General features: G+C 47.6%; 3 protein-coding genes across 4 annotated transcripts; 2 read left to right on the top strand and 1 right to left on the bottom strand.

The window, feature by feature from the left end:
- Positions 1 to 25,029: 25,029 nt before the first annotated feature.
- NHLH2 (nescient helix-loop-helix 2) lies at positions 25,030 to 75,878 on the top strand. 2 transcript variants are annotated; one of them, XM_062632850.1, is made up of 3 exons: positions 25,030 to 26,217; positions 26,410 to 26,487; positions 28,332 to 29,993. In XM_062632850.1, exon 3 carries the CDS (start codon positions 28,355 to 28,357, stop codon positions 28,790 to 28,792), a length of 438 nt encoding a protein of 145 aa, XP_062488834.1. In that variant the 5' UTR covers positions 25,030 to 26,217; positions 26,410 to 26,487; positions 28,332 to 28,354; the 3' UTR covers positions 28,793 to 29,993. The 2 variants fall into 2 exon arrangements, 1 of the variants encoding a protein (XP_062488834.1); XR_009967441.1 differs by adding an exon at positions 75,860 to 75,878 and having other exon boundaries at positions 25,040 to 26,487; positions 28,332 to 29,780.
- CASQ2 (calsequestrin 2) lies at positions 60,284 to 91,153 on the top strand. The gene is made up of 11 exons (XM_062632835.1): positions 60,284 to 60,738; positions 73,346 to 73,430; positions 74,618 to 74,718; positions 76,697 to 76,808; positions 77,902 to 77,975; positions 78,422 to 78,552; positions 82,406 to 82,451; positions 85,212 to 85,266; positions 85,931 to 86,031; positions 86,353 to 86,427; positions 89,500 to 91,153. The coding sequence occupies exons 1-11, from the start codon at positions 60,466 to 60,468 to the stop codon at positions 89,707 to 89,709; spliced, it is 1,263 nt and encodes a 420-aa protein (XP_062488819.1). The 5' UTR covers positions 60,284 to 60,465; the 3' UTR covers positions 89,710 to 91,153.
- An 8,086-nt stretch (positions 91,154 to 99,239) lies between these two features.
- Positions 99,240 to 142,761, bottom strand: VANGL1 (VANGL planar cell polarity protein 1). Its single transcript, XM_062632825.1, has 8 exons — positions 142,650 to 142,761; positions 133,787 to 134,071; positions 132,306 to 132,432; positions 129,008 to 129,615; positions 111,404 to 111,537; positions 107,945 to 108,077; positions 105,755 to 105,989; positions 99,240 to 104,915 (listed from the first exon to the last, which is right to left on the bottom strand). Exons 2-8 carry the CDS (start codon positions 133,867 to 133,869, stop codon positions 104,655 to 104,657), a joined length of 1,581 nt encoding a protein of 526 aa, XP_062488809.1. The 5' UTR covers positions 133,870 to 134,071; positions 142,650 to 142,761; the 3' UTR covers positions 99,240 to 104,654.
- Positions 142,762 to 143,368: the final 607 nt, after the last annotated feature.

Raw genomic sequence — 143,368 nt, 5'->3', positions numbered from 1 at the left:
TGGAGCCTAAATTCTTGGCGTGATTTGTCCCTTTAAATGACTTGAAAAAGTGAGAATGAGGTTTGCAAATCTCTTCTTGAGTCACAGGTGGGACCCGAAATCTGCCAGCAAGACAGCCTTAAAAATGAATCCAAAAACACTGGCTGATCCTCAGTGCCAGTGAATGGAGCTTGGCGGGTGGCTGGGATTAAAGAGGTTCCTGAGGTTGCAGAGCTGGAAAATGGAAATAGCTCAGCAGCACCTGCCATCACTCCTGAGATAGGCTTCTCCCTTCCAGCTGACCGCCTGGAAGATACACATTTCATTTAGTCAGAAGCAAGACCTGGGCTGATGCTGCCTTTGCTCTTCATTCACCTGTACATAAGTCATAGCCAGGACTTCCTTCCTGAGCTGGGGATACCGAGATGAGAAGAACAGTTGGTCTCTGTCCCTACTCCCAACACACCCTGAGAAATCCTACTGGTAACCAGTTTTCCCATAGCTGCTGTAACATGGAAAATGGCTTTAATTTTAGTTTTTGCATTTAATGCAGGAACATCGCTCATTCTTTCTCCTAGCACTGTCTCTTTTCATCATTCCTTTCATGATGCTTTTAGCTCCTGGCTTCGGGAGCTCTTAGGGTGGTGCAGTGATACCAGCTGAGTGCCAGGGATGGAGGTCCCACTTGAGGTGCTTGCAGGACTTTAATGGGGACAGGGCAGGGATGAAAGAGAAAGGAGGGGCTATGGGTGCATGTCTGAAAGATCTCGATGTGCCTGGGGGTAAAGAAGTGAAGCAAAGGTGAGGAAGTGAGGATGGAGAGATGTCATGTTAGCATGGGATGGTCTACAGCCTTTGAATCCACCTCGAGAATAGGGTTTAATACTGACTGCCCTGCCATTGTGAGTGCATTAGCTCTGATACTCATCATTGTAATGAACCTGAATCTGGCTTTTATGGAAAGAGCCGAGTTGTGCTCTTGAATCAGAGATGCTCCCCTGTGTGTTTCAGCAGGGCTGAGGTATTAGGTGCGTGAGTCTGTCCCTCCGTACTCCATGCAGTACAAAGGGCTTTGCTTTCTCTCTTTCTTCTTTCAAAACGTTTCTGGGTAAGGCTTCCCTTGTTTGCTCCTGTCCCAACATCACTCAGAGAGGGTCCTCTTCCTGATGACAGGAACATGCTGGAGTGATTGTGCTCCTCCCCCCCCTCAGCCTACCCTGTTCCACCTTACACAACCCTTCCCCCTTAGTCCATGCCTTCCCCACCTTCCTGTCACAACCCCCATCCTGGACCCCATCCCCATGCTCCCATACACTTCCCACATGAATGAAGATCTGAGCTTCGTTCCTTCAGGTGCTTGTTGTACATCCCATCTCCTCTCTCCTGGCACCACCAAGGCCTGAGATGCAGCCTGGGGATGGACCAAGCCAGAGGAGAGAGAAAGCTGGCAAGCTCCCCACATCTGTTAAGGGTCCTCTTCTCCCTGACAAATGCCTTCCTGCTACCTCTTAGCCTCCTACCCCTAGCCACCAATGTGATAGAAGTATCTCCTTCTACAGAACTACTGAATGGCTAAGGCTCATCTTTCCCTGATAAACCCACCTTTGAGTGGACACGAGGAACTTGCAGGTTGCAGTCCTCAGAATGAACATTTTAGAAAGTTAAAAGTGACTGAAAATTGGTGAATGGGACCAAAAATGTTTAGCTGGCTTTAGTGTAGCTCTTGCTAGCACGACACCCACATCAGCAGGCAAAAAGGCAGCAAGCGCAAGAGGAGGGAAGGTGCAATAAATGCAGCCAAGTTGTCTAAAAAGCAAAAAGCTACCATTTTGCTTGTACAAGCAAGTTGAAGTAGCCTCAGAGATTGGGATCTGTGAAACAAGCCCTTTCTAAGCTTAAGACTAATAGTAATATTCTCATGAAGGAAAAAAGACCCAATTGATTGGAGGGATTTTTAACAGGGAGATGTTTTCTCTCCGTGTTTGCAATGCAAATAACAACACAATGCTACAGTTTGGTCATGGAATGAAGAAATCGGGTAGAAACTGGCTGAGGAGAGAACAGGCAGCGCGTCTTTCCTTTTTCCATGGAAAGTTAAGCAGAACTGAATGAGATTAAAAAGCTGGCAGGATGTTTCAGGCTGTTTTATAGGGCATTTCCATTGTGTCATTAGTCAAATTTCTGTGGCCTTTTTAGTTTGGTTTGGGTTTGGTTGGGTGTTTTTCTTTGGTTGGTTTTGGGTATGTTTTTTTAAGATTTATTTATTATTTTTAATATGGCTTCATTATTTTTATTGCATGTTAAAAGTTTCAGGAGAAAACGAGGAGTGACCTTGTTCTTTGAAGGAAGCACAAGGATAGGAGTAAAGCAGAAGCAGTGAAGTGTCTCATCTCTAATGCAGAATCCAATAAAAAAGACTATTGAAATGGTCTTTCCAAGCCCTGATGTCCTGTCACTTTATAATCCCTTCAAAACAGTGTAAACCTCAGTGATTATTAATATATTTGGGGTTGTTTATATGATTCTTGAGGGGGAAAAGAATCTTCTGCCGGTTTAATTCCTTTGTTAATGTCTTTATGAATGCAATTAGCACTTCATTCACGCTTCTTTGTTTCTGGATCCCATTACGGTATGGCTTATGCCAAGTTTCCTCTCCCAGGAGAGGTGAGGCATCCTGCAGCACTCCACTCAGCTGTGTGGCTGAGCACTGACAAACTCAATTTACTGGAGGAGAGCATGAGGTGACACTGTGCAGGCGCTCTTGCTGTGATATGGACAAATGGTCTCTTTCTCTCATTCCAAAGAAGACATCACCTATTCTGGGAAATGTGTCTTTCCACAGGTAAGTGAAAGAAAAACAAGGCTGAATTACCTGACAAGAAAGTAACCTACCCCAGCTGGTCTTAAAAGTGAAATATCTGATTATTCAGTCCTTTTTTGACTTTGGACCTCACCTGCTTCAAAGATACACATTCAGTTGCTTTTCATTTCCAGACATGCCACTAAAGTCATCCCTCTTATAGCCCCATCAGTCTCTACCATCCTAACCCAGGGGTGGGTTTGGCCCCTCAGTTTTTTCCCTGTCTGCTCCAAATGGCTTTGACATGAGCTGAGCACCATGAACTCCAACTCCTGAGGCTTCACAGTTGTAAGCTGGACCTTTACATTACCAGGGGTTGGGCTCACTGTAGTCTGACCCTGTCCTTGAAGGGTTGGTTCTTCAAAATGACTACAGTTATTCCATCCAGGACGGGCTTCCCCAGGGCAGCAGGATGGAGGCAGTTTACAGTGTTGTAGAGCCTTTCTCCATCTTTTTATGCTGGTCCCACTCTTTGCCTTTCCCCGTGCATGCTGGCACACAAAGCACACCAGCAGACACTTAAGCCCAGACATTCCCTGTGGGCTGCAGATCCCCTCTTGCACTGCCCCCACATCCCCAAGGAACCCACTTCCAGGTAAAGGGGGTCGTTGTTTCCATCACCAAACAGAAGGGAGGGAAAATCTGTGGGCTAAGAGTGTGAGGAAAAGAGACAGGAGTACTTTATCGCTTATTAAATGTGCAATTCAAAACCTGGTGAATAGGGAGATGAAAAGCTCCTGCTGAGAAATGGAGAGAGAAATTGCATTTTGGCCTTGGGGAAACCTGTGCCTATCATATTAAAGATGTGCAAATAAATAAATAAAGGCAATAGCTGGATTTACGTGTCTAATATCCTCGCATGCCGTGATCAATGTCCATATTTTACGTTTTTATGAGGTTCTCCAAAAATCTATGGCCCTTCCCTTTATTAATTGTAGATCCTCATTGCAAAGGTCTTTCACATGTCTCCAGCAACTAGGTCTTAGCTGTCAACTCCATTAAATTCTATTATAATATGGCGTGATTGAATGCTCCAGTGGGATTGGCCAGCCACTGTGTATTAATATATTATGGAGCATGCAGAAGCAGGCACCAGCACCTTGCTGCATTCACAAAGATGCTGTGGTGTTTACATCCTCTTTCCCCTCTCCATGCATACATCTGCTGGTTCAGTGGAAACTGGATTTTCTGTAAATTATCCTTGCAAAAAGAGCAATGTAAACTGAGAGGGAGCTTTTCCAGGGATGTGGAAGCCAGTGGCCTTCCCTCAAGTGAACAGACTCTCAATCTCTGCTTAGGATGTATTTGTATGACTTTAATTAGTTTGTGTTTGTACAGTAGGAAAATCTAGGAGGCCCATGGCATTCAGCGCTAGGGAATACTGAAGAGTAGAGGATTTCCTATCGTGATGGTTGGAAACGGGGGTATGATGCTGCTGGGAGGGAGCAGAATCAGAACTCAAATAGATGGGATCACAGATGTTTTTTATAAAGTAGGATACACTGAAACATCACCCCGGCCATCTATAAGTGAGGAACTATTTCTAATCAAGACAGCTTTTACTGGGGAGGAGGGAGGTTGTGTGACTTCCTTTTCAAAGGCTGGGGAAAGGACTTTTGTAGCACAAACACCACCTCCTTCCACACCAAAAGCTCTGTTTGCTGTCCCTGTGGGAGGAAGAAGTCCCTGATATGGCTACAAAGCCTGTCTTCACACTCCCTTACTTCTCTCAGGGCCTAATCATCCAATGAATTCAGAGATTGAGAGCGAGCTGAAACAGCCTCCTGCAGGTTGCTTCCCTTTCCGAAGGGAAGAAGAATCCCTCACATGCCACCCTCCTGCCTATCACATTTCCTATTCATCATCTCACACTGAGGCTCACCCCTCCTTGAAGGTGTGGAGGTGGCCAAATCTTTGCACTTCTTGGATATGTGCACCAATTCAGGATGATGTTTTGTTCCAAGAGTCAGATGGGGCTCAGCTGCATTCATGTCTAGTGGTCTGTTAAATCCCTATAGCATACAAAGGAGTTTGGCATATAATACATAGGCATAGTTGAAGACCTGTGCCTCTTCAGGACATTGCATGTAGACTGGATAGAATGTCACCTACAATGACACTGTTTAGTCAATTTAACCCCACCCTTAGTGTATATTTGCAGCTTGAACTGAGCAACCCAACTAGGGCACTTTCTACTTCTACTAGGAAGACAAAAAGCAAAGCAAGGCCACAGGCTCCAATTGAAAATCCATGCAATTCAGAACTGGGGAGAAAACACGTGAAGGTGTATCCAGCTCTCAAACCACATCTAGCTCCATGAGTTCTCTACTTATCCAGGGATGCTCTGATCTGATGCATTTCATAGTTAGTGGCAGTAAGTCAGTGCTTCTAGGTCTCTGGAGAGCTCTGCTAGGTTACCAGCCCCTCAGCCCCTCATGGCAGCATGCACTGGGGCTATTAGCTCCCTTTGCCTATATTTACACTTGACATTTCCAAAGCCCTCTATGGTACCATCAGCAGAAAAGCAGCCAGGGCAGCACCAGCCACAGCACTGCAATGGATGAGCTTTGATGAGCCTTAGCTCTGGGGATGCAGCCAGAAGACAAAAGACACAGCCTTTTGGAGGCCATGCTGAGGTCAAATCAAAGGCTAGTTCATGTCTGCCCAGCCAGAATATGGCTATGAGGGAATAAGGCAGGGCTCTGCATACCTGAGAGGTGCACTGTAGGTGGGTTATTGAGGGGGGGCTGCCACAGTGATGTTGCCTGAAGTGCATCCTCCTCCTCCTCCTCCCCCAGTTCATGCAGTATCACGTTCTGCACTGCACAGTTTCAGTTTCTGTGCTCCTGACACACTGATTGCCATGGTCAGAGATGTTGTCATGCCCAACTCAATCTGCTTTTAAAGACAGAAAACTCACCTAATTCCATAATTCATCCTTAGCATCACACTCCACTTGCTTCCAAACAGGAATCATAGACAGATTGATTGATCTGTCACAACAAGGGCTAAAGACGGTCTAGTATTAGGGGCTGAGGCCAGGGAGAAAAAGATGCTGCTCGTACTAATAGATTGCAGTTCTTTTCCCGGAGGATACCATTGCCTCTAGCCAATTCAAGAGACTAACCATCCAATTTAGAAGAATAAAAATAATCATTATGGTTATAACAGTGACCATGGGCTGGTGAAGTAAAAATTCAAACCTTTGAGAGAAGGGAAAAGGGAAAATGAAAAGGGAAAGGGGAAAGGGGAAAGAGAAAGGGGAAAGGAGAAAGGGAAAATGGGAAATAAGAAAGGGGAAAGGGGCAAAATGGAAAAAGGAAAATGGGAAAGGGAAAAGGAGAAAGAGGAAAGGGGGGAAATGGAAAAGGGGAAAGGGGAAAAAGAAAAGGGGAAAAAGGACAAGGGGGCTTCTGCTATCCCAAATATGTTCTTCACCTTTGTGCCTGTGCCCTGCAGGGAGGAAAATGAATCTGCTTTGTTCCTCCTGGAGCCAAGTCAAAGGGTAACTGTAAAACAGAAGCGTGGGCTATGTTTTCCTGGATCTGAGGAAGACGTAAATGCGTAAAATGTGCTGGAAGTGGTTTGGGTTTTGTGTTTGTTTCTTTCTTTCTTTTTTCATTATTTCTCTCAGGAATGGTCTGACAGCCCCAGGCTGGAGTATGTGTCTCTCCCAACTACTCTGTCACCCGGGTAACCATGGAGACCATGACGATCGATTAGATGCCATCTGATCTCAACCTCATAAAAAAAGCCCCACGTGCGCCCGTGCGCGCACATACGCGCCGCACGCCCTGACACAGAAAACAACAGAGAAACCCCAACAGGCAGCAGATGGCAACCAGGCCACCGGACCTGTCTCCAGAGAGAGGGAGAGGGAGGCGGAGGGAGAGCGTGAGGGGAAGGGGGGAAAAAAAGACAAAGACAGGAAAGGTGGGGAGGGGGGAGACAAAGAAGCGGAGGGATCAGGAGAGAGAAAGGAAAGAGGGAGAGGTGGGAGTGGGTCCGTATCTGGTGCGATGTCTCAGGGACTTCTTTGGGTGGAGCAGCAATCATTCGTGCTGCCTGCAACTCTTGCCTTGCTCTGAGGACGGAGATTGAGACTGAGAGAGATGGGGGAAGAGAAGTATAAAAATATTAGGTCAAATCCAAGGGAAAGCCTGTGGAAGTGCGATGTGTCTTTGTGCACTTCTGCCCGTGCAATAGTGAGCATTCCCTGCAGCTGGCCAGCCAAACAAGGTGTCTAAGGGTGTGAGAAAGGGTCCAGACAGAAATTAGAGCTCCTCACCCTGCCAAGGCCAGAGCCAGTATAGTCTGAGAGCTCCTTCACTAGCTCTGTGCCATCAAGAGGACTGATGCTATGCTCTAGTCATCCTATTGAGGGTCTGCACGCTGTAAGGGATGGAGCAAGAGTATTATAAAGGGATCTTGGAACTGTAGGACAAGTGATTGGGCTGAGGTCCCAACAGTGTCCCACACAGGGGCTCAGACCATTGCTCTGTTTGGAGATACCAAAATGAGACAGGTCAGAGCCCCTCTGATACCTGAGGTTGCTTCTCAGATTGACCCTTACGCTGCTTGACAAAGCAATGCAAACATCAGTGAAAAGCACTAACCATGAAATTCAGAGAATTCAGATCCTTAGGATGGCTGATAGCCCAAATCCTTATTTTTGGAATTGTCAGTTCTCCCGATTTCTTCTCTGAATCACTTCTATTAAAATAAAATTTCCTTTATCTATCCTCAAGTAAGCAAAGAAGGAAAACAAATTAGAAAACCAAGAAGAGTTTAGTGATGGTGAACTGCACCCCTTCAAGGAAGATAATGGCACAAAGTCATCTTCTATTCTCAGCTACCCCTCTGGAAAGTCACATGGGATATTTCTGCAGCCAAAAAGTTACTTTAGATTTGCAATGAAGAATCTGGTTCGAGACCATCTTAAAAACCTGAACCCACACAAGTCCATGGGACCTGATGAGATCCATCCACAGGTCCTGAAGGAGCCGATGAATGAAGTTGCTAAGCCACTGGCCATCATATTTGAGAAATCATGGCAGTCAGGTGAAGTTCCCGACGACTGGAAAAAGGGAAATATAACCCCCATTTTCAAGAAAGGGAAAATGGATGCCCTGGGGAATTACAGACCAGTCAGTCTCACCTCTGTGCCTGGCAAAATCTTGGAGCAGATTCTCCTGGAAGGCATGCTAAGGCACATGAAAATCAACAAGGTGCTTGGTGACAGCCAGCATGGCTTCACTAAGGGGAAATCCTGCCTGACCAATTTGGTGGCCTTCTATGATGGGGCTACAGAACTGATGGACAAGGGTAGAGCAGTTGATGTCATCTACCTGGACTTGTGTAAAGAGTCCGAAACTGTCCCACACGACATCCTTGTCTCTAAATTGGAGAGACATCAATTTGACGGATGGACCACTCGGTGGATAAAGAACTGGCTGGATGGTCGCACGCAAAGAGTTGTGGTCAATGGCTCAATGCCCGGCTGGAGACCAGTAACGAGTGGGGTCCCTCAGGGATTGGTGTTGGGACCGATCTTGTTCAACATCTTTGTCACTGACATGGACAGTGGGATTGAGTGCGCCCTCAGCAAGTTTGCCGATGACACCAAGCTGTGTGGTTTGGTTGATATGCTGGAGGGAAGGAATGCCATCCAGAGGGACCTTGACATGGGCTGATGCCAACCTCATGAGGTTTAACCATGACAAGTGCAAGGTCCTACACCTGGGTCAGAGCAATCCCAGGCACAGCTACAGGTTGGGCAGAGAAGAGATTCAGAGCAGCCCTGCAGTGAAGGACTTGGGGGTGCTGGTCGAGGGGGTGTTGGTCGATGAGAAACTGAACATGAGCCAGCTGCAGTGTGTGCTTTCAGCCCAGAAAGCCAACCGTATCCTGGGCTGCATCAAAAGGAGCGTGACCAGCAGGTCTAAGGAGGTGATCCTGCCCCTCTACTCTGCTCTCTTGAGACCTCACCTGGAGTATTGTGTGCAGTTCTGGTGTCCTCGACATCAAAAGGACATGGAACTGTTGGAACAAGTCCAGAGAAGGGCCACGGGGATGATCAGGGGACTGGAGCACCTCCTGTATGAAGATAGGCTGAGAAAGTTGGGGCTGTTCAGCCTGGAGAAGAGAAGGCTGCGTGGAGACCTCAGAGCAGCCTTCCAGCATCTGAAGGGGGGGCTGTAGGGATGCTGGGGAGGGACTCTTCATTAGAGACTGTAGTGACAGGACAAGGGGTAATGGGTTAAAACTTAAACAGGGGAAGTTTAGATTGGATATAAGGAGGAAATTCTTTCTTGTTAGGGTGGTGAGGCAGTGGAATAGGTTGCCCAGGGAGGTTGTGAATGCTCTGTCCCTGGCAGTGTTCAAGACCAGGTTGGACAAAGCCTTGGGCGAGATGGTTTAGTGTGAGGTGTCCTTCCCATAGCAAGGGTGTTGGAACTAGATGATCTTAAGGTCCTTTCCAACCCTAACTATTCTATGATTCTAATCTGAAAAGGCAGCATGACAAGTCATCTCACACAGGCTGATCAAGTCTAATGTAATCCACCAGACCACAGTGGTTATTCCACCCAGACTTAGTCTTTCACCAGGAGTGTCCTGCACTCCTCTAAGCCAGTGACAGTGGTAAGTGTTGTTAACCAAGGGATGAAATTGCTCTAAGAAGGCTAAGAGTCTGGCAGTCTATTGTGTGTGATTCTTTACATGAATAGGAAATGGACCAAGGCATCCAGAAAGAGCAGAGTTCCAGGACCATTAAAGCAGTGTCATGTCTAAAGACCAATACTGTTTCAGATAAAATTTGTTTTACTGAGTACTAGATTAAAGGCAGAAAGAACCAAGGAATGTTCTAGGACCTGTGTTACACAGCACAAAAAATACCCAAACCATCAGTATCCCAGTCCACTTCTCAGCAAGGGGATGAAACTCTGCTCTCTTGAAACCACGAGCAAATTGGTCTGTGGTTCGCATTTTCCTCTCTGGATTTTCCTAGCAGATGGGTAATGGAGAAATAAGAGATATGGCCCATGTTATCCAGAAATGCACGGCACTGAACAAGCCTGTCTTGAAACACATCTTCCTTTTCTTTTGCAGAGGGAGGAAGTTGGTTAGTGTTTGGTGTTTAAGCAACTTCATCACTCATGACCAGCTCCCATGACTTTTTTTTTCTGGGATGGGATGACAGGCCCAAAACCTCCCATGTAATTTTTGGCTTCACAAAGATCTGATAGAATTGATGGTTCTGGTTCTGTTAGGAACCCACCAGGGATTCATACTACACTTCCCCACTCCCCACAGCCTTTCCCAACTTGCACTAATTGATGGAGCTTAAAAGAGGGACCACGGCTTTACCAACACTGATTACACAGTAAGAGATACTTCAGGGCACCTCTGCAGCAAGGATATGTATATGCCTAAGAAGGATATATTTTATAAGGTGGCATTAAGTTGGGTAGGGGTTGGCAGGATGGAAACATGTGATGCATGTTGAAAATACTTCTAAATCCCACCTGATTAGTAAACAAACACAAATAGAGGCTCAATTCAACCTCAAAGGCACTGAAAGAGGAACAGGAACTGGACAATGGGCTGAATTTGGCAGGGTTTTGCTTGACAAGCAATCTGTGTTTCTTCCTCCAGCCTGTCAAAAGGCAACTGAGCAGCCCAGTTTGGAGCAAATCATCCAAGCGTTACCCAGGGAATATTCTGAAATACACTGTAATGGAAATCAATATCCCATAATGATGTAACACAGGAGTACAGGAAAACTGGCATGTTTGATGTCTGTGACAAATTCTGAGTATTTTGGCTTAGTGTCTGTAGATTATGTGACCATATGCTTAGGAACAGAGCACAGAACACTTTGATTTGGGTGACCATAAGTAAGTTCCCAAAAAATCAAGAGGCACTAAAACAAATGTGGCCTTCAGAGCTCCTGGACACCCACAAACCCTCTCACCTTAGCTGCTGTGGAAAATAAATGATATTGTTATTTAGATTTTAGGATCTGAGAGATTAATTTGTCACTCAGGCATGAGAATATAAGCCACTGTGCTCGCACAGTGCTTGTGGGGATTCCTCTTCAAATGACGCCTATGATGAACCCTTGTCAAACAGAGGTCCAACAGAGGGCTGTGACCATTCCAGCCTCCTCTATGCCAAGAGCCACAGTTCCAAATTATTTCTCAAAGCTTTTCCAAGTCTTATTTAACCAACAAGACAAGAAAAATATTCTTTCTTTCAACCCCAGGCTCTCAAAATCAAAGGCCTCAGGTCACAAAGTGGGACAAGGGCAGACTCAATTTGAAGACCTCCAAAAAGGTCTTTTTGCCTAGTGAGCTCATTGCAAATACCTGATTTCCACAGAGACAAGAACAAACTGTAAGGAGAAACTGAAAAACAATAACAATAACCCTAGAATGGGGCAAGAGGGTTTTGTTTTGAGGCAAGAGTGTACATGAGAAAAGTATCGAGCTTGGCTAGGCAGCAACCAAGGGAGAGCACAGCCTGCAATTATTCACAAGACAAGGAAAGTCCTGTGGGGGTGCAGTAAGGAACAAAACAGGAAAGCATACACGACATAGCAGTAAGAAAATCTGAAGTGAACTCTTAAAATAGAGGTTGCCAACGAGTGGGTTGCCAGGCACACAGTCCTGAATCACCATGCGTGAAAGAGTGATGGGCAGAGCCTGATGCCAGTGGAGGACCCTGATGGCACACATAACGTGGTGCTACATGCTAATGAGAAGCGTAAGAATTCATCAGTTTCCTGGGAAAACCACTCCTGCTGGCACTCCCTGAAGCAAAATAGTCACCTGAACTGAATGGAATGGTACCGAAGTGTCTGAGTGATGCCATGGCCTTTTATTGGGCTGATCTGTAAGGTCCCTTCCAACCCAAACCATTCTATGATTCTGTGACATAGCTCCAGCAGAAACAAATCAAACTTTCAAGCATGTATGCTGTCTTCAGGTCTGACGGTGGTGGGGTGCCGGAGAAGGTCTCATGAGGCACCTGTCTGCAATTCCGGGGTTTGAGGCACCAGTTGACGGAAAAGCCTCCCATGGCACATGGAAGTCCTGCTGGCTAGAGTATTAAAACTAGGCAAAACACTAGTGAAGGTACTTCAGTACATAAGCATATGCCAGGAGAAAAAGGGAACAGGTGGGACCTCATAAATCTCTTCCATCTCTAGTTTTCATGAGCTCCTTTTCTATTTTGTATTGCCCCGTGCCTGCATGCTAGATCCGTAATGGACTCAGCAGAAGGGTAATCCTACCAACATTTGTAAACTGTCACTTGTACCTATGTCTGGTTAAAGAAATAACGACGCTAGTAATAGTGTGAACTGGGGGCTCTGAGGAGACCCAGGCTCTAGGAAGAAGAAGCAGGGCTTGGGAAATCCATTCCAAGCAAGAGTTTTCAGGCTAGGTCATCCTTCTTAAAGGGGGATGACAACACTGAAGCCTGTTTTGCTTCTTGGTCTGGGTGTTTCTGTATCTTTGTTAAAGAAGCTAGTTGACTTTTACCAGTCTCTGTACTTGCTCAGCCAGTGTGTTCTTACGACAAAGGCCCTCAGGTTAAAGAGCTTACTTCCATCTGCTCAGGATGAGCCAAATGCACTAATTTCAAGCTCTTCTAGGTTTGTTTGCCTATTGGCTGGCCACTATCATTGAGACCAGCCATTAAACTCCTCTTTAGATCCTTTCTTTTCAATACCACAAGTCCCAGGTTTTGTTTCCATCAAATCAAAAATCACGCAGAACTCTTCAGTGCGAATGATTACTCTTAGAGGATGGTGTGACAACCAGTTAGATTAGCACACTAAGATAAGCTCCCACCTCTAGGATGCTTGAAGCTCAACACGACCCGATCTTAACTGCTAAGACCTCTATTTTTGCTTTCATTTTTAAACTTTCTCCTTCCTCTTTTCTTACGCCTTTCTTCTTTCTTTCTTTTTCTTACCTTTTCCTTCCTTTCCTCCTTGCAGTACACTGTCACCACTCCTTGCCCTTAGTTTGTGCAAAGCCCTTTTTTATCTCAACAGAGCAGGATTCAGGCAAGATGACCCAGAGTGGGCACTCAGCTTCAAGGCCTCTTTCAGGCAGCACTTAGCCCAACAACTCTCTTCCTCATGCAGCTTTTTGCCAAGGCTTGCTCTGGATTTGATTCCTCCCCAGCCTTCAGGACTGCGTCCTGCCAGTTTGATATAGTGCAATGCCAATTATTTCAGCTGTGACATGTGAGGATAAAGTTGTGGGGGAGGAAGCTGAATAGGTCCCTGAGAAATCACACTGGCCAGATCTCCAGAAGCACTGAAGAAACTAATTCCCTTCAAAATCAATACTTCAATGCCATTGAGAAATCAAAGCAATGTACTTGAGAGAGGGCAGAGCTGAATATACCTGTGAAGAGGTGTCCTGATCGCATACACCATGGTGCCCGATCCCCTTTCCCCTGCAATATTACAAGTCATGAGGAAGCTAATTGCAGTCCACAGGGCAGTGCAGTCATAAAGCATAGGTAAATGAGTAGAGAACCAGGGCCAATAAAAGTACATGCACAGTGGTGGAAACCTTCTGCCAGTCCATTTTTTTCCTCTTGTGTCTTTTGTCTGCTTTTCATGCTTAACTTCACTTCTCAGGCTTCCTAGCACTGCGATCATTATTATTATTATTATCACTGTTGCTTTGTGGGCCTCTGAGATTTGCAGATCTCAAGAATAAAGCAGATGTCAGCAGCTCCGAAGGATCCTATTCCATTACACAGCAGAACAAATGAGTATGTCAAGGAAGCGCTCACCAATCTAACAAGAAAACAGCACAAACAGACACCAAATAAATAAATAAATAAACCCTGCGGGGGCAGGCAGGCTAGTTCTGATTAGATATTATGCTAACATGATGCCTACTTTCTACACTAACAGTGTTTTAATACATTTAAATGATACTGGGGAAATAAGTCACGAAATAGGAGAAGCAGCCTTCATGTCAGAAATGATTAAGATTATCCAAGGGGCCCAGACTGCCTCTCTCATGGAAACGTGGTTCATGGTGTGAGATTATGAATGTAGCCCAAACGGTATTTACACAGTGCGTCCAACGCCGTCTCATTCCCTTTGCCAATGGTTGCTTTCCCTGGCTGCTGGAAGAGCAATCCAACTGGCAAGGAGAGGGTGAGCACCGATGTCTGCACCACAGCAAAGCTTCAGCCTCTGCTGAGGCTCCAGCAGGGTCCTGGCCTTTGTAGAGAGGTGCCATGAGGGGCTGGAGCCAGCTTCTGTATTGGTGCCCATACTCGATGGTGTGGTGCATGAGGGTGCATGCCCACTTCCTGCTTTCATGCAGAAGGGCTATGAGCAAAGCTGAGCTCTTTGGAAATGCACATTTCCAGAGCAAGACCATGCTCCTTAGGATATTCTCCTAACGGAGTTCCCTGCTATAGCAAGGAGTTGGAACTAAATGGTCTTAAAGGTCTTTCCAACCCTAACTATTCTACGATTCTATGATTCTCCCTCCAAAGTTTCCAAGAAGGGAGAAAACTAAGTCTTGCCTGATTCAACCCATAGCCTTTTGTCTTCCTCTTCTCCCAAGCTACTTCCCCATGCTCTCCCATCCCACAGACAGGGAGATGTCTTTTCTCTCGAAGCACTTGCATAAAAAGCCGCAATACACTTGTCACGTTCTATGCAGCGATGTTAACTCTGCTTGTGAAACCGTGGCCTTGGAACACCCTCCATATCCCAAGTATACTGCTAAAACAGTCATTTGTTTGTAGCTGCAGCCCGTAATTTGCTTTCTCCTGTGACCCATACTGTCATTTTCCTTGAGATGACAAACTGACTGAAAAGCACACTATTTTCTAGCTATAGCATGTAAAATATGGATCTGGATATGAAACCTTGAATGAAGCAAGCTGAGACTTCTCATCTCCTTTTAAGACCTAGGGCTGTAAGGATCCAGGCTGGGCTGGAGCCTCCATAGCCTGCAAGCTGGAGTCTGCTCAGGCACAGAGTGATGATACTGATCCCAATTACCAGTAACATGATTCACTCAAGTGCTCTGACAGATGAGCTTTGATGAGCCCCATAGCAGTAGTTGAAGAACTTCCTGGTGGCCCTCCTCCCATTGCTCCCTTTTCAGACTAGGCAGATGGGAATGTGTGTCCTCCTGTTTCTCTGCCATGGCAGTGTCTGGTGCATTAGCTTAAAAGCACTGAGACACCAGATGACGAACTGGAGCTACTGAGACTTCCTGTCACAGGGGCAATAACTTGTGGCTGATGGACGAGGCAGACAGCTGGATATGAAAGTAGCCTAAACTGCCACAAAAAGGCTTGCCAGCTCATCTGTCAACCCTAAGTGAGCAGTGACTCAAAGTGCATTATTTTCTGCTCAATACTGGACAGCAGCAGTTGTCAGGAAGATCATGCCCAGTATGTACAATGGGGCAACCCACAACTTGGTCCTCATTTTAAGGAACTATGGAGAAAGTGAGCAGAGGAGAGACAGCACATAAGAAAACAAGAAAAGGACTTCAAGGTGGCCTAACACAGAACTTCATTTATTCAAGCCTGGACCCTGAATACGAACAAACTGTGGACAATAGCAAAGTTAGAGTCATTGAAGTCTAAAACTAGCTGAGGTTGAATTTGTGGAGCTGAAGACTTAGGGATGCTGAGCTTCAGAAGTGCCCCTACGGAGACTATGGCTAACTGGCAGTCTATGGATGAATTCACTTGGGAATGTTCCCCAGTCACTGGGGCCAGTGAATGACAGCATCAGCAGACCTGGGAGCATGATCTTGTTTGGTTTAGCAGAGCACCAAAGTATTGTTAGCTACTGCTCTACCCTAAGCCACTTCATGGAGGTAGGCAGGGACCTGTTCTCCTCCTGGATACAAACTCCTGAAGTCTGAGCCTTGGTGGAGGGAGGATTGGCTCATGTTCATATCTGCCCTCTACCAGATTTCTTCTGTGCCTATAACTGACCCATACCCCATCTTCCCTTGCCCAGAAAGCAAGACCAGTGAAGTTATTCACCTTTTGAAAACACTTTGAGATCAATGGGTAGAAACCTTCTCTGTTAACTCTGAAGTCATTCAAAAGAGTTTCTTGGGGCAATGGGCGCTGCCCTGACAGGGATAAAAAAGGCAGTTGAAATAGAGCTACATGGAGCTGAACATTAAACAAAAATGGAAATATTTTCTCTCCCAAAACCTTCAACATCAGGGATTCTTCACTACCTGGAAATACATCCACTTGCTAAGCCATATGGGCTTTATGTGCTTTACAAGGTCACAGAATCATAGAATCGTTAGGGTTGGAAAGAACCTTAAGATCATCTAGTTCCTACTACAACCTCTAATCTTGTGAGTAAGTGTGCAGGATGAAATTAGACCCTATCAAAATGATGCGAGATAGTTCATATCCCATAGAGTTTTGACCTCAGGACACCACACACACATTCAGACTTCTCTGCATCTAACACTCTCCAGGCTTATTTTCAAATTCATCTAAAATCCAGGAGGCCTAAAAGCTGTAATTTTGCATAATCATGACTCCAGAAGAAATCCATACTCCCTAAACAGATATAAAGCTTATCCTAACCCTGCAGAGATGAACATATAGGCCACAGAAGGAGTAAATGAGAATGTGAATTACAACATGCACTTTCATAGACATGCAATTTTTATGCCTTTTTCATATCTTTCTTTAGATGTAGCCCTAAAGCAGAGTTTTCTTGAGAAGACAAGCAGAAAATCTGGAGCCTGAAAGGAATCTAAAGAAGCAGCCTTACAAATGTGCCTATCTGAATATATATATATATGCTTATATATATATAGAGAGAGAGAAAGAATTACTGCCTTAGGATGCTTCGGTAGAGTTCCTGTAAACATCAGGCATTTTCCTAGATACAAATAGGAGTGGTCTGAGTTCATGAGGAAATCCTGAATAGATAAGAGAGGTTATTCTATCCTTCGGGGGGACGGTTGAATATCCTTCTGTTCTCAGCTTGGACTGAGCCCTGGCCAGCCAGTCTGTTTGGTAAGCCTTCCCTTCAAACAAAGAACCACCCAGCTGAGCAGTTTGAGAATCATTTGTGAGGAACAGAAATAACATCATGGGGAAACAAAGCAGAAAATAGGAGATGCAAGCAGGAGAGAGAAATGTGGGCAACTGACAGACTTCATACTAGGAAAGGTATCAGGAAACGTGTTCAAGAAGAGGTTGCAAAACCAACTTTAGAGCCTACAGCAGGAGACAGAGGTAAAAATGATGGGACTAGAAGGAGAGGCACATCCAGCAGTTTGTGACACAGCTGGTTCAAAGAGGATCTCCAGAATCAGGAGGGCAGTGCTACATAGCCTCAGTGGGGTGGGGGAAGGTGGTCAGTGGAGGATACAGAGAATGCAGAAGACCCAAACCACCTTCTGTATGAACAGAGAGCCTGAGGTCTGGAGTTGAGTCACTTCTTGGAGTAAATCCATTTGCCTCCTATGCCAGGAATGAATATACAACTTGGAGGAGCCAGTATAAAGCATGGAAAGAAAGGCTATATGTGACATAACCAAAAGTTCCTTTATGTCACCATATCAACCTTGAAGAGTACATTCTGGTCCTGTACCCACCAAATGACATTGAAGAACTTGCAGGAGGAAAGGAAAGGCAACAAAGAAGGACAAAGGTATGCAGCTGCTCCCATGCAAGTTACTACACGGATAAAGTAGCAAGTAACTACACAGACTTGGGAATTTTGTGGCTGGAAAAGAGACAGCTGGGAATAAGATATGATAGAGGTGTACAAAAGCAGGAAGAGTGGAAAAGCTAATGCATGGGAAGAGAAGAGAAGAGAATGGTCGTTCATTGTTCCTAGAAATCAAGAAGTAGAAAGCAAATGCAGCATGTTCAGAAGAAACAAAGGGTGTGTGTGTGTGTGTGTGTGTCTTATTAAATAAATAAGTAAATAAATATCAAATTAATGGAAAACAAATACTTCAGGGATTGTTAAATCCCCCAAACCAGAAATAACCAAAGTCATTTTTTGCTAGAAGACAGGAGACCATGCCTGCTGATGTTACTCACCTTGTTCTCACCCTCCTCCTCTAAGCCTCTGTTACAAACCTGTGTCAATATGGGGCAAGAAAGCCCTTTGACATGGCACAACAGAGCCACCCAGGTGCCTTCAGGCTAGTGAGTAGCTGCTCTTCCACCTGGCTGTCTGATTAAAGAGCACACCCGAAGAGCGCTCAGCTGGTTGCCATAGGCCAATTGCAGTATGAGGTAAGCCTTAAAATGACATTTATGAGTGCTTGGTTGCAAGGTCCCCACTGTGTCACTCCAACAGCCATACTCTTAACCTTTGAACTCTGTTTTGTATGGGCACATACTATTTTGGGGTTGCAACACTAGACATTTGTATGAGCATCTTCCAGAGGGCTCGGTGCACCCATTTATGAGATGCCTAATACTGGCCATGGCTGGGGAAAGGACACTGAACTGGGAAGAGCACCTGAATCTGCTAGTGAGGCAATCCTTACGCTGCATGTATCGCATGGCAGGGTTTGTCTTCCCTGGTCAGCCAGCTTAAACTGTCCAGTTTTGGTCACTGGGTTTTGATTTACAACTTCCACTTTTCCCAAGTGAAGAAAGGAGACCTGGGGTGCATTGCATCAATGGAGGGAGAAATATCTGCTTACGGAATGCAGGTGCCTTCAAAATCTTCTTTTTTTTTCTCTCTTTTTTTTTTTTCCCCAAGAAAGAGCATTCCCCATGGCTGCACACACAGACATCAGATTTAAAAATAGCCAACTTCCACCTCAATTGCGGGGGAGTGAAAGACAGAAGACAGATGCATTGGCTGCCAGCTAGGCTTGACATCCACTTTTTCTTTCCTCGCCCTGGCAGCCAGCAGTTGCACACACGTGCACAGGTAAGGTACTCAGTGGCAAAGCACGCAGCATCTGCCTCCTCCTCAATTCACTACCTGCTGCACCCCAGCCATGTGTGTCTGGGAGCTGAGTAAGCCCATGAACCCTGTTTGGTACACCACGCATGTATAAAATCACTAAGTCCTGCTTAATTCACAAACTACTCATCAGTCATGTGTGTGTGTGACCTGTTAGCACATTGCAAAGGTTACCATTCACATCTCTGCTCCTGGCTTGTTTTGTTAACTACTTTAGTGCCTGCCCCACACAGCCACTTTCCATGGCTCCATGCTATATAACATGTGCGTGCATATGCATGGTCATGTTTGCAGACCCTGGCCCAGGTCAATATAAGGTAATCAGCTGCTTTCAAGGAGCCAAGCCTTGGTCTGGCTACATTCCCCCTACTCAGGCAGTAGGAGATTCCTCCTTTTTTCCCTTACTGGCTATAAACCACCCACTATTTATGCTTTCAACCAAGTGCATTCATTGAAAACATAAGGCACTACTGCCCACTCAACACTACTCTTTGTGTACTCATTAGCAGTAGAAGCCAGAGTAACACAGCAAGCTTGGCTAATTTATTTGCAAACATGTTTACAAGCGTATCTTAATGTATTTATCTAAATTGCATGTCTCACAGAAAATTCCTTGCCATGAGAAATTACGGAAGCAGGAAGTTTACATGAATGCAAAAAACAACTTGACAAATCCATTGAAGTAAAGTTCATCCAGTGCATTAAACTGCAATTAACTGGATGTCAGGAGAATATTTGGAAGCGGTATCACTGTAGATTTATGTTATTCTTATAGGTTTCCCAGACACACTCTTTTGGTACTGCTGAAAACAAGATACCTTTGGTCTAACCCACTGTATGTGTTCTTGCCTGTGTTTTCTGTGAATGGTTTCTAATATGCCTGTTCCAGGTGCATCAAGGCTGCATTAGGATCTTACAGACACATTGAAAAGCATGATATGTATTTCTTGTTCTATATTCAGAGCTTGGCAGGCTGAACATTTCAGTTGTGGGCTAGGATTCTGGACAGGAAGAATGGGAACTATCCCAGACCAGAACCACCTTAAAAGTAAAGCAGGCTTAGTGTCTTCTGCATGACAACAAGGCATCCAAATCTGTTCCGTTTAACAGAAAGAAAGCTGCAGAACTGATATGGCCACTACTAATGAAACCTGACCTAGGAAGGACTGACAGATGTCTGGGTTTGCTCAAGCATGTCTTCTCTTTCTGCCTGAAATGTTTGCCCAGGTGGAATGTTCCCATTTGTCCAAAATTTCCAGACATCTGACCGGAGCAGCAGCAATAGCTGTAGCTATGCTTTGCATGACCAGAAAGTCCAAGCTAATAACTGGAGCATGCAGGCATATCAGCTCTACACATGCATACCTCATTCACAAAACCCCTACCTAAACCTGATAAGATGACAATAGAGAGCTATTAATCCAGAGGGGCAAGATACAACAAAATCCCATGGCTGGATGCTGAAGGTGTGCATGCTCATTTTCCATATCAGTGTTTCAAACAGTGGGGATAAATGGCTGATGGGGGAACTTTCCAAGGACTATAATGAACCCTCCACCACCACCAATGTTTAGACCAAGCATTAATATTATTTCTGAAATCATACACTCATTCATACGAGTAGGGAAGTCCTGTGGCCTTCAACCTGAAGAGAGATGCTCACCATAGTCCTTTCTGCCTTTAAAATCTCCTCATCATCTTCCATTTCCCGAGACACCCTACCCTCAAGAGAGCTATGAATATTGGCTGAAATGGCAAGGATGATCTTTAGAGATGTCAAGACAATATGTCAGTGAAAGGTCATGAACACTCTCATGATGGCACCTGGCCCTACAGTAGAGGCTAGAGCTTGATCTTAATGTCATGGCTCCTCTAGTCCAACAGCCAAAGGAAAAAACTGGAACCAAAACACATACGGAAGGACGGGAGCCAAAGGCTGCAACTAGGTGAAAAGAATCAGGATTTTGTCCAAAAGACATAGATTTCAACCATTAGCTAGTCTGGAGACCACTGGTTTAAACATAGCAGCTGGTCCTAGAGACAGACACACTCATACTTCCAAGGGAGCAGCTGAGGAGACATGCCTATCCTGTAATGCTGGCATACCTTAGCCAGGGTGGCCTCACAAACAGATCTGGTGGCCCTGGTACCTCTCTGTTCATGGCCCAGAAGGGAAACTTTTTTCACCATCCCCAGTTGCAGGCTGTTCCTGCCATCAGCCTCTAATCTGCTGACCCATTATTAACCCAGCCTCAATCCTACTACCTTGAGAAAGCAAATATGACTGGTGGAAAACAGAAGATATCATCCAAATGTGCAAGGAAACCAGGAACAGAGGCACTGAGCTATAGCCAGCACAGATTTTTCAAAAGGACAAGGATTTTCATGGCTCAGCATTCTAATTTGTTTGACCGTTTATTTCCAAGGAACACATCCAAGAGTGACAAGCTCCATTTATTTCAATGGGCAGCATATGCCAGCAACGTGAATGGCGTATGCTATAAAAGAGAATGGATGTTCTCAAGCTTCCTGGAAGAGCTGTCCTTTCGACAGATAAAGGACGTGTCAGTAATGGAAGCGCAGCTCTGCTCTGACAAGCAGCACCATAAAAGTGACGTTGTGGGTTCCTGTGTTTGATGTATCCCGATGGCAGCCCAGTGAGATTTGCTTAGGCTCTAAGTGAAAAATGGTTTTCCTAATATTTGGCCCAGTGCTAAAGAGCCCAGCTGGGTTCTTTCATCCTTCTCCTTCCCCAGGCCCCAAGGACATCTCAGAACAAATGGCTGCTCTGGGGTGTTAGTGCTGCACCCTTGCAGACTTTGAGTGGGTATGTACCAACCCACAAATGACATTACCTTCAAATGATCATGTGGCATGAATCTGAGATGTTTACACAACAAAGTGCCCCCTTTCCCTAAAATACCATGGCATGGCAGCAGTGGTTTCAGTCTTATTTCTTCTGACTACACCCTGAAGACAATCCTCTTCTGACTCTTGCCCTTCCAAAGCCCTATCCCACTGGCCCCTGAAAGACCCTGGGTCATGAGTCTCTGTCACACATTTAGCACCACCCATCACTTAATATTGTTTGTTGGCCTATAATACTTTACTGTGTCATAGCAGTGTGCAGCTTTTATTTGCAATCATTAATGAATTAACATCCAGAAGTTCTCTGGGTAACCTGTGCCAATGTCTCACCACCCTCATAGGGAAGAATTTCTTCCCAATGCCCAACCTAAATCTCCCTCTTTGTCAGTTTAAAGCCATTACACCTTATCTTGTCCCTACATACCCTTGTAAAAAGCCCTTCTCCAGATTTCAGTTTGTCTTGACACCAGTGAGGTGCTTGTTTAGTGAAGAGACCAACCATAGCCTTGCACTGGACATGGCTATATTTGGGGATATAAGTCATCAGGTGGCCTTGCATCTATGCAGCTTCCTTTGGGACCCTACTTTGGTACCCAGTGTGTGAGTCTCCACTTGCATCAGTCTATATTCTAAGACAAAAGACACAGAGAGCTTGAGGAAGAGCTTTAGTCTCCTTTGCCAAAATGCAACTGGTTTAGTTTCCATCAGCTGCACTTCCTGACCACTTCTGGCTGAGAAAGTTGGGGCTGTTCAGCCTGGAGAAAAGAAGCTGCATGGAGACCTCATAGCAGCTTCCAGTATCTGAAGGGGGCCTACAGGGATGCTGGGGAGGGACTCTTCATTAGGGACTGTAGTGATAGGACAAGGGGTAACGGGTTAAAACTTGAACAGGGGTAGTTTAGATTGGATATAGGGAAGAAGTTCTTTACTGTGAGGGTGGTGAGGCACTGGAATGGGTTGCCCAAGGATTTGTGAATGCTCCATCCCTGGCAGTGTTCAAGGCCAGGTTGGACAGAGCCTTGGGTGACATGGTTTAGTGTGAGGTGTCCCTGCCCATGGCAGGGGGGTTGGAACTAGATGATCTTAAGGTCCTTTCCAATCCTAACTATTCTATGATTCTATGATTCTGGTGACCTCCACATCTGGACCAGTCAGCTTTGGAAACCAGCCTCTTCCTCCAAATGCAAGTGGTTGGAAGCAGGAGAGGAGAGGTTCTCTCCGCTGAGAGAACCTGGCCTTGCTGCTGGGCTTTGGGATTTGTCTGCTCAGAGAAGAGCCAGGCTGTCAGCTCCAGCATTTCTGACAGGCTTCTTGGTGCTAAAGTTCTGGTAGATGCCACAGGCCTGGGGTGTCCAGGGCAGGGTGGGAACCTCTGGATTTAACACATCTGGGAGCAGAGCAATGGGGTAATCGGATCACAGCAGCAGTAAACAGCGCTTTACAAGGTGTCAGAAATGTCCATTCATAACCGAAGGGCATCGAGAAGAACTGCTCATGCTCTTCCTTGAGATTAAAAATAAAGAGCAAGCCGTGTGATGACAGCATCTACAGCAGAGAGCAGGGTGTCTCGCATGAAGAACAGCTTCCTGGCTCTTGTCTATGCAGCCTTAGCCAGCTACTTGTTCCATCACCTGCAGCTTCTGTGGTCTGAGACCTCAGGCTTACACCTTGAGGAGCGCTGCAAGCCAAAGCCCCTAGCGCTGAGCCACAGTCAAGTAAGAGGTGGCAAAGGGCTCCTTCACAGCTTGCTCCTTGTGTGGGATCGTGGTCATTTGATGGAATGCAACCTTGAGTCTTGCAAGTGGAGCACAGTGACCTTCAGCTGCTCAGATCCTGATCACCAAAGAACATCTGTGAAGGTTATCGGAGAGCAGAGCTGAATGGGGATGTGCCACAGCCATGGTGATTTGCATCTGGATCTTCCTGGCAGAGGAGCAGCGATTTTAGTTGCTTCTTTTCACAGTAGCAAGGGGGGTTACTGAGTCCCTGTGCCTAGGAGATCAAACAGCCCCCCGAGCACCAATGTAACACCCCCCCCCCCCTTTCCATGCAGACCAGGTACCTCACAACAATGCCTCCTGCTCCCCTCAAGCTCAGCAAAAGGCTTTCTGCAGCTCTAGAAACCTTTCATCGAGGGTCTTTGACAGGCATGTCCCATGGCACCCAAGGATCACCTAGACAACCATCTCCAGAAGCACTGCTGGGATCTTGTTGGATGTCCGTGAATCCAGTGTAGATATGTGGAGTCAGAGCACCTACGGAAGAGACAGCTTCCTGCTGCCTTGGAGACATTGTGGGCAGGAAAAGGGAGAGAAATCCCTAAATTTCCCTGAAAGAAATGTCCATGAGGTTGTTGCAGGTGTTTCTTTTGCTAGTGGACCAGGTGACATGCAGGGACATCATATTCTTTGCTGGAGTATCTATCATTTGCAAAAGAAATCAGGCAAACCCCAGAATTATCCAGGCATTCCTGTTGAGATCATATCAAATCATATCAAGAGCAGAACTTCTCCCTATTCAGAGATCTCTCAGCCTTTTGCATGTGTGACTGGGTGAACTTGGAATCACCTTCCTCCCTGGGGACACCTGTAAGTGCTTAGGTGCCACCTCACCTGCCCCCCTCCATCCTGCACATGGGACCCGGAGAGAGAAGGAGCACTGGTGAGACTAAGCACCCACACTGAGCTGCTGGTGAGCAGCAGAACCAGCTCTGCTCTATGCATCACACATTCCTCCTGCTGCCTCTTTTTTTAGGGGGTGCAGAGAGAGCCTGCCAGCACAGGCTCCGGACACAGAGAAGTCTCCAGGGAGGAAGGTGATTACACAAAGAAAAGTGGCTTACAGCCCCCATTTGGTGGGATCTGAGCGGAGAGAGACAGCGAACAGGGGATCAGAATGGAGAACAGGCTGCCAGCTGAACGGCGTTGGGGCAAGGTGGCAGCAAGAAGAGTCACCCCTGTCAAAGGCATCCCCTGGCTCCAGTGCAAAGAGGCCTGGCTCCATCTGGCCTCTTGTGAGCAGAAAAACCTTGTCCCCACAGCCGGCTTCGCCTCATTGTCTGTGTGCTGGAGCAAGGATGGCAGGGATAGAGACACTGGGGGGGGGGGGGGGGGGAAGCAGAGGGACTAGGAGGGCCTCCCTGCCCCCCCTGGCCCTGGTGGACCGTGCCTGCCATGCACTGGGATTGGGGTGAGTGGGAGAGAGGGCATGGGGACTACCAAAACACATGCACAAAATCCCCAGTCTGACGATTCTCCACAGGCTCGGTGCATATGATGCAAATTGATGCTTAAAGCTTATTTATTAGCTTGCATGCAAAATGCCAGCGGTGTTTTTCTAGATCAGTGGGTATCTGATATTGTGGGGGGGGACAACGGTGGTGGAAGTGAGCATGGCTAGAGACTGTATATCCAGAGGCTAGGGTTTGTATCACGGGCTGCTCTCGACTGTTATAATTTGTGGCACAGATTCAGCGAGAATCTGATCTGCTGAAAATATTTGGGCTGTGAAAACTCCCACACTGTGACAGATGTCAAGTCCAATTAAGTGACTCGTGTCCGGGTTTCTGTCCAATAGGCTTTCCCATTAAATATCAATTTAAGAGGGAAAAAATGCCGCCCCCTTTTCTCCGAGCCTTTATCTTTTCCGACCATCTCGATGCTAAACCCTTTGGTACCAGGAGCGGATCCGCATGCATCTCCGCTCTGTCCGTCTGCCTGCCACCTTCCGCACACCTCCTTGGCTTCTTTGCCACTCCGCGAGGGGTGGGAGGAGGAACTGCACTTTCTTTTTGTGCGAGTGAGCATACCTTTTCCTGCACCGACGTTCCCCCTCGCAGCCGCTCCGAGCCCGCTCCGAGATTTGCGTTTATTTCGTTTTGATTTTTCTTTCCAACGTTCGCATTTCGCTTTTTCTATTCTCCCTCGAGAGATGCAGGAGGAGTTAGGAAGCTCAGGGACGGATGGGGGTTTCGTTTATCCTTTTTTCCCTCCCCTTCGGCAGCTCTTGAAGGACCAGAAGAAAAACTAAACCAAACATTTTATTTCCCGACGGCCTCTCCCCTTTCTCCTACCCCTCTCTCCGTGGATTAACAAAACCGCACGTTGCACCCCGAATAATAACACTAGAGAAGAAAAGGAGGGAGCAACGCATTGTTACCGGGGCCGCGGCCGAACAAAGCCGGCAACGCCGCGCCGGGCTCCGCGCAGCGCGGAGCGGTCCCCCGTTTTCCGTGCTCGGGGGTTCCGCGCCGGGCCCGGCCCGCGAGCTGCGGCGGGGGGGCAGAGGGGAAGGAGAGCCCGAGGGGGCGGGAGAGAGGGAATAACCCCTGCTGGTGCTGTCGCCGCATCCCTTTTGTTACTTATCGCGATTGGGGAACAGGAGGAAAGAAGAGCGGGGGAACCGGCACTTCCCGGCGCAGTTCCCCCCAAAATATAACCCCGACTGGCAGCAGCTGCCGGTGCTGCTCCGAATTAGCGGGCGGAGGCAGACTTCGATGGGGGAAACGCTTTTTCTTCCCTGATGCATCGTAAGTAACTTAAGTTGTTATTTATACTCTGCCACCAACCACGGCGATAACATCTCCCCATCTCCGGAGCGCTGGAGGCCGCGGCGAGGGATGAGATCTGCCTTTTCCCCATCCGAGCAGGACACTTTTTCCGCTCCTAATTCATTTGATTTGATTTTGATGTTTTAATTTTTCCATGCTCCGTTGCCGGAGGGTCATTTGAACTGTAAAGGAATCGGCGAGGGGGCGAGGGGACCCGGAGAGAGAGGCTGTCCGAACCGCTCCGCCGAGGTAAGCAGCCTTCACAATGTATGTCCCTTTGCCAGGTATCTCTGGCTTGCTGAAACTGGGGGTGAAAATAGAGAAGGGGGGGGGGAGCATCCTTCCGGCTCAGCTCGCCAAAACCCGGCTTATGGGTAAACCCCAAAACCGAAGGGGAAAATCCAACTCAAACCTTTAAGCAACTTTCTTCAGGAACCAGCTCTGTAATTGCCCGTTTTCCTACAACTGCCCTCTTCTCCTGTGCTTTCGCACGAGCCCCTTAAAGGTGGTTTTAAACGTTTCCTATTCATCTATTTTGTTTTTCTTCCGAGAGATGGCTGACACCTGACCCGCGGGGTTTATTTCCTGCTCCTGCCTCCTGGGCCTGATCCCTGCTCCTTATTAAAACTCGAAGAGGAAGGGTTCCTCATGGCCCTGGCAGGCGGTGGCCTTTTCCTAGGGAAGCAAGCGCTTCCCTCCTCCCGCTCCAGGCCTTTTTCCTCCAGGCACCCCGGTGGAGCCCCGCCACGTGTGTCAGTGTCTCGCCCGGGAAGAAGCATTTCTCCTGCCTTCGTTTAATGTCTCATTGTCATTATTATTATCGTTATTATTATTGTTGCTACTTTTAATTCATTTTTCCCAACCGGGCCCGAGACCCGAGGGAGGACTTTGCCTGGAAACTTCGCGTGGAAATACTGGGCAAACCTGAATTCGGGAGAAGAGGAAGGACGCGATGTTTCCTCCTCCCCCAGGCTTGTTCCTCACCTCCCCCGACACCCTGACCGCGCACACACACGCACACCCTGAGCACACGCACATTTGTGTCCAAGGTTATTCACTAGTTGCCTGACGTATTGTTTTATCACATGCCGGCATGTCCACGGACGCGCTCGGGTTTGTATTGCTGTCTACATGACAGATGGTGCTCTGTGAGGCCGCAAGAAGATACGATTCAATTTTCTTTTGAAAGGCACGTCCGCACTTATTTATTTATCTAGCGCCCCCCCCCCCCTCCTTTTCTCGCAGGAAGGGGAGAGGAGGGAAAATTTAAAGGGATGGAAAAGTTCGGCCGCTGCTTTTAAGCTTTGGTTTCTTTTTAAATCCCACGCTTAAAAATAGGCTCTCTCCCAAACATCCTCCGTTCAGGCGCTGGCAAATCGCTGCCCGCACAATTAGCAGCAGGAAAAGCCGGAAAGGTAAACAAAACAAAAAAGGAAGGGAAATGGAGAGAAAAGAGCAGGGGGAAAGCCCTGCAGATACATCAGACCCCGTACTTTGGATTGGGGAAATAAATTTCCCCACTGGCCTTGTTATGTTTAGGGAGCCTTGGGCTGCATATTTAAGAGCATCATGCCTGTAGCCCCGGCTCTCACAGAATGTTACCGAGAAAGAAATGGTTAAGCAGAGATTGGAGGAGGAGGAAATACGATGTTAAAATCGGAAAAGAAAAAGAAAACTACCTATTATTGAGCCACTGGATATTAACTTGTTTGGTAAAAAAATATGGATTTTTTTATTGCTTTCCGGGCCTGTTTCTACACCCAAGAAAACAGGGGGGATAATGGAGAGAGGGTAGCTTCCTCTGAAGCTGCCGTCAAACATCAGTCTTTGACGGGCATGGTGAGTGCCCTGGATGGTGATGGTGAATGACAGGGCATCATTTATCCCCGGCATTGCTCTCGTTGGTGCTCCCTGAAGGAGCAGCAGCTCTCCCGTCACCACGGCCAGCTCCGGCGGGGCCGCGGCAGCCACCGGCGACGGGGGCAGGTGCCGAGGGACCGACATGTCCCCTTTACCCTTGCTCGCCTGTTCCCCGGTAGCGGTGCCGGTGGTGGGACTCTGACCCGCTCTCTCCTCTCCTCTGTCCCGGGAAGGCTCCTCCTCCGCCCCCTCCAAGATGATGCTTAGCCCTGACCAAGCTGCCGACTCCGATCATCCCTCCTCGGCTCCCTCCGACCCGGAGTCCCTCGGCGGCGCGGACCCCCAGCCGCTCAGCTGCTGCGTCTCCGACCCGGAGCCCGCCGAGGGCGGCGGCGGCGGCAGCGAGGGCCGGGGCGGCGGCGGCGTCGGGGAGGGCCGGGTCGGGGGCCGGCCAGGGCTGCACCCTCCGCCGCTGAGCCGGGAGGAGAAGCGACGGCGGCGCCGCGCCACGGCCAAGTACCGGTCTGCGCACGCCACTCGTGAGCGGATCCGAGTGGAGGCCTTCAACCTGGCCTTCGCCGAGCTCCGCAAGCTGCTGCCCACCCTGCCCCCCGACAAGAAGCTCTCCAAGATCGAGATCCTGCGCCTCGCCATCTGCTACATCTCCTATCTCAACCACGTCCTCGACGTGTAGCGCCCGCCCGCCCGCCCCGACGGACCCCCGGAGCCCCGGGACACTCCCCCACCTTTCTCCCCGGGGCTTCTCCCTCCCGGTGCGGTGCAGCCGACGGAGACCCCCCTCCTCCCCTCTCCCGTTTATCGACGAGAAGTGTAAAACCGGATTGTTTCTTCAGGCTGTCAAGTGCCCCTTTATATATATATCCAAAAAAAAACACATCTACTTGTGACCTTAAACGTGTGACCCATGGGTGCAGTTAAAAATAACTATTTTTTATTTATGGTAGAAGGAGTCGACAATTTATTTTTTTCCAAGATTTATTTATTTTTCAGAGTGGTGGCGGTTTTACTTTGGATACTTTGTGCCAATTCGTTTCTATAGTCGGGTGTTTACACTTTCTCCGTGTGGAACGTTATGTTTAACTTTATGAGTGTTTGTTGGGATGGATACAGTGTTCCTTTTCCTTTATTTATTTATTCTTTTAAATTCATTTTCCCTCCTCCAATTATATTGCACTTGTGTACGACAAACCTCCCCTGTTTATATTTTATATATATCAAGGCATTTGTTCTTGACCTTCCCCCCCCCCCCCTTTCTTTTCTCGTGTGGTATGGACAACCACTAGCACTTAACTAGGAGAGGGTTTTTTAAACACTTGTTGTTCTTCTGATCTATACTTACGTCTGGAAAGTACTTTGCAAATCGTTTATAAGGAAAGTAGTATCTTTGTGAGGTGTATATGTGCGTGTGCGTGTGTGTGTACATGCATGTGTGGGGGAGTGAGCGCCGGTGTGTATGTGGGATGGTATATTTTTAGGAAAGGACCTTTTTCCTAAAGAAAAAACTAGAAAAAAAATAGAAAGAAAAAGTAAATCCAGGACTGCTTTCCTTTGTGACAACCAAAAAAAAAAAGATATTCTATAACCTGAAGATGTTTCATGTTCTTTGCTGTGAATCTCTTAAAACAGGAAGCGCATTTGAGGGGACGAAAGAGAAAAAGAGAGTGAAAAATAAAAAACAAACCACATCTGCTATCCAAAGATTTTAGTCTTTTTCAGGGTTTTTTTGTGTGTCTCTGTTGCTTTATATAATGCAATATTTTGTAGTGAAAATAGAAAAATCTGGTTTCTATCTGATGCGTTTTTCATATCTCTCATGAATGGTGAGCTGTTTTGCATATAAATAAAAGTATCAAATAAAAGCTGTTTTTTCCTAATTCTTTTTCCCTGTTGGTTTTTCTATGTGACGGAGATACAATGCCCTTACAAATTACAGGGATTGCAAAGGCTTCTCAGGTTGTGGGTGGAAAAGCTTCAACAGGTTACCTGCTTCTTCCTAGAGACACTCGGTCTGCAGCCCCTCACCAGGGGTTCCCTGCTCCAGCTACTATTACCTGGCTGCACTGTGCCCAGCTCCGCATTGGGCATAAGACTGCTATCCCCAGCTTCTCCCAGTCACATCATGACTGGCATCTGGTCACACATGCCAAAGTTTAGGCTGTAAAATCTAATCTGATGTTTGCAAGCACCCGTTTAGTCTCATTGCTCTTCGATACATCTGACTTTGCAACCAAAATGTGGGTGTGTTGTCCTGCACTGCATTTTCTGTCTTGTGTTTAAATTCAGTTCCTCGGCCAGGTCCAATTCTACTGGAACCAAGTAAAATCTCTTGGATCCTTTCCCTGTCTCTGAAAACCTCAATCATACTCCCTTATATAAAGCTTCACTGCCAAAGCTTGTTGTTTGAAACATGGCAGAGACAGACTCAGTAACAGACAGGTTATTATTACCTGAGTAACGGGAGACCTTTGTGCCACCTCATTTGTTAAATGTTTTTGTTGTTTACTGCAAGGGGTTAATTTTACCTATAATTTGAATATTGCCACTCACTCGGAAGGCTGCGTCTCCCATTGTTACTTGCTGGAGAGATAAAACCCTCCCCTCCTCCTCCCATTTTTATGGCCAACACTTTGCACAGTGGTTTAATTAAGTGCAGGGCTTGACCAGCTGAAAAGCTCCATGCAGAAATACCTGTCAAAGAGGCTGTTAATTCCACTTTCTAGCAATGTACGCTTCCCACATCCCAAGGGAGCCCAGGCAGGTTTGATAGTTCAACGCACAGTTTCCAAATTGTGCATCTTTTGGGGCAACTCCAGTGACTTTGGAGCTGGTTTTCTTTGGGACACGCTTGTTTCTTAGGTTCTGTCAACATCGGGGTCGAGATTGATGCTAATTGCCTGAGTGATATTATAAATCCTGCCATTCATCAAGCCTTCATGCTACTAACATGCAGGAGGGCTTAGATAATAAAAAGATTAATATATGATTTCCTCCTTGAGCATGGGAACACACTTTTTAGGCAAAAGAGTGCTCTGATTTACCTTACTGCATATACTATATTACTTTACTGGCTGCAGTCACTGGTGGGACATGGGCTGTGGGACAAGGAGGTGTGAACCCAGCACTCCCCATGGCCACACTCTGACCTCTTTCAAACACATCAGATCCCAGCCTGAGAGATGCTCAAGCCAGGGCCATTCAGTGAAGATGCTGTGGACCAAGCAGTGGTTATTAGCCCAGGGTCTTGAGTTTCCAGCTACAGGACTCTTGTGCCCAAGCAATGAGACAGTGAGACCCTCTGTTGTGAGTACAGGAGAGGGTAGTGTGGAGATGTATGGGAACAGGTTAGGTTTGGAAACAAGAACATCCTCTGGGTCATCCTGTTCCCACCATCCTCATAGACACCAGAGAGCCTGCTTGTGCTCAAAAGAGAGGGCACAAAGGGCTTTGATTTTGGTGGTATCCACAGGATCAAGTCACAAGTTTAACCTACAGAGGGGCCAGGGCACTTGAGAAGACATATCCCTTTCTTCCAAAGGTTTATCTGATGGAAGAAACTGCTTTTCCCTACAAGCCCTGTCTCACTTCCATCTCTCACCACCTTGTTTTTATCCTCTCACCACCATAACATCATCCCAACCACTTCAGTTTTTCCTACTGGCACCAAGAAGGAGCCTCATTCTCATCTAGCAGTTGATGTTTGTTGAAAACAAGCTGTAGTTTTTTCACTTCCATCTCATGCCTTCTTTTCCTCTTGAGAAAGATCTGAGCAGTATGTACAAGCTGCAAGGCCAATGCAATAAGAAGGCTGCATGGCTAAGTGCTCATAAACCCAGATTTATGAAGAATGGGTAAACAACCTTAACTCCACCTCACTGCAAGTCTGTGTTAGACAGCAATAAATCTACTTAAATAATCAGTTACTTTACGTACGTATATGTTGCCTCAGTGATACAGGAACTAATGATCTTGAGCGACAATATTATAGGAGGAAGGGGGTGGAACTGGCTCGATGGAAGTTTATACCATGCATGGCCAATGCAACAGTTGACAGGGAAGAAACAGAGGTAATATTTCCTGCTTTTTTAGGGACTAAAGCTAAGATTAAAGCTCCATTCAGATATCTTTCTTTCACATTTAAAGAGGAGCTCATCCTATGAACCATGAAAGAGCACGCTCAAAGACAGAGAAGGCAGAGCACTACTTCTAGACCTTCAGCTGGTGCTGAAAGAGGTGCTTTAATCCTGACTCAGTCAGGATATAAAACATTAAATGGAAACCTCTGGCAGTCACAGAGAGGAATTACTTCCAGTGGGTAGACCTAGAACATCCCAGTATGAGGGATATCCAGTGTTCCCTTAACAAAAGGTGGTAACACCTATTAAGACACATTTGCAAGCCTATATGGACATACATGGGCATGGGGTGCAATGTGCATTCACATCAGTATTGTTAGGAAACAGGGCATCTAATGCGTTCATCTGAACCCTGGAAACAGATTCCAAGCCTCATACAGCAAAAGAGGTTTTAAGGCAGCAAACCAAAAGTAACTCCTACAAATAAACATACTGGTTTCCACAGGACTGTACAGCTAACGGGGAACTGTTTCTATGAGTATAATCTACTTTCCTAGAGCACAGAATATTCCAAAATATAGACTTACATTTATGCTGCTATTAGATACACATATATAAAAGGAAGTATTTCTAGACATGGACCATCACTCACTAGCTAAGTGTATGGGTATATTCAGGATCACACTACTCGTTAGGCACAAAGTAGTGTCTTACCGCTGCCTTAAAAGTGGGTGAGCCAGGTAGGATATTAGCACTAATACTTACAGCAGAGAAATTCTGAGGGTCTTCGATGTGATTTGATATCTTTGCTGTATTTCTAGCAATGAGTGAGTGCATATGAGAAAGAGATGAAACCTTCATGGGGGGGGGGGGGGGAAGGGAGCTGAAGAGGATGCTGTATATGAAATTCAACAAAGAAATGGATCTTTTCCATTATATAGCCATGAAGAAACCCCTGCGACATTCTATCTATCTATTCACATATCTATCCATCTAGCCACCCTGTAACTCAATTAACCCAGTCCTTTTAGGGTGAATAAATGTGTTCTAATATCAGCCATTATTTTTCAGTACTCTCAGTTTATTCTCCAGGGTGGGACAGATCAATAACCGCAATAGCAACCGACCCAAAAGGAAAAGGCAATCTCTTGGCACCACTTCTTTATTTCTTCAGAGGAGATTTTATTTCTCCTGCCTCTTTCCCTGGTGACGGATTTTGCCTTTCCTGCCCAGCATGGCCGTGTTGTTTTATCCCGGGCTCTATTTGCATGTGGGCTTCAGATTCGTCTTTGGCTCCTTGCTCGGTTTGGGATGAGACCCTCCTGTCCCCAGAGAGGGGGGCAGGTGTTGCTCCAGTCGAGCGAATGGAACCAAATTACAGGACCGTCTGTCGCCTCCTCTGGGAGCCGACGGAGGGAGGGGAAAGAGGGGAGGGGAGCGGGATGCCGTGTGACAGCAAAGAAAAGCAGAACATCATCCTGATACCGATAAGAGCTGGAAAACACGAGTCGCCACAGCCCACAGCCCCACCCCAAACCAGGCAGCAGCCACCTGAAAGAGAAATGTCATGAGCAGGGACAGAAATAAACCGAGTCACTGGGCTGGAATAACTTGGGCTTTAAGTGAAAGAGAGCTCAGACCCCGTCCACTTTCAGACACACAAGCGCAGGCACAAAGTTGGGACAGATAACGCTGCCTCTTTCTCAGCTCCCTGCTGTGCTCTTTGATGCCTCCTCTTCTATCCCTCTAGAGCAGCCTTCTCTTCCCACTGCTGCTCTCCATCAGCTCCCTGCAGCCAAGCTCCTCAAGCAGCTCCTCTCTTCCCCTCCTGTCTCCCATCCTTTCCTCCTGCTCTTCGAGGTCCCTGAGAGATGCATAAGTCCACCACCACTGCCAGCCCATGCCCTGCAGTGCCACAGGATCTTGCTTCCGTGGGGAGATGCTTGGTGCTTCAGCTCAGGGGCAGAGTGACAGGGCTGGTCTCTCATTTCCCCTCCAATCTGTGCAGAGTTTTACCCAATCAGCCTGAGAGAGATAGCTCTTAGGGTGGCAGGGCACAGAGTCACTTGTAAAGCAACAAGTGATAGTTCTGCTGTTCCTCACTGAAACGTGAAGATCATCAGAGAAGAAAAAGCTGCTCCAGGGAGAATTCAGAGGAGATCTGGGAGAAGGAGTGAAAAGGGTGGCATTAAAAGTGCTTAAATCAAAGCAAAAGCAGTGCAGAGTGAAAGAGGGAAAGGCAGAAGAAGCCAGGTCACATAGATGGAGGGACCACATCAATGAGGATGAAGGATTTTGCATGAGGGTGGTGGGCTGTACATGTGAACCCGGGGCATATGCAGGTGGAGCAATGAGAAAAAGCACACATGAAAAGGCAGGCAGCAAACATGGGGAAAGATGGCAGCAGAAAGTGTGAGAAGGAGAAGGATATGAGAGTCTGCGCAGAGCTGCTAATATAGGTGGATGGGGAGAAGATGGTCCGGCAAGCCAGAAGCAGCAGCTAGATCAGGGCTCTAGGAGTGGGTTCAGTCAAGGAACAGACAGACACCAGGCAGGAAGAGAAGCGGAAGGAGTCACCATTTAGACATTCAGGACTACTGAGGACTGATCACCACAACTTTAATCATGGCCAGAGGGACGGACTGGCACAAGGACTGAAAGGCAAGGATTTTGTCATATAACATCTATCCTCCAGAGAAGGGCTCTGCCTTTCTCCTTGCTCAAAACTATTCTGCATATTGAAGTGGGAGAAAGATTTGCAAACCCCAAGGCTAGAGCTCAGCACAGGCTCACAGACAAGCACTAAGAAAGAAAGAAAAGAAATGCAGAACAGAGCAGGAGAGAGCAGAATTCAACTGCATGCAGGCACAACGTTCAATGACAACTCTTTCCCACATCTCAGGTGCAATATTCCCAATATCAAAGGTTTTCTGCCCATTTAAGCAATTTCAGGATCTAAGACAGGCTTCAAGACTTTCCCAGAAATGACCCCTATAGGATAAAGGCACAAACCTGCATTGGGCTTTGGTTATTTCAGATAATAAAGACAAGGACTGACCGTGAAAAATTGCAGAAGGACTGTGCAAGACAGATAAAACAGCACAAGAAATTTAACCTAAATGAAGTGATAAGGTGATGAACGTAGGGAGGAACATTTCTAACTTCACATATAACTGATAGGTCCTGAGACAAGCACAGAAGCAAGAACTTGTAGTTATGATAGATTGTTTCATGATAACATCAGCTTGGTTCTTGGTGGCATGCAAGAAAATTAAATGTGAGATATTATTATTATTGCAGAAAGAATAAAACAGGTAGAGAACAAGACAGAGCATCATTATGCCTTTGCCTAAAATCAGAGTAAGTCTGTATCCTGAATACCATGTGCAGCAGCTTTGGTCCTCCAGTCTTTCATTACGAATACAGTAAAAGTCCAAAAGCATCTGAGAATATCAGCAAGGATAAACCAAAGTATGGAATAGCTTCTGTACAAGGAATGACTAAGTGAAAAGGGCTGAGGTAGTCACCATTTTACAGAAAGATGTATCGCAGTTAGGAAGGGTATGGTGGAAAGGGATTGGTTGTTCCCTGTCTCTTCCAATATAGTTCAACAGCAAGAGGCATCAAATGAAGCTGTCAGGTGCCAGGTTTAAAACAAACAAAAGGGGGTGTCTCTTCACACCATGCGTAGTGAAGATGTAGAGTTCCTTCCTTTGGATGTTTTGAAAGCAAAATGTTACAGGAGTTCAAGGACAGAAGCTTACAGAGAGAAATCTGCTGAGGGTTTTTAAATGAATAAAAATTGCTTCCAACTCAGGCTCTCCACAAACCATAAATGACTGAAGGCCAGCAGACTTCTTGCAGGAAGTATCATATTCACCTCTGCTACTGTGATATTCCCCAGGCATCTGTTTTGGGGCCCTATTTGAACTGGGATGCTGGGCTTGATGGATGCTCAGTCTGGCTCAGTGCAACTGCTCTTGTGTACATCTTCGTGATCTTTGATAGATGCCAAGTTCTTTCAAGCCTCAGTCTCTTTGGACCTGAACACAAAGGCTGTCTGCATGGTGAGTCCCCAGTGGGTCAGTGTGACAAGATAAATATGATCTTTTAGACTCCAAGTCTACATCCTCTAGTTCAGCCTGTATCAGAGAAAGCATAGTTTTCAAAGAAAGTATCTTAAAAACCCTCCCATTCCAGGGCTCTCCCCACAAAGCTCATTAGAGCCAAAGGATTTCTTCAGAACTACCAGATTTCTTGACCAATGAAGTACCTCCAGTGTACAAAGTAAATCACTGCAAGACTTCCCTACCCCATTCATCCTGTAACAGTATTCAAGATTTGAATCTTACTCTGTAAAGCTGAATTTACCTCACCTGACCTTTTCTTGAATCATTCTTAAACCAGCTCTCAGTGGTGGGTTTACAGTGCATGCTTGACCTAAAGACACTCATTAATACCTCCTCTGTATCATTTCAAGGTATCCAGGTCTCCTGCTACCAAACAATTGCCTCTCAGTAGCATCCAAAAGGTGAAAGTCCTACATGAAACCTGATTCAGAGTACATATTTACAAGGTCCTAGGGTGCACAGTATTATGAGGGGCCAAGGCCAGGGTCAAGTCCCATCAGTTGCACAGGGATGCTAGCAATAGGCTGCACTGTAGCCAAAGGGTAGAACCCCTCGTAACCTTTTTACCCATGCAAATGGTGTCAGTAGTCTCTTAAATATTTCAATCAGAAATAGAGGTTCAGGTGAGAGCCAGCACACTGTGAGCTATTGAGGCAGATCTGAGTGGGATGAATATTTCACAGTCTCAGAATCTGAAACCTAAGGGGCATTCATCAACAACCTTAGAAGACAGCCTTTCTAGGGTAGGGTTAAGCCACGCTGGTGGGATGGCACAGAGAAACCTGCATTGCTTGCTAGCATAAACAAGCTGCAATAGCATTCACTGCCTTTCTACTCAGACAAACTGCATTTAATTACCGTGCGTCCAAGTTGCAGTAATCTGAATGCAGATAGATATGAAGTAAATTGAAAGGAAATGGATTTTACGTGACAATGTAGAAAGGAAAAGCACATTAAGGTAAAGATGATTAGGTGGATTGGAAGAACCCTGTAAAAGATAATTGCATTCGAAACAATAGCATCTTCAGCAGGAGAGTTTCTGCCATGTTAAAGTTACACCACTGTCACACTTAGAGAAGCGTCCACACCAGATTGGCTCCTTCTTACACTGCATGGTGGCAACTTGAGTTTCCTTAAGTTGCAGCTTTTGGGTTTGACTGACACCAGCAAAGCCATTTCTCTGAATTTCTGAATCTCACAACCAGTCTGGTATCTCTCTGTGTCTCACATCCTCCTGGGAGACAACATATGCTTCCCTTTTCCACCCTTTACGTGTGCAGACTGCAAATGCTCTGTCAGCAGTATAAGGATCTGACCCACCCAGCAGAATTCACAACCTGCCCAGTCCCACCCTGTCTCTCCAGCTGACCTGTCCCACCTAGCTCCATCCCACCATGAGAGGTATATAAACCCTTGGCTAGCACATGTGCTTGCTCAATCCCATGAGGTGACTGAGCTATTCTGGTATGTGCCTCCAGAGAAACAAGAACTGGCTCTTGCTGTTTGAAAGTAGACACATGGGCACCTAATCGCTGTTTCTAGCAGTGACATACGAAGCAGAGAAAGTGAGCTGAGCAGGACTCTGCCCATCTGTAGTCAGCCAGTTAAGGCATTATTAGATCCATTCACAAAACTAGGAGCCAGCTTTTAAGTAGCTCAACATCTCAGGCTGTTGTGATGGAGAGGTGTGGGTTAGCCTCTGCTTTACTGCTGGCCACTGTGTTAACAAGTGCAAAAACTCTAATTACTGAATGTGAGTAAAAGGTTGCACCCTTCAACAAGTATTCAGAGGCAAGGAGGTCACCATCATCCGCTCCTAGAATGGATGGTACAGTATGATGTGGGTCTCAATATGTGCTGCACCCCAGCTTTCTTGCCTGCTTGTCCCAAAAGCCAGATACTGATATAGCTCACCATATAACAGGATCCTTGCTTGACGTCCCTGCACCGCAGAACTTTGAATAAATACCTACAAAAAGCAGAAATATCCAGTTAGTCTCTGGATTAGCTTGTCCAACCATGTCTATTGCGTCCTAATGTCTCCTTTGAGAGAGCAACCGCACAGCTGGTAAGCAGCAGTAAGTCTGCACATTGCGGTCGTGTTACATCAACTGTCTCATGATTCTGCTGGTTTTGATGCCCTTCCAAAGAAGATGGATGCTTCACCCCAGCTTCATTTGCACTGGTGGTGTGAGAAGATGTTCCTTATTTCTTCACTGTATGCATCTATCTGACAAGTCTACTTGGCAACAGCCTTTGGTGGTAGGGCTAATCCCACCATTTGCAACTTGGCCTCCTATCATAAAGATGCATAATAGCAACTCATAATAGCAATATGAATCACCTATTATTTGTTTTATCTTGGAAGTTTGTATGTATGCTGTAACCATCCTCCTGTTTATCAGAGCCCATATCTGGAGGAGATATCTATGCTAGGGCCCTGTTGAAGTCCAGCCCTGACATTTTCATTAGGGCCTAGCATTTTCATCAGTGTCTACAAGTTTGATTGCTGTTAGTGATATTCTTGATGCCCAATACAGACCAGCTTTTCAATTCTTGCTCTATTTTTTTACCTTATGGTTTTACACAGACCCACATTTCTGTTCATATTTCATTTGCAGTAAGCTTACTATTTCACTCATGGTAACCCTCATACTTCTGTTACTTCTCTCTAAGAAATTCAACAAGCTCCATCAGCTCCCTCAATGCCATTGGCCTCCTGATGCAAGCATGAAACACCTTTGTCTCTTCTCTTTGATTTTTCCAGTTCCTGAATACCTTTCATGTATCCCTTTGAACATATTTTTCTTGCCTACCTGGCTGTGTTAACTTCTCTTTCAGGCACATCATTTCCATCATAAGAAATACATCGTTTTGCTTGTTCAGCTGGAAACTCCAGCTTTTTCCAAAGTTGCTCCAAGCCACCAGCCATGCTATTAATTGATTCTTCCCAATATCCAAATATCACCTCTGCAGACCTAAGTATCTCTATATCACCACCTTTGCTGCTGTTTTCCTGGAAGGGGAGTAAGATGTGAAACACAGCCTGAATGACAGTCAAAGGAAGGGATGTTTCCTGGAAAGGATGTTGAACACATGCCAGTGAGCACTCTGGTTTTCTAAACCTTCATGTTGGAAGCCTGATGGGTACATCACGTTCAGGTAGTGTATTTAGGCACCACAACAAATGTCTCTGGTAGCCTGCAGTGAAAGATATTCCCTTTAGTTTATTTGTTTCACATCAGAAACTAAAGGAAGACTTTTATCTGTTTCGGCTATGACATCAAATATCTACTTAACTGACTTTTCACCTTGCTCAGTGACTTCTGATGCTGTAAGTCTATCTGGCTACACTTTTGGTCACTGGTGAAACGCAAAAGAAACCTTCCTGTGGGTGTCCTTCAGCTGTATTCCCACAATCTATGCTTCATGCTCTTTTTTGTGGTACTCAGTGCCAAAAAAGCCCCACATGATTAGGCCTATCGCAAGGAAAATGCAGCTTGGGGCTGCACACTCCTTTACTCCATAGGGATGGGTCATGCACAGTGGTCATACATGCTAAGGATGGATAGTCAGTTTGGCTGTTAAACTCAACAAAACTCTGTTGGGCAAGTGCAAATGAGATTTACTCTGTTTTTCTTCAGAAGCTCACAATGTAGCCAAAGTGGGATGGTGTTTCAGGCTATGACAGAAGTCATATCCGCCATGGTGGAGGCCCTTTCAAGCCAAATTTCTAGTGTCTGCTCTGCAGAAGCTTTAGATCTTCTCAAAGAAAGGCACTGCAAGTCAATTTTAACCTACAGATACATCTGTTTCCTTTTCTCCAGCATCCTTCTGAGAAACTGCTTTTGAACTGCTTCAGATTAAACTCAGCTCCCCTAACCCAAACCACCAGAGACATCCACCACGGTGGATCTCAGCCTCAAGGGTTACATCTGGCTGGGCTGTAACACACTGGGGATTCTTATAATGCAACAGACTTGTAGAGAGTGTTGTCAAAAACTGTGTTTTCTTGTTTTCTATGAATAGCTGTTGCAGAAAGCAAGGAGAGGAGCTGAAAGGAACCACCTATTGATCTGTGCCTATCTGCAATGCTAGGGGCCCTATTTCTGTCACAATAATCTACTGTGAGGTGCTCCTGCCCATGGCAGGGGGCTTGGAACTAGGTGATATTAAGGTCCTTTCCAAACCAAACTATTCTATGATTCTATGATTGTCTTTTCAGTAAACCAGGTACTACCATAACCCCTTCTCCTTTTAACCACTGCATACACCTACCAGCACATTAAACCCTAGAAATCACCTCTTGTGGTTGTGTGATGGATGAACTCAGCAGAAGTATCTCCTGCTAGTAGTGAGCAGTTAGGCCAGGATTAGGGGGTCTGCTTTTGAATGATAAAGATCATTCTACATGTGAGATGGATCCCCTGTGAGAAGAGGGGTAGAGAGGAGAGGGGATGAGCTGCTCATGCAGATTTTCTACGTTAGATTAGCCCCAGCCCTCAACCCGCAAAAGCAGGTTGCTCCTGACTGCTAGGATTCAAAAGGCAAGGGTCACAAAAGAGCAGTGCTGGCCTGTTGTACAATCCCCACACCTTGTTTAATTCTGTTCTGAAGAATAATAACTGATCACCACTGCAGTCACACAGCTCCTGTTTGCAAGGAGCATGTACCTGCCTCGCTTGGAGTGGGAATGCGAACCAAGGGAGGATTTCATCCCTAAGGAAACAGCTCCACCTGTGCGACTGAAATGAGATGTGAGACGCTTAGAAATGTTTCTAAAGCTTATGCAAGTATAACCACTGCCTGTTCTCATTGTTTTTTAACTGTGTTTATTTGCATCTCCATTGACATGGAGAGGTCAGCTTCAGCTTGCTCATTGGTTTTGATGTGTTTCATTTTTTCTGGGTCCCTCTCTTTAAGCCAGAGGGAGTCAGGGACCCCCACATGCACGTCAAAAAACTTGCTGGATTGGTAGGGGATGATGGACATATTTGGTGGGACCTTGGGTGGCATGGTCTAGTAGAAGATGTTCCTTTCCAATCCTAACCATTCTATGATCTCTTTCTGAAATGATCACATATTCTGCTTCTGAAAATCTTGGCCAGGACCAGATCCTGTGCTTTGTAAAACTCTCTCTTCTCCTCCTCAAGACTGATTCTATTGCTTTGCTGTGTTTATTGCAACCTGGATGCATATCCCAGGTGAATATCCCTTTAACAGCCCAACATTGCTTACCCATGTGCTACCTGCTCAGTGGAAAAGAACCAGTGAATCTCATTTCTTCACTCACCAAAGATTCCCCTGCCTGCCTTTCCATCGTTACATTTCTGGAAGCTCTTTTCCTCCTTTTTATTTGAGTCCTGGGGGTCCCCTGAGCTCCGTGATTGCACTTAAAACAGACACAACGACATTATGAAGCATTAAACTAATGGCATTTGAGACCATTTTTCTCCCGTAAACCATTATGACGTCCCTGGAATGGCTGGCAGAGGGCTGAGCACCAGCACCGCCATCCCTCTCTGCCATCAGTACCCGCTTTGGGATTCAAGGTGCCATCTCTTGTGCTGCTCTCGCTGTAACAGCCCCCAAGAAAGCTGTTTTGATCTTCAGATGAGTTGTTTGGCACGACCATAATGACAAATACGTGGATAGGGGGTTAACCATGAATTGCAAAGTACCCATCAAATCCCCAAGGTGGAGAGGAATATATCTTCCTTCACACCCTTTTGATGTATAGTTAATTACACGGATCTGGAACTGTTACCATGTGCAAACACAGTGAAAATTGACTTTCTAAGCCAGCCCTGGCCCCTCTGCATATGTCGCTTGCTCTAGCCCAAAACCTGTCTGTACATACACAAATACATCATCAGTGCTGTTTTAGACCCATCTGATAATTCAGCTTTATACAATGTTAGAGGGATAGAACGAAATGTAGCATCCTTCAGGCCTGATGCAGCTCTTTTATAAAGAAGAAGAAGAAGAAAAAAAAAAAAAACCAACTTATTTTATATTGGTTGTTCTTTCTCTTGCCTGAATAAAAGCTTAAGCACAGCTTGAAAGGGTTGCATGTGCTGAAATGTAGCCCAAGGATATGTGTTATTATCCATCCCCTCTTGACCAGCAGGGTCTCGGCTCTCTCTCCCTTTCAGCCTTTTGTTTGAACAGATGGGATTGGGGAACGAAGGGAAAGAAAGGCAGTCTGTTCTCATTAACGCTCCCAGTACACAAACACAAACCTGAGCACAGGGGACCTACAGAACAGGACTGCTTCCACTCCATACACATCCACTGAGACCATATGTACCCGCACACAAAGGCAGACAGAAGACCCACATTGAGCCAGCTACTAGGCATTTACCAAGGATGTCTCCTCACCAACTAATTAAAAATATATATATATCTTTTTTCAAAAGCCCTCCTCATAAGTAATTTCCTTTTTATTCAGCTGCACAATTTAAAAATGTAACCTTCAACTGATGTGGTGTTGAGGCTGTTGTAAGATTGTCATCAAATCAGCCTAAAACCTGAGCGGGGAGCATTTGCTGTGTCTTGGGCTGTGAGCTATGTGAAGAGGCTTCAGGCTGGACCTGACGGACCAGGGTGAGGTTCATCCAGCCTGGCTTTCCGAAAAGGGCCAAGGCTGCTTCTTCTGGAAAAAGTGTTCAAAAACTGGCTTTCAGCCATGACAGACTCCCTGTCCATTGAGAACATCTCCTCACAAGCTCTGTGACTAGGGTTGGCTGTAAAACTTCAAAGCCAAGCTCTTATTTGCACTATGGCTCTTGCATATTTTTCCATATAGAATCACAGACTGGTTTGGGTTGGAAAGGACCTTAAGATCATCCACTTCCACCACCCCTGCCATGGGCAAGGACACCTCACACTAGGTCATGTTGCCTCTACTGACAGAAATCTCAGGAGCCCCATTTAAACAAATATTTGATGCTTCTTTTGAACCATGAGTAGTCACCGGCCTCAGTATCTCCTGTGGCAGTAAATGCCTGAATGGGCAGCATGTGGGAAGCATGTCCTTCCAGCAAAGCTTGACTCCTCGCTTTGGAGAAGGACAAGCAGCTCTAAGCTCTGCAGCCTGGTGGTTCAGAGGTGACTGCCCACAGCCTGCTTGACAAAGTCTAGCCACTTGAACTAGCTTGGCTTGCGAAGGTGGGGAGTTGAGGTGAGTTCCTCAGCATCCCTGCATGCCATACGTCCATCACAGGTGCGGGGCACACACAGATGGCTACTGCAGTGTGAGTGGCACATGGCAGTGTATCAAGATGCTGTACTGCAGCCGCATACCAGCTAGACTATGGTTGGAGGCATGGCAGAGCAGGTCTCTGCCTGAGCATGGCAAGCTGCTCCAAAGAGCTTCTCCTCCCCTTCTCCAGTGGTGACACTCACTGCAGCAAGGAAAAGGGTTTTGGGGAACTCAGATCTCGCTGCCTTCTCCTTTCTCCTCAGGTGAGTACTGCCTCCACTTGTGCTCACTGTGCTCCCCACCTCTAACTATGTCAGGCCTGAAGGAAAGATGTGCCAGACATCTGCAGTTGCTTAAGAAGGAGCCCCAAGATCAGAAGTACTATGGGCAGTTGGTGGTTCTGAAACAAACACTGGAGAAAACAAGTAGAGTCAGGAACCAATTATAGAATCATAGAATCACAGAATGGTTAGGGTTGGAAAGGACCTCAAGATCATCCAGTTCCAACCCCCCTGCCATGGGCAGGGACACCTCACACTAGACCCCAAACAGCATCCTTTGTTAAAGCTCCTGACTGACCTTAGTATTTGATGCTATTTATTTCCTCAGAAGCCTTGCTATGCCCTATCAAACACCATGTCTTTACCTGTTGGGTAACAAGGTGAGCAAAGCTCAAGAGTAGCTCTCCTCCTGCTGCAGTGGGCTGCTATGAGCTGGAGATATGGCAGGCTCTTTCCTCAAGTGTATAAAGGAACACCCGCATATTATGTTCAGCAGCAGGCAGATCTATGTTTCATTACAGCCTTGGGCATTTGACATGTAGTCTCAGGAAAAGAGCTGTCATTTTTAACCCAGGTACTGTGAGCATAGGGAACACAGAGCAGAAAATGAAGTGATTCTCCCTGTGGGGCTGTTTGCAGGAAGATCACAGTGGGGCCAAGGCAGAGAAGAATTAGTACCTCTGCTCACAAGATCTCACGTGCTCCCCAGGCACGCAGAGGCAGGTTTCCATAGCTGCACACCTCCTGAACATCACTGCACTAACACATGTGCTTCAGGTTATTGCCAGCAGACAAGTGGCTGGCAAGACCCCTCTACCAACTGTTTTCCATGCAGAGTTGCCCAGTTTCAACAGATATGAGCAGCAGGGGCAGAGCTCAAAGTTAGCTCCCTGCTACATTACCGTGGACTGACACAGAGCCAGCTGAAGGCTTATAGGCGGCTCTGTGTGTGGTGGGTCCAGGTTGCACATGGGTTATATCATGAAGGTGACGGGTCCCACGCTAGCTCCATGGCAAGCCATGTCAGTCCCACTGCTCTTAATGTCTCTGCAGCACACCTCCCAGTGCTCCCAGCCCAGGACTGGGGCTGCAGGGCACCAATACCTGCAGTGGGCAGCATTCCCCTAAGGTCTGCCCACATCCCACAATGAACATCAGCTTTAATTGCACAGCACTTAAGGCAGGTAAGGGTTAGCAGGAGAGACCAAACCACCAGCCACAGTTTTCAGTAGTCTGTAAGAACAATACTGTTATCTCTAGGCTGACACTTTGCCCATTAGCTCATCTGCAGGCACTGGGAATAGAAAATAGATGCTCTTGAAAACCCAGTCAACCAAGGAACACAGGCCCCCAAGCTTTTCGAAGCAAAACACTTGAAGTTTGGGCTTAGTAAACATGATATAGCTCAACAGCTTTCTCTCTTCCCAACAAGGAATGGCAAGGCTTTCACAGACAGACCACTGCTAAAACTCTTTGCAAAGAAATGAGTGCCAGACCAATGAAAAGATTTTGTTTCACCTTAGGAAAAAAAAAAAAAAAAAGCTTAAGTGAGAAGCTGCTTGAAAATGAAATATTGAAACAGAGCATTTCAATAACTTGGAGATGTTCCACCTTTAATTTACCTATGGGGGGAAAAGTGCCTGTGCAATCAAAAGGAGCTTACAGTGCATCAGCAAAGGCACCAAAAGGCTTGGGCTGCCACACATCCTTCTTCAGTTACGCTGTGTCATGGGAAGATTGCTTGAGCTTCTCTCTATCTCTGTGTTTCTAAAATGTCCCAGAGCTATAGAGGTAAGCCTGATAGGTACAAAGTGATCCACCTCCTGATAGCTGTACCTTTTCACTACACAGCTGCTACTAGCCAAGCTTGGAAACAGCACGTTGAAAGGCAGCTCTTTGATGCAGTAAAGTTGTCACAGAAGTTCATGTGATGTTTTGCTCTGTCATGTACAAGGGAATCTCTTTCAGGCCATCTGTGCCTCAAAGCTCGGGATAGCACTGGGCGACCTGAGCCTGCACTGCATGGGAGAGATGAGCTGTGCCAGGCTGTGTCCTGGTGCCACCGGACAACCACTGCTTCAGCTCCATCCTTCCACACTTGCTTGGGTCAGCAGCTGTCAGCAGCTGGATGCACCCTGCCATACCCCAGCTCTCACATGATTTCAGATGCTTGGAACAGAAAACACCCAGGGTACCACCACCAATGGGACTCAGGGGGGCAAATCCCCAATGCCAGCTAATAGTGGGGGGCCACCAGCGTCACCAGGAGCACTCCATGGGCCTATATGTCTGTCAGTGTAGACATACCAGCTGAAGAAGACTGAGGAATTACAAGTGGAGGCTAAGTCCTCGTTGCAAATAATGCCATCCACATTCTGGACTACATTAGGATGAAGGTAGCTAGCAGATAGAGAGAAATTATTATCCAAATCTGCTCAGCATTGGTGAGGAGGCACCCAGATATTGTGTCCTGTTTAGATCCCCCGCAGTTCCAGAGAGATGTCAAAAAACTTGGAAGCATCAACAGAGGTAGTGAGGGGCCTGGACTTGTGAGAAAACGTTATAGGAGCTGGGTTTCCACCCTGGTAAAGAGATACTACTTGTCAGTATTAGAGCAGCCTATACTTATTCCAAAGGGAGCTCCAAAGCTGATGGAGCCAAACTCTCATAGGGTCTTAGTCACAGGCTGTGGAGATGATGCAGAGGCTGGAGGGAGAGTTCAGTGTGACAGCTCCTAAAAGCAGGAGGAGCCATTCAGGAGGCAGAGCTGCTGCAGGCAGTGTGTGACTGCCCTCTCTCCGAAGTTTTGCTGGGGATCAATAGCCCGAGGTCTCAGTTCAAGTCAAGGGTCAAGTGTTTTCATTGAGCTTCAGAAGTTGTGATAACTTCTCTATGCAACAAGAGGCTGCTCCAGTAATATCTCAGCTCTGCAGAGATGCTTTTAAACTAGTCCTGGCTCTGGTTTTACATTATTTCCCTCCATCTCCCTGCATAATTCCCTTCCAAATTAATGTGGGACCATGACCATCCTAATCCATCTACAGTGTTTAAACTTGGATCACAGCTAATACAGAAGGGCTGGAGACAGCAAGTAAAACACCATATGTTAATTAGCTTTGAAAACTGCACAAGTCCAAAGCCAAAGCTTTCATTCATCTGAACTCTGCAAAACTGCTGATACAGATGGAGATCTGAATCTTGTGTCTGATTGATCCAAGTGCTCCTCAGTGGCAATCCCCATTGATGGGGGAGGATGGGCTGACTGCTGGACTGCAACTGCTAGCTGCTGCCAGTTCCTAGTACTTCAACTCTGCCTGGCCTGCCACTCACTGTTGTCACTGGAATAGCTGAAACTGGGATGTTCGGCCTGAATGGGTCTTCCAGCTTTGCTGCTTGAACCAGTTTCTACCTGACAGCTCACTCTTTCTCCCAGCTACACAGAAACCCAAGGCACCCATTGTAGTAGCTATAGCACAGACTGACACAGGCTGTGGCTTAGGTGCCAAGGAAAGGGAAACTGAGGTGGGTAATGAGGTCCTCCTAAAGTTGGGCTCCACCTCACTCCAGAGCTCAGCTCCATGTCAACCGTAGTCACAAGAGCTCAGCTTCCCAGCACCATTTGCATTCAAGCCTCATGTGTCAATGCGGTTTAGTGACCCCAGGAAAAACTTGGTCCTTTGGTCTCGGCTGGTGACTGCACAGGGAGGACAGCGGAGGGAACAAGCAGCCCATCTTGCAATTCAAAATGAAACAGGATGGCTCAGCAGTGGCAGCACTGGCAGGAGGAGCAGCAGTCCCTCCGCGCTGTCTGGACTATTTCCCAGAAGGGACAGCAAGGGCTGTGTAATCAGGCTCAGCTGGTAATCAGGCAAAGTCCAAAGCAGCATAAAGACTAAATTATCCCTCAGTTCTTTCAGCTCAGGGGAAAGGATATTGATAGGGGAGGCGAGGATGGCTGCTGGACTGCAGCTGCCGGCAGCAGCCCATGCAGACGGAGAAGCATCTTTCCACCTAACCTGCCCCTAGCTCCATTGTAATTCAAATCGCCGGCTCCTGTCGTGTAAAGGGCGCCTGCAAATCCCAAACGCCCCGCTCAGCCACACACCAGCATAGCTGCGGGCACCCTGCGGCCCTGGGGGGGAAGAACACCATCTGTGCCTGCGAGGAGTCCTGCGCTTCACCCCGGCTTCCTCCTCTCCCAGGTCTACAAAGAAGGCGAGTGATGCCAGGCTTAGCATGAAAGATGGTCCCAGCAGACGAGGCTAAACCTGACTCCAACTGGATGAGTAACCCTCTATCAGTGCTGGAAAACTATGGCAGAGAAGTGGTGAATGCTCCATCTCTGGCAGCATTCAAGGCCAGGTTGGACAGAGCCTTGAGTGACATGATCTAGTGTGAGGTGTCCCTGCCCACGGCAGGGGTTTGAACTGGAGGATCATAAGGTCTTTTCCAACCCAAACCATTCCATGACTCTGATTCTATGATTCCACACTGACAAAGGTAGGAGTCTGCTTTGGTGCTGGATTCAGGCCTGGGAGAGGGGTTTATGACACCTTCAAAACCCAGTAGACTCATCCCCATGTCTTCAAAACTCATAGCCATCAAAGTTACATGATCATCTTTAAATCACAAGATTTAACATAAGCAGGCTTTTGTGAGTGGTTTTGGTTGGTAGGGGACTAACATTTTATTCTCTAGCTTCTGAGCCTTTAAAACCCTGCCATGGATCATGACTTCAAGCTCCTCTCTGCTACTGCTCAGGCTAGGGAGAGCCCTTGGTTTTGAAAATGGAAAGCCAAGTCCTTAATTTCACAGTAGCAGTCAACTCCAAGGTCCTCTGTCTCACAGCCACTCTTTCCAGTACCTAAAGGGGACCTACAAGAAATCCAGAGGATGTTTTGCAAGGGTAGGTAAGGATAGGACAAGGGGGAATGTCTTTAAGCTGAAAAAGGGTACATAATGCCCCTTCCAATCCAAACCATTCTATGATTCAATGGTTTAGATTAGATATTAGGAAGAAATTATTTACTATGAGGGTGCTGAGGCTCCGGCACAGGGTGCCCATGGAAGCTGTGGCTGCCCCATCTCTGGCAGTGTTCAAGGCCAGGCTGGATGGGGCTTGGAGCAACCTGCTCTAAAGGAAGGCGTCCCTGCCCATGACAGGGGCTTGGAACTGAACGAGCTTTAAGGTCCCTTCCAATCCAAACCATTCTATAGCTCAATGATCCTCACATTGCAGCCACTCTGCTGGCTGTGCAAACACCATTTGTGGGGACCACACTGAAGCCCAGACCTCTGAAAAGCTCTTGACTAAAACACCATCCAGCAAAACAAAGAGGTTCTCCTTGAACTGGCCCTGCTCTCTGAACTGCACCATGCTGTAGCCCCATGAACGCTTGTTAGGCAAACAGCGTTACAGGTCGGGAATCTCTGAGCTGGCAAGGGCAGGTGAGGAAGGAAAGAGCATCCCACGTAACACATCCCCACCGCCGCCTCGTCCAGAGCCGGGTTTACCGGTGGTCCCTCGGCGCCTCCCGCTGCTGTCGAGAGGGCGGACCAGCGGCAGCACCGGCAGCTACAGGCGCAGGGCTGCGGCGCCACCTGGCGGCCAACGGCGACAACAGCGCCTCTGGTGCCCGGGCGGGGTAGCCTAGGATGCGGCCAGGAGAGCCCGGGGTCAGGATGGGGCTCGGCAGGACCGTGATGCCGCATGAACGGAGGGACACAGAAACCGATGGTGTTTCTTTGTTTAGCGGTGAGTTCGGAAGAGAACGCGTATTCGTACTGCTCCTTGTGGGGGTGTCCCCGTAGCTTCTGAACTGGACGGACAGTTACCTGAAGGCAAGGGAAAAAATGTCTCAAAAATGTGGAATGATGCTGACCGGGCAGGTGGCGGCAGAAGCTGGGTATTGCCTGTGTTATTGAGCTCAGCCCTCATTTGAGGTGATGTAGTCTGCTCAGAAATGAGAAACTGGGCGTCTTCATGAAGATGTGGTCATGGTTCCCATGGTAGCCCATGGGAAATCCATGTGTACACTGACCAGCAACACCATGTCTGCATCTGCCCCTGTGCATCCCTCATTGTTTACTGTGGCAACTGGTTAAGCTGCTGCCTTAATCCCTCCCCTGCTTTTGTGCTGCACACAGCACCATGGATGTCTGCTCTCACAGCCAGGCTCCTCTGCACACTTTGCCGATATTAGTGTGAGACACTTGTTTCTGTTCTCCTGTTTAAGGAAGCAAACCCTGCAGGACTTTAGGAACAGGACAAGGGCAGAGGAGTCAAGAAAAGCAGGCTGTGGGGAGCAACAGAGCAACCTCATATGGAGGATGTGGCCATCCCATCACCTACTTTGTTATGTCAGAGGAGATGGAGAGATGAGTCCCTGTCTCCTACAGCAACAGGCACACCACCATGCAAGTGATATAGGGCCGTATATCCCACCACCTAGGAGGATTGAGAGCCACCAGCTCACCCCGATGAGCTACTTATCTTGCAGCTGCTGCTCTCAGCCTTCTAACAAAACCAAGCTAAAGCCACCTTCATCGTAATTTATACCTCTGCAAGCAGACACTGGGTCTTGCAAGAAGGAACAGCCTTGATCAGCTGCAAAAAGGCACCACACGGGAGACTTTGTTAATTAGAAGTCACTGATGTCTGTAGAGCTGATAGTTTGTGAGCAACTGTTGATGGTTGGATGTATGCTTCTGACCAGCCCAACCTACCTGTCACAAACCAGCCACTAATAGGAAAGAGAGCAGAATCCCATTACAATAATTACATTGCATCATTTAAGAATCTCCATCTAGCTAAATCTTGAAGGACCTTCAAGAGCTACGATCTGATCCAGGAAAGCAGTGACCCACTTGCTTAACTTCCAGCACAAAGGCAGACCTAATGGGATACAAAATTAAGCTAGGTTTTCTCTGGGTTCAGGGCTGTTGAGGCTAATGCTTTAGAGATCAATATCCCATAGTAGGTCAGCAGCAGCAGGGAGATGGATAGAGTGCTGCTTCCTAATTTTATTTACACTAATAAATTCCCCACCTGTGTCCATTAATTTACAGGCAAAAAAAGCCAACATGCTGTCACTGGGTAGCTATAGATAGCAACTGGTTGTAGTGTTTGGTTCGCTAGACTTCAGTAAGTGAAGTGTCTCAGGGCCTGAGGACTGCGGGCAGGCTTGATTGCTCCTGCACCCTCTCCCTGGGTACTAGGCTCATCAGGTTTCCTTCACGATGCTTTCAGTGAATGGTGGGGTTTAGGGCCTGACACTCAAGCAGTGGTTTCCCAGCTCTCATCTGAGACACAGGTTAAGTACAGGAAGTGAATTTTGGCTAAAGATGAATATATTGCAATGAAAAATGTCAAAAGAAATACGCTCACTGTTTTATTGGAACAGTTCTGTCATGAAAACGCAATTGAAATGCCCTTTATGCTACAGGATCTCTGCTTTCTGCCACTGGAGAGTTTCAGCTGGGTAGTTTTCCATTAGCCTTTCAATTAATGTCACTGAGGGCCTGCCTGAGCTGGTTCTTAGGTAGCCTTGCCTTGTTTCACACGTGCAGTTATTCAGGTTCACACCGTCAGCATAAATGATGCTTGTCAGCCACATAGTTCTGTGTACGTTCACAACACATGGAAGACAAAAGGACTTACTTAAGTGTTAAGTACTTGGGGTCTCCAGCAGATCTGAAAAACACGAAATGCATCACTGAACCAGGCCCTGTCCTGATTCATTTAGCTGCCTAAATCTCTGCTCTGTGGGTTTAATCTGGAAAAACAGTAATCAGAATGAACAGTAGGAGCAGCACATCTTCACAAGACAAGCCTTACACATCTATTTGCCTGTTTAAAGGCCCAAAATCTGATACTTGCATATGAAACAGTGATTGGGAAATGACTGCAGCCTGAAACTGGTGTTTGAAAGGGCACTGGGTTCATAAATCTGCAGGCTTTAACTCAGACAGAATAGTAACGTAAGTAGTCCACTTTATGGCAAGGCAGGCATTTGTATCTTTGTCAAAATGTGCCAGATAGCATAAGGAAAGCTCTGTAAACCTGGGAAGGGAGGGAAAGGAAAGGAAAAGGAAAAAGGAAAAGAAAATGGAAAAAGGAAAAGGAAAAAGAAAAAAGAAAAAGGAATTAAAATAAAGCTACCTTTGTTTCCAGCTACTGTCTGGTAAGAACTGAGCACAAACTGCTGTGCTAGATCATTTTAGATCCTCTCTTCACATCTGACATTTGCCTAACTGCACTAACAGTTACTCCAGCTCAAATTACTCCATCCCTGCCCTGTACATCCACACCTGCTGATCTGGGGAGCTTTGTAGGAGCTTATTTGCAGCCGTCAGCGTGAGGATGCTACACACGGCAGCGACGTGCGGCTCCGGAGAGGCACAAGAGCCACGTTTGCAGTGCTGGCTCCTGACACCATGCACATGCTCTGAGATAGGAGAGCACGAAGAACACCCTCAGTATACAGCCTCCCTCCTTACCTACAGCCCGTCACATCCTCCAAGCTGACCTGTATCTGCTGGCCACCAAATCCCCCTCATTCAATGGTCTCCAGCCTTCACTAGGGCCACGGCACTCACTAAAGGATCTGTTGAGAGCAATGTCATAGTTCACTCTCCCTACCAAACCATGAGGAATATCTGAATGTTGGCCACAGGCTGGCATCTAGTGGTCTGATCTCTACTATGTTATACAGCTGGCAGCTGCACAAGTAAGTCCAAAGTCATTTTTGATGAACTCAGCAGAGAAGGCTCCAAGCCATATCCATGCAGGAGTGATGGTCTAGCTTTTGAGATCCTCCTTACCTGCAGTGCCAACTAAAATACACCTGAAGAAGAAAACTATTCATCTACACGGAGACAGCAGTGTCCCTTGAGGATGTAGTAGCTTCCACTTTCCCTGCCCCACTGGAGAAAGCCACACACACCCCAGAGTTTACACTAGAAACCAGGCACCACATCTCCTGCTCACCCTCTTTACCCCATCCCCCTTCCCCTCCCTGGACCATTCTGCTGTGCCCCCCATGCAGACACCCTCAGGTCCCATTTGCCAGAGGGTGGGAGGCCCCTTGGCATGCAGGGATGGAAACAGGAGCATACCCTGTGGAATGACTCCCTGCTCCCAGGGGAGGGCTGACCTCTGCAAGCTGGCGCGTTGCAGCAGAGTGAGTGTTATAAATACGAGTGAACCCGACAGCCCTTTATGGAAGCCCAGGCTGCAGCTCAGGGAAGCTTACCTAGGAACATCAGGGTAGAAGGAAAAAGCTCTGGCACAACACCCTGCTGGCCCCTGACTTGGAGAAACAGCTACTGCCTGCTCCACATGAAAGTGCTGGCTGCATGGTTCTGGATCTCTTGGGTTTTGGGTTTCTTCCTTCTAGCAGGGCTCCTCTGAGCTTTCATCCTCACCAGATGAAGCCTCAGATTCTGCTCCCCACAGCAGCCACAGCTAAAAGGCCAGGCAGGAGCATGCACAAAGCTGTGCTCCTGCCTCATGAGGCTCAGAAGTGCTCTGTCCCAAGAGGAGCAGTTGCTTCAGCAACACAAGCCACTGCTTCTTCATGGGTGACAATTTCTAAGGAGAGGTGCAAAAAGAGTGAAAAGGAGCTGTGAAATGTTTTCTCTGGCCCAAAAGCTGTTACCCACCCTGAATTGTGGGTACCAGCTCACTGTCAGTCAGGCAGAGACCTGTTTCTTCCCACTATCAGCTCCAACAGCAGTTTTCAGCCATCCCTAAGGAGCGAGGCGAAGTCACCACCTTTTTGCTAACTTCCACCCTATCATCACACAGTCCCTGATTTTCAGGTCCTTCTGTGGCTCATGCATTTCAGCTTCCATTTTCAACTAGAGAAGCTTTAATAACCTCTTTTGTGGCTGCAGGTAAAAACTTGAGCGCAGGGACCCAGAAGCTTCCATGCCAAGGGAAAAATATCAGAAGCAAGACACTTCTCAGATCTCCTTGTTTCTAGGCTTCATGATCTGAGGGAAGGGGATACCTGAGTCATTACTCATTACTTCTGAATGCTTGTGAGCGCTGTGTAACTGAACCCCAGCTACATATCAACGTCCAGAGCAGGTTTGCTGCCAACAGGGCTTATTCACATAGAAGAATTTGCATTTAAAAATTGCCTGGCTTTAAAGAAAACAAAAAAAAAGCATGCCCAGAGCATGCATAAAGGACTGCCTGTGAGACACCAGTACTGCCAGGAGAGCTATTCACCCTAGAAATGCAAGTGCAAATGCAAGGGGGTCAGCAGACTCTGTAAAGAGATTCAGGGCCGTCCTAGACTGTACAAAGTCCAGTTAGAGAAGAGGGGTGTCAAAGCGAGGCAGAAACCTAAGAGCCCCAAATCCTTTCTGTCTTAACTTACAGAGTTAAGAAGCGTGCTAAGCTTGTCTAGCTCATCATCTGAAAGGAATGAGGTTCCTGGTGGCAGAGTGATCTCACCCCAGTGCTTCCCAGCCCTCCCAGCTGCATCCCAGCAGGCATCACAGGCAGGGGATGGGGAAGGATTTGAGGGGCAGCGCAGGAGGACAGGAGGGAAGGAGAGCTGAGCTACTGCTCCAGTATAGCAGGTGTAAAGCTGCTGGGTCCAGCTCTGTCAGCAGTGGCCGGCGCCACATCGCTAAATTAAACACCCCTCCCATCGTCACGATGTTATTAAATGTGCTGATGCTCTCCCGGATAGGAAAAACCCGAGGTGCAAGTGACACCCCAGACCTGGTGCACGAGCCCTGCGTTGGAGCCTGGCCCCAAAGGGTTGCGTGGAAGCAGTGCTGGTGATTAATACATGCAGGGTACGTGCAGGCAGGGACACAGACATAAGCTTGGACATACTGATCATGGCCACAGCTAGGCAGGGGGCCAGTGATCCCTCCTCCTCCAAGAAAAAAGCAGGGGACCAATGGAAATGACCAGGCTGTGTATGCCCTAAAATTTTCCAGAAGGGAATATACTGTGCCAAGCCACACGTTGTATTTGTTTTACTTTACTATTAATGATTATATTATTATTGTATCATTAATAATTACTGAAGCCCCTGGGACAGAGCTCAGCATGCATCCATTCACAACCCAGCTCTCGGGGGACCAGCTTTGGCCATACTTTCACATGGGCTCAGGACTTGGCTGTGCATCACCAGGTTTCACAGAGACTGCCCAGAGCTCAGCTCTCAGCATCTCTCATAGGAATATGCCTGGCCTGGTCTCTGAACCACCTCCACTGAGAATGTGGCCAGCTGCATTTGCATCCTCTTCCCCAGCTCTGCAGCATGCCAAAACCTCCCATTAGAGGCTCAGTGAATAAATCTGGATCTGGCTTCTCTAGGCAGGTGCCAATTACTCGATCCTAGGAGAGGGGAGTTTTTGCAGTCAAAAGCACAGGGAGCAATAGGACACCCGAGTGTTACACATACCAAATATGATTGGGGCCTGCAGCTCTCTTTGAATGTTTTCAGCTCAGTTTTGGGGGTATTTTTACCATCTCTCTGCCCACTCATTAGTAGGATTGAGGCTGCTTCTAGTATGCCTAGCGCAATTCAGGTACGGTCAAGCATAAAGCTATCTCCACAGCTACAGTTCATATAATACCATTATTAAGGTCTTCTTGGTGTATTAGAGGTGGCATGTGTTTTATGTATAAGCAAAAGGAATAATGCAGAAAATCCCACCATTCCAGTGTTACCTGCAGGAAGCCCTCAGGGAGCCCCTACACCCTTTCCAGGGTGGGCTGCTTGTGGAGAAGTCTCCAAAAGCAGAGCTTCCAGCCCAGCCAGGAAGGGTAGGCAAGTTGTTGCCTGAGTCCTGCTGCAGGCTCTCTGCAGCCTTTTCCAGTCCACTGCTGCAGGCTGCGTTATGATGTCCCTTGTCAGACCTCTGAATGAAGACGCAGCCTTGTCTACTTCCAGCGTTTCTCCTTATTCTTTTCATTTTCACTTTATTGCTCTCCTTTCCACCCGTTTCCATCCATGCCAATGAGCCCATTTCCATTTGGTCTTAGTTAAATCCTTCCTTGCTGTGTAGGGTTTCTAAGCTTATTAAAATGTATCTATCCAAATCCTTCCAGGACAGTTCCAGTACTGACCTTCTAAAGTACTTTCTGACCTGTGTAAGACACAAGTGCCAGACCAGCTCCCAAAGACAGGGGTGCAATGATCCCTGTAAGGTGACACAGACCAACTTTGCTCTATGGGATACAATGTCTAAGAAAGCAAAGTCTATTTTTGAGAGGAGTCAGGACCCCCGAAGCATCTTATTGACCTTCTCTTTAAAAGTTCTATATAATTTCATATAGATGCTTTTGTCTGTGCTATGTTTGATTTCCTCATAAACATCAGTATCTGACTGTCAGAAAACAGAAGGGGTTCACAGTACTTTCTTATCACACAGCAGATCACAGCACCTCAGTCAAAATATACAAAGCATCACCAGGTGCTGCAAAGATCTTTGGAAGTTTAAAACAGGGAAAAAAAGGAGGGAGTGCAATGATACAGCTTCTCTGGCTTGTACTTACCATCAGTGACATGACTGCATCGGAGTACGGGCAATGTAAAGCACCATGAAGTACTTGCCACCTTTCAGGCCTGAAGAGAAGAGAGAAAGAACAAGGTTTTCTCACACTGCACAGCTTTCCTTGGGATGATAGTGGTCCCCTTGGTCTCCATAGAAAGGTTCAGTGCATTTCCAAGACTCCCACCCTGATGACTGCAGTATGTCGCAAGTTATTATGAGCTGTGACCTTGCTTGGATAGCTGGTGGCAAGAGGCATATTTTCTGAATACTCCTATCTTACAAAACATACAAGGTCTTAGAAGCTTGGAAAGGATTAGCTAAAGCAGAACCTTAAATCCTGAAGCCCTGAAAAAAGGCTCACTGGGGCATTTGGATCAGAGGTGGCTGGGGACCTCTTTTACTATGTGAGAGGACAACGAAGGTGAGAACGGCAGTGTAACAGCAGCAGCCAGGAGAGAGAAACAGCAAGTGTATATACCTAATTTATAATACAAATAGGGGAAAAATAAAAAAGAAGGAGAGTTTTATTTATCCTACATCCCCACCCAACATTTCTGCAAGCCCATAGTGAAGGCCTGAGGTTGTACTGCTGTGAGCATCTCTGTTGTACTGCTGCTGCTGGCTACCTATCCTCACAAACTTCAAAGCAGCCAAGTAAAATCCTACTTAAATGAACATCAGGGGTGGTTTTGCAACCCAATTCCCTGGATCCAGGATTTTGCTCAATGAATATCCCTCAAAGGGCCTAGAGAACAGAGGATAAACCAACAAGAAGCTTTTCCCTTAATTCTCTCTTTCTTTGCCTGAAATTTTGGGGCCAATTCTGAAGGTCATTTGATCAAAGTAGGCACCTGCTCAGGTGGACAGGCATTGAGCCCTTTCAGGTCACTTCTCAGAGAGCTTTCAGGTGGATGGGTCTAGGATGGTTAGTTAAGGAAAAGCATTGTACTGGTTTCTCAAGGCAGGGCTAAGAGATGCAGCAGCAGAAGGGCTGATGGAGCCAATGTTTAGTTAGTCAGAGCTGGGAGACTGAGCCTTGCAATCAACTTATATCAGAGACTAACAGATGCCAGCTTTGCAAAGGAGCTATCTGAGCTAAAGGGCAAGTATCCCAGTATACAGTGCTAACCATACCATTTCCTTGCATGGCACTGGCCACAAAAACAGATGTGTTGCAACCACGGGCAGCTAAATGGGATCAGGACTATGCAGAAAGATAGCACGAAATATCTGTAGTGAACTTGCAAGTGCAAAATGCAAGATTTCACAGAGACTTTTCTCCCCCTCATCCTTCCCTCCTATGGGGGACTGCTGTTGCTCCTGCCTTATTGGGGAGGATCCAACGCACAGAGAAACCTTATGTCAGTGTTGTGTAGAAATGGGCCTTCAACAAACCCAGGGTCCCCAAATCCATAACGTCTACACACTGTCCTACACCCAGTCTGAAACATCATTTGGGTGTATGGACAGCTTTGAATTCCCAAGGAAAATTGCTTCTGGGTCCAAGATGGGCACATTTCAGTGTGCTGCTACCAGGACCCACGAAGATGATGAAGAAAATGGCACAATACTTAGGGCCTTTTTTAAGGTGTGAGCACATTCGCTTCAGCCCCAGCTCTGCTACTGGCATTTTACAGCCCCCCCAGGGGAAAAAAGCAACTTTTTTTGTTAATAAAAAGCATTTCTATTCTTTTTTTTTTTTTTGATGGCAAGAAAAGGAGAAAATGAAAATTGGATTGTATCTATTTTTAGGCAGATTAAAAAGTTATTCAGCCAGGAGAGAAAGCACCTCATAAATAGCTTGAGCAATATGAAAGTGGAGCAACTGCTGAAGATCTGCAAGAATAAAAGGAGGGCAGGAGCCTGGGAAGCCAGCTTTGAAGTAGCTGTGAATGTTAGTTTTTACAGCCCTGTCTATGTGTGCCTGCTTTAAAACACTATGATGCGAGCGGAATCCTGCTCCTGCACCCCAGATCCACAGGGTCCTTCAAAGGCAACCAACCAGCCTGATGTAGACCTGGTCACCCCACAAACTCAGTTCTGTGTTTTACGCCCTAAACATTCAACCTACCCAGCCATTGCCACCCACTGTGACACAAGTTTTGTGTCTCCCACTAAAAGCAATCAGATTTACCCAGGTTTGTCACATCTCTAAAATGATCACTCCTGCAGGGTGTTTCAGTAGCAAGTGTATTTCAGAGGCTGCCTTGCCCTGGCTTTTACATAGATTCCCTCTGGCTTCATTATGAAGACTTGAAGTTGCAGGCAAACATTGCATTTCTCTAAAAGCAGAAACTACGAAATACAGAAATACAGAAATACAACAGGCTTGGAAACCATTGACCACAGTTTCAGTCGCTTTCTCGGGGGCTGTTCAGGTTAGAACTGAAAGCTGAGGGGGACATGTTCTTCTAAGACACCAGAGGATGGGTATAATCTGTTAAGGGAAACGGTTGAACCAGCATCCCTGGAGGTATTTAAAAGACATGTAGATGTGGCACTTAACAACATGGTTTAGTAGTGAACTTGGTTAGGATTACAGTTGGATTTGATGATCTTAATGTTTTTTTCCAATCTAAATGATTCAGCCATCCTGTTATTGCTAAGCAATGCTCACTTTCACCCCAGATACTGAACCAGTCCTACACATACAGCTAAATGGGAACAGATTGCTGGGGTGTGAATTGCAGGGGACATCACCCCTTCCCTGGTAGGGATGGAGCAAGGCTGTGATGGAGCAAGAGCAAGGAGGCTGATGAGGCCACGTGTCTGCACATCACTTTGGGGGGGGGGGGGGCAGACCCATGGTCCTTGTCAAGCTCTTCTCTTCCAGCCCCTCAGCATGCCTTCTCCAGTGGATCCATGCCAGCCCCAGTGTTGGTCTGTGGCCAGCTGGCCTGCCTCGACCTGCCTGTTGCTGTCAGTCATGGGGCAGCGGTGGCAGCCCGGTCACAGGAGGGGAAGAGGTGAAAGACTGTGCCACCAAATCGTTCTCCTCCAGCAGCATGGTGCAGTGGTGCTGGCAATGCAGCAGAGCAGCAGGCAGCACTGAGCTCCTGGGGAAGGGGCAACCAGTCACCATTCCCAGGAAATGAAGAGCAAGGAATACGCAGGACTGCTTGCTGGGAAACGCAATGGGATTGTGTGAAAAAACACTTCTAAGCCAACAGGCAGGTCCCAGAAAGGGAGGCCAGCACTGACGGCTATCTCTCCATCATCTTAAGAAGACCCCTGGTCTGGGCACATCTCCTATCCTTCACTCCCCCTTAGTACAATAAGGTTCTAACCGCTTGCCAGCAATGTATGAGGCTTGGTAACTACTACGGACATGGGAGGTTGCAGTGTAAGCTTCCTTCTGCTTCAGGATTAATGGCCCAAGGGACAGCAATTCTCCTGGTACTCCAAAAGCAGAGAAGAAGGTGCTGCAGAAAAGATGCTGAATGTCAGCCCCGGCCAGTGCTCCAGGCAGGAGGAGGAGGGAATCCCACGAGTGCTCACCTCCTTTGCTGCTGAGAAACAGGGACTTTTCCTCCAGCAGTGCAGATGAGGCTCTGAAACTGCTTAAACTGAGATCTGTTATCCAAAGCCTAATCACTGTTATGCCCAAGGGGATATATAAAGAGAGAAACTCTTATTCTAAATTGCAGTAAATACCTTCTATTTTTGTTAAGCCCTAATAGGACAGGCAGCACCTTGGTTCCCTGTGCAAGAGAAGTCTGTCCCTTCACAAACCCTGCCTGTGTACTCCCAGCCCTGCTGTCTTCCACTCCCTCCCTCTTGCTCACTCCCTCTCAGATGATGCAGAGTGCCAGCAAGTCCCTCAATGGTGTCATATCTGTCCTTTTTATTCATTGCAGGGTTTATTTTTAGCCTGAAACAACTGCTTCCTAAAAATGGAGTTCCTAATGACACGGGAGCTGGACACAGCTATGTAAGGTATCCAGGGCTTGGCCTGACAGCTTCTCCTGTCTGTCTCTTTGTTGTGAGTCCAGGACAGCAAAGTTTGCTGCTCCCCACCAGCCTTTCAGCATTTGGGCTGATCATTAACAGGGCAACAGAAAAAGAAACTCGGTTTGAACTTCACCTGGAGCCTTTGGTCTCCCCTTCTCCCCAAATTAAGAAGGAGGGGGATGTTTACCTGCCTTCTGCTGCACTCCAAGGTCTCCCCTATGAAGGCGACTTGCTGGATCCTGGCAGGTCTTTACCTGCTTTCCTGCTGCAAGGCAGAAGAGGGACTGAACTTTCCAACTTATGATGGGAAAGACCGAGTGATCGACCTGAATGAGAAGAACTACAAGCAGGCCCTGAAGAAGTATGACATGCTCTGCCTGCTCTTCCACGAGCCGGTGAGCTCTGACAAGGTCTCCCAGAAGCAGTTCCAGATGACAGAGATGGTCCTGGAGGTAAGCACCACTGCACGTCTCAGCCGGGGTCAATAGCACAGCATTGTTTGGAGCCGAGGAGAGGAGAGTCAAAGGCTCTTGTGCAGGGGGGAGTTGAGCACCCAAAGGTTTGGGCTTGCTTACTTGGATCTGAGTTAGCACCTGAGTTCTGAAGCCCAGGAAAAGCCTTTTTTGTGCTCTTCTGAGTTGTTTGCTGGGAAATAGTCTTTCTGGATGGTGCGTCCGAAACCCAGGCAATAGTGAGAAACGAGCAACCTTGCAAACCTCGGCAACGTGAGCTCAGCTCAGCTGAGCTTTCCCAAACACCAGCTCAGACCTGAGCTTGTAGCTTAAGGTTTTTAGAACGTTTTTCATTATGTATCCTCCTTGCATTCTGGATTCAGACCCATTTTCTGTCCCTCTAGGAGCAATCAGCCAAGAGGCCTTACAGAACTGTGGTGCAAATGGGTGTCGTAGCTCCCCATCTCAAAAACTCCCTGTTGGTGCAGCGTTAAATCCCTTTTTGTTTTTCCGACACTTGGTTGCCTGCTTGGAATCAGTCTGGAGCTGCTTCTTAATGCAGCCATTCACTTCTGTGCTGGAAAAAGAGCGGTGTTCATTCTTTGGTGAAAGAATGATTAATTAAATCCTCAGTAAAATAAATCACAGTGAAAGTTGCAAAGTAGATTCATAGCATTCCTTCTTGCAGTGCAGCTGTAATCTAGGGAATCATACAGCAGCAAGCCTGGATTGTTTGGTGCTTGTTTCCTATCAGGGGCTTACAAATATTCCCTCTTAACTAAAAGATATGGGAAGAAAATGAAAATTGCAGAAGAAACACATAGGCTTTCTTTATCTGATCCAGAGTGAAAATGCATTGCACCCTTAGGAGCATAGCAAATGTGAACTACAAAGCGTGTTTGCTGAGGGCTAGGACCTAAAAACACCCAATGCCAAGTTCCAAGTCTACTGACCTCCTTAGCAAGCCTGAAGACAAGAAAGATTCAAAACCTTCACCAGGTTTTACTCGGCTCTCAGGGAACAGTTACTTGCTCCAGTGAGCGATCAAATAACATTTGGCAAAGAAAAGGAAACTCCAGTTGAAATGTTTATGGTTGGTAGTATAATTGCATTGTTGTTTAATAGCATAGCTATTTCATGCCCGATAGATGGCAAGCAGTTACTAGATACATATTTATAGAAACCTGACAGAAGCAGGTATCTGTCGTGTACTATCAGTTTTAGTCCCCATGGCACCTATACTCAAGTTATTAACCATATCAAGGGTGTGATGGCTACAATACAACCTGGTTTAAAGCTTTCATTTTGCAGGGTGTGATTCAGCAGCAAGTACATTAGCTTAGGACTCGGGTGATTTGGTTTCCAACTGCCTCTCTATCACAGACTTCTTACGTGACCTTGGCCAAGAGATTGAGGATTAGATTTGCAGCAGACTTTACATAATTGGAGGTGCTCTAGTTCACTAATGCTCAGCTACCAGCTAACTGTGCCACACACACATCAACTGGCACTTGTGGCTTCGAGCTCAACATTTCCCAAGCACTTGCAATGCTGATTCAACGCATGTCTCAAAGTTCCACAGTCTCTCCCCCCATTGCAGCAGCAGCCATCTGACAGCCTAAGCACAAGAGCAACCTGCAGGCTGAGCACCCATTTGCCTCTGTCACCCAAGGGAATCGGAGGGGAGAGGGCCTCAGGAGGCAGCAGAGAAGATGTGATGTGTGCTATCCTACATAGGACACAGGCCAGCAAGGTGTTAGTGCTCCCAGTTTCTGTACTAACTCAACCATGGGAGCGCTCGTGAAAGGAGTGGGCAAGGCAGGTTGTAATCTGGTCCCTCTTGAGACAGCATCCACCTCCCTCACCTCAAACCACACTGTGTTGTGCAAGGGGGTCGCTCTCAATCTTCCCTGCCAGAGCCCATGCAGCTGCAAGATTTCATGTTCTCCCAGGACAGGGAGAGGGAAAGAAATGGTTGCAGTGGCTGCAATGGCTGAGATGCGGAGCCATACACCTGAGAGATACATAAGAAGGCTTTATGCATCTCTTTGGAGCAGAGGGTTCGGGACTCTGAGTGCTGAAGGTCCTTTATGCCTGAAATGAGGTATCTAAAAGGCAAAGACTCCAGCCCTTGCTATTCCCTGCCAGCCAGCTTGGGAAGTTCCTAGAGTAAGGTGGTGCCTGTGGTAAGACGCTCCTTTCCGGAGCAGCTTTTCTGTTTCCATCTGGCTGTACTATGTATCTGCTTATTCACAATGAAATGTGCTGCTTCCACAGCATGGAAAACATTATGTTCCAATGGCACTGGTCTCCATCATTTGGAAAAAAAACAGGGAGCCTTCATCCAAAAACATAGGCAGGTGTGGAACTAAGCAAATATCTGAGCTGCATGGTTAGGGATTGGTATGTCAAATTGCCTGATGAACATGGGAGGGAATGGGCTTAATAATGCCAAAAAGTCCATCCTTTCTGTTTGTCCCACATGTACCTTATAAGAAATGTATAATTCCAAAGACCAAAAACCTAAAGAAATATCTTCAGACACCAAGAAAAGTGCAGAAGAGACCCATCATGGTTTCCTTGAAGTATGTAGCTCATGGTCAGTAACAAGCTCTGACAGGGGCTTCTCCCATGAGTGAGGAGCATGTGAGGCTCTCTCTTAAGTGTGTCCTTTAGTGTCTAACAGGGGTTGAGCTCATGTGGCAACATTTCCTTCTTTCAGGGAACTTCAGTCTCCTCTCATGAAAGGAAACTGAAGTCTCCTGCTTGAGATCCTTGACTTCAGAAGATTTGGCTGAGAAAGGCCAATAGCTAGAAAACATGAGGAGGGGCAGCTTAGAGACAGACCTGGTGGGAGAAAGAAGAGAGTCACAAGGGTCTCATACCCTTAGGAAACCAAGTTGAAAACCCGACAGCACATCCGTGAAGTTAAGCACATGTTGAAGGACTTTCCCAAACCACATCTATGAGCAGCAGGCTGAGAAGGAAATGATACGATAGGAAAAATTACCTTCCCAGGACAGAAGTCCCACATGTAGGACTGACTGACACTGTCAAAAGCTCAGCTATCACAGAAAAGGGATGCCATCATTAAGCTAATATTACAGTGGGACAGCACATGGAGTCTTTGACTCCCCGCACCCAGGCATAATGAGAACTGTCACCACGTTCCCATGCAGCCCAGGGTCCCTTTCCAGTTTAGAAAGGGAATGAAGGTGAAGACCATCATGAAGCAGCCCTGACAGCTCCTGCCACCTACACTGTTGTGTACTACCTGGTGAGGACAGAGTCCAGGGGCAGCCAACCCCCTCTAGCAGCAAAAGCAGCTTCTCTGAAGCATCCTTTGTACATGACAACAGCTCCAAGGATAGCAGTGTCAGCCCATCAAGTTGGGGAGGGAAAGCTGGGGCTGCTGTTTTAGTCTGCTGGGAAAACAAAACAGTGCCTGGAGATGCAGCTGCCTACTGCTTTCTGGCCAGGGTAGAAAAGTGTTGGGGAAGGATTGCTATGTATCCATAGATACAACCCAGGGCAAGACAACCCAGGGCAGAGACAGCATGAGCACAGGCTGTTTCACAGCTCAGGTTAAAGGGCTCTCTTCCTTTGATTGCTTTCTCCTATGACTCCACTCTGCACTGCTGACTCCTGAAAAGCACCTGCAGCCTGAGCAGGGAAAAGCCTCTGTACAGGGCAATGCAGGGGTTGAACCAGGCAGTCCCAGAGCTAACAGTAGCTATTCCTGCTCTGTGGTGATGTTTACAGGAGCCTTGTGTGCCCATGAGGTGAAGAAGCAGAGGAAACAGCCAGGCACAAGGGTTCCCATCAATTATTTAACAGACAAGTAAGAAAAAAAGCTACTTGTCCTGAAAGGTCTCAGCTTTAATGAAGAAGGGGCAATAGAGGAAAAGACCAAAGCAGTGAAGTCGATAAATACCTGTTCTGCCTTTCTTCTCCTCTGTAGTTCCCCTACTTCATTTTGTCCTGTATCATACTACTTCTTAGACTTTATCCCATCTCTCTTTCAACTCTGAATGTCCTAAAATATTGGCATAGTTTTGCCTTCCAGAGGGGCAGCTCCTCTCTCTAGGAATCATGTAGCAAGAACAATCAACAGCGGAGTTAGAGGCTTTCCTTTTGCGCTTGAGAAGCTCTCTCCAGCAACTGAGGTTGTCTCACTACCGTAACATCTCCTGCTGAAACACTCAGTCCTGCCATTCTTTCCTTGCCATCTGCGTGCATGTGTAATACCCTTAAAAACAGAGGGCCCGGATATTTTAGGCACTTTAATGCAATAGTGCCCCTGGGCTGAAAACTCCTGTAAAACTGCCCTAGGACAAGCCAGTCTGATTAGAGTTAAGTTTGGACGTGGTCGTAGCCTTTCCAAATGGAGTTTAGGATCAGATTCTGGAGCACAAGGGGAATTTCTCCTATGAACCTGGAAATATAAATCCATGAGATGCCCCCAGTGTTCAACCACAACCAGGAGCTAGCTCTGGTGTGACAGGGAAAGACAGATTTGGAATCCAGCAAAAGATGAAGTTAAACTGGTTGTAAGGGCTACATCCCAGTTCACTCAAGAGCCAGGATTCACTACCAAGTGTTGAAACTACCGCAGCTTCCAGCTCAGGATGGAAAACCTGGTGCAAGACCAGGTGATTTTGGGGTAGCTTCAGCCACATGGTCTTGAAATCTCTTGAGAGTAGGTGAAACCCAGGAAAAAAGTTTCAAATTTAGGTCTGTGTGGTTTATCCCAGAAATTCCTGAGAACCAGCAGATGAGTCTGGTTTAGGCAGGGTGTAACCATAAACACAACAATAAATCCAAGCCCTTTCTTTAAACACCCTTCTCTGTTTCACAGACTCAGATTCCAGTCTTTTTCTTTGAAAATGGGCATATTCACAAGACAGAGCCTCAACCCAATTCCCAGGGCTGCGTACGTGTTGTACAAGACATGCCCACTGAGTATCACTGAAACTGTCACATCTCTGGGTCCCTACAGAACAAATCCTCAACGTGAGAGACACACCTGGCTGGATAGGTATGTGCAGAAGCCTGCAGTGCAAGTGCCTTGTACCTGTAATGGAAGAGGAGTTTAGTGGCTTCCACCGCAGATAAGTTAATGTAAAAGGAAGGAAGGAATGGAAAGGAAAAAAAGGTGCACTGGTTACTTTGCCCTCTGAGACCATGTAAGTAGGTCTCAGTTCATCAACAGCCAGCAGAGCACTGATTTTCAGCAGTAGCACGCAGGAGGATTTCACTCACTGACATAACAGTCACACAAACAAGTTACAGAGAGCTTCCCAATTCACAGATGGGCACACTGACATCAAGAGACAAGTGTGTGATTTGGTCCTTCTGTATAACAGTGTCAGAAACTATTTCCAAGGCTGCTTTACCTGGTGCTGCCCAGTTTCTTTCTTTGAAGTCCCTCCATCAGTTCCCAGCAGTGAGTTTGGACTGGCTGCATGAGCAGCATCTAGCATAAGAGCCCACCTCAATGTCATAATGCTCTTTGAAAGGCACCTTTCTCAGCTGCTAAGGTATGATCAGAGATATATGTACTGGCAGCAGTTCTTACAGCAGAGACTAGCTGTAATCCCAGGACCTAAGGAAAATCAAGGTGGTTTCCTCCAGAGACCCAAATGTCACCTGGAGACATGGCAGACCCCTATGAGCTTGGTTTCACTTGCTGACACAGTGCAAGGCCAAGTCTGCTTAGGCTTTGTAGTTTTGCTTGGCCCTGATATGAGGAGCTCTTCCCACTGCCCAGCTGTCGCAGACAACCTCTGTAGGTGCCATGCAAGACCTTAAGCCGCACGGAGACTCCTGCATCACTCCTCCCTTCAGAAAAGCATTGAGGAAGCCCATCCTCTTAGTTGGGATCCAGCTATCCTGACACTAATCAGCTTCCCAAACGAGTGCCAGAGGGGGTGTTCCTGCTGTGCTGGCTCCCAGGATGCAGGGTCTCACTCTGTATAACTGAGAGTGGGACCTCAAAAGGCCAAGCTGGAGCTCACATTCACCTGTTCAGTGGACACGTGTGGTGGTTGTACTTATCATCTCATCTTCTCCACCCTGGACCTTGACATTTCCCAGGAGCCTGGGGCAGCTGCTGCTCTAGGAGGCAGATGGGTACAGTGGCCCATGCTGAGCTCACCCACCATGGCCTTGCTCCAGAGCTCAGTCTGGCAGTGCCCTTTATCTAAAACCACACTAACCAAAGCCTGCGGCTGCCCTTCCTTCATGACCAAGCTTCATTTGTGGGGAGAATGGAAAGGGGAGAAGATAATTCTCTTTAAACACCCAAGAGGGAGAAGAGCTATTTAAGCGCAAAGCCTAAGGACAAACGGGCTATGAATAAAACAAGTCTGGAAACTAGGAAGTCCCTAATCACCAGAGGAGGAAGACAACAAGGCGAGAACAGTCCGACGAATTAGAAATGGACATTGACCAGTTTGTGACAGAGATTGAATGACACAATCCTGGGTTTGATGACCAGATGTTCTTTTTCAGCTTCTGTCCCTAAATAACAGGCACTCGGGCAAGGAATCCATGGCCTAGGAAAGAAGGACCGTGTTTGTGGGGTTTTTTTATCCTTTGCACATTGGGATTTACCTACATACATGAGACAAAACCTTGCCTGAGGAATTAGAGCGAGCAGCAACAGGGAATAACTCAATTCCCAGGGTGGCCACAGAGCAGGCAGTGCCCTGGCACGGCCAGTGCTCCCTTCTAAGCAGTGCTGATGGTGCTCATTCCTGCGTGTTCTCTGACACAGCTCTGGTGAAGGCCAGCTGCCGTACATGATGTGTCCTCTTTCTGGGAACCCTGTCCGGCCCTGGCAGGAGATGCACCTCTGACACCTTGGACCCTGCGCAAAAAGGCCTGTGTCTTTTTAAAGCTTCCCTCAGTTCTGGTTTCTCCCTGCTCACTCCTTGGGTAAAAGCCCTGTCTTGTCTCAAGGACCCACTCCATTACCCCAGGGAATCTGTTCACTGATCCTTAGAGGATGCAGGATGGAGGGTCCTGGCTCTCAGAATCCTGGACTCCCCAGGGTTTCAAAGGCACAGGCTCACACCCACTAGGTCAGAAACTCAAGAAATCCTGCTTGTTCCTGGGAGCTGGAGGTGTAGGAATTACAAAGATCTGCGGAGGTGAACAGGCTGAATAGCAAGCATGCTTCCCTCCTCCACCATCTACTGAAAGGAACCAGCATGTGCCCTGCATCCATGGCAGCATCCAGCCTTCAGTTTCAAACCAGCCCCTCTGAGGCTGGAGAAATAACAAGACAGAGGTGGCCTCAACTTTGTCAAGGACAGACCTGCAGGCTCCCTTTTGGGGCAGCTTAGCAAGGGGTGGCCACCGGGCACTGTCCCAAACCCCACAGCACATGCACGCACGTATACTGCAGGCTGTCTTCGGTGCACAAGCTGCCCAGCCGAGCTGGCAAAGCATCTGTGATGCAGCACCAGCAAGGACTGGCCGGGAGCAGTGGCAGGTGGCCCCAGCACCCATGGGTGGTCAGTGGTGCAGGTTAGCTCATGGAAGGGGAGGCTGCGAGTTAGCTTACAGCTCGCTAAAATTAGGGATGCCCTGTGCAGATAAAAATACAGCCCTAACTATGCAAACCCTTTAGGGAGGCAGCCAAAAAGCACATGGTGCATCTGACCGGGCTGAGAGGCTGCGGAGCAATTAAAGCTCCCTGGCAGCGTTCTTGGAGCATTACCTGGGAAAGCCACCTTTAGTGACCACCTTTAGAGTGACCTTTAGGTGTTCCATATTTGGGGACTTGCCTTTTAGTCCTGGGAGGGCAGGTTGAGCAGTAAACAGCCTCTCGGGGCAGCTCAGGTGGTGGAAAAGGGCAGGAAGGTGGAAGCAATGAGCTCTGCTCTGGTCCCTGCTGCCAGCAGGGTGGCTTCTCTAGTGGCTCAGCAGGCTTCTGCCTGCTTTGATCACCATGATGCTTCATGACCCATAATTCACCAGCACAAGAACCTGAAACGTTATTAGTGGAGTGTGCAAGGGGATGCTAGAGGAGGCAACACAGCATCAAGGAGAGATAACCCCCTCTGCTCTACAACAAACTGCCCATTAGCTTGAACAACAGAGAAGCCAACCACAGCATGAAGGCATGAATCCTGCATATCGATTCAAAGCTTTGGGGGAAATACCCTAGATTTTTGCTATTGCCTCCTGCTGTTTCTGGAAATAAACCCCTAACATTTTAGGATATAAAATCATCATCATTGCATCAACCAGGTTCTGACCATCAACGTAGAGTGCAGCTTTAAAGGAAGCTAGAGAGAAACAACAGAGAAGTGTGGGTTGCCTGAGAGACATTCCCTCATCAACCCTTTTTGCTCTCCTCTGCATTGCTTGACTTTTATTCTTCCACTGCTGCCAGCTAGGGAAACGGAAGGCTCCAATGCTTAAGAGTATTTTACTCACGGTGGCTCTCACAGATACCTTAATGTTCCCATCTCCTTGCCACCCAGTGATGAGCTTTCCTGTCAGTGGATGCTGCAAGCAGGTGCTTCTAGTGGGAAGTGAGAAGAAAATCCAGGCCAGAAATCCAGAGTCACTCCACAATGAAAACTGACCCTACCGGGACCCCCACCCCTCCCACGCCCGTTTGCAACCCTCTCTGCTGGATTTTGTCTGTCATTTAGCAGCAGAACTGACACCAAACGCGATGTTTGGTGCAATCCATGTTGCCTGAAGCTGGAATAGGAATGTGGTCAGGGAGCCCTGCTGCTCTGTAACCTAGCATTTCAGAATGATCCTGTGGGACTTGTTAAGTCTCCTGAAAGCTTTCCAGCAGCACACCTAGGTTCAGACTGGTCCAGGAGGTGTGAAGTTGAGATGTTCTGGCAGGGAGTTGTTTCCTTCCTTCCCCATTATTCAGATTGCCTCTAACCTTTGGCACCATCCAAGATGAGGTGGTGCGTACTTACTCGGTGCTACTCAAGCTTCATTTTGGGCTGGCACCTCTCACACATCCCAGGGACCAAATTCAAGTACCGATGTTATCTGAGGGAGGAGGGAGAAAGGAGGAGTGCTGCTGGGATCTTTGCTCATGCTCTCAGCCCACTCTGCTTGCCCAAAGCTCCTGCTATATCCCAGGGACTGCAAGAGCAGTTAGGTTCTGTTCTTCCAAGGCAGTTTCTCCCCTCCATCTCCTCAAGCAGCTGTTGAAACTAAATGACTTGCTATAGAGGCTTACACAAAGGCAAGGGCTCTGGCTGGCCAAGACTTCAAGTGATATGAATTTAAAGAGAGAAGGGGGAGGGGGAAGGGATGTGTTCTTACATTACAGTTGCCTCTGTCCCAAGGTTCTGAGCCAAGAGGATTGTCAAGATTAGAAACATTATCTGCATTCAAATCCCACTAGCTTTATGGAATCAGAAAATACTGTAAGGGGATATAGAAATGCTCGATACTGTAATGAGCAGGGGACAACCAGCCAAGCTGACATGCCTTTGGCATACTTTATATTTTGCTGCCTTATGGGGCTCAAGTTTAGGTGTGGGAATACATCCTCACCTAAGCACTGATGAAACTCACCTGCTGTAATGGAAAGCAAAGATGCAAGATCCAACCCCTGCATAATTTGCATTTGAAAAGCCCCCATGGGCACTGACACACTTGTAAAGGTCTCCGCTGCCGCAGTGGAAAAAGCTCCTCAGAGTCTGATGTTGCATGAACCTTTCCCTGGTGCAAGACCCCAGTGCTCTGTGGACGGGCACAGGCTACAGCTGTACCACTCACCTCACTAACACACATAGCATCAAAGTCCCAGGGAAGGAGGCAGGCTGTGTGCTTAGCTCCATCCCCACAGTGTATACAGGATAGTGCTGTACATGCTCTCTCCTAGATACACACACACTGCTGCACACCTTCACTCAGGGTAAGCCTCTTCAGAGGAACATCTCCAAGCACTCATACCCACAGTACACACACCTCCGAGACACCACCAGGCACACCTCCAGCATCACCATGAACTTTCCTGAGCCCCAGTGAAGTGCACACACCCAGAGTCTCACACAAAGAGGCTTTCACCCCATCAGACAAGCTCTCTTGACATGTTTACTCTTTCCCAGCAAGCTCCCAGCTGCACCCACTCCCTTCCCAAGAGCTGCATGCTGACACACATCACTCCTGGTCAATGCCTCCTCTCCTGTAAACATGCACGCCCAGGCTCTTGTCTGTAGCAGATGCTTCAGCTTTTCTGCACGTTTCTGAGCTGCTTCAAACAGCCCCTAGAAACCCCAACCACCTCCTGTGTGAAGGAGTCAAGAACTTTCAGGCTTGAACTGCCCTGATGCTGTCTGACACAAGGCTAACATACCTGTAAGGAAGTAGCTAGATCAAGTGTGGGCTGGATATGAATTAACAGTCTTCTTCCCTTGGGCTTTCTGGTGTGTTACCTCTGCTCACACTGCAAGCCAGAGGCTCAAGTGTTGACTCTGAGGAACCTCTTGCTAGTTTACACAACTGGCAGCATGCAGAGACATTCCGACAGTGCCCCCAAAAGATGATGATCCTACAGGCTTCATCCTCTTGTTCAGTAAAGGCAGACCCTCATAATGGGGAACAGAAAACAGCTTTTCCTGCTTGCTAACGTCTAGGATGCTCACAAGAAGTGTTCATCTCTCCCTGTATTATAGGGTACCAGGTGCTCATTAGGTGATGGCTGTGGCCTGAGCTAGGAGGTGGGATGCTAGACCAGTCAGGGCAGTGCTTGGATGCCTTCTCAATGGATGCACAAACATGGAGCAGTGCAGGCTGTATCCATTGTAAACACAAGCCCTGGATGCGCAGCCTTGCCTTTATTTCAAAACACTGGCTGAGAGCAAGGAAAAAGCAGCAGGACCACCTATTGCCTGCATAACGTGAGCATGGTGCTACACACATGGTGGCATGTTTCCCTCAGGACTGGCCAGGCAGCCACACAGGGATCAAGGCTGCAGTGATGCTGTGGTGCTTGGCAGAGAGCATGTCCTCCTGGAGGGCTTCAGGACAGACCTGGAGACACATATTTGGTGGAAGGGAGAAGACAACCACTTTCTCCATCACTCCTCTTCACCCAAGCAAAGTCCCTGAGCCCTGACCCTCAGGATTTCAGGGACACCAAAATGATGCCTATGGGATGCTGGCTCCATGAAACCCCAGTGTGCAAGCAATGGGGCTGCCCCATCACTTTTGCTCCCTGGTGCCTTTAATCACTGCTCACTCTCACAGTGCCCAGGCACAGGAGGAAGCTATTTATAGCAGGGGAGCCAAGGGGCCGTGTGGCCATGGGGGCAGTGCTGCTGGGTGACATTCAAACTGGCTTTGAGGCTGGGGGAGGATGCCAAAATGGGTCCTGGGGGAGGGTGTTCCTCATAAATCAGCCTGCCATCTCCCTGGCCATGGCTTCTCTTATGTCCCCCCCCTTCAGCCTCCCACCACTGAGCACAGGCAGCTGTGCCCTAATAGGGACATTCCTGTCCTGGAAGCCCCCAACCCCTCATCCCTATTGATCCCCTCACATCCAGCAGGGTTGAGAGGGAGGACAGCAAGAAGACCATCAGCATCAGAGGTATTCATGGAGGAGGGAGGAAGGGGGAGACAGAGGGGGATCTCAGAGCATCATTACAGCCTTGTTGGGTCTCTGGCGTGCTTGCAGCAGGGCTAAGTCGGTCATCTGGTGAATAAGGGTCTCATTTCCCAAGGTCACTTCCTCTTTATGGAGTCCATCTGGAACTTACAGGGTCTCAGCCATGGCCACTCCCACCATGGGGCATTTGCAGAGCGTCTCCCCTTTCCTCACATATCTATTTTCACAAAACAGGCAGGAACTTGATATGTTCTAGAGGCCCCTTCAGCAAAAATGGTGGGAACAGGGGGCAGTCGTTTCCCAGAGCTGCAAGAAGGCAAATGCAAGCATGGATGGGATTATTCATTTCTTTAGGAAAAAGAAGGGACCAGGAACTGGGGGGTGACTAAAGCCTGGACAGGAGACACGACTTAATGCGTTTCATAAGGGAAAGGACTAGTTTTGCAAAGCCACGAGCCCTTCTGCTTTATTTTGCTGGGTGCCTGCTTTGGCCACCCCATCACATGTATGAAGCAAAAGTGATGATGCTGTGCCCTAAATCCCATCCAGCTTGAAGCCACTACTGCCTGGCACCAAGCACTTCCGGAGTTAAAATGTCCATGGTGCCCACATGTTACATTCCACTTCAGGAGGCCACAAAGGCACAACGGAGGAGACAGCTTTTGCTTTGTGTCAGTGGCACAAGTCTTTCTCCAGCCATGTCCACTGCTTTGGTGCCCCTGACTCAGTCGGGAGCCCTCTCCTGATGCCAGAGTGTCAAACAGCAGTTACCAGCATGTGGTATGGCCAACAAACTCAGTGCTGCAACACAGTGGGAAGAAACCCAACCCTTTTGACCTCTGGGCAGCGTTATCTCAGCAGGGAGGCAGCATGCGATGCATCCCACCCATTAATGCTGTCTGAAAGCAAAATATGGGTCACTTGTGCCTGTTGTACCATGCACAATGCCCTTTAACTACCCTGTGGTGTTAATGCTGCTAAGGTGGGGCTCTCTGGTTCCTCCCACAGCTGGCAGCTCAGGTCCTGGAGCCCAAGAGCATTGGCTTCGGGATGGTTGACTCCAAGAAGGACGCCAAACTTGCCAAGAAGTTAGGTGAGTCCCATGTCTGGAATCTCTGGAATAGCTTGGAGGGAGATGTGTGAGTGATGCTCAGCTGCCAGCTCAATAAAGGACAGCCAAATCCTTGTTACCAGGATGGCAAAGGTGATGGCAGCAATTACACACTTACCAGCCCAACATGAGCAGGATCAAATGAGGAGAGGATGGGAGGGATGAGACAAGACCCTTCCAGCAAAAGCGTTCTGGCTGAGAGTGCCAAAACCAAACCAAACAAAGTGAAAAGGAAAGCCAGTTCATGCCATACTGGTGACAAGGTGGAAGCTCACCACTTGCTGAGCAGATACTTTAAATAGGTTCCATGGAGTAACTCCATGCTCTTCCTACAGAGAGACAGGTCTGACACAGCAGTGCAGAACTAAAACCCATGGGGAAATCAGATAAGCCCACAAATGTCACCACCAGATGGCAAAGTAATTTTCTTTCCTAAATTAAAGGCTCTGTATGCTGGTGGAAACTCAACTAAAGGGGAGAGCTTCTCCCTCTCTTAGAAGAAACAATCTATCACCGGCCTTGGCCCATGGTGCCCTGCCATCATGCACTGCAGGGGCTCTGCTGTTAATTTTGGAGCCTCCATTGAGATGCTGTGGCATCCAGCCCTCAGTCCAGTTATATACTATTCAAATCTGCCAGCCTGCCATCTATGGCATCTCTGTCACAGGTTTCTAACCCTTTTGCCAGGGCTAGCTAAGCCTCGGAGAGTTTGGAACTGACTTTGGCTTTCAGGTCACTGTTCATGTTCACATAGCCTTCTCTGGGCAGAGAACACAACCTGCATCACAATCCATTTTTCATTGAGTGAGAAGTTGTTAAGATTTGGGATGTCAGAGCCCAAATCTATTTGCTATTTACTATTTACTGCAAGACAAATAGCCAAACAAAACCAAGGTCCTGGGACAGAACTTTTCCACCTGGGGCCAAACTGTGACCTGAACAACAAGTTCCACATTTGGGAAGAAGCCATGGCGAGTTCTGGCTGAGCTCTGTCCCTTGTGCCATGAAACATCAGTCAGGAGACTGCTCAAATCGGTTCTAACTGGACCAACACTGCGAACCAGCGTGTTCCCAGGAGGCGTTGCTGGAATAGCAAGCAAGATGCCCTGTAATAGAAATGCTTTTAGGGATGAGTTAACTACATGATGTTTCCTGTCTCTTTCTTTCAGGCTTGGTTGAAGAAGGAAGTCTCTATGTCTTTAAGGAAGAGCGGTTGATTGAATTTGATGGGGAACTGGCCACAGATGTCTTGGTGGAATTCCTCTTGGATGTAAGCACAGATAAGATAGATAAAGCCTCTCTGAGAAGCCCTCACTTTGTTAAAAACCGTGGCTTTATCTTTATTGGAAATTCCATCCCTGTTTGTCTGGTAGAGATGACACTTGCCAGCTTCCCAAATACTTGTCTGACCACAAGTTCCCAGGAAAGCTGGGAACTTCATGTGCTACCAACCACTTAGATCTTAAAAATGCTCTGCTCTCTTTTCTGTTTATGGTGTATTTGACTAGAATCAAGTAACAATCCCACACAACTGACTGGTAGTCACCCACCTCAACAAGCTGGCCTGCAAACACTTTGCCATTTGCAAAATCTCACACTTCTTTCTTTTTAAAGTTGATAAAAAAACATACCCAGGAAGTTGCATTCTCAGAGCGTCTAAAAAGAGTTTAATTCATTGAAATTGCATATGCTGCAAACTATTTGTCCCTTTCTAGACACAATAACTCAAGCAGAGCAGTGTACTACTGCCTCTTCAGTGAACTTCCTGAATTGCACTGCCATGAGTTAGAGAAGATCAAGGCCCTCGCACTTATTTATAGAATCATAGAATAGTTAGGGTTGGGAAGGACCTTAAAATCATCTAGTTCCAACCACCCTGCAACGGGCAGGGACACCACACATTAAACCATGTCACTCAAGACTCCATACAACCTGGCCTTGAATTCTGCAAGGGATGGGATGCTCTTGTGCATGGACACATTTATTCACCTTTATGCCTAAGTGCAAAAGAGGTGCTGACTCCCTCATCAACATGTTGCAATTCTATTAAAATTTTATTCCTAGGAAAGGCAACAGCCCAAAACCATGGTCTTTGATTTGTTGTGAAAACATTTTGCAGGGGCTTGGCTTTCCTTTGAGATGAAGCTCCCGCTATGAGCAGCTGGTCTAGTGCAAGTGCCTGTGGCAGGGGATTGGAACTGAATGAGCTCTAAGGTCCCTTCCAACCCAAATCAGTCTATGATTCTGTGATTCTATGACCATCACAAGGAGCTTGGCGTAAGGCATTTAGTGAGGTTTTGCTTGCTGTGATTTGCGGTGTGCCGCTGAAAAGCCATGTTCTGTGAACAAAGGAAGAGAGCAAGGATTTCTGTTTGTGTGTTTTCCACTCAAGAGGGAAAATCCCAGCAAAGCAGGGAAATAAAAACAAACACGTCTGTGGTGCCGGGACAGCCTGATCTCAAAGGAAAACAAACCCAGAGATCCTCTGCTCTGCTGCAGGCTGTATAGTGAGTCGCCTGCCTGCACTTGTGTTTTCCTAGTGAAACCACACCTGATTTACACCAGTATTGCTGGGCAAAATAACCAGACCAAATCCTTTCATCAGCAGTGGCTCATAGAGAAAACAGAAATAAAGTCTGGATCAACCACATGCTGAAGTGGCAGATAGGTCTTCCAGCTTCCTCATCAACTATGATATGTCCAGGGCCAAAGCATGCATTTAAGCCATTCTGCATAGGAAGATGAGCCAGGAAAATTCACATCCAGACTTTCCACTGCTCCAAAACACTGTTTGGCCACCCTCTGGTGTGCTGGATTTAATGTTTTCCAAAAGCAAGCTCTTTGCAATGACCTGTTCCAGCGAATGACACTTGAAAACAAATATATGCAAGCGCACAGCTTCCATATCAGTCTCATTCACCTGCTCTCCCTTCTTCTCAGCCCCACTAAAGCCAGCTGCAATTGCTATCCTTTGTCTTTCATCACAGCAGGTCCCTCAGCACCAATTTGGGTTACTGAGACCTCTCCCAGATTCCCTCTTGATGCTTCAACATATGCAGTGAACCTATTAATGGCTCCCTCTGAAGGTGACCTGCACCTCTCTTCTCACATTAAGGCAGAGAACACTAAGTAGTGTTTCCAGCGGCTGAGAAACTGGGTGACCTCCTTCTCCCTGCTAGTGACATACCCTGCCAGGCATAGGTTGGTGTTGCAAATCATTCTGCTATCAAATGCATTTGTCATGGCAGGTGCTAGAAGACCCTGTGGAGGTCATAAACAGCAAGCTGGAGCTTCAGGCCTTTGACCGAATCGATGAGGAAATCAAACTCATTGGCTACTTCAAAGGAGAAGACTCTGAACGTAAGATGAATATGTTCGTCGTGGGGCATGGAGCCTGACTGGGGGCTCTGGGGCTTGGGCATTGGTTCTTCTGCATGAATGCTAAGGGTGTTGGGGGTATATGGCAAGATGAGATGGAGCTGCAGGCAAATCTCTGCTCTTGCCATGCATAAGCCTATGTCTACACCAACAGTGATGACCCTCCTGCAAGGTATTTGTTGGCAAAAGAAGGAGGTGATAATCCAGGGGCTCCTGAAGTAAAGTAAGCCTATGTTACTCAGAGTCAGATGAGGTTACAGTTACACTGGTTGAAGGCCTAAAAGAAGCAAAGCTCCCCCTCTTAGGAGCAGGTCAAAGAAAGAGGGAAGGAGGAAAAGGGAAAGAGAGGGACACACACTAAGTACCCATTTGGCAAACATACAGCAGCAGTAAGCTGGGCATCTTAGGTTAGCCCAGCCGAGTCACTGACTTGTTTCTCCTCACTGAACCCCAAGGCTGAGAAGACACTGGTCCCATGTACCAAGAGACATGCAACTCAAACCACCATCTTTCACCAGCCTAGAGAAATCCTCACCAGAGACTCTCACTGACAAGCCCCAGTGGTCTCCTCTGCCAGCCCCGAGTGCTCCCCTTGCTCTCCAGGTAGTGCTGAAAAGCCTTGCCTGCAAGGCTTGCCTTTAGCAAAAAGACAGGTATTCCTACCCGAACAAGCAACATATTACCAGGTCTGCTGCACCACAGCAGCCCTTCCATTTCTCCCTTCAGCTTTCTTCTTCACTCAAGATGGGCTGCAGGGCGGTAATAAGTATTTTGGAGAAAGGTGGGAAATAGCCCAGCAGGAGCTCTTTACAACGGGTGAGAGCACCCTTCCTGACCCCAGCTGAGGACCCGATACCAGTAACAATAAAAACATGCCTCTTTCCTTCTCCCTCCTCCTGCAGCAGGCAAAGCATGCCTTGGTGACAGTCACCATGCAAACCCTGGAAGGGTGGGAGAAGCATAGTGCCATCACCTGATGTATTTTGCCATAGTTTATGTTTGTTCTTCCCTGGTGCCTTCTGTGCTGATCAGCTGCCGATGAAATCTTTTCTTCATTCCCCTTTTCTCCTTCCAGATTACAAAGCATTTGAAGAAGCTGCTGAACACTTCCAACCATACGTCAAGTTCTTTGCCACCTTCGACAAAGGGGTAAGCATCCATGGACCTCCATGGGAGCTCACAGACTCCACCACCTGATTTCCAGCAGCTCAGGTTGCTCCCAGGTTTAATATCAGGCTTCAGATTCTCATTTTCAGTGTTGCTGTGGTTTGTGGCGTCCAAATTTGGATTTGTCCCTGTGGCAAGATAAAAGGCCATTTCTGCAGCATGAAGGCAGGTCCTGACCTGGGTTTGGAAACCAGTCCCTTTAAGTTTGTGAGAGCTTGACTCTGGCATTGCTCTGCCTCAGTGCTTGAGGCCAGTAGTGCAGAGAGCTTCCGTAGTTTTATAACCAAGGAAAGATCCATTCATATTCTGCTGACCATCGCTGAGAGTGGATGCTCTGAGACAGAGCAAGCACTTTGACCAGGAGAAACTCTGGATAGGCAAAGAGGCACGTCAGGCTCACTCACTTCTGACCATCTGCACTGCAACAGGTTGCCAAGAAGCTGGGTCTGAAGATGAATGAGGTGGATTTCTATGAACCATTTATGGATGAGCCTGTTCACATCCCTGATAAGCCTTACTCAGAAGAGGAGCTGGTGGAATTTGTGAAGGAGCACAAAAGGTATGTAGCATGCAGGACACTCCTGGCCATGGGAAGCAGGTAAAGGTGTCTGGCATCACAGGCTTGCCCCTGTAGAGCATCCCTCTCATTAAAAATTGGGATGACAAGCACCTGCTGACCCAGGTTTGAGATTTTTGGCTGATCTTTTCCCACTCCCTGAGGTGCAAGTGTCAGTGCTGCAATCAGAGCCCACTACCATGGGGCTGTGACAGAGCTTCCTTCCTGCTCCCTCGAGGAGCAGGGAGGCTTGCAGGCACTGCAGAGTGGAAACCTTGCCCTACTTGCCCATGCTTTTAATTTAGGTCTGTTCCCTCCTTCCCCAAAACAGCATCACTGATGGGTATATCATATATCCATCTCTTCATGCCTGTTATGTCCATAGGCAGGCTCCAAGCTCAGGTCAAGCTTGGAGGAACCAGGATTGACTAAGAGGTTCCTGCTGACCTCAGGCGTGGAGAGGAAGCCACTGCTGTTATGGCAGTGTTGGGCCTCATGTGGCAATAGTGCTGAGCACCTACAGTGTTTGATCAGCTCAGCAGGAGCTGTGGATGCTCTATGCTTTCTGCAACCAGATTTATTGCACAGTTGTTTAGGGACTCAGTCTACAAGTGACTGGAAAGGCTGATCCTTTGTAAAAGCACAGGGTTGAATATAAGGGCACAATTACCCATGGGGTGCTGTATTTTCAGACCATTAGGAATGCAGCACAAGGTAGTCACAGAGCGATTTGCTGCTCCTGCATCTGCATTTCAGACCTTTAAGAGACCAGAAAAGAAAAGCAGGACCATCGATACTTCTGGGGGACCCTAAAATCAGGCTGAGCTTGAGGTTTGTGTTCACACACTGAGGGTTTAGAGACACAAAGATTATCTCTGGAATTCCCAATTTACCAGACTTGGAAACAGATCTCTGCTTTTTCTGACATATGAAGGGGTCCTCTATATCCCATGTACATGTACTTGCAGGTCACTTCATTGATCTCCTGGACTTCCTGACCTCAGTCCTTCCCATTTTTTTCTCTCAAGCTCTTTCTGTCAAGCAGCAGCATCAGGAGGCGTCAAACACAGCTAAATGCCTAACAACACAAGCTCTCCACCAGCACAAAACTGCAGTGGACACCCCCCCCCCCCAAGATGCTATGGGGTGCTTGGTAGGAGTGAGAGGATGGGCCATGTACTTTGCAAGTGTCAAGGCTCAGAAGGGAATTAAAAGGTGTCTCATGAAATCAGATGCCCGAAATCCCAAACTTTGGACCAAGGTGGTGGCACGGCAGGGGAAAAACCCTGAGCTGACAGTGATATGTTCACAGTAGTTAATGCCGAGTCTCACAGAGAATATAATACACTAGACTAGAATGGGATAAGACAGAACGGAATAGGGTTAAGAGAGGCTGCGCTAATACCAAGTACATGGTAGTTCCTCTGCCTACAGCAAGAGGTCTCTGGGTTGACGTTTGTTTCGCATGCCGTAATGCTGGGGTTAGACACCCATCCTACCCTCGACCATGTTTTCTGTAACTGTGATATAGCAACACGGGGGCTGAATCCTGCTCCCTCTTGACTCACCTAAACCCCACTTCCTACAGCACAGGGAAGTAACCAGAGTAAATCTGGAGTATCTCTATAGCAACCGGTACACTTGGGTGTGATCAAATCCTCCTGACCGAGTTTCCCTTCTCCAAGAGCCGCCCCCAGAGGACGGATAGGGAAAGCGTCTTGAAAGACAGGTACATGTAGAGGTACATAACATGCATTCGCCTGACAGAATCTCTAGTTTCAGACGATCAGCAATGAGGAGATTTGCTGGGTCAAAAATTGCATCCCTGATCTTCTGCTTAGTAACTACTCTTCCATTTCTATAGGTTTTTTTACCTCCTTTCTATTTTGATGCTGAAAGCAGCCAGTTTGGCAATTGAATTATGCACTGTATCAAAATAACACTTCTATTTGTTCAGTTTATACTTGCTACTTAAAAACTTCACGGGCACCACTAAGCTCTTGTGTTGTGAGGACCAATGACCACTCTCTGCTTTGCATTTGCAGCTTTTACCATCCCAATTTTTTTAGCACCCCCCCCCCCCATCCTCAGTCACCTCTTTCATAAGATAAAGGGTTCTTATCGACTGAATCTCACACACACAGAGGTCATTCCATACCTGCTTTCACCACTGCCATGTTTCCATGTCCCTTTTTCAGTTGTTCTATATCATTTCTCTGATGGGATGACCAGAATCACACATACACTCACTGTGGCGATGCAGAGTAAAGCTGCTTAATGGTATGATGTGTTTTACTCCTCAGTCATTTCCCAACTGCTTGTAACCCTCTTTTTACCTTTGGAGCAGATGATTTCCCAATTTGTGACACTTGGGCCCTTCTCCTGAAGACAATAATTAATTAGAACTCATTTAGAACCCATTGTTGCACCTGTATAATCAGGGTTGGTTATTCTACAAGTGCATTGATTGCTATATGTATCTGTCATGCAGCCTCTCAACTCACAGAGATCCCCCTGTGTCTCCTCGTAGTTAGACCTGTGTTGATTGTAAAAGAACTGGATCCGATAAGCAGCCACTGCTATATTCCTATTTCACATCTTTTTCAGGTTATGTGAGAAGATCTTATGCATACAATCATGCCAAATCATATGCTTTGCTATGAATCTTAATTCCCTTTGTCTTGAAAATTGATTGTTCATCTCAACCTTCATCTTCCAATGTCATTAATCCACAGGAGGACCCCTCCTCTGATCTAACTGAAGCTCTGTTCCTGAGAGCCTTTAGTAAGGGACCTTGGCCAATGGTCCTCTTAAGGCAACTCACTGCCTTGACCTTCACCCACTCATTGGCGACTCTAGCAGACCCATGGCCATGACTTAAAGGCTACACGCATCTCTAGTGCTACTGTGTCATATTCCTTCAAATGTCTGTTAACTTTACTTTTGCTGGTGGCATTGTGCCCATAAGGGCATTGTTCTTCCAGACCTGTGGCCCCTCAGATCCTTCAGGAACTCTCTAAAACAATGCTCCTTGTTTCCATTGCCCTTGTAGTGAAGCAAACTGAAGCGAGAGGTTACACATCTCGCTGATGCCAACGTGCTGCTACTCCCTTTACCAATCTGTTCTAGGACCACATTCATCAATACTTCTCTTTGCAACAGCTTTCTGGGGCTGGTCAACTAGAGAGGCCTGCTCTGCTGGAGAACCTGCCTGAACACCTCATGCTACAGTGAGCAGAGGTGTGAGGGACTGTTTGTTCTTCTCTCCTTGTGTTCTCTTTAACACCCCAGTCACCCCTCAGACTGCCAGGCTCTCTGACAGGCTTCCTGCTATGTACGTGTATGAAAAGGTTTACTATTCAATTAGAATCCAACTTCTCTTCCCAGAGGTTATTCTGTCTTCTTTGCCTCAGAAGGTTTTGGAAAGGTTTTTATGGTGGAATTGTGCTGGGGTAAAACCAGAAGAAAAGGGGAACAAAGCTCATTAGGAATGTCCTGGAGACTGCAAGACAAAAGTGAATGGTTCCCCTCATGCTCTCAGCACGGACAGAACAATCTGCCATGTGTGGGACTAACTCACCAGCACATGCCAGCACAGAGAAGGGTCTCATCTTCCCAAGCACAAACAGCAGCTGCAGTGACTCCAGCAGGGGCAAGGGCAGGGTTTTATCACCATAAATAAAAGCATAAGTTGACCTACCGTGCCCCCTTTGCTTTCATTCAAAATGCAGTGGCTGACAACACTGACTCCAGCCATCAACCACACATGCCTCAGTGACCTTCTCCGTGACACCATCAGCATCACGCGTGATGGTGCTGGACGTGTCCTCAAAGAGTGTTTCTGTCTTCCTTTCAGGGCCACCTTGAGGAAGCTGCGCCCAGAGGACATGTTTGAGACATGGGTAAGCACGCACAGCGGGAAGTCTGGTGCCCTCTGATAGCTTCCAACAAGAAACCACAAGAGCCCCAGTCTCTGGCTGGGAACAACATTATCTTTCTTTCCCCGTGAGCAAAGCCTCTTTGCCTGCTTTGGGAAGAAGGGAAAGCATTGGCTGTAAAGCCCGGGTCCCACTGCTGCTTTGCTTAGCAGCAGTGGACAGCTGAGCTGAGTGCTGTTTGCTCCACAGGTGGGACAGGGAAAGCTAACCAAGCGTGCCAAGTCTTGCTGCTTTAGTGGCTGTGACATAGCTATGGAGAGCATCCTCCCCAAGGATGATCCATGTCATTTAATGGGCATCACTGCTGCTGGTGGGGTGGTTTCAGTGGCCTGCTCACTGTTATCAGCCATTGGAACAGGCTGCCCAGGGCAGTGCTGGAGTCATTGTCCCTGGAAGTGTTCACACACTGTGCAGATGAGGCCCTCAGTGCCATGGGTTAGTGGTGGCCTTGGCAGTGCTGGAGTAAAGGTTGGACTTGATGGTCTTAAAGGTCTTTTCCAAGTGAGCTGATGCTATGATTCTATGATTGCATTGAACAGATGATTCATGGCAATTGTACCAGAGCAATTGTACAACTCAAAATGCAAGTGAGGGCAGGCAGTTCAGTTAATTATAGAGATTACAGAGCAAATTGTGTATTGATTGTGCTTCTCACAGTGTAAGCAAGCTGCAAGGGAGAGATTATGAAGAACTAAGCAGCAGTTTGGTACCAGTCACACACAGAGGACTCTCCTGGTCTGCAAGGGTGGGAAACAATGGATGGGTGAAAATGAAAGAAAAATCTTGTATAACAAATGATCCCTTTGCTGTGGATGAGCACAATGTTAATTGCCAGTCAGGGCCCTTAGAATGGCAGCTAAATACTGAAAAGCAAAGCTGGAGACGTGCTTTACAGATGCTAAGGAAGATGCAATCATTCCTCCAAAAAGCTCATCACATTTATAACAGCATTCAGTTGCCTCATTGCTTGGTTGTGGAACAGGAAATGCTGAGGGATTCCAAAACAACAAAAACCTTGGGAGTCTTTAATGCAACAAGACGAGAGGTAATAACACTGAAGCAGGAGTTATGAGTCACTTGGGCATGAGAGCTTTTCATTTGGTTTAGAAATACAGATTATGTATAGATGATGGCTTCCCACATCCACTGAGGTCCCTCCAAGTTTCCTCATGGGGCTGCAGCAGGACCCAACTTTCACAAGGAGCGGTTTTGCTTTCATACTGAACCTTAGGAAAAGTGGGAATTGTCAGTGGTGGGATGTTTGCTTTACTAGCAGCCTGGGGATACAGAGCTTGTCTCTACTATGGGCAGGGGACTTGTACCTACAGGAGACAATGGGCTGGATTTTGATCTCGCTGCAAATTCAAAACATCATCAATGCCTTCACTGGAGTTACCCTTGTTTTGTTTACTGCCTTGGAGGTCAGAATACAGCTACATCATATAGCTATATATATAATTATATATCACACATACATGTATATTCTACTTTTCTGTCTGACAATGGAGAAAAAACAACAGTGTAGATTTTTCCAGCTGCAAGTGGTCTGAATCCCAAGTAGATCTGCCTAGAATGCCCCAATGAAAATGTATTCCCTGGAGACACCAACAAAGGCCCAGCATCCGCTATTGTTTTTAAAGATAATGTTTTCCACTTAATCTTTCAGGGTTTTTTTGGGGGGGTTCCTTTCAGGTCTTGATGGTGGCTTTGTCACCTCTGGGCTCAGAAGGGAAAAGGAATTAGCATTTAGATGGGAATTTTTTCTTGCATTAAAACCAATTGAAATGGAAACTGGGACTGGCAGCGGGTGAGGAAGGCAAAGCTGATCTGTGGGATAATTCAGAGATGACATTCATAGCAGGCAGATGATGAACCAGCCAGTAGATCCATTGGCCTTTGCCAATATCATTACTCACTACTTACATGTCTCATGGAGAAAAGCAGTCCACCAGCCCATTGTTTCTAAACCTCCACACACTGGAGCCCTGAATTCCCCTTGCTGGTCGTAGAAACCCTCACCTAAAGCAGAGACCCTTCACCTCCCCAAAGGGGCCAAACTGAGCCACCGCAGCTCTTGCATTGTGAAGAAACCTCCTTTGCTGGCCACAAAGGAGCACATTTGGGAGTTGAGAGTGGTGACAGATACTTCACGTTAGATATAAGGAGGATGTTCTTTACTGTGAGGGTGGTGAGGCACTGGAACAGGTTGCTCAAAGAAGTGGTGAATGCTGGCAGTGGTGAATCCCTGGCAGTGTTCAAGGCCAGGCTGGACACAGCTTTGGGTGTCATGGTCTAGAGTGAGGCATCACTGCCATGGCAGGGGGGTGGAACTGGATGATCTTAAGCTCCTTTCCAACCCAAGCCATTCTGTGATTCTATGATTTGTTTCCCTGCAAACCATTCCCTGAAAGCTGCAACCTTATGAGGGTAGTTGACCTCAGGCATGGAGGGTGAGCTCATATTCCCATGCTAGAGAGCTCTTGACCTTCCCTGCAGGCAAGCTTTTCCCCACACCATCCCGCGCCACTCCTTTGCGTTTGCCACTGTGGTGCCCATCTCATTTTTAGCTGAAGGATTTCAGCAACAGTACCCAAACTACCTGCTTTAGAACCTGATACCTCCACAGCTCAGCCTGACCTCAGTGTCTTGAAGGCAGCCTATCACTTCTCTGTTGGACTCTGTTCTCCCTCCCTGGCCCATCAGTAATAGTTTTGCTGTTTCCAGGAGGATGACATGGAGGGAATTCACATCGTGGCCTTCGCAGAAGAAGATGACCCAGGTAGGAGGCTTTTTTCCTCCTTGTGTCACTCTCCATCAGTCAAGAAGTGCAGTTTCCTGTGCTTTGTTTGCATTGTGGAGCCCAGTGCCCAGGCTGGGATAGGGAGCTGGGATGCTTCTGGGTTTCTACGCTAGTGGGTGTGCTAGCCAGGATTCAAGTTCTGGGTATAAATGAATAGCTGGCTGCAAAAGAAAAGTCATCCCCTGCACCTTAGCACCAGGATTTGTCCCTAACTCTGTTCCCTCCTTGCTTTGTGGCTCCAGGAAAGTGCTGCTGGCTGGGTTTGTGATGGGCATGTGGGAAACCCATGAGCATCAGCTCCTGGAAAGTCGTAGCATCGGTGCTTCTCATGCATCAGTGTGCCAAAAAGCTTTGGCCTCTTGGGGACTCAATTGCTCCCTTGCCACAAGAAAACAGTGTCATTGTTCCAGTCTGCAGAAGGGTTATGAGGCTTAATTCATGTGTAACTAATTTCAGTACCCGGGGAGGATGCTCAACATTAAAAGCCTTATTATCAGAAGAAAGGGCTGGCAGACAGCGTTTTAATGAGCTCTGTGAACAACCCTCTGTGCACAGAGGGGAGAGGGAAGTTGAACCCCCCCCGGAGCAAAAAGTGCCTGGGTGTTTGTAGGAGAGAGCTGCAGCACTTCATGTATCATTTCAGATGGGTTTGAGTTCCTGGAAGTCCTGAAGCAGGTTGCCAGGGACAACACCGATAATCCCGACCTGAGCATTGTCTGGATTGACCCCGATGACTTCCCTCTGGTGAGTGGCAGGGGCTCCTTGCCTTTCCTGTTTTAACTCATGGAAGGGGGGAGGTTGGTGTGGTGGTGTGTGCATGAGCACAGGGATTTCCCCAGGGAATTTGGAATAGGGAAGAACCGGGCAATGGGTGATCCCTGAGAGCTGCTTGCTCAGGTCTGCCCCCAATGAAGGAGGTATCCCGGGAACATCTCCAGAACCGGCACTTTCCTTTGCCATGTGTGGCAGCTCAAGCTTGTGTTCAGCCTCTCCCGGGTGCATTAATGCAACAGGCATTTGTTAATCCAGACACCCTTGTCTGAGCTTTGTTTCTCACTCCTGCAGCTCATCACCTACTGGGAGAAGACCTTCAAGATCGACCTGTTCAAGCCACAGATCGGGGTGGTGAACGTCACAGACGTGAGTAGCGTGTACCCAGGAAATCCAGTGATCCCAAAATGGGGTGCTGGAAAGGGCAGGTTCTGAGGTCTGCTGGAATCTGTGGGATTTTTGCTGTTAAGTGCAGGCAGAACACGCTTTTTCCCCAAGGAAAACGTGTAAAGACCTCACCATTCCCATGTGCAGCGTTCATAACACCTCTGACGTTGAGCTCCAGGGCTTCCGTCTGACTGAACCTGGGTGGGTTTGTGGAGGAAAAGTGTGCATGTAGGGGGGAAAGCAAGTCGTGATTAGGGGAGAAGAGTAGCAAAAGGAGCGTGTTTTTTGCAGCAGAAGCAGAACAGCACAGCTTGAATGTAGGAGGGAAAGATGGTCCCAAACAGATGACAGGGAGAAACTGCATAGCTTGAAAAAAAAAACCTAAATAAATACACAGCTTTAATAAGAGTATGATATAAACTGGTAACAAAGGGATCCTGCTGTGGCAAAGGGGCTATACTGGGATTCATCCTCCGCAGCCACTGCCATGCAGGGGTTTGGGTGGGAAGAGGGTATATGTCTGCCCCACACCCCATGGCAGTGAAGGGTTTCCACGCCATCCTGCAGCCTGGCTGACTTATTCCCTAGGTTTATTTCTGATGATGAAGCGCTGCGTGTTTTAATCTCTTTAAAACGAACCCGTGTGGGTGGGAGTGTCTCTGGAAGCATAAATCACTGCTGAAGTGGCTGTAATTTGGTGCTTGACTTCGTGTCTGAAGTTTCAACTGCATGGGAAACTGATGTTTCATTAGGAGAGAGCAGGGAAGGACCCGGGGTTGGGTCCTGACCTCAGCAGCAACCCTGTTCCTGGCTCCTGTGCACTCTCTCCCGTAGCTTTGCAGGGCAAGAGGGGCAGCAAGGGTGTACTGTACGATTGTGCCTCCTGTTACAGCAAATGCTGCAAGATGGGGGACATGGTAGGGAAAGCAAAGCGCTGGCGTGATGCAGAAAGCGGATATACACCTAGAGAGTGAGTACCCAGTGGGTGAAGGCTTGTTAGAAACTTATGAAGGGAGAGATAAAAGGCAAAAAGGGCCCAGATAACGTCTGAAACCTAAGATCATGGGAGAAATGAACAGGCAAGACAGAAACAGAGCTCACGTATTCCAGTCTTTTCCCCTTATTACTAGTCCACTGTATCTCCCTGCATTATGTTCACTGCAGCTCTCCGTGTTTAAGTCATGTCACAGCTCCATTGAAGAAATTCATGAAAGTAGGATTGTCAGTGGCAAGCGAACTCTATAGAAAGCGGTATTAGGCAGGAACATATGCCATATTATCCAGCAGTCACTCAGAAACCTGTGAAAACTCGTGCATTAGCTTTGATACAGTCAGTGTTTCAGGTGGCTGATTACATTATTTGCATTTTTTCTTCAATTCCTCTTAAGCCTATTTTCTATTCCTCAAGAGAGAGATTGAAGAAGGCTCTGGGTTGGAGGGTGCTATCTAAACCAAACACTGAGCTCACTTCGTGATTTCAGTGTTACATCACCGCATTCAGCCAAGTTACACAGGTACAAAGTGAAGCTTACACAACAGAGTAAAAATAAACACTGCTCTTGGCTTCGGTGGACATAACCCCTGTGACCCTATCACTCCTCTAAGAACCTGCCAATACAAACACCAGAGCTCCCAGCAGTCCCCGCTGCTCTGTCACGTCGGACTGGCTCAGGATTAGGGCCATGGTGCTCTGCACCATGCTGCTTTACGTATGTGCACAGCATCTTCTCGAGGGGCAATGGGCCCACTCCAGTTCCCATTCGTTAAAGGTGTCAGGTTTTGCCTCAAGAACAGTCCTGAGGTTGAGGACAAGATCGTTTGTATGAAGCAGGAGCTGCATGCCTCTTTGTGGCTCTTTTTTATTACAGTTTTAGTGGTTTAGAAGGAAGACAAATACTGTAAGGGAGAAACAACTTTTCTTGAGCACAAATTGGTCCGGCCTTTTAGCAAGCCATAAACCAAAGAGAATTGAGTACAACAGACAGGGATGCATTTGCACCCAGTGCAAATTGGGGGTGTATTTGCACTGGATGCATTTCCAAAAGCAGGTATTTGTCTTATGAGATATGAAAAGCACTTGCTTCTGCAACATTAAACACTGACTGAGATAACCTCACAGCACCTCTGCAAAACAGGATGCTGATCCTGTTTCATGGTGGGGAGACAGCGAAGCGAAAGAGGCTTACCCAGGCATTTACCTAAGAAACCTATAGCAAAGCAGAGAGAAAACCTTGCATTTCCAGGCCTCAGAGACCACCTAAGCTATGTTTCCTGTCCCTGGGTAGCAGCCACAATTTAGACAGCATCTTCTTATTGAATTCCCCCTCATCTGTTCTACCTAGTTTATGGAAGTAATGCAGACAGCTGGAGAGAAAGAGCAGGGGGCACCTGCATTCCAGGGCATCCGTGTTTTTCATCATTCTTCAGCTGGAGCATGGTTGAGATGATGTGATGAAAGGCTCTTCAAAGAGAAAGAGCCACCATCACACGTGGAGAGTCCAGAGCAACATCCTGAGGCAAAGAGGATAGTAATAGAGGCTGGGGAGAAGGGTTGCTGCTGACAGCAGGGTGTAAAGGCTCAAAGGAAGAGGTGCCAGAAGGGCTCTGGAAGGAAGGAAGGATGGAGGGGAATGCTGTGATGTCCTGTGAACTGGGGTGATGCAGGAGGAGCTGGCATAGTTCTCTTTATGCTCTCTTTATGTAGACTTGGAGTCCACACATCCGGCCAGACAGGGTGAAGACAATGCATCAGGTGGACAATGCTCTTGCTGCAGGAGAGGAACAGGCAGCGGGCACATACCCAACCCAGGTCAAACAGCACCACACACTCCTGTGAACCCATTGACCAGTCCCACTGCCCCTAGTCGAAAGCAACAGCACCTCAGGGGGAAGTGGTAATCCCAGGGTGTAGGCAGAGAGACTCTATGGCTGAGCCTGCCTGCAGGCTGTGGCAGGGAGGGAGCTAATGTCAACACCACCCCTGCATCCACAGCAGCAGTGAATCTCTTGCCTGTGTCTGAGGGTGACTAACCCCCCCATGACCTGTCCCCGCAGGCTGACAGCATCTGGATGGATATCAGAGATGATGATGACCTGCCCACAGCGGAGGAGCTGGAGGACTGGATAGAAGATGTGCTTTCTGGGAAGATAAATACTGAAGATGACGATGACGATGATGACGACGATGATGACGATGATGATGACGATGATGATGATGACGATGATGACGACGACGATGATGACGACGATGATGATGATGATTAACTGTGACTCTGTGCAGTTTCACTTGTGGGGGCCCAGAGCCCTCCCCCTTCGGCAGGTCCCTCCATTGGAAGGCCTGTGCTTGAGCGTCAGCAAGCACCGATGCTCTTCTTTGCCCCCTGCCCTGCTCCCCCTGCCCCTGCCTCTGCCCTTGCCGGGACCCCCCAGCCTGATTCTCAGTGGTGCTGAGCCACCAGGACTGCCCCTGCAGGCACCCAGCACCGCTGCAAATCATGCCTCCTTAGAAAGGACAATAGGAATCCACAGGGAATCTGCCCTGAGCTTCCCAGGGTGGGAGAAAAGTGCCTGCCTGCTCACTGCCAGAGGGACACAGGAAGCAGTTGTGTTTTCCATGCTCATCGGCCCAGCACTTAACATCCAAAGACCAAATCTCACTTCAAGACACAGGGAAGGCCACTGTGAAGTTCAGTCCTTTTATTAAACACAATGCCCTTTGCAGCTTACTCTGCCAAGACCACTCAATCCTGCAGGTTCTGCTGCAGGAGTCTGTAGCTGCTCACTAGCACCTTAAAAGCAGCAAAAAGCTTTGGGAAAGGAGAAGGGATTTAGGGATTCTATTTAAGTTTTCAGTGATCCCATATGACAGGATATTCTTGTCTGGCAGCGCAATGCAAACCAAATACCACAGTCCCTGTCTGAACCTCTTCTCGAAAGCTCAGGCCAAAGCTAGGGTAAGTGCAGGTAGTCTGATAGGGGACATCAACTTTTGTGAGTTCCTGAATGGCTGGAAAGGCTGATCCAGGTCTGAGCCCAGCCGCTTGAGGCTGAAGATCATGAGCCAAATCGCTGGCCTTAACCCAGAAGAAACACCAAAGCAGACTCCACGCCAGTTGCAAACATCTGCAACCAGGTCTGGGCTGGGCCTACCTTCCCTTTCAGGTGAACCTCAGACAGATTGAAGGTGGTGTACATGAGATAGTGCCAGTGGAAACATACTTGCGGGCCCACCCTGAAGCCCTCCTATTGCCCAAGACCTTCCAGCTTTGGCTGGCTTTCAATCCATAGCCTACAGAGCATCTTTTCCCATGACCAAGATGTTGGGAGGGAACGCATCCATCCAACCGTATTAGATGCTGGATAACATGCGTTGGGCAACGAGCAGTGAAAGCTGTTTGGCTTTTACATATCCAGTTCCATAGTTACTCCCTGCTTAGAGACTCATGGTAGTTCATGAGAAGCCTCTTTTGACTACAGACTGAGAAGGAGCTCATAGTCAAGGGGGTCACTCTCAAAGCAGAGCGTCAGCAACTCCATCCTGGTGAGTGCAGCACCATCCATGTGCAGGTCACTGCAACAGCGTTAGGTCGCCCTGCTTTTCCATGCTGGTAGATTTCAGTTGTCTTAGCTTCTTAGATTTGACAATAGTGCAATGAATGGAAAGCTTGGAGATAGTTTTATCTTTATAAATACATTTATAAATATGTTCTCCAGTTGTCCAGCCTTGTTAGCATAGGTTAACACGTCCTCTCTTGCTACAGGCAAAAACCATTGTCCTGACCTTTCTTATACTGGCTTATGTCAGAGGTAAGTGATGTTACAGGGGAAATAACAGTGTGAGGGACGGGAGAAGCAGAGCTCCTTGTACAAATGTGACTCAGCCTGATGAGACACAGGGTTTACACATTATGTATTTCCTTTATCAGATGAACTGCAAAGCAATATTTTACAGATTTGTTTTCCCCTGCCTGTTGATCAGTCTCTTTGACTCTGTCTCTACATTAGCTGAAATAGATATTTTAAACTACTGGTATAACAAAGCTGAAGTACTGATATATTCCTACATGTACTTAGCCCCTTGGTGGAAAGTGCCAGTATGAACAACACGCAACTGGGTATCTATTTACCTCTATGTATATGAATGAATACTGTGCTTATATGGTATATGACCGTAGGCCACGTTAGCTCCTCACTGAACACCACTCAACCCCTGCTTTTAAGACACAGCCTATTAGAAGAAGAGACAGGACAGCAAAGCAGTCAACTATTTGCCTTTTCTTGCTTCTTTATGATGTGTGGAAGACTCAAACAAAGTGTGCTTGGGGAGACCATCCGTACATGGACAACCCAGCCCCATGCCAGAGGACCTGGTGGAGACTTTCAGAAGCCTGGAAATGTTCTCAGCCTGGAGGTGCCCTCCTCTCCTCCAATCACATCCTCCTCTCTCCTGGCCAGAGGGGTGCCCAGCATCCTCCTCCTGCTCTTTCCTTTCAGCTGCTTCCTCCAAAGGTTTGCTGGAGGAGCCTGGCTCAGAGAGAGGGACTCAGTGTCTCATGGATGCACATTGGCATGGAGGAAGAGCAAGCAAAACTAGCCATTTAGGAGTCTCCCAGTCTGTGGTTAAGGGACTCAGCTGAGTTTATCTTTACCTTGGGGCTATTCTGAGAAGTAAAACATTTGGTTTTACCCTGCATAAAGTAACAGTTTGCACAATCCCTGCAGCACCAGACTAGGCATCACAAAGTGCCATGAATGTCTATAAGCACAATAGCTGCTCTGCTGCCTTTCCCAAATGGCACTGTCTCCAGACACCCTGATTGCCTGAGTACTTTCTCTATAGCTCCCACTGTGGAAGCCTGTCTTTTCTGATGTTTCCCTCTCTAAATGCTCTGAGAGGCACAGTTTACATAGGCAGACCCTGCAAAGGGCATTACAGATGTGCTCAAGAGCACAGCTGTTTCACAGGCACATACACATTTTGATGCATCAAGGAAGAGAGCTCTGGGGGGGGGAAGAATAATGTGGTGCTTAGGCTTATAAGAGGCCACTGAGGCTGAGCTGGTGTCAGTGGTTTACGGTTTCTCCTGAGTTATATGAGAAAGGGTTAATCTTACAGCTGCCACTCTTCATGGTGCCAGCGCAGTCTTTGATGGGGCCACACTTTCTCTGCTCCCTTATTTCCCCAGTATGGTTTTCTTTCTTGTCTTTGCCCAATAATGGGATTTTTTGATTACTTGCTTTTGGGATAAACACATAAAAAGTTAAGGAACCATTGCAGCGGAGGAAGGATTGCAGCAATAAAGATGAGCGCTCAGCACAGCCTCTCCCATTCACCCCTAACACCTCCTCTGCCCTGTGTTTGTAGTGGCTGAGCCATTGAATGAGGCAATACCCCTTGTGAAGGAGGTGGCAACTTGAACTTGAGTGTCTTCCTGCAGGGACAGGGATGATAGTGGTATATGGAGGTGGCACATACAGAACCCAAGCATGGGCACTCCTGGGCTCCTCTGTCAGAAGTAGGCACAACTGGCATTTGAAGGCTGCTGACTACACTCTGAAAGGCAAAATGTCAGTAGGTTCGGATGAGGAACCAGCCAAAAAACCCTTCTTTATTTAAACCAAAACTGCTGTGGGCAGCACTGAGTGTTCCTGCAGGGAATTGTGTGAAGACTGTTCCTCTCTTAGCAAGTAGTTCTTTTTCTCCTGAGTGTTAATTAGACATTCACATTAAATGTGTCTTAATACACATAGAGACAAGGAATTGTATTTTGCCCTCATCCAGCTGCAAGTGTTTCAAGATGATCAATCAAAGGACCCCAAAACCTAATCTTATCAGTACCCAACAACAGCGAAGCCCCCCCCCCGCAAGCCATATGTGGCCAGAACAGTCATACACCACCTCCTCCCAGTCACAGGGCCAGAAGAGGAATTGGTTTGGTGTGCTGGACCACAAGCCACCCTGTGCTACTCATGGGCAATGATCAGGAGACAGAACCCCATCAAGAGCCACGTAGTGCAGCTTTCATACAGGAGCACGAAGGAGAAAGCTTCTGCCTTTGCAGCAGAATCAAGGACACTGATGGAGAGGCTTTGTGAACCCAAAACTACTCTGAACTTATGTCAACCATCTGGGCAACAGCCCCAGAAGGAGAGGACAAGTGAAGCTCTTTGGAAATCACAGGTTACTCCATATCTGCAGGGGCAGCAGTTTTCATGATGCTTCTGAGGAGCCTCCTGTCTGCCTTTGGGAGAGGAACGGCCTTGACATGAAACCAGAGATCTCAGCAGCTTCCCATCCCAGAATGAAGCCAGACTGCAACACACATGCACAGCTCAGGACACCAGCTGCTTCCCTGTGTCTGTCTGCACATCATACCTCAGAAGTGATTGATTCGTTACCAAGACCAAACAAACTCCATTGCCCTTGATTCCCAGGGAAATAATTAATTAGACAGGAACATCTCTTCCCAGCTGCTGCTGACTTGAAAATAGGCCAGGTTGCATCTGGATTCCCCTCTGCCTGGTAAATCTCAGTTTCTCACTGATACTTGTACTTGGGGTTAAAGAGGAGTAAACAGGCAACAAGCACCAAGGCCCTCCAGGGCAAAGCAAACTGCCTCCTGGCTACTTTTACACCTCAGGTACATCTGTGCCATGCAGTGTAGAAACTGGGAGCAGCAGAGCACAGCAGGAAGGATAATTAACCTCAGTAATGAGACTGCACCAGCAGGACTGTGTCTTACATGAGACCCAAGACTCTGCGTGTCAACCCACTGCGCTGCATCCCTGCCTTTTCCCTGCTCCCTTGTACCACTGACATGCTACAAGGGTAAAGCAGCCCTTCAATGGTAAATACGCCTTGGGGCCAGCCATGGGATGGCTCTCACACCTGTTTGGCAGATGATGTCTAATGATGACACAGACCATGAGGCAGGACCCAGGGCAGAGCCATCCCTCCTGGCCTAGCTCCCAGAACACTCCCTGCCAGGTTTCAAAAGGTGCTAAACTATTTAAAGGAGGAAATAAACAATATAAGCAATGCTACTGAGCTTCCGTGCAGCTTGAAGACCCATTTCTGGAGTTAGATTGCAAGCAGCATTTGGAATGGAAGCAAACAGCCTTCCCATGCCTCCCTCCCCCCCCCTTACGCTCCCTCCTTGAGCCTTCTGCCAAGTCCCTGTGATGAAGGAGATCAGCAAAGCTCTCAAAGGGCTTCTGTTATTGTCCTTAATGCTATGGAAAACAAGAAGAAAACATGGCTTTTTCACCTTCTTTTCATCCCTATTGACTTTACTCTTCTGGTCTTCACTGCCTTGTTTTCTCTCTCCATTTCTATCTAGCCTGCCTTCCTCTTCTCCTCCATTCACCCTTATAGCGTTGAGGGTCACTCAAGGACAAGGACCTCCCCTGCCCCTTCTGCTTAAGCTCATCCCCAGCACAGGGAGGCAGCAGCAGCCCTGACACCACTGCCAGGAGCCAGCCATGGTGGGACCCCGTGCCATGAGCTGTGGTGTGAACAGCGGGAGGGACAACATTCTCATCCTAAGGAGAAAGCTGACAGGCTGAGACTGGCTTTCCTTTTGTGAGGAATAGGTGCGACACTCCCAAGATGAAGCTGTTTCAGGAGCCTGGGCACTGAGGGAATACCGGGATTGTTTCCTGGGGGCATCTTTTCCTGTTGTCCCAAAATCCAGATCAGGAGCTATCACCCTACAACCAAGCCCTGACTACTGCCATTGCAGGATGAGATCAGTAACCCCCAGTGCCACCAACAACCACACCACCTGAGCAGAAGACAAGTGAAACGACTTCAACACAATAAGCCTCGAGGGTTAAAGGAACCGAGTTTGCTGGAGGGGTTATCCCATACTTCAGCAGCAGCCAGAAAGCCAAGTACCTGTCTGAGAACACAAGTAGCTGTCCTGAGTGAGCCCTCCTTTGGTTGTGGGTGGTGAATGACTTCAATATCCACGAGCAACCTAACCCTCTGCTTTTGGATGTGGAGGAAGCGCAATCTGGTTCCTCCCTCAGTAGCACAGATAAAGTGATGCTCAACCCTGAAATATGCCTGGTGCTTGATTTTGGCTTTGAAATCCAATGCAACAGGTCAAAACCCTCCTCCTGCTAGCGACAAAGAAAGAGGCCATTGAGAACAACAGAAGCAATGAAATGCTTGAAGGACATTTTAGTCCCCACCAAATGGAATGGCTGAAGGAATGTGCACAGCTTCCCACAGTCTAGTTACTGAATTACTAAACCAGTTTCTCCCAACCACTTACAAAGCAAAATCAGAATCAACTGTAGGATCTGGGATTATGAGTCCCAAGAATGAGCTTTTACAAAGTAGAAGCTAAAAGGTTTGCAGATCCGTTTCACAGCTGTGGCCCAGATACAATCAGCTCCTTCTCATTCCCCTCTTTCAAATTATGGCCCCGCCACTGATTTGTGATGAAGAGAGGTCCAAAGGGTGAAGAAGGTCTGAGTATCCTTTAAGACATCCAGAGAGGCTGAATCTAATGTGTTTTATCAAGAACTCCCTTCTCTCTGTGCGCCCACTTTTATTCATGCTCCCTTTTCAAGTAGCCAGGGAAAAAAAAGAAGAAAGAAATAGAAGAGGCAGCCAAGACTGGAGATGTCAAAGCATTTGGAAGCCTGATTTTTGTCTTTAGAAGAGTTTCCATTTACAGAGCAGCTTCACGCCTTGAGCAATTTGTGGTGTCTCTGCTTTGAAGATCTTTGTACCTTCATGTTTCCGAAGGATGCTGGAGGGAAAACCCACACCCTGTTCTCTAAGGTCTCTTCCACTGCCTTCACATTGCCTCTTCCTTGTCTCTCTCTCGAGGTTTTGCCACTTCCTCTTGTAGTTTGATACATAAGCAAGGGGGATGCACTGAGCTACCCCAAATGCACATCGAAGGGGTGAAAGTTATCTCCTTTCTTCCTTTTCTAGGTTGTATTTAGTGCTGCCTATACAGAACCCAAAGAGTTTGTTCCCTTTGTCTTGGCCAGGACCTCAATAGCAAACAACTCCTCTCCTTCTCCCATGGGCAGAACACCCACAGGCCAACAAGCAGCAGTACGCCTGTGTGAGGGCTCTTGGTGTCCCCATGTTATTTGCATGAGCTGAACTGGAACAAGAGCAAGTCCCAAGTCAGGTACAGAGTGCCCTTCTTCACCCAATTCAGCTCCCCATATTTTGGAGATAGGGGTCAATCAGGGCTTTGGAATAGGCACTGGGCCCCAACCTGATCACAGACCCTTATATAAGTGGTAGCCAGGGTGGGGGGCGAAATACAACCCACAATCTTTTCCAGGTTTATTATGGAGGAGGACAGGGAGAGGGGGAGAAACAGGAAAACAGCTTTGTTCCCATTCGAGGTACACTCCATTTTACCAGCACCATGTCAGCACAAACCAGCACACATGCTCTGCAGGACTTGTGACTGCAAAGCTTGTTACTGCATTCCAAAGCAACCTGGGTGACCTTGCTTGGAGATAGTGGTTTATGCATATGCAATCACCCCACTACACCATCCCTCCCTGCATCCGCAGACATGCCATGCCCGGTGCTCTCTGCTCTCTCAGCCCTGGCAGTGCATGGATGCACACATGAAAAGGGAAGGAATGGTTACCCCTGTCCCAGTGAACGTTCTGCCAGTACCGGAAAGGTCTGTAACCTAAACCCATCACCTTCCCATCCAATATAAACTCAGGAGCGGTGTTGAAAGACAAATCAAAGCATTCTGCTTGGCCAATTCCCAGCACACCTTCCCTTCCTGCATGCTGTTGTGAGACACCATGTCCGGCTGAGAGATCCCCTTTCCCCACCTGCCCTGAGCTCCAGGGCCCCAAGTTCAATCCCGCCCTGTTCCTTCCAGGAGTTCAGATCTGGGGCTGAGACAGCAGAGCCAGTACATAGCACTGGGAGAAGCTGTTCTGGGGTTTGAGCCCCTGCCCACCTCCACAAACAGGTCTTTCACTGCATTATTGACTTAGCTAACAACATTGCACGGTGAGGTGTTGCTAGAACTTCATGTAGCCCTCTGGAACCAGCTGCCCAAGGTGACAAATCCCTTTCTTAACCCATTTGTCACACCCCAACTGCATGCAGCCTCTTTGTTTCAAATCTTCTTACTGAATTCCCCAAAGCCGGTGTTTTCTGATCATCCATAACTGTGAGGCCTGGTCCCTTCTGGGGACAATTGATCTTCTTGTGGATTAAGCCAGACTTCAGCCATCAAGTCCTCTCCCCCTGTGGCTGTTGTGCTGTCTCAGGGTAGTCACAACCTTATGCCATTGCGGTCAGGAAGGGCAGTGTAGAAGCATCTCCTCCAATGACCCTACCCTGCTATGTCCCTCAGGCAGAAGGTGCTTACCTCTTGTTCAGCTTGCTGGGTCCCTCCAAGCATCGTTTGACAGCAAAAGCCTCCATCCCTTTTCTGTCAAGAGGTTTGGGTCGGTAAAACTTAACCCACTGCTGCAACCTGAGGCTGTATCACACCTCAAAGACCCTTGGAAAGTCAGTGAAAGACTTGGCCAAACCACAACAGCACCCTCAGCTCCAATTCCTGCTGAGCTATACACCGCAGCTTCTTATGATTCAGATGGCTGAGCTCTGGGTGAAGGCCAAGGGAACAGGTCCCTCTGGCAAAGCCTGTTCCTTCCATCAGCTTCCACAAACCACAGCAGAAGAGAAAGTGCCACAAACAGCAGCAACTGGGTGTTGATTCAGTATCAGCACTAAGCCACACATGGAACAGAATGTGCTGAACTCATATGTAAAGACACAGATCTCAAAGCTAAGAGCCTAGGACCAGGCTGACAAGCCCCATTTCCTTGTTTGTGCTAAATCCCTGCTTCTCACACCTTCCCGTGACATACCTGCGGCTGCATCCCATTTCCCTTCCCTGCCCATCTCCAGGAGCTGCTCTGCAAACAGCCCAGGGCTGGGCACTGCCAAAGCACCAGCAGAATGAGGGGAAACACATCAAAAGCAGAGAGATCAAGGGAGGGCAGGAGGCAGGTCGGAGCACACCCCCATCCCACCCTTCCTGCTTCCTGCCTTAGTTCAGTGCTCTGCAGTCCTAAATACATCCATCTCCCCCGAAGCAGAGAACTACCCATTTAGCTGGTGCTCTCCATCAGCATTTCTGTGTGCTGCTTATCTCCACAACAGCATCCTGTGGATTTTTCCAGCAGTCAAAACCACTGAGGGGATCTGCAGGGCAGAGCCACGAGGTCAGGTACTCCCAATTGCAGAGTGGGTAACAAAGGCTGTGAAGGTTAAGGTGCTGCTCCCCCCTTTCCTTGTGCTCGACCTCTCCAAGCTCTCAGAATGCCGGTGACAGAAACTGAGGTGGGACAGCTGCACCCAGAGGTGCTACTGAGGCGAGATACCAACCTCACAGGCTCTGCATCCACACAGACAAGGAGCACTGGCTCTTCCTCCTCTTGCCACTCCTCCAAGCAAGGAACTCGGCAATGAATGATTTGTGTGGAAACTACAAGACAGGAGGCAGAAAAACCTGTTCCCTCTCCAGTTGTGGCCCCCCCTCAGCTGCATTTGCTCCCCATCATCTGAGATCTCAGGTGTTCAAAGCACTCACCCACCAGTCTTTCTTCTGGAGTGATAAACGAGTTTGCATTCTACTGCGGCAGAAAGGGCTAGAACAAGGGTGACAAAGACAACCTCAGAAAGGTTAAACCACATGTTTGCAGGGCCCCCTCCCAGCCACAGCTAAGGAATGCCTGAAGGCCAGCCATGCTGTCGGGAAGGAGAAGAGGAAAGAGTGGGGCAATCCAATCTGGTTTCAGTTTATTTCCAGAATTTTACTGTACAAAATATGCAAAGTGTAAAACATTTTTTATGTTTCAGTTAAAAAAAAGAAAACAAACCAAAAAACAAAAAACCAACACAACCCCCATCCAGCTATAACTTAAGAGAACCCAGCTTGGAACAGAACAACTCACTAAGCTAAGACCCACAGTGCATTAATGTCACAGACACCAGGAATTTGCTTACTTAAGTTCACAATTAGAAAAAAGAACATAAAAGACCATGTACCATTGCAGTTAAAGTCACATGTGCAAAGAGAAAAAAGGAAGAAAGAAATGCTGGTTAGTGTCTATTGATTAGAAAACCTTGGCAAACCCCATCTTGCTATACAGTGTGTGTAGAAAAAGAGTATTACACAGTGATCAAAAAGAGGGCAAGGGAAGGACTGCCTTCCCCAAGACACAGTAATGCTGAATCCAAGAAACAGGCACAGAAGAGTGTAAGATTCCTTCACAGTTACTGTCTGTGCAGGCAGACACAGCACCCCTCAGTGCAGGAGATACTCCCAAGCATCACCAGTGCTGGCGAGAGGTGCAGCCAGAGGGAAGGATGCTCTCTTTGGGCAGGGCTAGCTGCCCACAGGGCTTCAGTACGTTATGGGGATTAGAAACACAGCCTCTTGGAGGGATGCAGAGGGAGGGTAACACCAGTTGTAGCACTGGTGTAATGAGGGGACCTGGCTCAGGAGTATTCCAAAGCAGTCAGAGTAGCGGTTGGGAACGGCAACTTTTGGTCATCTATTGGAGGCAGCAGCCTGAAAGCAGGATGTGTATTCCCATGGGAGACTTTGTGGCCCAAAGCCACATCTTATAAAAGACAGAAATTTGGGGGTTTTGGGTGGGTTTACTTTTGCTTTTAGCAAAGCTCAAACAGTTCAATCCTAAGAGCTTCCTTCTTCACACAGTCTGAACACTGAACCACTGAGCCTGGCTTGAGGCTTTAGACATGTATAATGCACACACCTATGAGGGAAAAGCACAGACACACAAGCTGAATGAGGAAACAGACACTGCACACTCTTCCCATCAACAGCTCTCATAGGGGAGGGCAGAACTAAGCACAAGAAGAGCAGAGCCTGGGACCAGATTACAGTGTTTTGTCAAAGACTTTTTGTTTTCCCTTTGGAAAAGGGTAGATTTACAAGTTTTGGTAAGAAAGATGATGGAATTGGCTTGAACAGGATTCCACATTCAGCACAGAATGGATCTTTCCAGTTCTTCAAAAGCAAGCATTGGAAACCAGCACATCTCAAACAAGACTTCAAAAGCTACTTATGCAGGGCAGGGCCAACTTCAGAATCAGCTCTCTCACAGCTTCTGGCATACTTGGCAACAGCAGATTCCTGAGGCTTTGTATGGAGATCCCCATCCCAAAGGAAAAGGTTAAGAGGCTCCACGAGGGGAGGGATTTGTTCAGACCTCCTACAACCTTGTGCCTTATTGTGAGCTGCTCCCAAACTGCAGCCCCAGCACCTCCCATCCCAGTGGATACTTGTCCTGCCTCGCTAGGGAATGTCAAGGAAAAAAACCCCACACGGAGGAGAGGATGGGAGCTGGAATGACTGAAGTTGCTGGCAGGAAAAGTTTTAGAGGCAGAAGTTGGAGAAATAGCTGGCAGAAGCTAAAATCGGATCTGCCTTCCTCTCCTATAGCCCCCCTGCAAGCGTAATATCCACAGCTCCTAGAAGCTGGGAGAAATCTGTATCTTTCCCTCTTTAGTCATGAAACAGAAAGCCAGGCTTCATGGAAACCCACAGCCACCTCCATCTGTTCCATAACAGTTCAAATAGCTGCAGCTGGGTTTGGAAGATCTCAGCAGGGCTTTGGATTTAGGGTGTTACAAATCTGAGACCAAAAAAAACCCAAAGCCTTTCAAGTATCCAAGAAGCATACTTGATAGTCACAAGGAAAACACCAACATGGAACAGAGGAGTGGGGCAACACTATCACATAGTGCAGTCTTTAGTGAAGGATGTCCAGTGCAAGGATCTCTGCTGAGGGGAAATTGTTCAATTCAAAAACAGGGCTGTCTCATAAACCATTTGAGCTCCAAAGAAACACAATTCCCAGCCAGGTACAAGAATCCAGACTGGGAGAGATGAGGGAGAATATGTGCATGAAGACAGTGTGGATAGGAAAGGCATTTGGAGGAAAACAGCCTGCTCTTGGCTGGCAAAACCCTTCAAGCCTTATTTTTATGCTGAGCTCTTGGCAAGCTCTACAGAAGGAAGGAGTGCAGGATTTGGATGGGAGCCGTGTTCCCTGTGACTCGATTCTTACTCATTAGCTGGCTATAAACAGAGTTAAACAAACCAGGCTGCTCTTGCCGCTCAGGGTTCTTATGAGGAGTCTGAATTCCTATAGATGCCACAAATCCATGTGGATCTCAAAGCACTTGACAAGTTGAGTTTAGCCTCATGACACCCCAGTGAAGTAGGTATGAAATAGTCCTCCAATACTGTAGCAAGGGGAGAGACCCTGAGAAACAGAATGTCTTGAAACACAAGAACAGGGAATACTCATGAGTCCTGATTCCTCTTTGAATCTGTCCTTAACCTTAAGCAGGTTGCATTCTAAAGAGACCATCTGAGAATCCAAGTCCTCTCCTTCAGATTTAATCAGGCAATGCATTCATACTGCTGACACAGGGCGGAGTGTTTAATTTAGGAGCTGGCCCCCACTGACAGTGTCCTTTCCATGGGCGGGCAGAAAAGGCAGCACTGATGAGGAAGTAGATCTAGAGCAAGCAAGCACCGCTTCCGCCTGGCTTCTCCATGTGTATAAGGATTTAATGGGATTAAGACATGAGTTTCCTGAGCAGATCCTATCAGACAGTCCCCCTGGTGGGGCAGGGAAAGGAAAGGGGAAAGAAAACCTGGCAAAGAGAAAAACTTCAGCAGAGGTGCCTATGAGAAGGTGCTCTCATGCACACAGCACACCCGAGCCCCCAGGAAGAGGGTTCTTGTTTTGGCTTCACAGAAAGGAGCCAATCCAGCCACAGGCAGCAGCCTCCACACAGGCAGAAGTGCTCCCCAGTCTCCCAGGCTCTCCCACCTTGCTAGTGATGCACATCATGAAAGCCACATACATGCATCTTCAGGAGAGCAAAATGTGAGGAGATACCATATAGTTCCCCCCACCTTTTTTGTTTAAAGGAATAAACCAATCTATATTTTCTAATTAAAACACTGCAAAGGCCACAGTCAATAAAGGAGTCCCTATACAGACTACCAGAAAGCCTGACCTAGAAAGAAACCCAAACACTAAGTTTAGAGAAGGAAAAACTCTACCTACTTCCTATCCTTTAAGGGACATGGGTCTGCTCCCATCATGTACCACACCATCTAGTTTCTTCACAAACACGTCTGGCACATTACATGGAGAAGATAGGATCCAGGTGACTTCCACACACTTGTAAGTAAGGTGCAGGACACTGCAGGCATCACTTGAATGATGAATCACCACTTTGGGCCCTTGTGCTCCCTCCATCCCAAGAGGACTATCCGCAGCATCATTGCTGCTGACACCCTGCCCTTTCCCAGCTTAAGGTGGCTGCTCCCTCCCACCAGCTTGTGGTGGGCACCAGCCAGCCCACACCAGCCATACCATGGAGGACCAGCAGAGCCCCACTCTTAGCTGGGCCACCTCATGCTGATGGGAGCATGGAGGCAGCCCCATGAGCTGCTGGAGGAGCCCAGGGAAGGCCAAAGGGAACAGGAGAGCTGCCACAGCCCATCTCAGAAGACCACTCACCCTGGCAACAAAAGGCACTGGCTTAGGTAGAACTGAGCCCTCTGTGTTAAGACATCCATATGGAGGGCAGGTCAGATCCTGTCCTGATAACAGACATTTGCATGGCAAAAGACTGGGAAAAATGAATCATTTTGCATTCACACACAAATCCACCGCCACAGAGCTGACACCTGACAGAAGGCAGCTCATTGCCAGCCTCAGAGCTGGCTCTGGAGTCACACCATGCCCTGTGCCAGCAATGAGACACTGCTTTAGGCTTCATCATAAAAAGAAAACCTCCCGAAACCCCACGAGACTCAGGTGACGCCAAAGCCGCTCTGATGGACAAAAGCAAAACAAAACTGCACACCTCAGGAGCAGATCCCAGCATTGAGCAGAAGCTCCCCAGTACAGAAAGGCCAAGAAAGGCAGGAGGCAGGCAGGTTTTCAACATTCAGAGTTTGGTATTTCTCAGCTAGAGCTGAAGGCGTATGGTGGGGAACGACATACAGCAGCTCTCCAAAGCAAGCGCACATGGCAGAGGTCAGCCCTTTCCCTGGCTCCTCTCCTCCTCCTTTCCTCCAGACATACTTGAAGCTGGCTAGAGAGGGAGGGGCACATTCCTGCCTGCACCCCCTTCCTATCAAAGGGGCTGTCAGGCACAGGGAGGGTCTGTGATTTATCTGAGGAGGGGCCAGCTATTCACCTCCCCTGTCCCAGTGCAAATAGGCAGCCCTTGCAGGTGCAAAAGGAAATGGCAGTAAGGCAGAGCCCGAGGGGACTGCAGCTGGAGAAACACATTGGGAAAGCCAGAGAGAGAATACAGAAACAGGGAGCCTTGGGAGTGCCCAACAGAGATGCAGGCAAACAGGACAGAGGAAGCAGGTGAGAGATAACAGGGAGCTGTGTCACACAGAACAGTTTCACTAACAAGCACCAGGATAAAAACATAAAACAAAATCAATCAGAAGAGCTACAAATGGGCTGTTCCAGTTCAAGACAAGCAACTTCAGAGACACGGAAGGCAAAACCATCCCACTGTGCTCATATAGGTCCAGCTCTGACAGAAGAGGGCATATGGAGAGAGGAAAAAGAAGTCTTCAGTCCTCAGATGAGGTGACTCTCAGAAGCAGCCCCCTCACACCCTCCCTTTGATACCTTCTCCTTCCCGAGCGAACAGGGACTGCCACATCCTCATGCAAGCAGGTTTCTACAGCAGAGGTGAGCAATATACTCTTCAGAAACAGCTGCAGGTAGGAAAAGCAGAGGCAAAGCACAGGCGTGTGTATGGCGTAAAGGCAGCGCTCCAACAAAAATAACCCATGTTGCAATTGTGAGGAAAAAGAGCGAGCGTGAGACTTACAGTGTGCCTGGAAATGGGGGGGGGAAAAGGGGAAAACTCTGTTCTGTCTCCAAGGCTGAGCTAACCGAGCCAAGTCACCCTGTCGCCTCTTAAGATATTTCTTTCTAGATAAGATATTCCAACTCCCCCCCCTCCCTCCCCTTTCCAAATAAAGTGCAGATGGTCAAATATTACTGGTCCATCATCTGCCAGTTTCAGTCAGCATTGGGGAACTTAAACCCAAAAAGCACGATATTGAAAGACAAAATCCAATCCCCAAGGAACCCACCCTCAGAATCCCTTAGACTGAAGTCTCAGACTGTAAGCGGAGGACAAATTTATGAGATTTGGGGTCTATGAACTCCTCGGAGAGTTTGATGAAGGGGATTTTTTTCACATTAACAACAAGGCTGAAGTCCAAGCACTTGAGCACAAAGACGCTGCCGTCTTGTAACCCGCTCGTGACCGCTTCCTCGCTGACAAGCGTCCAGTGCTTGGAGAACCAGCGATCCCTGTCGTACTGGAGGGTTGGGCCTGGGCTGAGGTAACGCTCCAGGAATGCCTGCCGGGAGAGGGACACGTGTTAGCACCAGTCCTACCACTTGTTCTGCATCAATGCTCTCTTCCCAGCCCCAGGTTCAGCTCCACGAGCATGGGCTTGCCATGCTGTGAGTTTCAGCTTCCACGCTTCAGGAGACATCCTCGCCCCAGTGCCTCCCAGCTTTTCAGACCCCAGGAGTAGACACAAGCACCAGGAGATTCTCTTTCAGTTCATCCCACCAAAGTTATAGCCCGGACTTCTGCTGTCAGCAGTGCCATCTGGCAGCAGTTCAGTACAGCCCCACAAGCCATCCCAAAATAGCAGTCCCAGACAGGTAGATGAAATAGCTGGCCCTCCCTTCTTCAGGCCAAGCTAAGGTGGAAGTCAGAGAGTTTCCATAGTTGCAGCCTGACTGAGGCTGCAAGACTGAAAGCAGAACAGGGAATGCTGTTTGATGTTAGTTGCTTTAACGTCTCCTTTGCACTCTTAACAGCGGCAGGACTCCCCCTTGTATACCTGGGCAAGGTACCAGGTGGATCCCAGTGAGAAGGTACTAAGGCTCATCTCTTGATAGCATTTCTGCTCTTAGGGTAGTTAAGTCCCGGATAAATGCCTAAGAGTAGATTCTTGCATTTCTAATCCTTTGCTAGGATTGTGGGATGTTCTTAGAGGGGAAGGTGAAGAGTAGGAGGTGGATAACGTGACCCTTTAAGGCCTGATGCAGCCTATGCACTGACCATATACAGACAGCAACTGTGAGAACCTCCACTGACCTTCTTCAGCAATTTCCTGTCCTGTGTGTACACACAAATGTGCTATCCCTTTCTCTCTCCCTCCTGCACTGTTAGAGAAAGCACTACCTTTGGTGTCATGTTATTGGTGATGCAGAAGGACAAGTGTTGCAAGATGCTCTCCATGCTGTGGTATTGTTGCTGGCGGGTGGTGCGAAGGTACTTCTGCAGAGCTCTTGCCATGGAGGGGAAGATTGCCTGGGCTGCTTCTCGGGGGTCCATCATCTCTCCTGGAGCTTTCTGCTGTTCCTCTGCCTGGAGGCGTTTGATGTGAGTGAAAGCCTCCTCTACTGCAACCACAAGCCTGCAGAAGGAAAATCAGGATAGCAGGAGTCATAATGAGACAAGTAGGTTAAGCTGTGGTTAAGCCAGAGCCTGGGAGTCAGGACATGCAAGCTCCTATTCCCATCTTTGCTACTGAGTCACTGCCTCCCATCTGAGCGGTAGACAGCAGCTTTCTTTCCTTGACCAGCAATTGAGGGCCATAAACCACAATTAAGGCTTTAAAGCCTGACTGTTGTACTTGGTTCTGCCAGCACAGCATAAATGTCAGTTACATGATTCAAACAAGACACAGCTGCCGTTGCATCTAATGCATGTCTTTGGAAACAACAGTTCCAGCATACAGGACTGCAGGGTGAAGCATAAGGATGGGCAAGCAGTCAGGAAGAAGCTGGCTATAAACCAGCATGACCCAGGACACAGGCTGCTCACAGAATCCGTGCTCTCAAGCTGCAGTGCTCTGGCATACACCAGCCAGGTACAGAGACTGTGCTGCTGACTGATGGCTCTGCACCCCCCACTCAACAGTGATAGGGCTCCCCCCTCAACACCTAACACTGCAGCTAGAGGCACCCTCTGCAAGCCACTCCTGTGTTGGCACAGGTGAGCAAACACCAAGACCACTGCATAAAAAGGCAAACAGAAGGTATACAACACTTGCAAGTTAGCCCAGAACTAAGGAACAAGTGAGGGGCTATGCTGCAGTTAGCAAGGAAAAAGCAATGATAGTAGAAGAATCACCCAACTAAACTCTTTTGCCCCTCCTGACAGGACTTGCATCACACTAGATTTCCATTCAAGTCACCAACTACTCTCCACACTGCCCTCAATACCCACAGCATCTTAAAGCCAGGGGAAGCTGCCTCACAACCAGCACAGGTACAGAGTACCACATTCAGAATGTATATGAGGAACAGCACAAGAAACCGTGACCCCTTCCCATGTTGTGGGGAAGAGGAGACTGGGAATCAGTTTCTAATCTCTTCACATATATTTGTTGCAGCTCTGACCTTCACCTTTGAAACATCTGGCCTGATCTTCTAGTGACTGATGGGTTTTGTCTGACTAAGCATATGTTCTAACCAAACGCAGCAAGCAGGGGAGATGTGGCCCACTTGGGATGTTAGCACAGAAAGGAAAGTTTTAGTTCCTATTGCTCTGAGGCTGCAAGACAGCCTAAAAGACAGTGGTTACAGAGCACAGGGCAGCCCAAAGCAGGCTAGAGGACACACACTATGCCAGCACTTTCCCATTGAAATATAAACTGCCAAAAGAAAACACAAACCAAGCCAGCTCCTTCCAGTTACAGCACACTGCTTCCAAACACAGCTCAGTTCAGGGGTGCCTGTCCGTAAGCAACTTGCCTTAAACTGTTAGGTATGTTAACTACAAACTGTAATTAGGCTCCAGAGCAAATAGAGGCACTATCTCGGGTCACGTCAACAATGCATCAACTCTGCAGCCTAAGTATGACTGCAAGAAAACAAACCTATGGCCCAAAATAACATCTAACTACTTCTGGTCATATCTTTCCTCCACACCTCATTGAAGGGGGCAGTCAAATTGCCCCTTTTAGTAGTGTGCCAACACAAATATTCTCCTCACCTAGGAACAGGCAACACCAAGCACTCTATGGAGCCTGTCCCTGGATTACTTGAGCTGAGACAACAAGCCTGGGCATGGGGGAAAACAATGGGATTTCCTACAGCAAGTAACCACAGATTTCTCAAGCACTGGACTGTTCCCTAATTCATGACACTGCATTAGCTTATCTGCACAATATACACGAGCTCTGTTTTATGTATGCTCCTCAGACAATCCCAGTTACAAGCTGTCACCATCCCTTATGCATCTGGATTTCATACGCTTCTTCGCTGTGACAGATTTACAGCCAACCCCTGGCCCCTTAAATCAGAGGCTCCTGTGAGGCTTGGCAATCCCCACATGGCTGAGCCTCACAGGAGGGGATGGCTTTACCTTGCACGGCGCTTTCTCACTCGCCGCTCATGGTCAGCCTCTTCGTAGTAGAGCTCGTTGTGACTGGAGTCCCTGCGACGAGCCGCAGCCGCAATCATGGCACGGGACTGCCCTGATGCATTGTTCCCTGGGCCTTGGAGAGGCAAGGACAGACCAAAAAAAGGTGGTGTTACTGCCACAGGACTGGGGCTGGGACAGACCAGTGCCCCACAGCATCTGTCAAGTGCTCTGTGGCTCCAGCCTTCCCAGCTGAAGCTATAAACCCTTCCCCAGTCCTCGGGAGCTCTGGCAGAAACCCTGCTAGGCAGCATGGGCTTAGAGAGGGAGCTTTGACACGTGGATAAGGGAAGTTAGTTGGGATGACACATACACAAAGGCAGAGGTGAGGTGCACATGCCAAGGATGCAACTTACCACCCATTATATATGTTTTCAGTTTGAAGGCAAGAGCAGCTGGAACATACCACATTTCAGCAACAAGACAGTGCGAGTGCACAAGAATTGAGGAGTTGGAAAGAGGAGAAAGACAAACACAAGAGCATCATGAGACATGGAGATGAATGAACAAAAGCCAAACTCCAGACACTTACGCGCAGGAAGGAAAACCAGGATGCAGGGTCACCTTTAGATAAAGCATAGGCTTTCCCAGAAGGGCAGATGCTGTCAGAGCAGCAGCATTCCTGCACTAGAGCAGGCTGGGGTCTATGTGTGTAGCAGTTTCTCATGGCACTCTGAGCACACCTGCCTTACAGCTTCTGTTGCTGTTAACAGATCATTCACAGGCACAGCAACAGGGAAGCTGCAATTTGCTCTGTAACACCCACTTTAAGTGACAGAGCTGTCTACTGCATTACCTTAACTAGTGACCTTAAAATACAGTAGTAGGTTCTTCAGCTCCCCCATGAAGCTCACAGCTCTGGCTGTTCAGGCAGAGAGGCAAAAAAATGTTGCCCCATAAGCCTACCAACCCTTCTATCTAAAGATGGCTCTGCCCAGAGGGGGAAATGAAGAAGTCTTGGACTGCATTCAAACCACCAAAAGCTGCTTTTCTGACTAAGTGCTCTGAAGGCCCCCACTCTCAACAGGCAGTGGTTAAGACCAATCAATTGCATGGACATGCTTAAAATTGTTCTACTCATGCAAGGGCAACTCTTTGGTTTCTTTCCTAAAAAGCACAAAGCACATTCCAGGACAGAAGCCTGAAGTTCACTCAGCATGGGAAGGACAAGCATTCACACAGACAGCTTCTGAAGGGGCTAAACACTTCAGACTGACAGCCCTGAAATGGAGGATGTGACTCAAGGGAGATACTAGCTCCCAATTTGGGATTACAACTGTAATTTGCTTTGTTGGCTATGCCCAGTGATGAAAATCCTGTTTTTGAAGGTGAGCCTCCCCACTCTGTACAAGAGAGATTACAGCAAGACTTTTTCCTTCCTGGCTGCTCCAGTATCAAAGACAAAAGCTGCCAACAAATTAGGCTGCCTTAATAGCATTACTGTCTTTTCACATGCAAGGCATAAGAGACTGTCAGGATGCCAGGGTAAGCTGCAGCCAGAACTACAGTCTGCTTCATCAAATGGATGGGAATCTTCTTAAAGATGTGCCTCTAAGCCTGAGATTTCCACATCTGCAAAGGCAGCGGCACTGCACAAAGAATGCTACTGCCCCACAAGGCAAAGGCACAGATTTTCAGGCCCTGGCAGGGTCATGAGCTTGCCACTTGGAAAGGCCTGCCAGCCACTTGTAGAGCTTCCTTCTAGCTCCTTCTCTTCCAACAAAGCCTGTGAGCTATCAGCTCCTAAGGTACTACACTATCAGACTGACAGTTTTACTTCTGAGCTTGGGCGTCCCAACATCCCAGCAGGTGCTGCAGAACAGAGACCCTGCCACATCCCAAAGAGATGTGCTGCATCAGAGGAGAAGACAAGCCAGCTACCAGCCAGAATGGCACATCTTGCAGCCAGCCTGGTGGGCCATTGGGTGTGAATGGTATGCACCTTTGGGATCCAGAAGCCCTCACCTTCCACACAGCAGCCTCACTCAGAGTCAGCTGGAATGAAAGAGTACAGAACAAGTCTGCTTGCTTCCCCTCTCCAACTCAATTTGTTCTCTCTCATCTTTGAGCTTCCTCATTCCAGGCAGCAGGGGACACACTATGGGCAAGACTGCCCTCTCCCTCCCCTCTGCTTCCCACTTCCTCTGTCAGGATGGGGACATCTTACTGTAAGGATCTAAATAAACCTCCAATTAATCTTCTGGATCAGGAGTGCTCCATCAGGTTTGGGGAAACATTTAGAATAAGGTCTTGGAAACTTCAGAAGTCACCAAAATGAAATAAATACATTTAAAACCTAATCTACACAAAAAACTCTCAACCCACACCCATAAGGCGCTGAAACTTAGCTGAAGGCAAAACAATCACGTCCCATGTTTTTCCATGGGACATCCTTCATGTTTCAGTCTCCACACCCTGCACACAGAGCCACCTTTCCAGCTAACCCCCTTTCCCAGCTCTAAAAGCCTTTCAATACTAACAAATTAATGGGCAGGATGAGCCTTACCACATTTTGCCACAAGATTTCAGTCACCCTTCACCATAAAAGCTTCCCTCTACAGCTTCAGCTTTTCTGTCAGAGGAATGTGTACTTTTATAAAGGCTGTGATAGCTGAGCATACCCTGCTTATCAAGCCTAGCTTTCATTGATAGGGTTTAAGAGTGCCAAATGATTTAAGTCCAGTTTTTACTGCTTTGAGTGGCCACAGGGATCCACCCACCCATCCATCCATCCATCCATCCACAGGCCTCTTTAAAGCCCAGAAGCTTGAAACAGGTTTGTTGAATGGCAAAGCTCAAAGGGGATAGTTATCTGTGTCTGAATTTCCATGAACTGCTTAGTGTCAGGATGACTTAGGAGCACAGCCATGCATAAGCCAGGCATAGCTAATTTAGTGCTAAAGCTGCAGGCTGACAAGCGTTGCTTTCAGTGGCAACTGCTGCTTACACAGTTGCTTTTCTTCCCACATTGGTATCAACCTTCTTCGCTTTCCTGAAGGCTGCCTGTGGAAGCATCACAATAAACCACTGGGGAACTCATTTAGGTTAAAAGTTGTGTTTATTGTACTATCACAACCAAGGAGATGGCCCAAGAGCGACAAAAAGCAGAGGCTGCCTAAAACAAGCAGTGGTGCCAAAAAGTACTTGTCAAGCCACATGATTATAAAGCCTGACCCAAAACTTGGCCACTTCGCCTGGCAAAAACAAAAGCCGTATTGAGGGCTAAACACATCTGTAAAGTCATGGGGAACTGGCAAACTCGGCACTGTTAGGAAGATTTCCAGCAAGAGACAAGGATTTGGCAAAGCAAAAAGGTGAGAATGTGTGCATAACAAAGCATAAAGCCAACCCAGCCCTTCCCCATCCCACCCAGTCTCAGAAACTGCATTTTACCTCACCTACCATCAACATTGTAGACTTTCAGGCCAGCCATGTGCTTGGCTGCACGGGATTTGGAGGCTGTTAGTAAGGCCGGGTTGTAGACTGTGAAATCTCTGTAGTAGTTTTCCAGGACCACCAGTGCAGCTCGCTGGATGCTAGGGACAGAGAGAACAAACAAAATACAAGACAAAGCCCCCTAAAATGCAACAAGTTCTTTTGTTTCCTTAAAATAAATGAAAAGGATAATAATAAAAAAGAAATAGCCACATTAATTGGGTTAGGATTGTCACACCCACAGAATTGTGCAATAAACAGAATATTAGTTAACCCTGGGACCTGAAATTTGACTTGAAATGCACAATAAATGTGCCCTCACCTCATGAGGAAGATGACAGGAAACCCCTAAACAAGGGCAGCACAGATTGAAGCACTAGGCTGCCTGCAGTATGGGAAATACAGAACAAGAGCCCAGCCTGCCTTGGCTGTGAGGCTGAAGCTCAGAGCACCACCACGTAGGTTCTGCTGTAGCTGGCCAGCCTAGATGGAGGGACCAGCTCGGGATGGATGCTTTTCCCTTTGAGTCATTTCCAGCCGCACCTCAGAGCTCCTCCATGAGAGCATTGACAAGAGTCCAAATCTCTCCAGCAAGATAAGATCACTGCCTGAGGAGTGTGGCTGCGGGAGAAGGGATTACCTCAGTTTTGCTTGTTAAATCCCAGGAAGGAGAGAATGGGCAGCAGTGACACTCCCTCCATCCCTTTGAAGGGATGCCTCTACATAACATGATGACACACGGGAGCAAAACAGCACACATGCCAGCAGCAGGAAAGACTCAACCCAGAGGTATCTTCCTTTGCAATCATTTCAATAACAGAGGTGTCTGTAGGCACTGCTACCAACAAATAGGACAGTATTGCAGAACAAGGCACAGCTATGGTGTTTAGAAATGCCAACACACACAAACGGGATCCAGGACATGGCTCTCTCCACGTTGCTCTGGCTCCATGCCCCAGTGTGGTCTGGCTGGCAGTAGTGTCCTGAGCAAGTCACCAAGATCAGCCATTCAGTCAACTGGAGTTTGCCAAGAATCCACATTTCATTTTGAACCCACAAATATTATAAAGGGAACTGCCAACATGTTTGTTGCCAGTTAATTGTAAAGTTCACACTTAGCAACAAAGCAACCGAGTATTCTCACACATGTTACAACATAGGAAGAAAATATTACAAGGATGGGAACGTGGGAAAAGAAGGCATCGGCAAATTAAGACCTAAATTCAATTCTCAGCACTACGACTGATTCAAGGCACACTCCCAGAGGAGCAATTTCAATTTTCCTGTGCCTGGTGCTAATATTAAACTTTTGCATCACACCCCAGTGATTTAAACACCACACACGCACCCTCTGCCACTGATCAGTGAATTAAGTGTAGATTCCAGCCCATTCACCAGATCCTGAGAAAGAAGAACAAACCCAGACTTGTTCAGTTTACTTTCAGCAGCCAGTATTAAGGTACAGTACCATATATTTTGTTAGCTGTATAACCTTAAGATGACTAATACATGACTTTTGAAGCAAATTCTTCAGGACTGTTTGGATGCAGGTTTCTTCTGCATCCAGCTAAAGCATCTTGAAGAAGCTTTATCTTTACCTTTGTATTTCCTCATAGCAGGTTCATCAAAAGCAACTCCATTGAAGCATTCAGCTATTGATATGCAATAAAAAGGCACTATTTAACCAAGGAAATAACTTCCCTTTCATGAAGTACAAACTGACCGACTGCCACACACACACAGGCGCTAACAGAACAAATGAAAGGCAGTTTATTCCTCCCTGCCAAACTTGTGATTTCTACTGTGAATTTGCTGCCGCTTAAAAACAAAATGTCATAAAAGAAGTCATGTGGCAACAGCACATTTTCCCCTTTCTGACTGCATTCAAACATGACCAAGTTTTTCCACGTCCACTTCCCAGGAAAGCAAAGCTCCACTGAGTTTCATCCCAAACCACAATGTCTGAAAAACCAAGACTAACCAAAACCAACAAGATAAAAATGAAACAGTTTTACTCTGCTAATACAGTGTCCTCATTCCAGACAGTACTGAGACTTCCATCCCAGCAGTGGGAAATGAAGGCTCTCCATTGACCTCCTAGCTCTATCAGGATAAAGCAAAATGCATCACAGGAGAGAATAACTTACTTTAATACACACACTTTTTCCCTGGACACCACAGAGTGTGTTATCATCAGGATGCCAGCTTTCCCCACCCACTACTACCCCTTCCATCTCCTAAACAACCTACTCCACTAATTCACTGTCACATCCACTCAAAATCTAAACACAATAAAGCTTTTACATTGCAATAACTGCCCTGAAAATTGAAAGCCTAGCTATTTATTGACAATGCAAATCCAGTACAGGCTCAGGCCCACATAAGAGATACCCCAAATGACAGAGAGGGTCTGCTTTCTAGGGAGAGAATTGTAAGTAGACATTAGTTTCCTAAACTTGTAGCAGCCTATTTGTGTCTCCCTAAGTATGGGGTCATCCTAAGCACCGCAGGTTATGGAGATGGCTATACTGTGACTCTGCAAATTCTCTTTTGAAGAAAAAGGGAAAAAAAAAAATGAAGAGAAGATGCTGCAGACAAGAAAATTAGAAGGGTCACAATAATTAGCAAGAGAGGAGAAGGCTGAATCAGAGCCTTCTGAGCTGCATTGCTCAACCTTTTCAGCCACATCAAGGGAAAGCCTCACCCTGCAGAGCTCAGGACAGCCAGCCCTGCCCCATAAGGAGCTGCAAAGCAACAAGAATCCCCCCACCCCCCCAAACAGGCAGAGCCATCCCAAGCATAGCAGAAAGGGACCTAAATTGTACAACACAACGTGCAAGGAGGAAGGCAATCACAAGCCAACAGCCGTCCAGAGCAGCCCTGCGGAGCAATAGTCTCACAGTTTGTGAGCAAAGCAAAATGCTGTGGAAGGCTGCTGTCTCCTCACAGAAATTCAGGGGGTTTGGGACTTTCCACTGCAGGGCAGACCCTGGCTTGGCAAGCAAGGTGAACTGACTGCAGCAGGCCTCCTCTTCACACACACCCCAGCTCCAATGGGAACGGGAACTGGCAGCCTTCCCGGCCCCCGCGTTTGGAAGCTCTTCCCTTGCAGCAGTGTCTAAGAGCTCAGCACCATGTCAGTAACTGCATTCATGCCCCCCACACTTCAGCAAACGGAGGCTTCCCTTGCCTTTATGACTTTAAAGGAATGGGGAGGAACAGGAAGAAAGTAAACAGAAAGTTTCAGTACTTCATTGCCTGCTTGGAGAAGGTCAGAGCGAGGACCTTCCCCATGTCCTAGGAAGAAGATCATATCAAGACAAAAAAGCATTTTCATGCAACAGTTCAGACTCAAAACCTTCAACCGGAGGGGAAAAAACCCCCTCTCATACAGGCCAGTAGCCTATTGGAAACCCAGTTTTCCTTGTAGGCTGTACCAGTCAGGTTCTCTGTGTTTGTTGCTTTGCATTTTTTGCAGTTGGAGGGTCAGTTTTGTTTTGTTCTAAATGATCATCACCACTACCCTGGAGAAGGCAGTGTCACAGCACGCTGCCAAGAGGGAAAGCAAACAAGCAGACCCCATGGGGTACCTCAGTGGCATTTGGCAGCAGAGTCCTTTACAAACAGTAATGAATTAACTTGTACAGGGCATCCAAAGAAGTGGAGGAGGGGAATATGGGACACAAAGGCAGCAACTGTTGCCAATTCTTTTCTCTTGGAAGGCAAGTTGGGAACAGTTTTGCCTGAATACTTGCTCCTACGTGGGATTTTGATACCTCAGGTCTTGCTGTACTCTAGCTCATTCTGGCTTTGTATTTGCCTTCTGTGACATGGCTACACCAATACTGACTTCGGCTTTTTTAGAGGATTTCCAGGAAAACAAGCCAATGCCATACTGAAGCAAAGCACAAAGAAAGAAGCTTGTTTATATAATCAAAATGCTGGCTTTGGGCCCTACTGGTTTCTAGGAAAAGGGATTTGAGTCTTCTGAAATGATGAGGAAGGGTTAGCGAGAAAGAATATAATAAGAAAAATAAAAGAAAGAGATTGAAGCCACACCTCGACACCCAAAGTTGCCATTGGACATACTAGAGACCATCATTCACGTGGTTTTAGCAGCTTTGTGCCTTCCTGCTAAGCTATAAATGTAGCCTGTCATGGTGCCATACCAACCATGATGTAGACACTGCTGATTGTCCAAGGCTTCATGGTTTTGTAACAGATAAAAGTACACATATAGAAAGAGCTGTTTGCTGCCAAAGCACTTACCTCTCTATAGATGCAAATCCTGCATCAGAGTTTAGGGTGACCCGCACACCTAAAACCCACAGGGATAGTCAGAGAGGCCTGATTAGTGCTGTGTTAACTGAAGGCTGAGGAAGCCTGGGGTTATTTAATACAACGATTCCAACACAGATGCCACTCCTCCAACACCACTTTTTACTAATGTTTTTCAAAACAGACAGAGCATCCAAACAAGCCAAGCTCTCTGGGCACACAAAATACATACCACAGCCAGTCAGGAAGCGCTGGCACCTCAAAGGGAAGCTGAGCAAGGATTGCATGCAAGAAACTTCCACAGAGAGTCAGCTCTGCCTTCATGGCTCTCTCTAGCCTACAGCTGTATCAAGCTTAACTACTGTAAGAGATGCTGAGGTCTCCTGGAGTGCTGCGCTGCTCACCCACAGCACTCTGTACTCCCCTAGCACTGTTGCCAGCTCACACCCAACAGGCTCAGGAAACTCCTGTGCCTCCCCAGAAGCACCTCCTTCCCTGAAAACCCCTTTACTTCACATACTCTTTTGCTAGACACAGAGCTGGGGCTCAAGCTCCTGGTCCTTCACCACACTTGACTGCTCTACTTGACTGCTCTCCCAATGCAAAGTCACCAGGACTGAAACATCAAAAATAGAACTGGAAATAACTGAAACAAAAATGCTTCCCACACCAACACCCCTGCTGAGAACAGTTGCTGAAGGGATTTCTAACATCCTTCTAACACAGACTTGCTACCCTGGTCTGGCTACCATAGTAAGGTATGATGCCCAGATGCTCCCCATGCAGCATGGCCACATCAGGGTCCATCTCCTGTAAGCTGACAGAGCACAACTGATTTGGTACTCGCTGTCCTTTCCAAGCAGAAAAGCTCCCAAGAGAACAGAGGTCACACAGAAGAGCTTTGCAGTGCCAGCAGTAGCACCAATGCCTTAGCTACAGCTTTGTCCTCTCCCGTAAACAGAGCCAGAGTCAGTACAGATGCCAAGACAAGGAACTCCTTCGGCAGCTGTGGCCAAACAAGCAAAGGAGAAAAATGCCTTTTGAGTGTTGTAACTACAACAGCATTTCAGGTAGGTAGTGGGAAGAGAACAAGGCCACAGCCCCTAGGAACAGGAAAACCACACTTTCTTGTCAGACAACCACAACTGAAGTCTCTGCTCAGCTAAAACAAGGAAACACAATCACCCTCCCTGCAACAGGCACCGAGTGACCAGGATGCAGAGAGTTTGTTTTAGATACCCAACTTCTGGCATTTGGTCAGCCTGGGAAGAGAGTTTGCAGGGTCAAACCTTTACTGGAGAAGGGAAGGAAACCTCAGCGCAGTAAAATGAAAGCACAGGAATTTAAGTGTGCCCCCATCCATCTGAACAGCTGTCACATGAATGTTTTAAGGAGGGCACCAGCCCAGTTTCTAGGTACAGATCTCCCCTTTTCTGCCCTGCATGGTCCAAGACACTGTGCTCACCAACACACACTATGCCAAGTCTTCTGGTTTGTGAGACAAAAAACCAGAACCAACATACCAACTAAGCAATAGAATAGTTAATCCCTGATGCAGGAGGGATTTCAACATACAGGTTTTCTGACTGAAAGGATGAGTCTAGGATTCATTTTCAGGTTGGGGTTTGTTTGCCTTTCACAACAGCAGCCTAGCCAAAACCATCCAATATAGGTGAAAGGAAAACAGACCCTGCAAGTCTACCGCTGTATTTTCCATTCTATAGGGAAGATAAGCTCAGAGTAAGGAAATGGGAGCTTTAAAAAGGAGGATATAACCAAGCTTCCGTGTGAGGAGGAAAGAAATCCACTCCTTTATTTCAAACAAAACAACCAACCTACTTATTTAAGCCTCCCTGAAGAACCCTATAAAAGTATTCCCAGGCCAGTACTCAAAAGATGCTGCTACAGAAGTGCAGAAAGCTCAGTTTTAGCAAGCAGCTATAAAACCCCAGTAAACCCACAGGCATGCTCCCATTGCAATTCCCTTTCTAGAAAACTTCCCAGCCTGACAGTTCAATAAGTTAACTGGGCCTTAAGTTCCCAGCACCTTTATCAGTAGAACTTCAAATATTGATGAACGCTTTCCCAGCAGCCGCACTGCCTTTGCCTCCACTTCCCACAACTGAAGGTGGCAGTTAGTATCATTAACTAGGACAAAAACCTAAGCTACTAATGGCAATATACAGTGAGGAGGAAGAGGAGGAGAAGACAATCCTCTCAAAGTGATCCAAAAGGGCAAATAATATGGTTTACCAGGAAAAGACAGTCACTGTGGTGAGGTCAGATACTGTGACAGCACCACACTTCCTCAGCAACACAGTGAACATCTCATTTCACGCTACACAGTGCCAAGGGAAGCAAATATCACAAGGACACTTGTTACTACCCCTGACATCATATTCAACAGATAGAAAATGAAGTAAGAAATCAGCTGCAAAAGCCTAACGTGTTTTAGAAGCAATGGAAGTACCAGAACACCAGAAGAGCTTTCCATGGGAGGCAGGGGCTCTTTTCACAAGGAAAGACTTAAGCTCATGCTGAGCCAAAGCTTCTTTCCAGACTCACTGTATGCAATTCTAGGATGCCTTACTGCAGTGGGTCAGCCTAGGTAACCAGGAAGGCTGTCTTTAGGCCCCTCATGGAACAACAAAGGGGAGTTTGCTAGTATGTGGCAAAGGTATGCTGCACTGATTATCTCAGCCCAGCCACTGGGATGGGTACATGAGCACACAAGAGCAGCTTCAGGGGCTGCATCTGAAAGAGCAGCTTGTGAAAGCCTGGACATGAGGCATGCCAAACCTCTCCCCAGAAGGCTGAGGATACGGAGCAGGCTCCAAAGCAAACCACTAGTATCCTCCTACACTAAGGCCACCTCTCCAAGAGGAACACTGTGTGTGGGAGCTGTTTTCAAGCACTTACCATGCAGATACCCAGAAGAACCACTAAATCCAAACAGTACAGCTCATGGATGGACAACAGCAGCTTTCAGGCACTAACAGCCTGGGCTGGATTTCAACCAGTTCCTCAGACACCAATAACCACATGCAGATGCCCCAACAGCTCTCAAACTAAAGACCTCAACTTCCCTTTGATCATATATCACACATGCAAACCTTCTCATCAAGCAGAAAGCGAGTTCTTGCTACCAGCACCTCCCTGCCCCAGGGTCTGCTGCAATGCACAGAAGAAAGATGAGAGCAAAGGAGCCACGTATCTGCCATGTCCCAGACACCCACAGTGAACCAAACCAACGTCTGGCCAGACATCCAACACCACAAGCCCAACCCAGCACCCTCAGGAGCCAGGAGCAGTTGAATTGGACCTGGAAAGCAGCAGCTACTGGATCCACAACCTAGAGCTCAGAAATTGGGCCTAGTGAATATACTAACTTGTTTATTTAGGAGAAAATAAAAAAACTAAACAACTAAACAACTACCATCTGCTCACACTGAAGCAAAACCAAAGCTGTGAAAGGTTTCCTTTATTTACCGAGCAAACTGGCAGGTTGGGAAGAAAGGCAGTGAGAGAAGAGCACAAAGGCCGCAGCTTAAATGAAAAGAGGATGGTAAGATGCTGATATTGAGATGTCCCCACAAACCTGGACAGCATGGTAGATACAGGCACAGCAGACACACATGGGTGCAGAGCAAGCAGGGGCAAGATAGCTTCCTGGGGCACAAGTGCTGCATCCAGTTACCAACAGCCCAAGTAGGCTCCATTTGTCTGCACCGAGTCAACACAGACCTGGGACCAATCTGAGTCAGGGATGCTGCTGCAGTAGATCTTACAGTTAACATCTCCACAGCTGAGCAGACTATTGAGGCCAAAGAGCCCTGTGGAAGGAGACCTGCATAAACACTGCCAGGGATGAAGCATTCACAACTTCCTTGGGCAGCCTGTTCCAGTGCCTCACTACTCTCACAGTGAAGAGCTTCTTCCTCGTATCTAAGCTGAACTTCCCCTGTTTCAGTTTGAACCTATCACCTCCTATCCTATTACTACAGTCCCTAATGAGTCTCTCTCCAGCATCCTTGTAGCCCCCTTCAGATACTGGAAGCTGCTCTGAGGTCTCCACGCAGCTCTTCTCCAGGCTGAACAGCCCCAGTGTTCTCAGCCTGGCTTCAGAGAGGAGGTGCTCCAGCCCCTAATCGTCCTCGTGGCCTCCTCTGGACTTGCTCCAACAGCTCTATGCCCTTCTTATGTTGGGGACACAGAACTCTCACAGCTGGAGATACGACTATACACCAAGCCCCCAGCAATAAGCTGCCATTCACAATGATAATGCTGTGTCCAGCTCTGCACCTTAAGGAACATGGCTTTGGGCCATGAGATGTCCCTCTCACTTGGGCCACCAGCTGGTCCCCTTTAGGCCTGCTGGGGGCAGGAGAAGCAAGGACTTGAGCCTCTGCTATCCTCAAGCCCAGCAGAGGAGCACACTTTAGCAGACAAACATGCACCATCAAGGAGTGCTCCTGCACTGCAATGCACAATCTATCTCCTCATGCTGACAGTGGCAGGATTGCTTTCAGTGAAACCATCACTGCCATGAGAGGATGCTGTTCTGCCTCTTTCCCTCTGCCTCATCTCACCTTTCTTCTGCTACCAGAAGCCTCTGTAACCCTTAAGCAAAGGAAGGGCAGTTAAAATGCCTGCAGAAATTGAGCTGGGCTAAATAATCCAGTAAGGAAGATACACACACAAACTATAAAGCTACATAAATAATAGGGAGATATAAATTGCCAGTTCTGCCATCAAGATCCCTGTGCAACCAGACACGACTTTTCTGAGAGGGGTAAGGGAGGATAAGGAAGGATCAGACCATTGACAGGATGGATATTTTTCAGCAGCATTAGTTTAAGAAGTGACAAACTATGATCATACATTTACGTCATTGACGGTGTACTGAGTATTTATGAGGAAGGCTTCAAAAGTTGAGGTTGTATTTAGAATTTAAGGAGTCTCAAGCAAGTCAGAGGGGACAACACAACACCAGGGTGTGCTTTACCTTTGGAACACAGGAGGCAGGAGCAAGAAAGAGCTCACCCTGCATGCAAGAGTGAAACAGGACCTTAGTACAGACACACAGGGGATGAAATACCAGACTCCCCCAAGCCCTAAGCTGCAGGGCACCCATTAGTCTCCAACTCAAGCTTGTACCCCTTCTCCGGCACCCAGAAACCTTGCAACAGCCAGCAATATATAGCTGGATTACCACTTCCAGGCCCTGGGAGTTGCAGTCCATGAGAGCAGTGCATTTCCTCTCCCTCCCAACACACATGTATGATATGCCTCTGATTAGCGTGAGCATCAAAAGGAAAAAGAGATCAAAATGCAGGAACTGGCAGGTATGGCAAGAAGTCTGCATTTTCACAAGATAATTTATAACCTGACCATGCATCAAATAAGGCCAGAGTCTTTAGACAAGGAATTCTTCAAGTTACATCAATAGTTATGAAGTAACTGAGGGTGGGGTGGTGGTTTTTTGTTGGGTGTTGTGGGGTTTTTTTTAGGTAAAAGCTAAAGGAATGCAACTTCAATTCCAAGGAAACAACAGAAACAAAGTTACAAGCTTCTCCTGGCAGCAGAACTTTGGTGCTATAATAAGATTTTCCATTTAGCTGCTGCCGCCGCCATGAAACATCAGTAACCAGCTCTTGCTCCAGCAGCAGCTTTAGCCTCTCCTAGGATCTCTCTCACAACATCTCAGAGCATTATTTCCCTGCGAGCCTACATGGTTAGGCCTGAAGAGGCAGAACCAATGCTCCACACTAGCAGACCTTTGCACACAGAGGAGCATCCCTCTCAACAGTCCAGCATCCCTCCACCACAAAGCATCCACCACTCCAGCACCCTTTGCACAAGAGCCATCTCGCCCAGCAACCCTAACAACACAGTGGCATGGTCCATGGTTCCAAGCTTAACATCAAAATTCCAGGTGCAACAAGGATGCAGCTGACCCTCCACCAGGACTTTGGGAGCACAAGCTGCAGTTAGCAGCCCACAGACCTCAGCTAAGGTCCTTCCTGCTGTGCCAAGAGCCTGTTCTGCTATCAAATGGGAAACGGCTCTCCCCAAACTGTCACCTCAGGTCTCCACTTGACCTAAACTGCGTAAGGGGAATTTAAGCACAGAGGTTCATTCAAGGTGAGTCAAGTTATAAGGGACAAGAATGCCCTCAGTTTTGGGGAGAACACCTAACCAAAGCCCCCTCTTTTATGACCACCCATCTCCCTATTAACTCTTTCTTATTTCTTCAGGGTAGGGTCAGGAATTAGCTTCCAGTTTTCTTGTCCATGACTCAGTTGTGCTGTACAAGAACTGTAAATCCATGATTTCTTGCACTTCTACCATGAAGTGAGCCTCCTGCTCTCCCCCAAGGGGCATAGAGCACACTTCACTCCTTTGCAGAATACTTGAATTTCATCATTCACCACAAGAAACAGATGTCAAAGGTTGAGGGGGTGGATTTTTACTCCCCCCCCCCCCCCCAGCATTTGAAGATAAAAGTATCTTCATGGCCACAGAATTTGTTCAGCAGCTTTAGAAAGACCATCTGCGTCTGTGGGTGGCATACACAGGTGCTTTGGAGGGCACCGACAGCAGGGGGAAAGGAATTACATGACAAACCCCATAAGTACAGGGTATGCTGGAGCACATGCTGCTCTTGTACTTCTGGGCAGCAGTAATTTTGAAAGACAAACCAACAAGAAGGGAAATCCCTGCAGATGAAACCAATGGCATTTCCTCCACACCATCTCTTTTGGAAGGATGGAGCCTAGCAGAGCTCCCCATCAGGGAGCAAGTTACACCGTATTAGCAAGAAGGATTAATAATTGACAGCAGGCCCTTCACTTCCATAAAGGCTCGTAAACTTGTAAGTATTAAGTATGCCAAAAATGTGAGACTGCTCCAGGGTATAACTCGCTCTGTGCCACTCACCACTGTTGCCTGGTGCATCTGCAGGAGCACAATACAACCAGCATCTGGGCTGTGCTCCAGGACACGCAACTCCACAGTAGAAAGGAATGGAGAGGTGGTGTATGCACAAAGGGCATTGGGTGAACAAAGATGAAGATCAAACAAAGAAGGGGAGAGGGGTAAGAAAGGTGACCACAAGCACTTCAGTTCCCTGAGTTCTGTCACCTTTATCAAAAGGATGAGCAGCTCTGTGTGTGAAGCCATAGAGAAACTCTTCTGAGCTTAAGAAGTCCTAAGCTGAACTTTGCTGGCAACACTGTCCCGTGCACCACCAAACAGACCCTCATAAACCAGAACAAGACACCATTCCCATAACTCATCTGGAGTATCAAAGGAGAATGCCCTCTACTCAGCAGGGAACAGCACAGGTGTGTTTTTCAGAGGCTACTGGAAAATTCCCTTCTGCAATTCCATGGGTACCCTCATGGCAAGAGCAATCAGGTGAACAGCTCTCTGCAGCACCATCCTCCTGGAGGAGAGGCAGCAGGTACAGACAGGAGGGGGAAAGGAGTAGGAATGTGGTTGGAAGTCTTTTCCCATCAAGTCATTATCAGTTCAGCCCCAGGCCAGACCTTCCTTCCCTGCTCCATGGCACGGGACATTTGCAGGGTGCTAATACTCAACTGCCTTTGGCAGGCAGCTGTGGACATAGTTCTGCACACTCAGGAATGGGAACATGAAGAAGCAACAGGGAAATGATGAGTTGCAAAAAGGCAGTTGTAAACACTCCATTATGTAAAGTGTTGCTGGAAAGACACTGGTTGGAGGTCACAGGTCTGACACCTCTCAGTGCTAAAGAAGCTGCTCTGGAGCAGAGTACCCAGTTTCTTCAGGAGCTTTACAAATGCAGATGCAATTAGCACCCATTTAGCTGCCTATCCCAGAACTTCTAGGGAGGAGAGACTTATTCAATAATGGTGCTCATCGCGTTTTGTGATGGGCAGGGATGGGGGACGCTCACACAAATGCTCATCAGGGTGCCTTGCACTGAGAAAATGCATTCAGGAACAAGGCTGATTTCACACAGTCTGCAAAGTCAGGAGTCTGTGGAACATGTTATTCTAGAAACTCCTGTAATCAAGGCAGCAGGAGAGTTAACAAGATGTTTTGCTACAAAACAAGGTAAAAACTCATCAGCTCAATCTCCTTCATCACAGTGTTTGTCACTATGGAAGATGGTGAGGGTTGAAGAAACCCCCAAGAGAAAGGAGGATCAGCATAACCCTTCTAATCCCTGGGAATGCAGACCAAGCAAATTGCACACAGGGTAGAGGAAGAGCACACAAGTCCAGAGTGCCTCCAGCAGGAGGTAGCTGGGCAGGTTCAGCACTGCACCAGTGTGCACCAATGCTTGCTCTGCAGCCTGACTGGACAGAGAAATAGCCTATGAGTGCAGGGGATCAGTCACACTATGAACAACCAGTTGGACACACATTATTAAGTTCCACAAACCACAAGATTTCAGCAGCTCTTGCCTCAAGAGATCCAGTTTCCTAAACTCATGGTTAAGCTATGCTAGAAATCGAACCAAAGATGTTTATATGTCATGGAAGCTTCCCTCTTGAGGGGCAGGGAGACTTTAGGCCAGCATAACCTGAAGAGAAGTGTTGATACAACTCCAAGCAAGAGTGCTCTGTGCAGTTCAAATGCTGACCGGGTGTTGTCCATTATAAACATTTCACCCTTGAAAAGGGGAAACAGATTTGAGCAATACCTTGTTGTTGCAAGGTCCGATGCGCAGGACCTGCAAACACAGGCTGTAGTATGGAGCAGCTTATTCCTGCTCTTTAGTCCTCCACACATTCCCTCACTAGGGAACACAGGGACACAGAGAAGGGAGCTCATCAGACTAGATCAGTAAATACTGACAGCCTAGTTTTATAAGCAGATTTATGTATATATTATGTTTTATAAGCCACAGATTCAGTAAATAAAAGACTATCAATCCAAAGCAACCAGGCCAAAAGTGGCATCAGCTTCCACTATGCCATTCCCTTTCAGAGAGCATCAATCAGCTCACCCCCCTCTGCAGAATCTGTACCCCAATTCCAAAGGCATACAGAGGCCTCCCCACTTGCTCCACAGCCATCTGTGGGGTTCATAAAGGCAAGCCCATGCCAGGAAGGACAGAAAAGCAGACTGAAGCTCTTAGTACTTCATAGAGCCCAACACATAATGAACTACTATGACTGCTCCTCATATCCCTACTGCAAGGATGAGCTAAAGGGAGAAAGACCCACTCTCAGTCATTTCCAACATCAGGAAACCAAGCCTACACTGGAGCCCAACATTCAGTCTATGTGCAAGATCAGTAATCACCACATGTGTTTGAAGCCATTCATACTGAGTTGTCTACGCTAGCAAAGCTCTAGGATAAGGAAAGTATCCACTGGAGAGGAAGGGAGTACTACAGGAAAAGAGGGTTTTCTCCATCAAAATCCTTCTTACGTAGTTTCTGAGCCATCCAGAAGCTACTGAACTGTAGATAACAGGTGCCACCAGTGTCCTATCCACAGGGACAAACCAAAGCCTCAGCCCACAAAACTAGCAGCTTTTCAATTGAAAGGTCATCTACTGTTGCGCTCCCCCACCTTTGTTTCCCTTTGCTGGTGCTTTCAAAAGCCTCACTGGAACTCCCACCCAACCTCGTGCTTTTTCCCAGGCTTGACCTTTCTGGCATCTCCTCTATTCCATGCTCTTCACTCATGTACCACCATACAGCATTCCCTCTGCATGGCAAACCTTCCTACCAGGAGCAGCAGTGAGCTGAGACTTGGCACCACATTCACTGGGACTCCAACATAAGTTTTACCTCCCCCTTCCAGCTCCTGAATGGATGCCAAAGGGAACACTCGTTTTGGCAGTTCAAGTCTCCCAGATGAAGAGTTACAGCCAAAGTGCTGGGGGTGGGACCAAGGCAGCCTATTAAAAAGTTGATTATAATATGAATTTGGGGAGCTACTTCCAAATATGCTTACCCTCCTGGACCTAGGGCCCTCGGGGGCGGAGTGGAATCCCTAACTCAGCATTTTCAGCTTCTTTACTGGGTTTGGAGCCAGGGTGGGTGGAAAATCCTGTCTGTACCCTGCCTGGCAAAACCATGGGTTTCCAGAAGAGTGGCAGAGCTATTGTCTTCTTCCTTTCTCCTCTAGAAAGCCTGTTGTGCTCATGCTTGCATAGCCCCCTCTGCCTCATCAGAAAAGACCTAGAATTTGAAAGCTTCTACCTTGGATTAAAAGGGTCAATATCAGCAATTTTCCTGTGGAAAATCCAGAGCTACTCCAAGCAGCAACACTGATAAGATGCCACATGAGCCTTCTCACCACCAGCTTCTCTGGAGCACACTGGACTGCTGAGGAAGATTAACTCCATGAACAGACAGGGAGGAAAACTTTGAGATATCTGAGAGCATAAAGAGGACAAAAGGCTGGGCTGAGGTTGTGATTTCAGGAGGCAGTCAGTTTGCTATACCTGTTAAAGCATGCTTCCTCCTGCCAGGTGTCAGCCCACAAACCCATCTAAGACCCCTTTAAAAGTGTAGGGGTGAGGCAAGCATGCATGGTGGTAAATGGAGAGGCCAGAGGCAGCAACAAGTAGTATACACATAGTCCATCATAACTATCCCTGCCTCTCCAGGACACCCACAAGGCTGCTTCTCCAGTCTTTCCGACTAATCCAAACTGTCCTTGCATGCCTCTCATCAGCAGACCTCCCATTCCAGCCCCATGCCTCAGCCAGAGGGTCAACCAGAGGCAAAATGCAGCCCCTTGTGACCTGCACTGACATGTCACTGACAAGCAGGTCAATACCTGTATGGAAACTTGGCAATATTATACTGCAAAGATGTTCCAAAGTTCCCTAATTTCCCAAGTAACTCCATTGCTTATAGCAAGACAGAGAATGAACTGTCCCTTTGTGGGGAGGCAACTGGCTACTGATCAGACCTACAGTTTCACCTTTACATTACTAAAGATGGAAAGATGCACAGGTCTCAAAACACACATCAATTACTTTATCCTCATCTGAGAGGAGCTAAAGGAAAAAGCAACACTAGTTTACCATTACTACACTCCCTTGATGAGACTCTCCTGCAGCGCAAGACACTGAAGCATCTGTTTGATGCATGGTGTGGATTCAATAGGCCAAATGAAATTCCAGCCAGCTTGCCAACAAATGACAGGTTATTAATTTCCACATGTCTGATTTCACCCCAGATCTTACAACTTTTCACACCCAAGTCATTTCCAGACCTTGCTGCAAAGAGAACTGGAGAGAACACTTTCTAATATATATGCTATTGAATATTTAGGCCCTGGTTCTCGAGCAAATTTTTTGCCTTCAATGGCAAGCCAGGCATGCAGATGCATAGCATCTTCATTCTTCTAAACACAAACCACAATCTACAACCAAACAACCAGCAAACTCTCTCAAACCAAACCTGCAGTGTTGTGTGTATATACATACATATATGCATACATGTACTGAACTTCCTGTGCAGCATTCACTTATAAGAACTGCCCTGGCACACTTCAAGGCACAAAGCTGTGGCACAGAGGAACTCTGGTAGTTATCTCTCCATGTCCGTAGTTTTAAAGGTTATGCTGGAACTGCCACTTATCACAGAGGAATTCTTAACTTAAAGTTTAATAAATCAAAGGTTTCACAAGAAAACCAACAGAGATCAGTTCATTATTTTAAACCCTGAAGGTGACCTTTCATTAAGCCAATGGGAACACTCCCATTACAGAAGAGGGACTCTTCCTCATATTTTACAGAGAAGGAAAATACAGCAGGGTCCACACCTAGTTCACCCAGAAAGCTTTTGAGTTCTTCCATTAAACCACAAACAACATTCAGGAATCAACCCCCAGCCTTGAGCTTCAACCACTAAATCTGCTTCAAAGCAATTCCATTGCTAAGCTGGTGGCTGCAGGAGACCATTCCTACATCCAATTAAACGAGCAGACACTAATCTCTCCATCTGCAACAGATATACATGCCATAGGGGTCTGGACAGGATAAACAGAACAGATGTTTAAGTGCACATACAGTCTGGGGAATCATCTTCAGTGCTCAGTGGCACAGGAACCAGGAGATTTCTAGACACAGGAACTAAGGAGATTGAGACATCTGCCCTTTCTTGTAGCTTTGCTGAGGGAAGCATTAACCCCAGCAGGAAGGTGGAAGCAAGCACGCATCATACCTACAGACATTGCACAAAGATTCCCAGATACATCTGACCCAGCAAACCAATCCATACCTATGGCAAAAAGAGCATCACACTACAAAACCAAACCAGAAACAGAGAGCTGCCAAAAAAAAGAAAAAAGCACCTATGTATGCCCCAGTACTCATTAAAAGTATTATTCCTAAATGCCTGAAGTGTTGGGAGATTTTCATTGTATCGAGGCAACTGCTTCAGCAGGGCTAAATGCTATTTCCCTCAAGCCAACACAAACCTGAAGAGCTCAGGAAAAATAAAGAGTCCCCAGTCACTGGAAGCAGCTTGCAAATCCCACAGTGTGGCTAAGCCCTTGAAGGCAGCCTGTCACAGCAACAGGCTTCAGAGCATGAACACCTGAACGCAAGCATTTCAACCAGCTGCAAAAGGCAACTGTGTGCAAAAGGCACACACAAGATCCAAACAACAGTGCTCGATCAAACCCAAACGATGTTTGTTCTAGTCAGGTCTAGCGGAAAGTGTCCCTGCCCGTGGCAGGGGGTTGGAACTGGATGAGCTTTAAGGTCCCTTCCAACCCAAACCATTCTATAAAGCTCCTCTTGGATGCACAGGGCAGTGAGGACAAATGGATGCCTTCACCAGCATGTGAGGTTACTGAATGCTTTCTCACTCAGGACCACTTCTTCCTTCAGCCCCTGCCACATGGGCTGGCCTGCTGTCAGGCTGCTAGAGGACTGATGTTCTGCACGGCCCAAAGGGCTGCTTTCAAAGCAGTGCCAGGTCTGTAGAGTCAAAGAACTACACAAGGAGGCCTCTCCCCTCCAATCGGGAGATAGGTCAAGAAGCCCAGAGAAAGATCTTAAAGATCTCATCAGGCTTAGCCCACTGACCAGCCTAAAGTTATGCCGACAGTTCTTTTACAGACATGCACAGGACTCCTGAAGGAAGACCATCCCCTCCAATACTCACAGAGGGAAAGAGAGGTTCAGTTGGGTAACTTTGGAGAGGCTCCAGGACTGCTCGGGGGAAGATTCAGAAACCAGCAATATCACGTGTTGAAAAGCACTCGATGCTGCATGCTACAGCACAGCCACACTTATACACACAACTGGACTTCAAGGGCTTGTACCTACCTCAAGTGCCCCAAGCTGTAGTATCGTGACTCTCCATCCGTTGACCGAACCACCTTGACAGCAAACATGGGCTGCAGCTGCCGTAGCTCCAGCAGCACAATGGCCAGGTAGTGAATGAAGAGCAGAGCATCCACCAGCGACACGGCGTACTGCACTATGCCCTGGTAGTTGGTGTCCTTCGAGTCCAAGATGCGAACGCCGTAAAAGAGCCAGTAGGAAAACACAAAAAGGAAGATGAGGACCAACAGAAGGGCCCGAAACACAAACACCCTGGGGATATCTGCCTTAGGCTGGCGAAAAAAAAGAGCCCAGGTCCCAATCAGAAGAATGAGGAGTTTAAACGCCACAGAGATGAACAGTCCCTCACAGACAGTACCACACGGCTCCAGATCATCCCGCCACAGGATCTGGGGTAACAGAATGAAGGCGATGGGGGTAAGGAAGACAAGGAGTCCGAGAACAGCTGCCACTGTTAAGCCCAGGTAACGTTTGCAGTCCAACCCAACGCTGTCCTCCAGATCCTTACTGATCCGGGCAATGTCCTCCTGGGAAATACTGTGCTCAGAGGTGCCTGTGATTGCTGTCGTGGTCTCACCCCAGTTGTCATCCTGAGGGATGAAGAGATAAAGAAAAAACATACTGAAACAATTAGGTTACTCCTTCCAGGTCTTCCGTTTTTCTTGCCTGGAAACAGACTTGAGTCCCAGAAAAACACAGCAAAAGCAACACCTTCAATATACTGAATAATCAACCCTGAAAATTAACAAAGCTTTGGAAACAACAGCAACTTGTCCAAACCAGTGACTATACACATTAGGTGTTTAAAAACCTGTAAGTGTAGAGCAGGTAGCTCAGCTTGCTATGCCACTCACTGTACCCCAGAGGTACCTCTTCCAACACATTTAACAAGTAATGCCACGTAACTCTTGGAAACTGGAGTCATCATCAGTTCCCATGTGCAGGGCAAGGACTAGCACTATTCCAGCCCACAAATTCCATGGTGCAAGTACACCACAGAAGCACCTGGAAGGGAAATCATCATTTTAGTTGTTGTTGCACAATCAAAAACATGTTCACACATTATTTCTCATCCGTAACAGAAGCAAGTTCCTCCACTTTGTTTTCTTTTACTATTCTCTAAGGTTGTGCTGCCCTCAATAGCTGCCATTCTAATAGAAGTTGAATTAAACCAACAAATAGTGGTCACAGAGGATATTTTCAGGTATGGGGCTTTAAATTTAGAAGATCCTAGACTACCAATGATATTAGTGTCCATTACACTGTCAGAAGCCACTCAGCCACAAAGCAGCTTACCTGAAATGCCATCACCATACAGTCAAGCTTCAGATTACATTATGTTTTCCAAAAGTCTCATTTCTTCCCTAGCTAATACCAGAGCCAGTTCTCCCATCCTACAATGCCTCCAATTGCTTCTTCCTGGTGCTGGCACAGCCAAAGAGTTACACTAACATGTATGGATTTGACTCAGAGCTGCTGCTGGAGTGACTCATGAACATGAAGTCTCCCGATGGTTCCCATAAATACACACCAAACAGCAGCAATACATGCACTTTGCTGCTTGACACCTTTGCAGCTGCAAACACTCATTCAGAAGCAGGTGTTCTCCTCTTTCTCCTACCCTTCTGTGTCCATCTACCTGCAGCCCGTGTCATTAATAGGATTTACACCTTCCCCAGACTTCTGCAGCTAAATGTACTGATGGAACTTGTTATAAAGAAAGAGGCATTATTTTAAACTTTTATTCACTTCTTTAAAAGCATTAGAGGAAAGAGTCTTCAAGTATCTTTGGGAAAGGAGTTGACAGAGGCAGCACAACTACTTTGAACAACTCCAGGGATTTAACTTCTAATGCACTCCAAGACATGAATACCTCCCATGCCTAGAGCAGTAGGGTTTTCAGACAGACCAACCACAAGCAGTCAGCATCGTTAATTAATATGAGGGGTTCTTTTTGAGTCCCTTCTCACCAAAACAGAGGCCCCAGAAGAGATATCTGCATTGTAGTACGTCCTGAAAGGCAGCATATTCCTATCACATTTCCCTCTTTGCCAGTGTCTCCAGTAAAGCAACCTAAGCATTTCAACTGTTTCATGTTTATGCATGAAATAGCTCTGCATAGTTTCCTCCATTTGATGAGCTGAGAAACTGTGCAGAAGAGAGAAGGGACAGAAACACCACAGCAGCTTAAGGCTACAGCTCAGAAGACAACAGGCAACTTTATCTCAGTTCACCCTCAGCTCTTCCTACTTGAAGTGCCAAAAGCAAAACAAATATGCAGTTATATGGAAATACAAGTCTAAATCCGCAGGGGGACAAAGTTGTTGGACCCAGCCCAGGGCACACTGCTCCTCAGCAGAAAAGTCTTGCTCATGCATCAACTTATTTTGCTTTCGCTTTAATTCACATTGAGGAGGTCTGCATGAAAACAAGGGCTTAAGAATTCACCAGTGTCTTTAGATCTATTTGAAGCAATAGCCAGGACTCATGAAAACAACCATTTGATTACAGATAAATGGCAGTACATGAAGCGAGCCCACCTGAGCTACGCAAATACTGTTACAAGTACTACCGTACACAGTTTGGAAACTGGGCATCAGGTACTCTGGGTGTATTTGAAAGGGCAGAAGTGGAGCTCCACAGCCAAGTATTACACAACCCAAATCCAGCCCAGGAGGCACTGAAACATCTTGCATTCCATGTGATCTTTTGAAAACGAATATGCACCTTCACATCAATTGCTACAGCAGAAAGAATACCAGATCCATCCCAGGTGCAATCAAAACCTAGCATTATTCCATTCTTTATTTAACCCAGTATTACTGTACTATTTTTGACTGACTTCACCCTCCTCACAGCTATTTTGTATTAGTTATACATTTCTTGCCTTCTTTTCCTACTGGGACCCTGGTCGTAACATGCTTTACAGGATTACCTACAGCAAATCCTGCTTAAACCCCCCCATATACAGGTAAAAGGGTTGACCTGAATAATGCGCAGTGAGATGATGGAAAGAGTTATTTCTATAGAGCTTGGCAGATGACACTGTGGAGACAGAGGCAAACTGGTGCCACAGGAATAGCCGTATCAGCTCTAGTGCTGTCAAAAATAATGCTCTCAGAAGAAAGATTGAGACCACGGCTTTATGCATGAATCAAGGGCACCTGCAAGGTAGCGATTTACTAACAGCATGCAAGCAACACTTTTCCTACTCATGTGCCAGTAAGTCACATGCTCTGTTCCAGAAGCCACACTACATTTGAGTTTACTCCCTCCTTACCTGGCCCTCCTCTGCCCGAGAGGCATCGTTCCCAAGCAGTGGCTCTGCCGGAGGTGTCTGGATGGTGACGGACTTCTCAGAGCGACTCCCATCTTTGCTTCGTGGTGATTTGTGCCTGTCCCGGCTCCTTTTCCAAACACAGCAAGAGGAGAACAAAGTTACCACATACCCTCTCTTGTGACTGGAGAGGGAAGCAGAGGGGGCAGGATACATCCCCATCACCTCCATCTTCTCTTAAAACAGCTTCCACTATTGCTGTGCTTGAAAGGGAAGCTTGCATTCTCCAAGCAACTCCATTTGGGATTAACTGCTCTACACAGCTCTCCATCAGCAATAAAGTGTCATCTCAGAGGGGTGTATACAATTAATACAAGGAACTAATCACAACAGCTTTAGTTCCTGCCACATAATCTTGTCAACTAGGAACTTAACATTGGAGAACAATCAGTGAGATTTATTTCCACTGGTTAATAACCCCCAGTTAACCTTGCACAAAGCAAGAACATTCAAGGGTACCAGAGTACACCTGCAGACCTCATGGCTTCTCCTCTGAGATTGGTGGGATTTAACTCATCTTGACACAACCTGCTCACCAACATTTTCCTCTACGATTTTTATGTTGTATCTCTACACATGGCATGCTAGGCTTCAAAGGGCAATCCATGGGGGTAGGGGTGTTAAAGAAGGGATAAAGGCGAACAAGAGATGTTTTACTCAATAACTGGACTGCAAGCAGACTTCATTTCATGGAAGAAGTCTTTTTTCAACGACACAAGATAATTGCCTTCGCAATGCAAAGTTCCCCTTTGGACCAGTTCAGTTCTAAGTTGCAAAGTGGCACACATTTTGCACATAAAACTAATGATGATGCAAGAAAAAAAGAAGGAATAATGTTTCCAAGTAATCGGAAGTTTCAGAGCAAAATGCTTTTGAGGCTGCTGAGCTACCACAGAGAGGACTTGTTATTCAAGTTCACAAAAGCCTGACTTCTAATCCAATCAGTGTTGATAAAGCACTTGCTGCGGACTCAAGTACCACTCAAATTCTATTAAAACACCCCAACACACCCTCACAGAGTAGGCAGGAAGACTGTGGAGAGAGATAGGAAACATTATTACACAAGAAAGAAATGGCATCAGGAGAGAAAACAACTGGCAGTTACAGTTTAGGAGTCTGACATGTCTTCTCTCCAGAGACTCCTCATCCCTCATGCTTCAGGAGCAGACTTAAATGATCTTTTCCCTCTGCTGGTGCTATCCCAACCTTTCTGGCCATTCATGACCCCAACATGCATCCAACCAATTGATGATCATTAAATCAGCAGCATTATTGCTTCCGGTCTCCACACTGGATTCCTTATGAGAACTCTCCATATATACCTCCTCCAGAGCTGTTGCCTCACTGATTTCATCCTGGCTTACAATTTTTCCATGGGACATGTCCTAGCTCAAAGCAGTAATTACGAATAAACATTTCCTTACCCTTGTCTGTGGGCTTTTTTGGAGTGACCTGAGTAGTGGGAGTATCCTGAATATGTCGATTCTGTATCCATTGCAGCAGACATGGGGTCTACACAAAGTGACACAGATTTTTCCTTAGAAGATGAGTTCCTGGTGCTCCTGAGGCAGAGTCCGTGGTAAAAGTGCTTTCCTGGGTACTCTTGGCTTCCCAGTCATCAGTGAGGTCTGGTCCTCAGAGTGAGCTTCACTTACAAGGAAACCGATCAGAAGGCACGGGAGGAGGGTGCTTGGCTCCTCATGATTGACCTAAGGAAAGGGAAACATGGAAGTGCACTCTAAGCAAAGCAAGACATCATTCCTGCTGCATCAATTCCCTCACCCTGCCACATGTCACCAGTCATTACACTGTGCCCAGTTCACAAGCTTGTCCTGGCTGATCATAGAATAGTTAGGGTTGAAAAGGACCTTAAGATCATCTAGTTCCAACCCCCCTGCTACCTCTCTTTCCAGCCAGGTGAAATATATGCATTTGTAGAGCTTTAAATAAACTGATGACTGCTTTGCAAAGTCTAGCCTATTCATCTAAAAACCCATTAGAAACAGCATAATCACCTGAAAAAGCGACTTGGAGAAGACCTAGCAGCCTACATACAGAAATTCACCCCCAGGAAATGCACAGGGCTTGACTTCCACACTCCCATCTCCTCACCTGTGTAACACACAACCCAAATCCCCCCAGATTCAGAACAGCAGCATTACAGCCTATATACAGCAGGAAGGCATGGGGGGGTGAGGGTGACTTTCCTAGGAAAAATGCAGGAGAGGATCAGACCACCGTGCCTGAACCTGCTTTGTTTTCACAACTGCAAGGTGTGCCCATTTTTTGCAAGCATACAATTGATGGTTCTATGAGCACCTCCCTTTCTTTGCAACCTTTGCCTCCAGAAGCTAATTTGGGCCCTGAAGAATTGAATTTTATTAGGAATTGTATCTATATATATACACATACTAAGAACGCAGGGGAGAGCTGATTAGAGATCACATCTAGCTTATATGGGCCAACACTTCTTAGATTGTAGTTCCTTTTGGAACAGAAGCTTATGTCCCATTGATAAAGGGCAGAAAAGGGTCATGTTTTTTTGAACAGAAGCAGGGCAACACTAGAACAATTCGTAACAGTGACATGTCAAAAATCTCTGAACCCTGTGGGGAAGAAAGGGAGACATCATTCCGCTTTCCAAATGCACATCCTACGTTAGGTGAGAAGAGAAATGGAGGGAGTTAGTCACTGCTTTGGGGAAACACATGCAAACGGTGCAGAGGGAGGGGTAGCAGCTATGGACTGAGGTACCTTGGCACAGCCCAGTGTTTGGCATGCAGGAGCACTCTCACATGCCTCCTGCCCAGCCAACACAGGACTACAGCCATGCCATACACTCAGAGCAGGCAAAAGGCTGCTTGAAAAAATCAAACTGGATCCCTGCATTGTCTTCTGTACACAGCAGTTTTAAAAGCTGTTAGCAACAGAACAGTCAAACACTGCTTTCAGCCCTCTCCCTCCCCAAGCGCAGAGGGACAACAGAAATCAGGCTTTATACTTGGCTGACTATTCTTTCCAGCCATAGATTCCTCCACTAACACCTCCAGAAAAGCTTGTAACTGAGCAAGCTGTGCCAAGGAACGAAGCCTTTTCCCCACAGGGTTCCTTGGCTGGCAGTGCAACCTGCAACCAAGAAGCGTTCATGCTGTATTGGGAGCTGCAGGTATTTACACAACACTTGGGCTTGCCAGGGCTTTTGGAAAGGAGAAGGCAGGAGGGACCTTCCGCATACAGGGATATCCAAGCTCTAAACACGTATCTTGCCTCAAGAAAGCTCTTTAAAGGCAGCAGAGAATATAGGACAAATAAGGACAGGAACATAAGTCCTGGTTTAGGGAGGGGGAGAATGAGGGTGGATTTAAACAAAGCAAGACATAAACCCAAGGTACAGCACAGCTTGGAAAATGGCATCATTCCTGTAACAGGAATAAACCTTCCCCAGCCTGGGACACATGATGTTAACACTTGTTAACTCTCCAGACTTGCACACAGCCTGGAACTTATGGCTCCAGCAATAGGCTGGGACTCACTAAAGCTAGCTTTTATCTCTGTCCTGCTATGCAACCACAGGAAAACCCTTCCTCTGTGTCTGTCCTTCTCCAATAAATGGGGTTAAGGCCACTCCACCACCCCCCATTCAAAAACCACTGATACCACCAGAGGAAATGGCCACACAGAACCTTGCAATCATTAGGCATTTACAAACCAGAAACACCCGGTTGAACAAAAGGTGGTAACAAGTATTATAGGCTTAAATCAGTGACTGTGATGTTACTGGAGTCCCTTTGAGAAGTCACTGTCTTCACAAGTACGTACCACCACATTACAGGAACAGGAAAAGCAAGGATTGCTGCCAGCATACGTACATCAGGAAGGGTTATGTATTTTTCCTGGGCTTCTAGGAAAGTACCGACTCTCAGCCTTCTCCTGTAACCACATAAAAGAATTTCTCCCCAGCTCTCAGAAGAATCAGAGCTGAGACACAGGGACTGGGTACAGAGCTCCTCTTCTGGCCCCTCTAACCAACACAGGGTCAGAGAACATTCCAGCAGGTAGAGGCTCCTGTGGAAACGCTGCCTAGACAGGAACCATGGACGAGCAGTGCCCATTTGAGGGTGGATGAAGCCAGGCAGTGCTGGGCACCAGGCAGAGAAAGCAAACTCCAGCACTGGAACGTCAGGGCAGGCTGGATCACGCCAACTTTCGTTTTCCGTGTAAAAAAGCGCAACGGCTTTGACACAGCTCTGTGAAAAGTCAACAAGGCAGCCCCAAAAACACTGAGTATCCTGTGTTGTTGCACCACTGCCTTGCCCCAGCTGCAAGATAACACACATATTCCTGCCAAGGCAGTTCCAGGGCTGCTGGTAATAAAATACCTCTGCCCAGCTTCAAGTGGGAACAGCAGAAAACCACTCATTGGCTTTGTCTGGTGCCTAACTGAGGCCGATTGTCAACAAAGCTTCCTAGAATTGGCCAGCAAAGGATAGCATGGGCTAGACACCACTCCCAGTATGCATAGAATGAGATGAAGAGACCAAGGAGGGAGGAGCACAGTCCAAACACACTCCTCACAGCCAAGCCAAGCAGGTTACCTACCTCAAGGTCTATTTTACAGCAGGAAGGAGACTAGCCTTACCCCAGAAAAGCTTCTGGAACTGCTGGGGAAAAGGTAGGAGGAGACCAAGAGACAACTAACATGCTAGACTTGGAGTTCTTTTAAGGGCATAGACAGAAGTCAATGCTGGATTGGCCACCACCCCAACAGTGCCCACCACTGGAGCCTGAGCAAAGCTAGAGAAGACAAGCCGTACAGATACGGTGGTGTTATGAAGGATACACAAACTAAGCACAGTCTTCAAATATCTCCAGTACTACATCACTACTAGTGATAATTCTTACTCTTTCCTCTAAAGCAAGGGCAACTGTGCTGGGTAAAGAAAAAGCCCCATCATTTGGGGCCTCATCCCTCCACAAACAAGTGTGACTAGAGAGCTCAAGTTAGCCAGTTGAAACAGCTTCACAAAAGATCATTACATCTCTCAGGACACCACTTGAAGGCACGGTCTGTTTACAGAGCTTCTGGCCCTGTGTGAAAGGAAGCTGCTTGAGCCCGAGGGTACAGTTGCACCATATTGCAGCACTGGAGTAAGTAGCTTCCACCTCCACAGCACGGTTCACCACCCTCGGTTGTGTCAACACAATTCTCAGCAAGCAAACAGCACTGCTGGAAAACAGAACACAACAAAACATCCCTTGGCTCCCCCTCGCCACGCTTTTGTCTTGCAGCCTTTCTGTGACCTAGTTCACAGCACAGACCCAAACAGCAAACCCAACCCCAGGGTGAAGAGCAGTGCAAACCAACAGCCAGAGGGGAGATGGGAATGCCTCCTCCACTCCAACCACCACCACTGTGTAACGGCACACCCAGCACCCTGCTCCCAGTAGGCTGGCACTCTCACTCTGCCTTTCCCTTAGTCACCAGTGATGGAAGGATGATAGAAGAAAAACAATGCTAAGGATGCCCCAAAGGAAACTTCTGGGACCTTACTCTGGAAAAAGGAATAGCTGCATCCTGCAAAGCAGGGGGGAAATGCCCCTCAATAACATACAGATCACTGTAATTAGTTTCTACACAGCTCCGCAGCTTATTGTAACTCCCCCTTTTCATATGCTCATAAATCTCCAAAAAGACTTCTTTTGAATCATTATTTTCCATGCTGGGAGCCCAATCCCATTTCCAATGAAGTTCACTTTGTGATAGTCTTCAAGGGAGCATGCTTTGGCTCCCAGCCCAAGGGAAATTTAAAAGACCAAGTTACATCTTTAAATGAAAGAGGGCAAACACAAACAAGAGCACTCTTTTACATCCCATGCTTTTCTAATGGCTTTTCCCCTGTGAAGTTGAGGCCATTTCAAAGCAGCTCAGCTTTGAAATCTCTGCAGTTTCAATCTTGCTCTGTTTAAAACTTGCTATCATTTAAAGTCCATTTGCCAGTTGGCTCATGAAGTTATATTGGAAGTGCCATCTGGAGCACAAGCAGCCACAAGTTTCTGCAAGGATGTCCTCAGCTCCATATGTCATCAGCCTCATTTCTTTCTCTAGCGAAGAGCTTTACAAATTAAACATGCAGAACCCCAAGGGCTAAACTATGGAATAGAATCATAGGATCAACTTGGCTGGAAAAGATATTTAAGACCATCAAGTCCAACCGTTCCCCAGCACTGCCAAGGCCACCACTAACCCCTGGCACTGAGAACCGTGTCTACACAGTGTATGAACACTTCCAGGACAGTGATTCCAGCACTGCCCAGAGCAGCCTGCTCCAATGCCTGGGCACCCTCTGGGGAAGGAATTGTTCCTCAGCTCCAGTCTAAACCTGCCCTGGTGCAGCTTGAGGCCGTTTCCTCTTGTCCTGTCACTTGTTCCTTGGGAAAAGAGACCGACCCCACCTCACTCCATCCTCCTGTCAGGTAACTGTAGAGAGCAATAAGGTCCCCCCTGAGCCTTCTCTTCTCCAGACTAAACCCCCCAGGTCCCTCAGCCATTCCCCATCACACATGTTCTCTAAACTCTTCACCAGCTCTGTTGCCCTTCTCTGGACCTGCTCCAGCACTCAATGCCTCTCTTGCAGTGACAGGCCCAGAACTAAACACAGGGCTCAAGGTGAAGCCTCACCAGTGCTCAGCACAGGGGGACAATCACTGCCCTGGCTCTGCTGGTTATGCTATTGCTGATACAGGCCAGGATGCTGGTGGCTTCTTGGCTTCCTGGGAGCAAGCTGCCCACGTTCAGCTCCACTAATCAGCACCCCCACCTCCTATTCCATGAGCAGCTTTCCAGTCACTCTTACCCAAGCCTGGAGCATGGCATGAGGTTGTTGTGGCCCAAGAACAGGACCCAGCACTTTGCCTTGTTGAACCTCATATTATTAAATAGTGTTAGGGTCCAAGAGTAAAACTAACTAAGGAATGCCTAAGCAGTGAGGAAACCTTCCAACTCTGGCATTAATACGCCTGCAGTGTATTCCTATTATTCACTTCAGAAAAACAAGGAATTACACAACTTGCCACGTTCAACTGCGGGTATAGTAAAACCTATGAGCAATGCCACAGGAACCTCTTGCTTTTGAATTTCCAGAGCAGGCTCCAGTCCAGCAATTTGATCTGTAAGCACCCAAGTTCACCCTCTACTCACAGAGCCAAGGCTTTCAGTTTTAACAGCCGATGAGCTTTAGGAAACAAGGTTTTTCCTAAAGCTTTCTGTTTCTATTTGCATGTCACTAAATAGGCTAATTTTGGCCTTCAATCTATCTCTATCAGCCAGGTCTTTCACTTTACAGCAGTGGGTGTTGATTTGCAAACCCCTCATCCTAAAAGAATGCTTAGTAGTCTGTAAATTCAAGCCCTCTAGCACGAGGCTCTCTTCCCTTTTGCTTCTCAGAGGCTTCTTAGTTTTGTAGATCCTCTGGAATTCCCAGCCTCTAGGCTGAAAACTGTTAGTCCATGATGTGGATATTTCAAAAGGAAAAGTCACTTGGTTTCTTGAAGCAATCTGTTTAACCAGAACATGCAACAACACAGATCTGACAACTGCAGGGCTGTTTCAGTTGACAACAGAAATAAATGCCAGCCAAAACCACCACCCAAGCAAATGGTGTTTCTAAGCAGCAAGCCCCAGCCCCTTCTCTCCCTGTCACACAGCTAGAAGTTGGGAAGTTCTCTGTGTGGGACCCATAGGTGAAGCACCTCTCTGGAGGATGGCCTTTGCCCACTCCAAGAACCACATCTGCACCACCCAAGTTTCTGAAGCACAACCAGCACTCAAGCCTATCATGTAAATTACACCTCAGCTCCCACTCTGTTTGACTGATGAAAGCTTGTGCTTCCTCCATTGCACATCTCAAGCTGCACCAGGGGAGGTTTAGAGTGGAGCTGAGGATCAATTCCTTTCCCCAAAGGGTACTCGGGAATTGGAACAGGCTGCCCTGAGCAGTGTTGGAGTCACTGTCCTGGAAGTGTTCACACACCGTGTAAAGGAGGTCCTCAGTGCCATCAGTTAGTGGTGACCTTGGCAGTGCTGGGGAACGGTTGGACTTGATGGTCTTTGAGGTGTTTTCCAACCTGGCTGACTCTGTGACTCTCTCCCTCCTGTGTTGCTAGACATTCTTAACCCCAGAGCCATGCAACATGGCAGAAGGGCTTCACTCCCATGACACTAGGTCATCTGGGACTGTGCACAGGAACAGTTTCCCATACTGACATTTAAAGCCCTACAGCCTTTCTGAAACAAACAGGGGAAAGACTCTTGCAAGTCTCTTCAGACTCTGCCTATCCACGCAGGTAGTACCTGTACCTTATAATCAAGGTTTACTTTTAGCCATAGCACTGAGATAGCATTAAAGGCTATAAACTGCAAAAGGTTTCTCTACTGGAAGTGCAGCCCCTCCTTTAAGATGCTCCACTTCCTCCTGCATTTTCCATTTGAAAATAAAAAGAGGAAAGTTTACAGATCCTGTCCAAACCCCCAGTACAACACAGGGGGAGTCTCCCTATCTCCCTCCCCCTGTGGAACCCCATACAAAGCCAATGCCAGGCTGACCTTGCAAGGGGCCAGGGCAAGGGTGCTGACCACTAAGAAAGTAATCACTGGTTTTAATTTGTCCCAAATAAGTAATTCTGAGATAAAGGCAGTTTTGCGGGGACAACTGCTGTTATCTGGGTAGCACTTCCCAGTACAGCATCGCAGCCTCCCAGTAGCAGCAAACCCTCCCTACATGCAGAAATCCATAAGGACCCCCAAGAACACTGCCACTACTAACCACAACCAAAAGGCCAGCAGCAGCCACAGGGAACTGCTAGCCAGTGACTATGGGCAGTTAAACACTTGCCTGGGTGGTTCATGACACAGGCTGGGATCGTTCCAAAGTTTCAGCTCATTCTTAAAGGAAGCCTTTTGTAAGACTGATATTCACATTTATTTCTGAACAAGTGGAATGATCACAGAGCTAACACTGGTGCCACATGTAGCCAAACCCCAGCAGGGGAAAAGAACCAAGCATGGTTAAAATGAAGCTATTCAGAGACGGCAAAGCACTGCTGAAGCTCTCTCCTCCGCAGCTCTTTGCCTCACAAGTCAGGATGCCCAGTGATGGGCTCACAGACAACGATATCACAAAATGCACTCCACAACATCCTAATCTGCTCTTCATGCCAGTGCAGGTCGAGTTCTGAACTCTTTATAGCTGCAGAGATCTTGTGGGCAGTTTGTTAATGACAAACCCTGGGTCAAAAAACCCCACTGCTTCAAACAGTCACAGAATCGCTAGGTCTGCCTCCCCAGACCAAAACCCTTACTATCAAGTCACTTATGCTTCTTCCACAGACCCTGCGAGTCTGTGAAGGAGTTTAGCCCTTGGCATAAGAGTTATTTTACAACCCTGACAATCTTCTAAATCAGCAAACAACGTTTCACAGCGGCTGTCCAAAGCATGCCGCTAATGGAACAGAACAGCTAAAGCAATAGCTTTGCCCTCTGTTGGGCGCACTCAGAAGCGTTCAGGTACGGAACCCAGGCCAGCACTGCCAAGGTACAGAGACTCGACTCTCGGTCAGATTTATCCATGTGAGCTTCCCAGAGCCTAACTTACTGAATGGAAACAACCACGCTGTCCTGTGAGCCCGGGACTTAGGCATCACTTCAGCGACCCAACCAGCTTCTAAACAGAGAAGAATGCCTTCCCTCCGCCTGGTCGCTTCTGTACCCTTTTGCTGACCAGGGGGGTGAGCCCAGCCATAAAGCAGCTTGGTTTATATGGCCTGGGCACACGAGGCACCAGCAGAGCCTTCGCATCAGCCTGAATTACATCCATGCTGGCACATTAAGAGCACAGCGGTTCTTCCAAAGCCGAGGCTTGGCAGAGCAAGCGCTGCCCTTCCTGAGGGACTACACCTACAGCACTGAAGCCAGCCGAAATCTCCCACCGGACCCGGGACCCGCCGTCCCAGCAGCCACCCCGCGGAGCCCCGGCCGGCAACAGGGAGGCCCGGAGGTGGCCGCCTTCCCCCTCCGCCCAGCGGGGCCGCAGGGGGCTGCCCCAGCAGCCGGCACCACCGGAGCCCTCAGGGACTCCCGGGTCTCGGCCGGCCGCGGGAGCCGAACCTGCTGCTCCACCGCCGAACCGGGTACCCCGGGGCAGAGCGGCGGCGGGAGGGCACGGTGGCGGACGGTGGTAGGCAACGGCACCGCACGGACGGACGCACGGACGGACGGACGGACGGACTCACCTCCCTCCCGCGGCCGCCCCATGACCGCTCCCGGCACCGCCCCGCCGATGCCGCGCTGCTCCCCGCCACCTTCCCCCGGCGGCAGCAGCCGTCGCTACTGCTCCTGCCGCTGCTTTCCGCTTCCTGTGCCCGGCACCGCCCCGCCCCGGCCCTCCCCCGCCGCAGCCACCGCCCCCGGGCGAGGCTTCCCAGTTCCATCAGCGGCCGCCCTCCCGCGGGAGCCCGCTGCCGCGTCTGGCGCCGCCGCTGCCCGTCCCTCCCAGGCCCCAGAAGGGAAGCGTGGAGTCAGCTCGGTTCGGTTGGACCTCTAAGCTCATCCAGTCCAACCGTTCCCCAGCACTGCCAAGGCCACCACTAACCCCTGGCACTGAGGGCCTCATCTACACGGGGTGTGAACACTTGCAGGGACGGTGACTCCGGCACTACCCAGAGCAGCCTGTTCCAATGCCTGGGCACCCTTTGGGGAAGGAATTGTTCCTCAGCTCCAGCCTAAATCTGCTCTGGTGCAGCTTGAGGCCGTTTCCTCTTGTCCCATCACTTGTTCCTTGGGAAAAGAGACCGACCTCACCTCACTCCATCCTCCTGTCAGGCAGCTGTAGAGAGTGGTAAAAGCCTTCTCTTCTCCAGACTAAACCCCCCAGGTCCCTCAGCCATTCCCCATCACACTCATGCTACAGACCCTTCACCAGCTCTATTGCCCTTCTCTGGCCCCGCTCCAG

Source organism: Pezoporus occidentalis, unplaced genomic scaffold (genome assembly GCF_034315485.1).
Source record: "Pezoporus occidentalis ecotype Australia unplaced genomic scaffold, CSIRO_AGI_Poc_V1 ctg111, whole genome shotgun sequence".
Classification (NCBI taxonomy): domain Eukaryota; kingdom Metazoa; phylum Chordata; class Aves; order Psittaciformes; family Psittacidae; genus Pezoporus; species Pezoporus occidentalis.
The sequence above is the reverse complement of the archived record's forward strand: the minus strand, read 5'-3'. Positions and strand labels throughout refer to the sequence as shown.

What these genes read in the sequence shown, in the direction of transcription:
- NHLH2 (XM_062632850.1), top strand. Translation starts at nt 28,355, where the DNA reads ATGATGCTTAGCCCTGACCAAGCTGCCGACTCCGATCATCCCTCCTCG.
- CASQ2 (XM_062632835.1), top strand. Translation starts at nt 60,466, where the DNA reads ATGTTTACCTGCCTTCTGCTGCACTCCAAGGTCTCCCCTATGAAGGCG. An exon ending in TTTGTGAAGGAGCACAAAAG is followed by an intron (nt 78,553 to 82,405) that starts GTATGTAGCATG and finishes TCTTCCTTTCAG; the next exon opens with GGCCACCTTGAGGAAGCTGC. An exon ending in AGGACATGTTTGAGACATGG is followed by an intron (nt 82,452 to 85,211) that starts GTAAGCACGCAC and finishes TGCTGTTTCCAG; the next exon opens with GAGGATGACATGGAGGGAAT.
- VANGL1 (XM_062632825.1), bottom strand. Translation starts at nt 133,869, where the DNA reads ATGTCTGCTGCAATGGATACAGAATCGACATATTCAGGATACTCCCAC. An exon ending in GTGAGAAAGCGCCGTGCAAG is followed by an intron (nt 105,990 to 107,944) that starts GTAAAGCCATCC and finishes TTCCTTCTGCAG; the next exon opens with GCTTGTGGTTGCAGTAGAGG. An exon ending in CCAATAACATGACACCAAAG is followed by an intron (nt 104,916 to 105,754) that starts GTAGTGCTTTCT and finishes CTCTCCCGGCAG; the next exon opens with GCATTCCTGGAGCGTTACCT.